Source organism: Xyrauchen texanus, chromosome 22 (assembly GCF_025860055.1).
Source record: "Xyrauchen texanus isolate HMW12.3.18 chromosome 22, RBS_HiC_50CHRs, whole genome shotgun sequence".
NCBI classification, from domain to species: Eukaryota; Metazoa; Chordata; class Actinopteri; order Cypriniformes; family Catostomidae; genus Xyrauchen; species Xyrauchen texanus.
The window spans coordinates 16,395,802-16,499,768 of NC_068297.1; the positions used below are offsets into that span (position 1 = coordinate 16,395,802).

The 103,967-nt window shown below is 37.6% G+C and overlaps 6 protein-coding genes and 1 long non-coding RNA gene across 12 annotated transcripts; 3 read left to right on the top strand and 4 right to left on the bottom strand.

Moving 5' to 3' along the window:
• Positions 1–229: 229 nt before the first annotated feature.
• LOC127662921 (polyadenylate-binding protein 4-like) lies at positions 230–16,592 on the bottom strand. 3 transcript variants are annotated; one of them, XM_052154322.1, is made up of 14 exons: positions 16,009–16,592; positions 9,542–9,732; positions 8,615–8,730; positions 7,219–7,358; positions 6,886–6,980; positions 6,313–6,450; positions 6,131–6,226; positions 4,900–5,169; positions 3,304–3,517; positions 2,711–2,844; positions 1,595–1,685; positions 1,298–1,428; positions 876–977; positions 230–568 (listed from the first exon to the last, which is right to left on the bottom strand). In XM_052154322.1, the coding sequence occupies exons 1-13, from the start codon at positions 16,202–16,204 to the stop codon at positions 879–881; spliced, it is 1,911 nt and encodes a 636-aa protein (XP_052010282.1). In that variant the 5' UTR covers positions 16,205–16,592; the 3' UTR covers positions 230–568; positions 876–878. The 3 variants fall into 3 exon arrangements, with proteins under 3 accessions (XP_052010282.1, XP_052010283.1, XP_052010281.1); XM_052154323.1 differs by having other exon boundaries at positions 3,319–3,517; positions 9,542–9,735; XM_052154321.1 differs by having other exon boundaries at positions 9,542–9,735; positions 16,009–16,591.
• Positions 16,593–21,012: 4,420 nt separating this feature from the next.
• LOC127662333 (uncharacterized) lies at positions 21,013–24,900 on the bottom strand. Its single transcript, XM_052153459.1, has 8 exons — positions 24,879–24,900; positions 23,925–24,062; positions 23,667–23,838; positions 23,494–23,590; positions 23,317–23,402; positions 22,205–22,287; positions 21,124–22,108; positions 21,013–21,031 (listed from the first exon to the last, which is right to left on the bottom strand). The coding sequence occupies exons 1-8, from the start codon at positions 24,898–24,900 to the stop codon at positions 21,013–21,015; spliced, it is 1,602 nt and encodes a 533-aa protein (XP_052009419.1).
• Positions 24,901–25,515: 615 nt separating this feature from the next.
• On the bottom strand, positions 25,516–53,195 carry LOC127662246 (tyrosine-protein kinase Lck-like). The gene is made up of 13 exons (XM_052153361.1): positions 53,044–53,195; positions 48,890–48,993; positions 47,796–47,859; positions 47,590–47,680; positions 46,496–46,597; positions 44,435–44,538; positions 40,211–40,360; positions 39,879–40,031; positions 37,659–37,838; positions 30,582–30,658; positions 27,765–27,918; positions 27,339–27,470; positions 25,516–26,423 (listed from the first exon to the last, which is right to left on the bottom strand). Exons 2-13 carry the CDS (start codon positions 48,986–48,988, stop codon positions 26,218–26,220), a joined length of 1,512 nt encoding a protein of 503 aa, XP_052009321.1. The 5' UTR covers positions 48,989–48,993; positions 53,044–53,195; the 3' UTR covers positions 25,516–26,217.
• Positions 53,196–62,656: 9,461 nt separating this feature from the next.
• LOC127662249 (uncharacterized) lies at positions 62,657–66,400 on the top strand. The gene is made up of 3 exons (XR_007972869.1): positions 62,657–63,444; positions 63,612–63,895; positions 64,112–66,400. It is a non-coding gene; the product is annotated as an uncharacterized LOC127662249 (long non-coding RNA).
• Positions 66,401–66,565: 165 nt separating this feature from the next.
• On the bottom strand, positions 66,566–71,835 carry LOC127662248 (protein FAM167A-like). 2 transcript variants are annotated; one of them, XM_052153366.1, is made up of 3 exons: positions 71,475–71,835; positions 68,817–69,083; positions 66,566–68,032 (listed from the first exon to the last, which is right to left on the bottom strand). In XM_052153366.1, the coding sequence occupies exons 1-2, from the start codon at positions 71,769–71,771 to the stop codon at positions 68,820–68,822; spliced, it is 561 nt and encodes a 186-aa protein (XP_052009326.1). In that variant the 5' UTR covers positions 71,772–71,835; the 3' UTR covers positions 66,566–68,032; positions 68,817–68,819. The 2 variants fall into 2 exon arrangements, with proteins under 2 accessions (XP_052009326.1, XP_052009325.1); XM_052153365.1 differs by having other exon boundaries at positions 66,571–69,083.
• A 2,713-nt stretch (positions 71,836–74,548) lies between these two features.
• zgc:154055 (uncharacterized protein LOC556036 homolog) lies at positions 74,549–93,024 on the top strand. Of its 2 annotated transcripts, XM_052153359.1 has the most exons (11): positions 74,549–74,963; positions 75,387–75,443; positions 76,356–76,464; positions 77,271–77,396; positions 77,949–78,122; positions 86,534–86,751; positions 89,216–89,377; positions 89,899–90,040; positions 90,260–90,480; positions 91,851–92,002; positions 92,084–93,024. In XM_052153359.1, the coding sequence occupies exons 1-11, from the start codon at positions 74,779–74,781 to the stop codon at positions 92,263–92,265; spliced, it is 1,728 nt and encodes a 575-aa protein (XP_052009319.1). In that variant the 5' UTR covers positions 74,549–74,778; the 3' UTR covers positions 92,266–93,024. The 2 variants fall into 2 exon arrangements, with proteins under 2 accessions (XP_052009319.1, XP_052009320.1); XM_052153360.1 differs by lacking the exon at positions 75,387–75,443.
• Positions 93,025–93,663: 639 nt separating this feature from the next.
• Positions 93,664–103,762, top strand: tdh2 (L-threonine dehydrogenase 2). 2 transcript variants are annotated; one of them, XM_052153362.1, is made up of 9 exons: positions 93,664–93,899; positions 94,054–94,208; positions 94,992–95,034; positions 96,922–96,992; positions 97,229–97,378; positions 97,535–97,707; positions 101,249–101,339; positions 101,529–101,798; positions 103,190–103,762. In XM_052153362.1, the coding sequence occupies exons 2-9, from the start codon at positions 94,064–94,066 to the stop codon at positions 103,333–103,335; spliced, it is 1,089 nt and encodes a 362-aa protein (XP_052009322.1). In that variant the 5' UTR covers positions 93,664–93,899; positions 94,054–94,063; the 3' UTR covers positions 103,336–103,762. The 2 variants fall into 2 exon arrangements, with proteins under 2 accessions (XP_052009322.1, XP_052009323.1); XM_052153363.1 differs by having other exon boundaries at positions 94,057–94,208.
• The last annotated feature ends 205 nt before the right edge of the window (positions 103,763–103,967 follow it).

Genomic DNA, 103,967 nt, shown 5'->3' on the forward strand with positions numbered 1-103,967 from the left:
TCCCGCCCCTAACTCAGGCCATTGGTTTAGTCAATGTTGTTGTGTTGAGCTTGATGGGTCTCTCAAAACAGAAGAATTTTTATAGCACCTCAGAGAGACAGTGTTTAAAAAATTAATCTGCGTATTAATCTGCGTATAGTTTATGCAAATAACACGGGGATAGGAGAAAGTATTATAACGACAAAAAAGTTACACACTTCAGCTTTAAGAAAAAGAATAAACAACATAATTAATTTTAGATAGTCTCTTTATTTAGAGGACCACAACACTCAGGTTATTGTCTTGGGACAAGTGATGTCCAATCAAAGCAGCAAACACGCAGCTCACAGAAGTTTCCATTTCCATTCCCCTGGCCACAATATTGAGAATTGCCTCCTTTTAAATTGACTTTAGATATGTATGATAAAAAATCATTACAGAGTTACAAATATAAGCCCTGCAATTACATTTTATTCTTTATGTTCAAGTATCTTTTTGCCTTTTTCAGTTTTTTTTTTCCTGGTAGACATTTGATGTCACCAGACGGCACCAGATGGGGTGATCTCTCTTCAGCCTTTCAGCTTTCACCCTGCAGAAAAACAACAGGCATGAATTACCATTTATGATATTACTGCAATATTACTACTACACAAACCATGATATTCTGTGGGCCATCAAAACATTTTACTTACAATTTTACTTGGCACGTACAATAGATGCACATATCTATCAGGAGCATTTACCAACTCGAGCTCAACTTAAGTTTAATAGTACTGTTGATATTGGGTTTATGACTACACTCATTCCATTTTTGTGTAAACAAAAAACCCTGACAGTTTTGTACAGATAGACTGTTACAGCAATAAAAAAATAATGCCATTATAAGGATTACTTACTCGTCAGGATGTTGCGGGTGCAGTCGCATCGTTGACTCCCACTTTCTGTGTGGCGTCTTTCTTGGCTTGATGAGCCTGAAGCACTGCAACAGCCTCCTCCGCCTGATGAAAAATAAAATCATCAGTCATGCATCTGTCCAAACCATCTTAACCATAGAGAGACATGGCTCTAAAATGACTAATGAACATAAATTTAGATCTGATACTAAACCACCATTATCAGACATAAATGGCATTGATAACAGAGATTAAGACATGAACAGCGCTGCAGTTCAGGACCAGTCTCTGCACAGCATAAAACTTAATGTTTAGTCAATGGCATTTGCATTGTTAATCACTTGTGATTATTGCAGTGACTGGAGATGACAGAATAACAGAAGAGTAAGTGTCTGTTATTAGAGGCTTTTATCAATGACTGTCACCTTGGAGCGCAAAGACTCATGGGACTCCAGCATGTGCAGCAGCTCAGAATTGTCAATCTCGAGCAGCATTCCTGTGATCTTCCCAGCTAGACTGGGGTGCATCGCCTGGATGAGAGGGAACAATCGCTCACCTGAAAGAAAACATGACAGGGAAACAAGACAGACAAACAGTTATAGGGAAGAGTCAAATAAGCTAACCTCACTGTTTTCCACAAGACATGTACTGGTGAGTAAACATTTAGATACAGAGAATGGTTAGAATGGCTGAAAATGCTTACAGCCTCCTCCTCATCTCACCAAGCATCTGTTTCTGTTCCTGAGGTAGCGCGGCAGCTAACATAGAGGCAGTGAGGGGATCCTGACCTTGCACATGAACTGCAGGCTGAGCCTTTGAAAGAGAATAAAATACAAAGTTACAAACAAAGGTTTTACTTTGATTACTTACATTTTACAAATCTATATATTAAAGGTATAGTTCACCCAAAAATGAAAATCCTCCAATCATTTACTCACCCTCATGCCATCCAGAGACTGAAGATGATTAATAGTGAATAAGGACATCAATTGTGTTCTGTTTTTCACCCAAAGTGATCATACAGCTTCAGAAGACATGGGTTAACCCTTCAAGTCTTGTGAATTACTTTTATGCTGCCTTAATGTACTTTTTGGTGCTTAAAAGTTTTGAATCCAATTGCCTCACATTGTATGGACAAAAAAAAACACCTTATATATTCTTTATTATACTTTCTTTTGGGTGAACTGTTGCTTTAATGTCATTTTTGACTCTAACATTAATCCTAACCCAACACTGAATAAACCATAAACTAATCCTAACCCCTAACTAAACCTAATCTCTAACACCAACTCTTAGGTCACAACCTCACTAATCCGTTTAAGTTTGCAACCTCTGTTTTCAGTTTCTTAATGTCAACATTTTCCAAAGTATGTTGATGTAAAGAGTGTTTTCAAAAGAGGATTAAGGATGTGGCCTTAATTAATGCTGAACTAATTCTAACCCATACCCATTTCAAAACCTATGCTAGCACTGCATATCTCCTGGTCTCCACTGAATGTACAATATAATGCTTCTCAAGGCCATATAAAGGCAGGCATTTCATTTGTTTCACAAACTTTCATTATTAAATATACAGTCCACAACCTCTGAAACAGCACAACTGGGGAACTAGAATTAGCTTTTGTATTGTATTTGTAAGCATTTGGGCAGACACAATTGAAAAGGTTAGACATCTATAGTTAAAAGTGACTTGATTCGGTTCAATTAGAAATGACTGCTAAAATGAAATCCACACAAATCTGTGTTACTTTTCAAACAGGGATCACCAAACAAGTAAGTCTTTATAAGTTTTATCTATGTTTTATTGGCATACTGTATGAAATATTAGCATATATTACCTGTTGCAGAGTAATGGGCTGCAATACATGAGGCTGGGTATTTCGTATGGTGGTGGCGTACTTGTATGGGGGCATGGCACGTGGGTTTGTCACCCCCATGGCAGCGCGTGGACCCATTGGTTGGCCAGTGCCACCTAGTAGCAGGATGAGATAAAGAGTGTTAAATCTATGACCAGGAAATAGGAACCCCAAACACAAATACATACACAACAGGTAATCATAGAATGTGTAGTTGGAATTACAAAATGATTAGAAAAATATGAAAAGTTAATCAGATCAATTTAACAGATAGATAATAGATATGGATTATTATTATGTCTAAGAGCAGTACACGGTTGTCATTAAACATTGAAGACACAACATCCAAAACAAAAGATCTGAAGAACAGGAAATACATCATAACCATGGCCACAAGCCCCTAAATTATTCCTGATCATAATCTTTATAACACATTAACCAGCTAATTATGCTAATCCAAAAAATATAATCTACTGGAAAGTCTCACAAATCTAGTCAGACTTAATCTGGATCCGAAATTCTGGGTTGAGTTATCATAACATGGCATCAGATCATAAGAGCGTGGGTTTTCTCACCCACTCTCTGTGCACCTGTGGGGATTCCGCGTGGGCCTTGGGTGGAAGCACTGGGTGCAAGTTGGCGGATGTTGGCACGGGGCCCTGGCTGGCGCAAGGAACTGGGCATGCCCTGGAACCCACCCTGACCTCTGCCTCCCTGCTGCTGCCAGCGAGGGTTTGGACGCATCTGGGTGAGCTGGTTTGGTGCATAGTATGTCGTTCTGTTCTGAGCCTGTGATAAAAAAAAGGAACATCATTTAAAAGAACATTTTACTCTTTCAGAATTCTTTCATGTCATTATTTATTCATTATTTAATACATTATTTATTAACCCTTATGTCATTCCAAACTTGACACTTTTTCCCCAAGGAACACAAAAGGTACATGGTGGAAAAATATCCTGTCTACTCTTTTCCTATTAATGAAATTGAATAAGGACTGAGGCTATCATAAAAGTGGCTGTGACGAGGAGGAGGGCATTGCCGGGCCGTGATGGAGCACTTCTGGCGCTGAATCAGCTGATCAGCGGGAGAGCGAGATAAGGGGCAGCCGGAGATGCCGGTTCTGTGTCTGTGTTTGTTTTAAGTTTGAGTTTTGACATAAACCTTACGTTTACTATTCAGCCGGTTCCCACAACACATACAGAGGTAGTCAAAAACGCATGTAGCCACATCACATTTGATGTGTAAATGGCGTCGTGATGTATCCCAGATGGCAGCAAAGCACCACCTCTCACCAGCCAATCAACCACTCCTCTGAACAAAAGTTGCAATTTATGTGCGGATTTAAAAGGAAATAACCATCCGATCGTACAACTTCAAAAGCATTTACATACCCAAGTATGAGAACTTCACAGCCCTTCCTATCAACATGCAGGGTGACAAAATGACAAGCACACAAATCTGAAGCTGAACTAACAGAGGTACTTTGCTAAAACAACGGATCATTTTGCTTGAAATGTTGCATTTGTGTTTAAATAAAATTTCAGCTTTATCTGGGAGAAATAGTGTGTCCTCTCCACAAAATCCCAACACTGAAACAAAAGAATGAATAGACATAAGCCGCGACAACAATTGTGTTTATTTGAAACGACCCCTTCGTCCCCAGGCAGACAACCACGGCTGCTCCTTTGGCAGACGGTAGTGGCGAGGACTACGTGACAGCGCATCACTCCTTCCTCCCGGGTTTCGGCACCACCATAATAGTTCAAGGATGGGCAAGGTAGAGGAGGGAACCGGCTGAACAATAAACATCAAGTTTTAATGATGTAAATGAAATTAAAACAACATAAAACATGCAGCATGGCCACGTGCATCTCTCTCTCGAACTGGTGGCTCCGGCTCATCTTTACCCCCCTCCCGGCTGATTAGCCCACCCTACTCCTCATCACAGGGGATAATCATCAATGATTTACCATTTGTGTTCCTCGGAAGAAAGAAATTCAAGCATATTTGGAACAACAAAAAGGTGAGTAAATAATAGTTCCTATAAATGTTTTATTCTGTAACTTCACATTCTCTCTTCATTGCTGCTCTTTGGACCATAAGCACAATCTGTAAATGTATTGGTTTATTATCAGTATATGTATTGAGGCATATACATTACTCAATCTACCTGTGGCACAGCTGGCATGAAATATCCGCTGGCAGGCTGGAATTGGTTGATGATGGCGTTGGCAGGCATGGCCCTCATGCCAGCAATACGCTGCATATACTGGTTGGTCAGATGAGCTTTTCTTTCCTCTTTACGCTGTGCCAGAGCCACGTACAATGGTTTGGAGCCCACAATACGCCCGTTCATCTCTGTCACTGCCTTTGTGGCCTCCTCAGGTGAGGAGAAACACACAAAGCCAAAGCCTTTGGACCTGCCATCTTCCAACATCACCTACAGCAAGATAAGATTTCAGACCTAGCTTCACTGTTTACCTGCTTCATGGATCAGAAATCTTGATCATCTTCCAAACTAAAGAAGTTAAGATAATTAAGAGATTCTATTTCTTTTCCATTAAAAACTATGTAAAACATTTTTTTCATGGAATAGTTCACTCATAAATGAAAATTCTCTCATCATTTACTCCATCCCAGATGTGTATGACTCTTTTTCTTCTGCTGAACAGAAACAATATTTTTTTAGAAGAATATTTCAGCTATGTAGGTCTATAAAATTAATGTGAATGGTGGTCAGAACTTTGAAGGTCCAAAAAGTATATACTGTATAGGCAGTCTCCAGCAGCGATATGATGGTGTGGGTGAGAAACAGATCAATATTTTTTTACCGTAAATCTCCACTTTCACATTCTTCTTTTGTTTTTTGGTGATTTGCATACTTTGTTCTTATCAGCATCTACTGGGCAGGGAGATGAAATTATAGTAAAAATAAGGGCTTAAATATTGATCTGTTTCTCACCCACATCTATCATATCGCATCTGAAGACATGGATTTAACCACTAGAGACGTATGGATTATTTTTATCCTGCCTTTATGTCCTTTTTTGGAGCTTCAAATTTCTGGCAACCATTCACTTGCAATGTAAGGACTTACAGAGCTTAGATATTCTTCTAAAAATCTTTATTTGCATTATGCAGAAGAAAGAAAGTCATACACATCTAAGATGGCAAGAGGATGAGAAAATGATTAAATTATTTTTATTTTGGGGTGAACTATCACTTTAAGAAGATTTTCATGAATCCAAACCCTGATTACTGCCTTAATGGAGTAAATACTTTCTAAACACAGATGTTGTTATCAATTATATTAATGGTTCTTTATGGTGGCAATTAATAGTCCCTGAAAACATTTAAAAATAATTAGACCATAAAGACATGGTCTTTGGCCTTTGACCCACCTTGGTACTGGTGATGGAACCGAAAGGAGAGAACTCTTTATGGAGTTTTTCATCATCAATGGTGTCGTCGAGATTCTTGATATATAAATTAACACCCTGTAAACAGAAATATACACAAATATTGACAAAACATAATTGTTTTTAATAAACACATAAACACGCACACACCTCAAATCATCTACCTGATATCTGCTGATTCTTTCCTGTTTGAGCTGTTCGAACTTCCTCTTAAGTTCTGCTTGTCTCTCCATCTTTTTCTGAGCTCGGCCAACGAACATGGTCTTACTGTTCAGCTCCATGCCATTCATCTCATCCACAGCCTGAGACAAAAATCATCTAAGTATTGCCATTTATACATTTAGCAAACAATTACAGTTGTAAAAAAGAAAGAAAACATGGCACATGAGGCTTTTAAAAACATTCTACCATTTCCTTATTAGCAAATTCTCATTCTTCATTCTGATTTTCATCCCCCCCCCCATACCCCACCCCCCACCCCCCACCCGCAGTTCTTTCTTCTGTGGAAAATATGTTAGCCAGCATGCTAGCCTCAGTCCCCATTCACTTTTATTACATCTTTTTTCCAAACAGTAAAAGTGAATGGTGACTGAGTCTAACAATCTGCCTAACATTTCCTTTTGTGTTCCACAGTAGAAAGAAAGTCATAAGAGTTAAGAAGAATTTACATTTTTGGTTGAACTATTCCTTTAATGTGTCTTATTCAGACAATCTGAAGCTCTCTAACTTTACTGTACCTTGTAAGCATCCTCATGCTTCTCATAGCTTACAAAGCCAAATCCACGAGATTTGCCTGTGGGGTCAGTCATGACCTTCACACTTAGTATTTTACCTGCAGAAATAAATACAATAGAGGCAACTTCGTCAGATGCGCTAGAGAAGGGTAGGAGTGTGTCCATAATCTACAATACCATGCATTGTTATGAATGTCTTAAAGTGGTAGATAGCAGGGGAAAAAAACAATGCTAAATATGAACAAAAAAGTGCAATTACAAACTCTATATGCAATCTTTGCATTCATAGATTCTTAGTAGGCTACCACTACACCAACTTCATACTCTCAAACATACCATATTTATCAAAGAGCTCCTTTAATCTCTCATTATCCATGTCCTCGCCAAAATTCTTGATGTATATGTTGGTGAACTCTTTGGCTTTGGCTCCCATCTCTGCCTCTCTCTCCTTTCTGGACTTGAAACGGCCCACAAACCTTCAAAAAACAGCAAAAACAGAGAAAAGGCCAACATGACTTATACAGAAATGCAATACAGACAGCTGCAGGCTAACTGCAGACACAAAACGGCATACAAAGACTGGCACACACTGCCCAAGAGGGCATACAGGTGTGTCATTTATGTTGTTAAGTCATAAAAAGACTGATCAAATGACACACAACCTTAGATACTCATGAACTAGTCTGCCCATTTGCTCAGTGCACAATGTGTACTATCTGCACTGTCAAAGATATTTGTGTGTGATGTGTGTATCTAATGTGGTATTCTCTTCTACTCTTTCTCTATTGTATCCACTGTGTATTAAAACTAACCCTAATGGCTGTTTAAGGTCTTTGGTGAATGTTTCTACTGTATACAGAAGTGTTTTTCTAATACAGAGTGTCAATATTGCTGTCTGCATCTCAATTAAAGGGATAGTTCACCCAAAAATGAAAATTCTCTCATCCTTTACTGACCCTCATGCCATCCTAAAGGTGTGACTTTACTTATTTTGCAGAATACAAAGATCTTTATAGAAGAAAATATCAGCTCTGTAGGTTCATCCAACGTAAGTGAATTGTGACCAAAACTTCACATAAAATTTGAATCTCCAGTAATCACAAAAAGTCAGCATACAAGTAATCCTTAAGTCTTCTTCTTCTTCTTTTTTTCTTCTTGCCATTTTGCATTCTTTGTGCATTACTCCAGCTACTGGTCAGGGCATAGATCTGTTTCTCACCAACACCTATCATATCACTTCAGAAGACATGGATTTAAAAACTGGTGCATTATAGACTACTTTTATGCTGAATTTAAGTGATTTTTTGGAGATTCAAAGTTTTGTCATACACATCTTTGATGGCATGAGGGTCAGAAAAGGATTAGAGAATTTTACTTTTTGGAAAAACTATCCCTTTAAGAATGAAAACAACAGAACAGCAAAATTGAATATTTAGCTTTTCTTAAACCATAAAGCTGCTAGTAGGCCTATTCCTAATGCCACAGGTAAAAAACCAGCAAATACATGCACATCTCATACACAAACGCCCAATTCTATAACCGTAAAACAAAGAAACAAAATGTAATAAATATTTAGATATTAAAAATACATAAAACAAGTCACACTTATGTCTGCTATGAAAATAAACCCAGACTTCATCTCTGCATAACAACCGTAACTAATACAACTACACAGTGTCCTGGTAAACCAGTGCTCATCCTTCTTGTCACATGACTCTACTCAGACACTCACACCTTGCGGTCGTTCAGCAGCATGCCATTCATCTTCTCAATGGCGCGGTCAGCTGCGTCCTGAGTCTCAAAATGCACGAAGGCGTAGCCCTTAGATCCATTCTCATCACACACCACCTGTTAATCAGTTATAGAATTCATCAACAGTAATCAGTCTTTCCTTATACAGTTGTTCTACCAAAGCTTTTCTGTTCTGAAATGTGATTTACAAATCTCTTGTGTTGTATTTACTTGAATATAGACATTAAGGAAGAAGTGTAATTTGTAGGAGGATTTCCCTGACAATTGCAAACACTGTGGCGATGTCATAACATTGCTCTGTTTGTTTAGGAGGTGGTCCCATTAACTCAACCAATGGTGTGAATTTTGTGTAGGACTGCATGTTTGAAACAGTTTGTTGTCCCTGAGATACTAGAGAAATTACACACTGACTTCAGCTATAAATGTAACATGCTGTATATTCAAATTGTAGGCAAAAATGCATTTACACAGCAATTACAAATGCATAATAATGTTATGAGATGAATGTTTTACATATACAATTAAAATTTAAATAATATGAAATAAATGAATATATTTTAATTTATGTAATTACACTTTTAAATATAAAATGAAATCATTAAATATATGCTCTATTATGACAACAAAGTTTAAGGCTCTTCTGATTCATTTACACAGAACCAAAACGGCATCAGTACTGCCTTTGATACTAGGGGCTGAAGTGGGTCAGAGCAGGCAAAATTTAGTCTGGCTTTTATGCAGAATTGCACCTATACACAGAATTTTGAGCAGGCACAGAGTAGCCTTAACTCAGCTGAGAAATACAATTTCACTCACCTTAATACAATTTTACCATATTAAATGCCTTGTTCAGTTATCTCATTATGCCCTATAAAAAATGGTCTTTTCAATTGAAGTTGCTCCTTACCTTGCAGGACAGGATGTTTCCAAAAGCAGAGAAGGTGTCATACAGGGCCTTGTTGTCGATGGACTTGTCCAGATTTTTGATGAAGACATTTCCAACTCCAGATTTCCTGAGTGACGGATCTCTCTGTGACCACATGATTCTGATTGGCTTTCCTTTGACCACATCGAAGTTCATTGTGTCCAAAGCTCTCTCTGCTGAAACCACAAACACAAACATGATATAACTCTACTATATGACCTCTTCTCAAAGACTTCCTAAACTACAAACAAATACTAGACAATTAAGATTAGTCTTCACCTTCACAATGCTGTAAATGCTTATTATTGTTTATGAATGTGTTTGTTTAGTGGGCATGTTAAGGTCTGTACTCAGATATATTAATCAGCACAAAAAAGCTTGGACACTTGAAGCATGTTAACTGATAGACAAACACATGAAACTGCGCTCTAATAATTACAGGACTGTTAAGGACACATGCACTGCACAGACAGTGACTGACCATCTATTGTAAGGCATTATAATCTCTTTCACTCTCTCTTTCGCTCTCTCTCTCTCTCTCTATTAGCATGAATGTGTTTACATATAATATTGCCAAAGCATTAATACAATAACAAAATTAATCATAAAACAGTAACAAATAACATCAACAACAACAACAACAACAACAAACAAATTGAATAAAAATAAGGTGCCAGGTAATTATTAAAATAAAAAACTATAATGACAATATATAGTTGAAGTTAGAAGTAAACATACACCTTAGCCAAATACATTTAAGTTCAGTTTTCTCAAGTCATGACATTTAATTGTAAAAACATTCCCTATGAGGTCAGTTAGGATCGCTACTTTATTTTAAGAATGTGAAATGTCAGAATAATAGTAGAGAGAATTTTTATTTCTTTCATCACATTCCCAGTGGGTCAGAAGTTGACGTACATTTTGTTAGTATTTGGTAGCATTGCCTTTAAATTGTTTAACTTGGGTTGAATGTTTTAGGTAGCCTTCCACAAGCTTCTCACAATAAATTGCTGGAATTTTGGCCCATTCCTCCAGATAGAACGGTTCTACTGAGTCAGGTTTGTAGGCCTCCATGCTTGCACACACTTTTTCAGTTCTACCCACAAATTTTCTATCAGATTGAGGTCAGGGCTTTGTGATGGTCACTCCAGTACCTTGACTTTGTTGTCCTATAGCATTTTGCCACAACTTTGGAGGTATACTTGGGATCATTTTCCATTTGGAAGACACATTTGTGACTGAGCTTTAACTTCATGGCTGATGTCTTGAGATGTTGCTTCAATATTCACATAATTTTCCTTCCTTATGATGCCATCTATTTTTGGAAGTGCACAAGTCCCTCCTGTAGCAAAGCACCATCACAACATGATGCTACCACCCCCTTCACAGTTGGTATGGAGTTCTTCAGCTTGCAAGCCTCACACTTTTTCCTCCAAACATGGTCATTATGGCCAAAAAGTTACATTTTTGTATCAGACCTGAGGACATTTCTCCAAAAAGTAAGACCTTTGTCACCATGTGCACTTGCAAACTGTAGTCTGGCTTTTTTATGTTGATTTTGGAGTAGTGGCTTCTTACTTGTTGAGTAGCCTTTCAGGTTATCTCAGTATAGGACTCGTTTTACTGTGGATTTAGATACTTGTCCATCTGCTTCCTCCAGGTCCTTTAACGTTGTTCTGAGATTGAGTTGCATTTTTCCACTAAACTATGTTCACCTCTAGGAGACAGAATGCGTCTCCTTCCTGAGCAGTATGATGACTGCGTGGTCCCATGGTGGTTATATTTGCGTATTAATTTTTTGTAAATATGAATGTGGTACCTTCAGGCAAAATTGCTCCCAAGGATGAATCAGACTTGTGGAGGTCCACAATTTTTGTTTCTGAGGTCTTGGCTGATTTATTTTGATTTTCCCATGATCTCAAGCAACGAAGCACTGAGATTGAAGGTAGGTCTTAAAGTATATCCACAGTTAACCGCTTGACCACAGATATCCAATTAGCCTATCAGAAGCTAATTGACTAATTTCCTAAATGCTTGACATCATTTTATGGAATTTTCCAAGCTGCTTAAAGGCATAGTTAACTTAGTGTATGTAAATTTCTGACTGACTGGAATTGTGATATCAATTAAAAGTGAAACGATCTGTCTGTAAACATTTGTTGGAAAAATGACTTGTGTCATGTACAAAGTAGATGTCCTAAACCACTTGCCAAAACTATAGTTTGCTAATATGAAATCGGTGGGTTGGTTAAAAAGTGAGTTTTAATGACTTCAACCTAAGTGTATGTAAACTTGTGTCTTCAACTCTACACTATACAGTATAAAATTAAACAAGACATTATGAACATAACAAATACTGTGACAAGTACATTAAGGCAGTGACTGGTGTCTGAGGGTGTGCAGCTCAAAAATGAATTTTGCTGCAACTGATACACGATTGTCCTCCCCCAGTAACTCTTGCATTTGATCAGTATCTGCTGAACTGGAAAATTGTGGCATTAGGTTTGAAAGTTTCTCAAAGTATTTCTCTCTCACTATTTCTCACAGTGAAGGAGAAGTCTCTGTCTCGACCTCACCAGTGTCACAGACTCGTTTTCCACTGGAAGCCTTTTTCTATGGCCAAATCTGTGATCACTGAGCCTGTATTTGATGATTAAATATTTAGACCAAATTGTTACAGGAATGTCTATTTGGGTAAATTTGCCCTTAATAGCATAGAATGCTCTTCTAGCTTTCTCTTTTAATGCATTCGCTGCCAGACCAAAACCCCCTGAAGCACTAATTTTTAGACCGAGGTAGTCGTAGTGTTGGGTGTGTTCTATTGCAGTGTTCCATTGAGTGAATGTGTATCTGGTTTGCTGTAATCTGGCTTTTATCTGGAAGATTATAATATATATATATATATATATATATATATATATATATATATATATATATATATATATATATATATTTTTTTTTATTTATTTTTTTTTTTTCAATTGACAGTCAGGGCCCAGTTCTGACAGTAGTTTTCCAGCAGGTCCATGTGCTGCTGTAGCCCTTGTGCAGTAGCTGACAGCAGCACCAGATCATCTGCATAGAGAAGAAATTAAACTTCAGAATTATTTAGAGTAAGACTGGATGTTGCAGATTGTTCCATTAGCACTGCTAACTCATTAATGTAAATGTTGAACAGAACTCAAACTGCTGCCCTGTCTCACTCGCCCTTGTGTGTGAAGAATTCTGTTCTTTCATTGCCAATTTATCTCTGCACCTGTTGTCCAAATACATAGATTTGATTGTGTCATATATTTTACCCCCAATGCCAGATTGTAGAATTTTATAATATAGACCATTGTGCCAAATGGAATAAATGCTTTTTTTAAATCAACAAAACATGCATAAATACACACACACTAAGCACTAAAATGTCTGGTGAACAAAATGGAGCAGCCTTGTCCCTGCTGCCATCAGCAGTTTGCAGTGTGATTGTATTGAACATAAAGCTCATGGCCAGTGGGATCACCCAGAGAGAGGGAGGGAGAAAAATAGACAATTACAAATAACTTTCAGTATACACTGAGCAATATACACAGTCAGTTGCTGGGGATTTAGAAGTATTATCTTAGTTGTTATTCCTTTTAATATAGAATGTATATATACAAATTGTGCTTGAAGACTGAGTGGTTGGGGGACACACACACACGCGCGCGCACCCTTATGGACAGAGTTAAAGTTTAAGACCTCACATTTTCATGCAGGCAATTTGAGTAACAAGCCATCAATAGCTACTGAACCCTGATAAGTATGAGCATGGTGATAAGTGATGCAGACATATAAAATCTGTGTATAAGGCTGTTGGTGTGTTATGATTATGTATACCCTTGTACTTTTTGTATTTGTTAATAATAATAATTTAAAAAGTAGGAGCATGTTGTGGCTGACCACTGAATTTGCCTGTCTGGTTGTTTCTCCAACACATCTCACAGAAACGACAGGCACAGTGCAGGCAGCCTTGCTGGCTCTATATTTAGCAGTGTTGGGTCCTTTGAGCAATGTGCTGAAAGGCCAGGCAGCATGTGTGCAGGTTTCTGTGTCCATTGATGGGGCTGAGACACTGGAATGTGAGTGGCTGAAGCTTACCAGTGCCGGCAACTGTTTACAAATGCAGCTGTTATATGCTGAAGACCAAACCACACTGTTCTGCCCTAGCAAACTAGCACGTTTGCCTACAGTGTGGCTGACCTTCATTAAAATGTTGCTATGCAGTACAAAAACATGTTTAATTTCACTCTAAACAAATATCATGTTCCTCCCTTTACTGTTAACCAACAGCTTTTGTTTCTTGTATGTAAACATGTTGACTAATAGTTGCAGATATTTGTTTCTAAATGGAGGTGAGAGAGTTCAACTCTGACCTTTTAAACTTTGTGCCATGAAAGAGGGGAGCAGAAGTGGGCAAGAGATATTTATGAATAATATAGCCTAGTGCAGGATGGTTCAGATCCATGCATACACAATCTTTCTCTGTTGCAAAATGTTACGATAAGGATGTTTCGGCATTTTTCATACTGCCTTTCTGGTTCTTAGAAGAAGGTCTAATATACTCTAAGCAGTTGCAGGCATTCTCAACATATTTAATCAGCAGCTTGTTTTAATAGTGTTATAGTGAGTGCAGATAGGGATTCAGACCTCACACAGCTCATTTAAACCGGGTTGTGGTTGCTATGATATATGTGGGTAGTGTTGCTGGTGTTTCCTCAGAGGCACAATAATAAAGGTGCTAAAGTTGCTTCACAATATAGTATTATCCTCTTCTGGCACTTTAAATAGCATAAATAGGTCATGCTAGGTTACAAAATGTGGGTTAACACACACACACACTGACTCAGTTCCACTAGATATACATCTATAGTGTTTCTCAGAGAAACAAAGAATGAACACATCCTAATGATCATTGTGTCATTATGACCCTGTGCAGAATGTCTGATATCAAGGTTTATAGTTACATAAACACATTGAGCCACAAAGTGGGTCAAAAGGCACATTCAATTCTGGACTACTTTATTCTGATTTTAGTCTACTTGATACTATTGTGTGTTGAGCTTTTACGTTTTTTTGCAACCTTCTCTCAACTTAAAAGAGCAGTTTGCCCAAAAATGAAAATTCTCTTTATTTAGTCACCCTTATGTCAACCCAGATGTATATGGCTTCCTTTTTTCTGAAGAACACAAACGAAGGTTAAAAAAACTCAACTCTGTAGGTCCATACAATGCAAGTGAATGGTGACCAAAACTTTGAAGCTCCAAAAAAACACTTTAAACAGTACAGCATAAACGTAATCCATATGACTCCATTGGTTTCATCCATGTCTTCTGAAGCATTCCAATCAGTCTGAAATCAGCTTGAAATAATGATCGCCAAAGAGACTGCTCATGTCAAGATTTGCAGTGAAAGAGGAGCTATATTTGTATCTGTTCTCAACCAAAACCTATTGGATCGCTTCAAATACATGGATTAAACCACTGGAGTATTGTGTATTACTTTTATGCTGCCTTTATGTGCTTTTTGACACTTCAAAGTTAGGGTCACCATTCACTTGCATTGTATGGACCTACAGAGTTTTCTTTTTTCTTTTTTAATCTTCATTTGTGTTCTTCAGAAGAAAGAAAGCCATATGCATCTGGGTTGGCATAAGGGTGACTAAATAAAGAGAATTTTCATTTTTAGGTGAACTTCTCTTTTAAGCTGGGTTGAGAAGCTGAGATATTCTTCAAACAATCTTTGTGTTCTGCAGAATTAAGAAAGTCAAACACATCTGGGATGGTTTAAGGGTGAGTAAATGATGAGAGAATTTTAATTTTTTGGGTGAACTATTTGTTTAAACTCTGATTTCTTAAGAATGAATTTCACGTCTCTTATTATATTGTTTTCCTCTGTAACATACGTTAATGCCCTCCAAGAAGGGATAACATTGGACAAGATCAAAAGATACCATACTGCATATTTAACCCTTAAATCAGTATAAATGTTATAAGTTTAGAACAGGAGCTATTTCTACATAATCTATTATTATTATTTAATTATTACTTATTTTTTTGTGTTACCGTGTTCAGGTCTATTTAGTAATCTTCAATAATATTTTAGACTTTAATAAACCAGTCAGTTTAGATGTTAGCCCATAAAGCAAGCACATTTTCTCAGCATAGTAAATCCTGACTTCATTATAATAGTCAATATTAAGACAATACAGTCTTTTGTAAGTGTTGCTGTAGCCTGTGGTTGTATCAGTCAGCAAATAATAGCAGGTTATGGACAACTGAGAAATACATAGTCTATGGCAACAGCGTGTGTGCGCAGATTAAACGCTTAAAGCATTGACACATAATTCCCGTTACTTTGACAGCTTTCTGCGGCACAAGTCACACTCACAAGGGCGGAGGTAATGGGGTTACCCATTGTCTTACCGTCCGCAGGCTGCTGGAAATTGACGTAGGCATAGCCCAGCGAGCGCCGGGTGATCATGTCCCGACACACGCGGATGGACAGCACCGGGCCGGCCGGACTGAATTTCTCATACAGCATAGCCTCCGTGATATCAGGGTGCAGGTCGCCCACATAGAGAGAAGCCATCGGATAACTCCCCTCGGTCGCTGCGTTCATGTCTCGGTTTCGTTCAAGCCCTTGAGCTCAGGGATTGTCTGGAATTAGTGGGACAAATAAATCTCGTCTCTTTAGCCACTAAAAAAACTTTTAAGCTACTCTCCATATAAATGTATGATCACGGCAGGAATGACCAGGCGTCGAGGCGCGTGTCTTGAGGATTTGGCTTCAGAAAACGTATGGATAGACCGAGATATTGTGTTTTCAAAAATACAAATGAAAAAAAGTTTGCCTTTTGAAAATAATGTTTTTGATTTAAAGGTAGTTATTTTTTGAGATTTTTCCGTTATTTTGTATTTTTTATGTCTTTTTTTTTTCTTTTTTTTTAAGGTACGGAAGAACAGTGAGTTATACACTCACGGTGTGGTGGCCGGGGAAAGAGAGTGCGTGGGAAACGCACGGGCACTTTATAGCTGTAGCGGAGGAAATAGGAGCCAGGGTCACATTCAGGATAACAGGAAAAAAACGCGCTCCGAGCATGCGGTGTACTATATGTGCTATACTGTACTGTACGACAGTGACATCTGGAGGCGACAGAAGGTGTTTGTCCACAGCACAGTTATTTGTTTTCTAGCAAACACATTTTTCAACTTTTTTTTTTTAAGAAAAGTCCAAATTTATTTTTGTGGTAATCAAAATTATGCTAAAAATGCTGCTGATTAAGCTTAAATGGTAGCCTACACTGTAAAAAATAATCTTGTTAAAAACAGTAGGCCTACACTACTGGCAGCTTTGGTTGCCAGCATCCTTCTTTAAAAATACAGTGTAACCGTTTTTGAAATTAACAGCTAGATACAGTTTTTGTCAGCTACAGTATGCAATTTTATTTTAGCAGCATATTGCTGTTAAATTACATACTAGTACACTTCCACCCTCTTCATCTCAATTTTAAATGCATATTATACTCAGAAAATGCATTTTCTATAAATCTATGTGGACTAAAAAAGTCATTAAATGTTTTTTTTTATTATTCTGATGAAACACCAGATAAAGTTAATAATCAATGCATACAATGCGGTGCAACAAAATAAGAGCATTATCAACAACCAAAAATTAAAAAATGGCTTATAAAATACAAACCAGCTCTCAAATGCTTCAGCATACACTATCCCAAAAATTACTATCCATGATCCGCATATTTGAATTGGCACTATTTTTGTTCTTTATGCCGGATGCCCTTCCTGATGCAACCCCCACTTAACCTGCATGTCTTTTTTTTTTTTTTTTTTGGACTAGTGGGGGAAACCGGAGCACCCGGAGGAAACCCATGCGTGCACGGGGATAGCATGCAAACTCCACACAGAAAGGCCCAGTTGAGCAGAGACTCAAACCCAGGACCTTCTTGCTGTGAGACACATAAATATATATATATATATATATATATATATATATATATATATATATATATATATATATATAAACAATATCACATGAGCAAGAGTGCGATATGGCCCAACATCAGCACTGCTGTGATTCGGCCGCAGGCCAAGTTCCGTAGGTAATCACAGCAGTGCTGATTTAGGGCCATATAGCGTGACTGCGAGTGTGATATTGCTTATATTCAATAGTTCAATGAACAAATAAATTAAGTAGGGTCATAAAAACGCATTTGTGCATGGAACTACATTCTTACAAAACGGATCAGAATCTGCCATTGCTGGTTCAAACCAAATGATGCGTCCAAGCCTTTGTTAGTACTTAAAAAATGTCACATTAGAAATAGTATCACGAAATAGCATCATCATTAGTTGCATTGCATGAATGATTGTTGGTGCCAGATGGGCTGGTTTGAGTATTTCTGTATCTGCTGATCTCCTGGGATTTTCACACACAACAGTCTCTAGAGTTTATTCAGAATGGTGCCAAAAACAAAAAACATCTAGTGAGCGGCAGTTCTGTGGACAGAAATGCCTTGAGAGAGCTCAACAGAAATTGGCCAGACAGGTTGGGACTGACAACGTCTCTGTACAATTGTGGTGAGAAAAATACCATCACAGAATGGGACCCGCATCAATTCTGAGATGCAAGTTGGCGCAGTTTTGGCAGCACGAGGGGGACCTGCACAATATTAGGCAGGTAGTTTTAATGTTGTGGCTGATCAGTGTGTATATATATATATATATATATATATATATAAATAAAAAAAATTGGTGGGGCGTGTTGTCATCTCCACTGTATTTTCAAAGTATATCTGTCTTTTTAACCGATTTGGAACAATTATTCAGTGAATAACGATTTAAATTTTGTTCTGTTCCTCACAAAAATCTATCAAATAATTTCAGTATTCATGGAATAAATCACATGGGCCATACAAAGTACTTTTATGGTGATGTTTTGACCTTTATGGAGCTTTTCAATGAATGCCAATATTAATTATTACATGGAAAACGCATGTGTGAATTTTCTTTAAAAAGTCTCATCTTGTGTTCCATGAAAGAAAGTCAGTCATACAGGCTTTGAATGACATGAGGGTGAGTAAATAATGGCAAATTTATAATCTTTGGCTGTGATAAGTTGTCAGTGTAGTATATCCATACAATGTGTGAACAGACCAAAATGGAACTCATTTTTCACTGTACTTCCTGACATTAAAAAACATTGGACAACAGATAATTGGATGTTATGGATCTTAAACCCATTGAGCTTTTGTGGGATCAGCTAGACTGTAAGGTGCTTGAGAAGTGCCCGCCAAGACAGCCACATCTATGGCAAGTGCTACAGGAAGTGTGGGGTGAAATGTCACCGGAGTATCTGGACAAACTGACAGCTAGAATGTCAAAGATTTGCAAAGTTGTCATTGCTGCACGTGAAGGATATTTTGATGAGAAAACTTTAAGATTTATTTTATTTTTTTCAAATTGTATTAGTAATTTTCACATTATTAATGTCCTGAATATACATCGTAATCAGGTGAATGGCCCTTTTTTTTTTTCTTCTCCATAAAGAGCAAAATCTGTATTCCAAACTTTCGGCAGCCAGTGTAAGTCAAGTCATTTTTATTTGTATAGCGCTTTTCACGACACACATTGTTTCAAAGCTTTACAGAAAATCATGCTATTGATTATAAATCATGTATAATCAATGTTCTCAGGACAGCTGGGAATACAAAAGACCGTGGGAGCTCCAAAAATCACAGATAGTCAGCATAAACATCATCCATTCGGTTAAATTAATGTCTTCTAAAGTGAAATGATTGCTATTTAAATACTTAAACTATAAAGCATCACCTCCGGTCAGCAGCAATATGCAGTTTCACGTCACGAGAGGGCAGAATTCTCTTAAGCACTTAAGTTAAAATCGCAGCGGAGCAGTTTTGGAAAATGCATGTGAAAAAGGAGAGAACATTTGTAACCACACACGCAGAGAATGGCCTTAAGAGTCAAGATCCATCTTTAACGAGAAACGCAACCCTGGTCCTGTTTTACTTTAAAAACCAAAAGAATGAATTAATATCTTGCTCAAAACAATGCATATTTAACATTAAGAATTTTACATTGTGACATTTCACCGTTATGCACATTCTACCTCCCAATTCTCATAACCGCAATGTGAAAAAGATGGTCATGATATTTTGTGAAAAAAAAAAAGCCCTCAAGTATATACACATACTACTACGGTAGTACTACTGCCTTTTATTTTTTTTAAAAACTGTACAACAGCATCTTTGCAGTAATACACCAAAATAATTGGGGGCACTGATCACCTATTGTAGATGCATATCTCCACCTATTGAGCAGAGGAGAGACTTCATGGTTTTTAAAAAAAAAATAAAAAAAAACCTTATTGATCGGGTTCTCACACAAACAAATCTACTCGCTTCTGAAAATATAGATTTAACCACTGGAGTCTTATTGATGACTAGTTTCATTTTGAGCTTTAAAATGCCAAGAACCATTCACTTGCATTGTGAGGACCTACGGAGCAGAAATATTCCTCAAAATCCTAATCGAAGCCTTTGGTCTCAATGCTAAATATTTCATATTTTTGTGCATTAATTTGGAGTTACATATGATCAGGTCATCATCTTGACAAATACCCACAAGTGGCAACCAGGTTAGTTGGCACAGGGCTAATTGTGGGGATAGAAGGGAGGGTTGTGATGCATGTAATATCTGAATGTTTGCTCTCTTGACCCACAATTGTTGATTCGATCAAGAGTTGAAACTTTTAGCAAGAGAACAAGTTGTACTTTGATATATAAATGTGGAAGCCTGTGCAATTATAGCCCCTGGCAAACAATTCAAAATATTATGAATTGGTACACGGAATAAAATAATTCAAAAGCAAAGCTGAACAGTTGTTTGCACACACACACGGATATTCAAGGGAGCACATCCCCCAATATAGAGACAGATGGAACTCTATTGGACCTAGTTGGGTTAATGTGAAATGTTCTCTTGCCTACTATAAAAATATAAGATCAATATTAAAGTGCATTTGCACTTATAAAAAAAAAAAAGAAAATTATTTTTGTGATCTTTCAGATGAGCTTAAGGTTAGTGTTCTAGCAAGAATAACTTCAAAAAAATCCAACACATCCTGCAAAAAGGTAATCAGTTATCTCTTGTCAGATTACACATGCAGTTGTTCCACAGGAGTCAATACAGAATGGGAAGTGCCAAATCAACTAGTCAACCCAATCCAAAAAAAAATATTTAAAGTCACTTTTCAAATATTTATTTAGATCACACAAATTAAGACCGTTCTGAATTACAAGTAGTTATGCCACATTTGAGAAAACACCTTCACTAGAGAAGCAATGTGCAGCGAATCATGTCTCCCAAAAAAAAAAAAAAAAAAGCAGGTCATCACATCGTCCACAGTCCCCTGTAATCAGATTTGAAAAATTAGCATATTAATATTAGTATTGTGATGCACATGCATGATACCTTTTAAAACACAAACACTTTTCCACTCACCTCAATCCATCTAACAGGGATGAAACAAGGTCTTTGATTTTACAAGCTTTCTCATCCATTTTCTCATCCTTTTGGCTCTTCTCAACATCCATCTTCAGTTGGTGCGCATTTGTGTTCTTTTTGCTCATACCAGGCCTCTTCTGCTCTTCATAATTGAGAGAACTGGAACCATCTGCAGCTGCTTTCAGACTCAGTTTAGACAACAGAAGTGGCTCTGATGATTTGGTTCCTTTAGCCCCTTTAAAGACCATCTCAGCCTGTCTGAAAACCATTTCTCCCTCATCCTCTGTCCTCCCATTCTCAGTGCCCTCAATTACCTTATTTGTAGGCATTTGGTCAATTGATAGACTTTGGGAAGGTTTAAGTTGAGGTTGCTCTAGCTGATCCTTTTCTTCAGTCACAACAGGTTCCCTCTCAATCTTATTTAAGTGGGAAACATCTGCAAGGTCCTGCTTGCCAAACCGGTCTTCTGCACGATCATGTGAATCAACAGCTTTCACATAAGCATTCCCTTCATCCACAGCAAACTCCCAGTGCTGACCATCAACAGGCTGTTCTTTTGCCTTGTGCCATTCTTCTGGTTTCGACCTTCTGAAGGGGTCATCACTTTGAAAGGTTAAATCAACAACTGCAGGATATTCTGTGTAACCGACTCCAAAGTCAATCACAGGGTTTAACTGAAGATCTAGAAGCTCTGGTAGCCACACTGATGAAGCACCTCCCAGTCCCTGGCTAATGACCATCACGCCACGTCCAAAACTAGGCAGAACAGGCCAGGGGGAGCCATTGCCCACATTTTCTGTAGAGCTTTTGGAGAAAGAGGCACCTGCCATGATCGATTTCTTATCAGAAAAGTTTTTGACGGTAGGACTGGACTTAGTGGTGCTGTCTGACAGGGCCAATTGTGTGGCCTGTGGCTCGGTTTGTTGATTGTCAATAATTAGCGGGCCAGTGCTTACTACTGCAGTCAATTCTAAAAAGACAGTGTAAAGATCAAATTTACATGCAAAACACAAGGTTGAACACTATGCAAACTTAAATTAACAAACAAAATACACACCCACGTCAGGATGTTGACCAAGCAGGTCCCCACGCTCAGACAAGCTTCTACAGCTTCTTCCACAACACTTACACACTGAGGTTCGGCCACCCAGGTCAACCCAACTGAAAGAGGGGAAAAAAAATAAATATAAAAATCACATTCTAAAAACTCTACAAAATGGATAGTTCACCAAAATGTTAAAATATTAGTTACTCATCCTCATGGAGTTGCAAACCCATAACGTTCAAGGGGAAGAGTGATGTTAGGCAGTATGTTACTCTTACTCTCCATTCATCCACTTTCATTGCCTAATTTTTCCATACAATGAAAGTGAATGGTGACTGAAGCGAGAGACTGTTTAGCAGAGCCGGGTCACGTTTACATTTATGCATTTGGCAGACGCTTCTATTCAAAGCGACTTACAGTGCACTTATTACAGAGACAATCCCCCCCGAAACAACCTGGAGTTAAGTGCCTTGCTCAAGGACACAATGGTGGCGGCTGTGGGGATCGAACCAGCAACCTTCTGATTAACAGTTATGTGCTTTAGCCCACTACACCACCACTCCATAGAATGGGAGAAAGTGGAACGCCCAACCAAGGAGCTCTAAGAGCCAGTGGTCAACAGTTGTAGAAAGGAACTCCCACCTTACAAGAGAAAGAGCAAACCACCTTTTAGATACAGACGTCAACTGACAATCAACTCAAGAACGCACATGCGCTTAAGCTACACAAGCCTGGAACATTTTTATTCCAATGTTGCAAACTGGATTGCTGATTTGAAATGTTCTGATCTTGATCAACTGTTTTTGAGATTTCAGTCCTTCCCCATTCAAGTAGATAGGAGCTGCACGGTCATGACTGGAAATAGCCTCAATTGATTATTCCAAAGATGGAACAGAGCCTACAGTGGGCTGACTTGCTAGAAAGACTTTGCGGTCATTTCTGCCTAATATCATCTTTTGTACTACAATGAAGAAAAAGTCATACAGGTCATCTTCAGGGTGAGTAAACTACATTTATGTTTGGGTCAACAATACCTTTTAATGCAATAAGTACAATATGTAGGCAGCAAAAATAATCTGGATTATGGCACAGTTTTATAGCTAGATAAACAAATGATCAAAAACCCATTTTAAGTGAATATTTACCTGGACTTGAGCTTGTTATAGTTGCAGAATTTGGTGTTGGAGGTCAAACCCAAATCAGAAAGAGAGAGACTGCAGTGAAGATAAACCTAAACAAAACAATTAGATTAGTAAACCAGATAGGAATAAGGGAATCTGTAAATTGGAGTCAAATTTGAGCACCAGGAAATTAACACCCACTTTTTTAGACTTTAAACTGGATGCATGAAGAACCAAATTGACTATGTCACTCCGTCGATACACAAACTTCACCAAAGACTCTTTGGATGCCACACATCTGGCAAAATATGAAAAGCCTAAATTAAGTCAGGGAAACACAACTGTAAAGATAATCATGTTAAGCATTCAGCTACCCATTGTTAATGATAAGGGCGACTTCAGGCTTGTCAGCTGGGTCTGGAGAGGAGGAAGCATGGCAGGACTGGACATAAAGCTGCTGACCAGGGCCAGGTGAGGCAGACACCTGCAGATACAACTGCTCTCCTTTGTGGAACACGTTAGTATTTGCCAGATCCCGCCAAGATGCTGAAACAATCAATATTAGGCAATAAGACACCAATGAAGTCTAGTGTACGGTGAATAGATTAAGAAAAGTGTTTTAAATGACATACAGTTCATGATTCTTATCGAAAAGCCACCACGTATCTCCAGTTGACCCTGTACTTCATATGACATTGGAAACACAGATCCAAACACCGATTCAAATTCATCCAAAGTGGGAGGTTGGAGGATTTCATTAAGAAAATACCCTTCTGGGATGACAGGAAATTCAGACACATGTATGATTCCTGGCGAGTATGATGTAAAGACCCTGTTCAAATCATTTCTATTGGTTGTAACTGACAGCGCTAAAGACGTATATATAAGTTCTGCAATAAAACAAATCTAAAGCTGACGCCTCACGTATATCTAGAGAGTTGCGCAACTTGCAAATGAAGCGAAAGTCGATAACCACGCATCAAATGACTATGTTTCATTTAGAGTAGAGGTGCTTATTGATGGTTTAGGAGAGCTGTAAGCCAGTATGAATGTCGAAGTCATTTGAGTCAGAGTGTGCTAAGATGGGACGTCCATCTTATTTGCTATCGATAAGTACTATTGAGCTCTCAACCAATGATGCACTGGAGCTACGTAAGGACCGTCTCCCTCATTTCCATATTGCACACAGAAAATAAAAATAAATACATGTATAAATAAATATATATGGGAATATATAAATATGGAAATAAATATAATGGGACTAAATAAATATAAAAAATAAATGCAAAATAAATGAATAACTAAAAATAATGTTATATAAATATAGAAAATAATAAAGGAATGAATTCATACAATAATACATTCAGGAATACATTTAATTAAAAACTAATTATATTTGTTTTATCAAGACATTTATTCCTTTATTTATTTATTATTTTTGCAGGTTTGGGCCTCCATATTTAATTTTAAGGGAACTTCTTAATTTGCACTTGACTGAAACAGCAGACTAGTATACAGCTCCACATTAACATTGTATTTTGAAAAGCATTCAGAGAACACAGAATAGTAAAACCTATGCTAAATACCTGCACAGTTCTGACTGTTCATGCACACTATACTACTTTAAAGCCTTCTTTTCTAGTGTATAATCTGGTGTGTCTTTCATTATATGTTTGGATTCAGGTGTGTATCCAGGTGACAAAAGAAACTGCACTACCTCCAAGACATGAGCCAATGAGGAGGAGCCAACAGAACAGCACAACCTTCTTGACAAAGACACACCAGTTGTGGTGACCAGTGATTGGATGTAATTCACCGGCATGTGTTGCATGACCATCAGACACTAGTTTAGAATTCCTGTGTGCCAGACAACGCATAAGTGAGAGTGCACATGAAACATTTGGAAAGATGTGCTGTCATTTACTGCCCACTAATCTCGCTAACAAGAGAAGAAAGACTTCTTCAGAATCTTCAGCTTAGTTTGGCAATAATAATGTGTATATTTTTCAGTAGGTCTATATGAGAAGTGCCATTGGTTTCATGTAAAGTTCACGTTTGCTTATATGTCAGTATTACAGGTATGTATGTGCTATATTTCTTTCATATTTTCTGCACTGATGGGATTCCATGTTACATTTATATTAAATATTTTTCTATTCAAAATAGAATTTCATAAAGTTAAAAAACAAAAAAAGTCCTGTATCTGTATATTGTCCTCTTTTCTCTTTATCACACTGTTTATTCCTCATATGTACTTATGTACTTTGACACTGCACCTCATTCGTGAAACACAAAACAACGAATCAACCGAAAAACCACTTGCTTAAATCAGCAGAGGTCACAGTGAACATATAAAGAGTTATTTGTCTAATTAGGTGAAAGCAGACAAAGTAATGCACATTTTCTTGGAGTGTTTTACAGGCTTGGTGATATGATGCAGTCATATGTTCTTTTATAAAAACACAAATTTGAATTGTACATGTCAAATCTAAAAGCAAAATAAACAGAAGGCAAAATACCAAAAAGCTACAGCAAGCCGTTCACTCATTCTTTAAAAGAACACAAATTAGTTTATTGTGCCAAAATTATTTTGTAATCTCATTTTTATATATCCTATTGCCATCTAACTGTTAAAAAAAAAACTATACACGCAACATTTGTGTACACTGTACAGGGTCTGTGGTCAAAACAAAGACAAGATCAATGTTTAAACCAACTTGTTAATCATAAATTGTTTCATGTTCATTTAGTATAGGCATATTCTTAGTAAGAAATAAGCAGTATTCAAGATTAAAGAACATTAGTTTTCTTTTAAGTCAAGATTAAATCAACTATTTTTAAGGAATTTGTAAGAATTCTCATGTCTTTATTGTGACTCTTTGGACAGTTAGTTTACTCATTTTAATGTTTGTAAAGTAAATCAATTCAGCAGGGCTGCTCCTGATACTGTGTCTCTGTGGCAGTAAAAAAGTCCTCCAGTACGCTGCGCAGGTATTCAAATGTGGGTCGGTTGTCTGGGTTTAATGTCCAGCAATGTTTCATGATGTTATAGAGAGCCTCAGGGCAGTTATCAGGGCAAGGCATGCGGTACCCTCTCTCAAGGTTTGCGATCACCTCTGGGTTTGTCATTCCTGAAAGATTGAGAAAGAGACATTATGAAAGAATTTCTGCAAATGAATGGAATAGTTCACCCAAAGATCAAGAGTCTGTCATAATTTACTCACTCTTATGTCGTACCAAACCTGTATGACTTGGGGGATGATGCTTTAAAGCTGAAGTGTAATTCTGCGCTACTAGTGCCACCAAACAAAATAGCAAAAATATGTTTTCGATGACTCTCTCAGTCTGTCGCTGATTGAACCAACAGATAGTCCTATCCCTAACTTAAGTTGCCAAGTCGGGCTGGACAGGTCGCTCAAAACAAACCAAGCAGTTTTTATAGTGCCAGAGACAGTATTTACATATTTTGAGGTAATCAACTTACGAAAGGCTTATTAATAAAATGTGTCTCTGCATATTATGCTGGGATAAGAGTTAAGTATTTTAACAAAAAAACAAAACGCTTAAAAAGACACAAAATTCTCATTCATGTAATTATGACCCGAACAGTGCTTTGCACTGGGGCCTGTAAGATCCAAGATCTATCATATTTCAAATTGTCCAAAGCATAAAATAGTTTTTTTTGTTGAGAAACAACATAAAAGTACATTTTCAGTAAGAAATCTCAATGCCCGTGGCCATTCGTGGCACGCCAGGAAAAAATGCACTATAAGAAAGTTGTGTTTGGAACGATGTGCAAGTAAATTATGACAGTTTAACATTTTTGGGTGAAAATTACTTTAACAAAAGGATATTATGAATGCCATGCATAATGCATTTTCCATTTATGTCACTTCCATCAGTAGCGGTTCTAGCTTGTTTGGCACCCTGGGTGAAACCCGCTTCAACACGCCCACAAAGTTGTTGACCCAAGATGCCGCCCTAAATCCGCCACTGCTTTCCATCATCAAAATTAGGTCAATCATGGTACATTGTTTGTTCATTACCTGGATATGGGATTCTTCCATATGTAACTATTTCTGTCAGCAGCACTCCAAACGACCAGACATCTGATTTGATCGAAAAGGTACCGAAGTTTATGGCCTCAGGCGCCGTCCATTTGATAGGAAACTTTGCACCTGAATGGTTTAAAACAAAAGACATGTTAATCTCATCATTTGTGTTGGTTCCAAACCAAGATTAGCCCTCATTGTGAGATATTTTAACACAGCTTCATTAAAAGACTGAACAGTGCCACACGGGTGCCAGCTAGCCTACATCTGGATTTGATATTTACTCAATCAAATATTCCATAGATTCAATAGAGTGCTATATTGCTGATAAGGTCTGATGCCCATCTGGACTTTTCTTTCTTTCTTTCACATGATAAGGTTCACTGTGGTAAACAAACAGTATATGGCATTTTTGCTTACCTTCTCTGGCTGTATATTCGTTATTTTCAATGAAGCGGGCGAGGCCGAAATCAGCTATTTTGCAAATGTGCTCTTCAGAAACCAAAATGTTGGCAGCTCTAAGGTCTCGATGAATGTAGTTTTTCTGCTCTATGAAAGCCATTCCCTCTGCGACCTGCAGGAGGCAGTGCAGTGTTAATAAGTGTGTGTGTGTGTGTGTGTGTGTGTGTGTGTCCAGGTATTCCCTACAGACCAAATGTCTCCACAAGGATAGTAAAACCTGGGTACTGTATCCAACAATGCAATATACTAGACCTTCAATTCCAGCGTGGCAAATTAACCAAAAGTAACATCAACCAAGATTATTAAGGCTAAATCTCCTACTTGACTTGATCAGACATAAAATAATGAAAATACATTTAAACTAAGAAATTGCCATATTTATATCCAACATGATAATTAAATGCCTCTTGCTGCGATCTTGTGACAATAATGCACCATAGTAATGTTTGAACTGTTTGCTGTTGCATAATGCATAACGTTTCACAGACTTAAAAAAAAAAAAAAAAAGTAGGCAGAATACAGTATATACTGTGCACTTTGCACAAGGCTACCATTCCAATCCAAACTTTTAAGCACTGAAATCTTTTGCAACACTGTCATATTTTGACATTGCGGACTGTGTGTAAGTTTGTTCAGTGAAGTGTTATGCCTTGAATATGTGTGTACTAAGTCCTAGTTAAGAAATGTTTCCAGTTGATATGAACATGACTGAATGTTATTACTTAGAGCAGAGGTTAGTATGAATGGGTGTGCATGCATCTCTTATTTCCTAAATGTGTGTGTTGATAAGAGGAAACAAGTTGCCTGAAGCACTAATTTCACCAAGACCTCTAAAAACTCATAAATAATCTCAGAAACGTTATAGAAAAGTTTAGCTTCAAGATATCACACATCATCTAAGCATGCTAATCCCTTGAGCAAATCTTTTCTTTTTGATGCCATGACAAAAACATGCCAGATCTCACTTTCTCTTTCTTCTCTCGTTACATTTTCCCCTCCATACAACTAGAACAACATTTCAATGAATCTCTCCAGAGATGAAAAACGACACCAATGTTTTTTGATTAGGCTCTTCCCTTTAAAGAATTTGCGTGAACTGTGTGTGTGTGTGTGTGTGTGTGTGTGTGTGTGTGTGTGTGTGTGTGTGTGTGTGTGTGTGTGTGTGTGTGTGTAGAGAGAGAGAGAGAGAACATCTATCCCAAGTCACCCTCTGACCTGCACCCCTCTAGCAACACTACTCGATAACATCAGTGTTTTCTTAATTTCTCCAGAAAGTTCTGTGCGGCACAGAGCACATCTCCACACTTCAATCATTACACATTGAGTGCATGAGTCATTGTTACTAAGACATTAATGATGGATGTTTGTGTGTCTTTTATGTCATGATAGATTAAGACCACATGACAATTAACTTCAACATGATCAGTCTATTCTAGGAGAAAACCCTCAATTATTTCCACTCAAAACTATTAATGATTTTTTGCTTTCCACTGAAAATGGCATTTCCAGTTCATGGATTATGTGAACAGTTCATGGAAATACCAGAATGATGACCTTTACCAAACAAATTCTACACAACGCTGGGCCTGTGTTCATTCCTGATCTGTTATTGCCATCCCAGATGTGTAGGTCTTTGCTTCTTTAGCAGAACACAAACTAAGGCTACGTCTACATTAATCCGGATACATTTGAAAACTGCGTTTTTGTTTCAATATGCTCTCCGTCCACACTAACGTTTTCCAAAAGTTGCTCGTCCACACTGAAACATGAAAACGCTTAAATCGTGTCACTGCGCATGCGGAAAATCCCCATTTCATATAAGGTCTGAAATGCAATTGTCCTCGTGTTCCGTCGCCGGACACGAATTCCGAGTAAACTTCCCTTCACCTTTGAAGGAATGCAATGTAAAGGTTGTACAAAGTGAAATTTATTTTTTAACAACTCTATCAATGTGAGTATCAGGCACAACAGCGCCGCTATAACAGAGGCCTCCATCTTGATTGTTTTGGTTGGATAGATCACATGCCTAAAAATGCGTCATCGTTTTAACAGTTCACACTACAACACGAAAACAGCGTTTTCAAATTCATCCAATTTGGAGTGCGTTTTCTTTCAAACGAAAATGTATTAGTGTGGACTAGGCCTAAGATTTTTTTGAAGAATATTTCAGCTCTGTAGGTCCATACAATGCAAGTGAATGGTGATCAAACGTTTATAGCTCCAAAAATCACATAAAGGGAACATTGAAGTAATCCAAAAACTCCAGTGTTTAAATCCATATCTTCAGAAGCGATATAATAGGTTTATTATATGTATGTAGGTTTATTTATTTTTTAAATGTAAGTCCTTTTTTTACTGTTAATCTCCACTTTCACTTTCATCTGAAAGTCACATGTGGTGTCTGTTTAGTTTCCCTTTCACATCTGAAAGTGAAAGTTAGAGTGAAGATTTAGAGACAAAAAGGACTTAAATATTGTTCTCTTTCTTACCCACACCTGTATTGCTTCTGAAGGTATGGATTTAACCACTGGAGTTGTATGGATTACTTCAATGTTTCCTTTATATGATTTTTGGAGCTACAAAGGTCTGGTCATCATTCACTTGCACTGTATTGGCCTACAGTGCTGAAATATTCGTCTCTTTGTGTGTGTTCTGCTGAAGAAAGAACGTCATACACATCTGGGATGGCATGAAGGTATGTAAATGCTGAGAGATTGTTCATTTTTGGGTGAACTATCCCTTTTATTTTCATTGATTTGGTGTAGTTCAGCTTACCTGGGCAGACATATCTATCAGTGTATTGATGGTTAAATTGCATCCTTCTGGAGTCTTCAGAAAATCTACCAGGCTGCCTAAAATCAGAAACAACACAGTCATTTTATTATGTATACAGCAAAGCATAGAATTTGGGGTAAAAGTTGTGAAATGTACAGTATGTAATGCACTGACAAGTTTATAATTCTCAGAGAATTTCAGTAAATTGCCTTTAAGTAATTAAGTAGTAATCTCTTGCTTAAAAGATTATATAACGTTCATCTATTCAATTAAAATGGTGCTCTTAATAATGTCAAATGAATTGGCAAGAAACTTTGAAATCTAATTACTGTAACATATACCATTATTGAGATTGGGCAGGATATATGTTGTAGCTTCCAGCAAGCTTTAAGTGGGACTTGATGGGAATATTTAATGTTGAAAGTTTTTGTTAGATTTTTTGCTTTTGTTTATTTTAGTCATTCATAAGGCTGTCTTCAGCAGCCTTTTTAAAACATTCTTTAACCACAACGGAATCATACAGGAAGCAAAATCTCACTGTATGTAATTTTAGTTCAAAAGGCAAAAGGAAACTGCAGATAGATGTATGCTGTTGTTTTGATGCCTAAAATGGTTCTATAAGGTCTCATCAGACTTCAAATGTAACAGATTAGATCCAAGAACTAGAACAAAACAAATGCAGGAAATTAGTGAAGCCAGTTTTTATCAGTCTCAAAGACGTGTTAAATGCCACAGTTGTTACTTTTGAGACAACGGTCTATATTGTAAAAGTGCAAAACCAACTGACCTTGAAGGAAATTCCCACAAAGGTGTAGTGCAAATTGCCCTCTTAGGAATTCAAGCAGCAAGCGCACTATTAGATGTACACACTCCTTTCATCTCAGATCGTATTAGGGTGTAAAATTCAAGGTTGTGGGTTAGCCATACTTAGGATGAAGTTCCTGTGTTTTTAATCATTCTGTCATTGTCTCCATTGTTAAAAAGGAAACAGGAGTGGAAAATGGCACCTCAACCTCTTGTTTTAAATAACAACACATACAACAATTAATATGTGGATCCTAAACATAGAAATGTAAAATGTACAAGCTGTGCCCAGTGTTTTACAGCTTCCTTTAAGAGGGAACACAAAGCAAGTCCATTCACGAGCTGCTGCGCAAACCGTGCACTGACGTTGTGGTAACATGACTGCTCCTCTTAGAATCTTTTGTTTCCGTCAGCTTTAATGTGACATTCTAGAGGCCCAACAAACCTCTCAGGGCCAATAAGACACACAAGAAGCACACAGAAACAATGCATACTGTGTTGCACGTGAAATAACATGCATGGTCTTGGAATACACCTGTGATGATTACATAAGGTCTATTGTGGCATTAAAAAGAGAAAATATTATAGGGTGTGGAGGTCTTTTCTGTGAGCACCTGTGACCATTTATTTGTCTGATTTATTGTGGTAAGTTTCTGGCTGGTTGGTTCTGAACCGAAAATCATTGCCAATACTTGCCTATGGAACAAAGACCTTCTTTCTACCTCACACTGTATCTCCTCGTTCTCTCTACCAGTCTCTCTCTCCCTCTCTCTCTACTTCTGCTATTGCCTCTCTCATTCTCTATTCAATGTGATGGAATTCACACTGTAACTGTGACCCTGCTTTCTGTGAGAGGTTTACAAGTGTGGTTTTGACTGAGTGCTTTGCATTGTTCTAAGTAGGTTGCAGTGAGATGCCTTGTGTGTTTATGAGATTCATTATGCATTAGTAGTTAGAGAAACAAGCCAACGGAGTTGCAGCTATACTCTTTAGATCTTTAGCTCTTCAAGACAAGCTGCTTTAATGGTGCGTTAGTGTTTCAGGATTAATTAATTGTGGGGATCTGTATGCATAAAATAATAATTGTATCTTCACAATTAATCTATTATTGTCCCCTCAAATACTTTTAATATATTATCTTGACCTAATAAAAATCCTGTAGGCAGATATTATTGAAGCTTGAACCCACTGTTTTAGCACAAAGTAGGAGAGCACTTGTGGAGTGCTCAGACATGTGACTGTTATCCAATATAGTGACATTGTTTCACATATTTGAATACAATAAGACAAATGATAGGAAATACTGTAATTGTCAGGGGTGTGCTGTGAAGTTTTCAATACATACATATATAAGTACATACTGTACATACAAGCATACATATATAAACATATATATATATATATATATATATATATGTAGAGCAGAGGAGTGCTGGGGCCGGGCTGGAACAACGGTCAGCCTGATGGGGCGCTGAGGGATAAATGCGGCCGGTGACGATGGTTTGAGAGAGAGAGAGAGAGAGAGAGAGGAGATATACAGGCAGCTGCTCTGTGTGTTAATGTTTGTGTGTTTTTGGTTCAGTTTTTCATTAAACTATTATTTATATTGCCAAGCCTGTTCTCGCCTCCTCCTTTCCCTTAACCGCTTTACATATATATATATATATATATATATATATATATATATATATATATATATATATATATATATATATATATATATTTAAAATGTGTTCAAATTAATTATTAAATTGTGTATACTCATGCATTTGTGATGCAAGGAAAGTCCTTTAATACCTTTTACTTGATGGTTCCAGATTACATTTTTTAAAGTTATTAAAAGTTTTTGTTTTTTGTAGAAAATGCTATAAATGTATTTCAAAGATTTGTGAAACCAAAGTGGAAACAAAAATATTTCCACAAACCTGACAGGTGTTTGAAACTAGATTTTTTTTTAATAGATTTCTCATTTTTATCACCTTATTTGTCAATGAATCTTGATCAATGAAAAGAAAAGGTTATAATCTCATAAAATTAGGAAGCAGTCATCAACTATTACCTAATACTTTAAGGCAAAGTATGTTTTACATTTACATTTATGCATTTGGCAGACGCTTTTATCCAAAGCGACTTATAGTGCACTTATTACAGGGACAATCCCCCGGAACAACCTGGAGTTAAGTGCCTTGCTCAAGGACACAATGGTGGTGGCTGTGGGGCTTGAACCAATGTCCTTCTGATTACCAAATTACCAGTTATGTGCTTAGACCACTAAACCACCACCACTCCAGTTTTTTGAGTTGTGTCCCACACTATAAACTGTGCTCTGAATTAATTTAATCAAAGTGCCGTATTGTCCTAAATAAAGCCAATAAAGGTTGTTTTTTTTTACTACATGGAAGCATGGAAGTTTAACGCATGTGATGCGTCTTCGCTAGCTTTAGCACTTTAGCCAACCTCAGTCCAACACTTATATCTCAAATATTAAACCGTTAGACCACTTAGATCTTCTTGTAATGAACTGTTGGCTGTACCAAGATCAAGATTAAAAACTAAAAGGTGATTGAGCCATGTCCCGTGATGCTTGGCGAGAAATATGGGCGTCACTTCCGTTGTCAAGTAAACACAGCTGTTGTTAAGATGTACGTCCATTCATTCTTTCATTACGGTGTTGAGATTTTGAGGAGAGCGGTATGATTTCGTGTGGACATACATCAGTCACTATACTAGTGTGTTACTGAATGTTAATAAACTGCCAAAAAGTCATAAAGACAAAGAAAGCCTGGAAAAAACCGGCAGCTGTTTCTTCCTGATGCAGTTCAGATTTAATCCAAGCACAAATACAACATTTCAAGGAGAATAATATGTTGTTTTAGTGGAGTACCTGTGTTAGTTCAGCTTCAGATGTGTGTGCTTGTCATCTTGTCACCCTGCATGTTCAAATCGGACAGACACACTGAGGAAGAGCTGTGAAGTTCTTGGGTATGCAATCGCTTTTTGAAGTTGTTTGATCAGATCGAGCTTCATCAACCCCACCCCCACACAGTGAAGCTAGGTCAAAATAAATTTTACATTTTCTGAAATTACAACTAAACTTTAACTTTTTCACAATAAAATCAGAAAGAGTTGATCGACTTTTCTTTCATCAAAATCGGTATACGTTGACTGAAATGTCAAAACACTGCCCCCAGTGGCCAAAGTGGTAAGTGTTGTAGAGCAGATGGGCACATGTGAGCTCCATTTATGTCCAGGAGAGGTCACCAAAAGCTAGTTGTGAAGCACGTTGTTTTCAGCTTTACAGGACGTTATACAATGAAGAGAAATCATATATTTGTAGATTCAATCCCCAAACTCAAACCTTACATTAACCATTAGTGGAGTAAAAAAGTAATGTCAGAGGAACATCAAAACCTCTAAATCATGCTAGTCATTGATTATTCAAACATGGTTATTGCCTGGCTTTGAACCCTAGTCTTCCATGCAGCTGATGCAACACGCTGCCAATCACAGCAGGTGGAAAGGTAAACACAATGAAACCACTGCAAACATGGCTGATAAGAATGCTGCATGTCAGTGCGCCGGCATACAGTCGGCGATCCTAGGGTACCAAAACTATCGGAAACATCATGCCAACTTCACGTGTGATCGTGTTGGTTCCAGTTAAACCCACTGCACAGGTTCAGCTAGTAGTGGTCACTCGTGCAATGTAAGCAATGATGTACATCCGAGTCTGTGAGATGGAGGGAAGTTAACGAGGGAAGGGCATACAAATTTGAAGTGGAACGCAGCTATTAACTGTATTAACTCTATGAGGTGTAAGTTTGTGATTGTGCTGCAGGTGTCTGCATACGTCAGATACAGTATGTCCTTACTCTGGAACACTAGATTTACGACCATTTTCAAGTACTTAAATTACAATGCTTTTGGCCCATAATTCTAAGATGATTCGTACAGTTGTTTCTATTACATAATTGGGCTTATAAATGCTTTGGGGTAACGAGGCCAACGCAGACTGAAATGACAAGCAAACTGCATCTTCATGAGGCATATATTTTTCCGGATTTGTCTGCGTGCTAGGGTATGGCAAATGCCACAATCTGCCATATGCAAATGCTGCTCCTGACTGGAATAATTGTTACCTCCAAATTGTGCTCGTCACTGATTATGTGAATACGGTTACTTCTTGGTTTAAACACAGGATCCAACTCGGGTCTCCCATGCTGCTGACACATCGTGCTTACGGTCATACCACAAGGGAAGATAAACATGTTTGAGCCAATGCAAAAATGACTTGGACTTCAGCCGTCTGACTTGGAAATACTTGTACTTTTTAAAACCAAAGATAAGAGTTGTATAATTAAAAGTGTGCAGTAAATCAAAAATTAATTTCCCAAATAAACGATTAATTTGATTTACAAATCTGCATGTCAACGCTCCTTATTCAACCAATCAGACAACAAACCAATCAGCTTCCACGAAAGCTGGACCAAGTTTGAAGACCGCGGCGCACATTTAAGGACAAGGACACAGCAAAAATGATTCCAAAGGTGATATAATTGGGATATATTAAATAAAGGGTTAAAGGCAACAAAAGGATTGCAACATGTAGAACCTGTGGTTCCAAAATGACAGACACCTCGTCGACAACGTCCAATTTTGTGAGGCATCTGAAAATCCGTCTGTGTGACACAGTTGGTGAGGATGCTCTCGATGGTGCAGCGGTAGAAGTTCAGGAACTAATGACTTGTTTAAGACTTGAAGCTAAAAGTTGAGGACTTGTAAATTGACTTGGACTTGACTTGAACTTGCCTGCCTTGACTTGGGACTTGACTTGGAACTTGCCTGCTGACTTGGGACTTGACTTGGGACTTGACTTGGGACTTGCCTGCCTTGACTTGGGACTTGACTCGAGACTTTAATGCAATGACTTGAGACTTACTTGTGACTTGGAAAACAATGACTTGGTCCCACCTCTGCCTAATTGTCATATTCACCATTAATTACTATTGTTGTATTTTCAGTGTGAATACACTACATGGACTGATGACACTACAAAATGTCATAGAATAGTGCAGAAGTATGCAATTTGCGAAGCACCTATTGTTTTCATTGTCTGGCCAGATTGAGAGCTAGTTCATTGCCAGAATAAATTCGCAATAAAGAAATGTTCAAAAAGCAGGGGCAAAAAGAAGGAGTGGTTGGAAGAGAATATTTTTTTAACATACTTTAGAGAAACAGAAAGTCATGATTGAATGCGTATTGGTCCTGAGTATTTCAACAAGAGTGTTAGAGAGCTAAAATGGTATGATGGGACACAATTTAGAATTAATGTGTTTTTACAACACTGAAGTGAGTAACTGTATGTTCTGCAACACTAAGGTGGGAATGCCAGTTATGTCACACATGTTCTGTATGCCATTTTCAAGAGGGTTTGTGAGAGACATCATAACTTTACAGTGAACAACGACAGCATGAATCAGCATATTTGATTAAAGACCAGCCAGTATGGATGAATAAACATTATGGGCATTAGGAACTTTCTCCTTAAGTTAAGATTTAACAAGTTAAAAAGAAAAAATAGAGAATTTGCCACCAATTTTCAGATTAGTGGTTGACCTAAACAATTTTCAATGACAGATGCTTCAACTTAAATTAGCCCCCACCACCATCTTGAATATTTGTTTACATCCTTGAAAAAAAAAAACATTCTCCAAGAAAAAATGGGAGATATAAGTGTTGTACATGTTTAAAAAGATGTGATGTGATCACACCTCATCCGTCCAAGAAAGAGAGTCAGACCACAGAGAATCCTCACATCTGAATGTGTAAAAATCCTGATGCAATCCATGAAAGAGACCATGTCAAACTGCCCCTCTGAAATACCCCTACACAATGTGCTGAAAATCAATCAGGTGTGGGAGCTTTGTTTTCATAGAAAGTGCACAAGTGTTGAACTAATGTGTGCTTAACGCATACAAAAACATTCAAACACACTATACTCTGAGAAAATGGAGCTCAGATAGAACGTCCGCCGCTTGTAAGACCATGCAACCCTGATGAAAGTATAAGTGTTTTAAATTTACTCAATGATTGTTTCTGGTTTTGTAAAGGAAGTTCAGGTGGGACACAACGATGAATTATTTAATACTAGACATGGAGGATTTGTCATTGCACTGATCTCTCCTGTCCCTTGTTTGCATGAGTGTGTGTGTGTGTGTGTGTGTGTGTGTGTGTGTGTGTGTGTGTGTGTGTGTGTGTGTGTGTGTGTCTCACCATTCTCCATATACTCTGTGATGATGTAAATGGGTTCCTGTGTGACTACAGCAAAAAGACGCACTAGTCGAGGGTGCTGCAAGGTCTTCATCAGGTTTGCCTCCACCAGGAAAGCACTGATGGACATGGTGCCTGGCTTGAGATTCTTGATAGCCACTCGACGACTGTTATTATACAACCCTATACACAGAGAGAGGGAGAGAACTACAGATTATCTAAGCACCAAGATAACGTTATCTGGCTAGCATAGATCAGGTTTGGTTGAAAATGCAGAAATAGTCTTGGGTCACCATCACAGTAATCCATTTATGTTTGAAATCAAAATTTTCTGTTTCCTAACTTCATCTTTTTCCAAAATATTTGGTTATTTGGAGCTTTTCTAAAAGTCTCAGTTTTCGGTGGAGGAAAATGCCGTTCCAGTGTGTATGAAAAGTGTAAATGTAGCAAAATCAATGCATTTTCAACTAAAATATGGACGGTGTGTTTGTAAAGAAAAATTTCTGTTTCGTGACAAATGTGAATTTAATTATTTTATAAAATATATTAGTATAATTAAAATGTATAATTTTTTTGGAGGGGCCCTTAACATTATTGACAGTGCAAGTACACATCCAATCGCAGAGACAGAAAAAGTCCTTACTGTTGACAAACCTCAACATAAGTGTGGAATAGACAACAAATCTTGTCCTGCAAAAACAGACATATATTGAATTCTTTAGTTTTTTACTTTAGAGCAAAGTCTGGCTATTTCATTGAAGTCTAAGTTATCCTTACATGAGGACCATGTCCCTCAGAGTCCAGCTACAGTCTTAATGGAACACGCCTGATCCAGTTAATCAAGGCCTTCATGATTACTTGAAAATTTGGGATTCTCAGCTGCCACACCAATGGAATCCTATGGAGATCCCCTAGACACCCTTTCAGTTCTCTGAGAAACTCTGTTATTTCTTGCAAGAACTCAAAACAACTCTAAAGACTCTCAATGGTCCCTTCACTAACAACATCATAAAAAAAGACTTTGAGGTTCCTTAAGTGCATAATTAGCATATCTGAGGCTCTTTTAAAGCATGTCTAGTGGATCTTCACCTGTTTGGCATGATGTCATGTCTAGATGTGTTTTTGTTCATGTTTTATTTTCATGTCTTTTATCTTGAAATTCTAGTTCCTGTTTCATGTCATGTGGTTCCCTTGTGTCTTGTTTTCATTGGATTATTGTCTTATGTCTGTGTATTTATGCCTTCAATTGTCTCTTTCCAAGTATTGTTAATGTAACCGTGTTTGTTAGTCAGGTCATAGTCAAGCCATAGTCTTTGTACGGTTAAGTTGTTAACTGCACAGTTAAGTTGGTTGCTATGGAAACAAAGGACAGGAAGTGGTTAAAACTAAGGCATTGAAATAACTTTCACGGTTCTATTTTTAGGGCAACACAAAGGAGAGTATTTTACAGCTAAATTTGTCATATGTTTGGAAACTGGACATTCAACATTGAAACACAAAACACATGAAGTCATAAACTGCTATTACTGTTATCACTAAACTAAAAATGATATGAATAATATTATTTGTTATTAATAATAATATTAAATAACAGTAACTAATATAAGATCAATTCATTTGAGCTAAAATTCAGCATTAAAAGTGGTGGTGGTTAGTTACCAATGGCTATTGAAAATTATTTATTGTACAAGTGAGTGCATGAAATGGATGAAAGTAAACAAAAGGCTACTGAAAAAGATTAAATAATAACAACAGTAAAATAAACAATTATACTGTAACATTTAATCATAATAAAATATATAATAAATAAATATGTGCATGTGAGTTAGTCCTGTGGCCAACCAAATGTTGAATCCGCTAATACAGTGATCTGATTAGCTTGTGATTCACTGCTAAACAACAGTCAAACATTCCGACACGCAAGGTAGTTTCTTAGACACACTCACTCATATATAGATTTGCTTTAAGAGCAATACACACCAGCCTGCAGATGCGTGTTTTGAATGTCCCATAATAATAATCTAATAATAATCTAATTCAGCTCTATCAGACTTTTCTGATAAACATAGATAGTTCATGCCTGGCTGGAGACAACAACTGGATCCTGGCATGCAGGTATGTATTTAGTTTTAAGTATTTGTAGAGGCAATATTTTTACTGTAAACAGGACAAATCAAAATAATATTATTTTCTTTTTTCAGTGTTGATGTCAGTTCTACTTACCCATCCACACTTCTCCAAACTGCCCCTGGCCCAGTCTAGACTCTAGTTTGAGAGATTCACGGGGCACTTCCCACTCGTCGTGCCACCAGGGCTTCTGAGGTACTCGAGTCTGACACGGCTTCACCAACCGAGTGCACAGTCCATCAGACTCTCCTGAACAGAGAGAGAGAGAGAGAGAGAGTCCATGTTATTCCTACTGGACAAGGAATACATTTGACCTCTGTGGAGATTTCATCTGATCAGAATTTTCTTATAAAATGTGATCTCAGACTCAAAAATGTGTGAGTCTGATGAATACAGAAATGTTTCATGTAAGGCCTGGCTACACATACGTGAATAATGTTTGATGAGCTCTGAGAGGGAGTTAAAGGAGATCTTGGTGGTTATGTAGAATCCGCCTGCGTCCAGGTTGCGGATTCTGTAGTGCTTGATGATGTCACCCTGCGTGTGATCCAGGTCTCTCACGGATAGTGAGAAACTGCCTAAAGGTCCACAGAATAACCCAGAATTAGAGACTGCCAAGTGTGCAAATACAGTTCTCACACATCCATATTCACAACACTTACAATTTCATTTGAGTAATTTTTGAAGATTAAGAGGAAAGTGTATCACTTTACAATAAGGTTGCATTAGTTAATGCATTAGGTATTATGAACAATCAATTAACAATATATTTTCTACAGCATTTGTTAATCTTTGTTAATATTAGTTAATACAAATACAGTTGCTCATTGTTAATTCATGATAGTTTATAGTGCATTAACTAATGTTAACAAATACAACTTTTGATTTAAAAAAATTATTAGTATATGTTGAAATTAACATTAACTAAGATTAATAAATGCCTAATAAGTGTTGTTCATTGTTAGTTCATGTTAACTAATGTTGTTAACACTGTTGGGGGTATTGTTACTTTTATTGTTACTTTTATTGTTAAAAGTAATGCATGTAATCAGATATTTTATTAATATCAAAAAAACTGAAGAGATTGTATTTGGGTCAACATCCAATGCTCATACAATCACCTAAAGGATTATTAGGAACACCTGTTCAATTTCTCATTAATGCAATTATCTAATCAACCAATCACATGGCAGTTGCTTCAATGCATTTAGGGGTGTGGTCCTGGTCAAGACAATCTCCTGAACTCCAAACTGAATGTCAGAATGGGAAAGAAAAGTGATTTAAGCAATTTTGAGCGTGGCATGGTTGTTGGTGCCAGACGGGCCGGTCTGAGTATTTCACAATCTGCTCAGTTACTGGGATTTTCACGCACAACCATTTGTAGGGTTTACAAAGAATGGTGTGAAAAGGAAAAACATCCAGTATGCGGCAGTCCTGTGGGCTGAAAATGCCTTGTTGATGCTAGAGGTCAGAGGAGAATGGGCCGACTGATTCAAGCTGATAGAAGAGCAACTTTGCCTGAAATAACCACTCGCTACAACCGAGGTATGCAGCAAAGCATTTGTGAAGCCACAACACGCACAACCTTGAGGCGGATGGGCTACAACAGCAGAAGACCCCACCGGGTACCACTCATCTCTACTACAAATAGGAAAAAGAGGCTACAATTTGCAAGAGCTCACCAAAATTGGACAGTTGAAGACTGGAAAAATGTTGCCTGGTCTGATGAGTCTCGATTTCTGTTGAGACATTCAGATGGTAGAGTCAGAATTTGGCGTAAACAGAATGAGAACATGGATCCATCATGCCTTGTTACCACTGTGCAGGCTGGTGGTGGTGGTGTAATGGTGTGGGGGATGTTTTCTTGGCACACTTTAGGCCCCTTAGTGCCAATTGGGCATCATTTAAATGCCACGGCCTACCTGAGCATTGTTTCTGACCATGTCCATCCCTTTATGGCCACCATGTACCCATCCTCTGATGGCTACTTCCAACAGGATAATGCACCATGTCACAAAGCTCGAATCATTTCAAATTGGTTTCTTGAACATGACAATGAGTTCACTGTAATAAAATGGGCCCCACAGTCACCAGATCTCAACCCAATAGAGCATCTTTGGGATGTGGTGGAACGGGATCTTCGCGCCCTGGATGTGCATCCCACAAATCTCCATCAACTGCAAGATGCTATCCTATCAATATGGGCCAACATTTCTAAAGAATGCTTTCAGCACCTTGTTGAATCAATGCCACGTAGAATTAAGGCAGTTCTGAAGGCGAAAGGGGGTCAGACACAGTATTAGTATGGTGTTCCTAATAATCCTTTCGGTGAGTGTACATTGCCTGTTGTTATACATAAGGAAACTATCAGACAGGTAGGACCATATAAATACCTTGGAGTGATGATAGATAATACGCTATCATGGAAAGATATCTTTTAATAAAATATTTTTTATGTGTTTGTAATGGTATAGTGATTTATAAAGTAATAATTGTGAATGAACATACCGTCATGCAGGAAATATTTCAGACAATGTCTGACGATAAAGTCAATATCATATCATCATCATCATATCATCATAGACTTTTTCAGTAACGAGAAAAGTAATGCAATATTTTTTATTTTAGACCATAATGTCAGACTTACATTTCGGTAGCATTAAAAACAATTCCATTCAAGTTGTATCAACATGCGCCTTTGAAGTTGTGGCATCTGTATGCACCATGGATCAACTCAAAGCAAGCTTGCACTGAGATGACTTAAGTGAAAAATATTCATTTATTCATCAGACTTATTCCTTGAACATGTTAGACTGGCATTCCCCACTGAATTTTATCCTGACTTCTGAAAAACATCTTATGTTCAATCTGACAGCACATGATGACAGATATGATGCAGGTTCAAGTGTTGGACTTTGCTGCTTTAGGTAAGACAGTGTTTATTCTTCATTATTCATATTGGCTGCCATGTTGATGCAGGGTCTGAGACCGCAAACCGTGAGCGGGGTGGGGGCTCACTGCCGACCGCCTGGAGCAGGAGAACCGCTGCCAGGTGTGGGGGAGACCCCTTCTGTTCCCCGAGAATGCTATGGGGCGTTCCATCCGCCAGGGGCTGGAGGACTGCCTCCGATCCACCCAGGGAAGTGCGGCTGACGTCCACTAGGGGGTGGAGGAGTGGCCGAGGACCAAGCTACGGCATATCGGAGAACCGGCGTGTAAGTGTTTTTTTTTACTTTCTCTCTCTCCTCTCTCTCTTCCACTGCCGCTCTGTGTTGGCCTTTTCCCCTCTCTTTTAAATTTAACAGTGTTTTTTGGGGGGTACTACACTGTTACACAAAGTACATTAAAATATTATTTATATTATCAAGCCGGTTCTTGCCTCCTCTTTTCCCTTATATCCCTGTACATTGATGTAATGTGAATCCTTTTACATGGAACAGCGCTCCTTGATTGCTCGTATTACTACTACATTAATTAAGCTAGGACATTGTTTTAAAAGGCTTTAAATGAACAACTTCAGCATTAAGGCTCATCACAGCTGAGAGACACAACAGACTGTTTGATTACAGAACACAAGTTTGAGTTTCCACATTGGGTACACACTCTTTAAAATGGCGGAGGACATCTCTGTTTCTATAGTGAATGACTCTTGCATGGCTACTGCGAAATAGGGAGAAATATCCCCACTTGGATGCTATTTTTCCACTGAGAAAGCTGACCTTCAGAAAGCTGACAGCATCTCTGCTTGGGAGTGGCAACAGGTGATCGCACATGCTCCATCTCTCTCTCTCTCTCGCTCTCTCTCTCTCTCACACGCACACACACACACCCATCCATCCTTGTTTATCCAATAATATGTTAGAAACAGCACAAGCCGTGATACTATTTATTAATGGACGCTTGGACGCATCATTTGTTTAGAACCAGCAATGGCAGATTCTGATCGGTCATGTATGAATGTTCCTAATTTTTAATTAGTTAATTTAACTGTTATATATAAGCAATATCACACTCGCAATTGTGCTATATGGCCCTACTTCAGCACTGCTGTAATTACCTACGGCACTCTTGCTCATGTAATATTGCTTAAATATCTAGCAGTATTTTAGAGTGGAATGAAATACGGGGCAGTGGTGGCTCAGTGGTTGAGGCTCAGGGTTACTGTCCAGAAGGTCGGGGGTTCAAGCCCCAGCACCACCAAGATGCCACTGTTGGGCCCTTGAGCAAGGCACTTAACTCCAGGTTGCTCCGGGGGGATTGTCCCTGTAATAAGTGCACTGTAAGTCGCTTTGGATAAAAGCGTCTGCCAAATGCATAAATGTAAATGTAAATACTTTAGAAATACTTGACTTTTCCTTGACTATATAACATATGATCAATTTCCATTAAATTTCAGGCCTGTAAATTACCATTTTTAAAATTCCCTTTTATTTCCAGGTTTACCATGACCGTGGGAACCCTATGTCTAACATTGTGACATATCTTTCATAGTGAATCTTGGAAGGAAAACCAGTCTTCCCCTGCACTGTAATGTGATAGCACTGACTGTGGTACCCTCATGTTATGCGTTTGGTTTTCTGTTAGAAGGTAGAAATATAGGTAGAATATAGTTTTACGATAGGTAGAAATATATTTTTCTCATCAAGTCCTACCTGGTGTGGTCTCACTCTCTCTGATGAGGAAGGAGCCCTGTGTGTTACCAGGGGCCAGTAATTGCCTCATGGCATCATTCCTGGAGAGATTTTTGAAGAACCACCTGCAATGCAACAATATTATCATGTAATGATTACATTAAAACTAGTATTTTATAGTTTTAATATTATAAAATTTGAATATTATAGTTTTGACACATTCATCAGCACATTTTGTGTCTTCATACATTGGATTATTGATTTTGGCTTTTGATTGTCTGGATAATACAAAGTTGGGGTGTTTTGTTCCTCCTGTTATCAGAAGAGAGACTGAATACACAGATATGCAGTCACAGCAAGTACTGGAGAGATTTAATATAGTAATGCTTTGAAATTAGTCTTATTTGCTCTTTGTTTTAAAGTTGGAGGTTTTAAGACAAGGTGAGGTCAGTCATAAGAGGCAGGGAGTACCCTAAATGAATATCACTTTCAGTCACAGGTCTGGGCAGCATTTCCCAGATCTCATTGTAGGGGAGCTTATTTGATCTTGTCTTTTTGCCTTAGCAGCTGATCTTTATATACTTGTATTAAATGGCATACTCAAAAAGTTTATTTGAAGATTTACACATTTCAGCTTCATAACAAAATTCCATCAAATTTAATTATTAATCTTTAAAAAAAATAAAGTTGAAAAAAAAAAAAACATTTTGAAATGCATAAATATTAAAAATAGGCTCTCTCTCTCTCTCTCTCTCTCTCTCTCTCTCTCTCTCTCTCTCTCTCTCTCTATCTATATATATATATATATATATATATATATATATATATATATATATATATATATATATAAATTTATATATATACCGATCAGCCAACATTAAAACCACCTGCCTAATATTGTGTAGGTCCCCCTCATGCCACCAAAATAGCACCAACCTGCATCTCAGAATAACTTTGAGATTATAGTCTTCTCACCACAATTTTACTGAGCAGTTATCTGAGTTACTGTAGACTTATCTGAGTTGACCTCTCTCATCAGCAACGCATTTCTGTCCACATAACTGCTGCTCACTGGATATTTTTTAGTTTTTTTGCACCATTCAGAGTAAAATCTAGAGACCGTTGTGCATGAAAATCCCAGGAGATCAGCAGTTACAGAAATACTCAAACCAGCACATCTGGCACCAATAATCATGTCACGGTCCAAATCAACGAGATCACATTTTCCCCAAATCTGATGGTTGATGTGAACATTAACTGAAGCTCCTGATCCGTATCTGCATGATTTTAATGCACTGCTTTGCTGCCACATGATTGGCTGATTAGATAATCGTTTGGATGATTGTTGGTGCCAGACGGGCTGGTTTCCTGTGATTTTCACACACAACAGGCTCTAGAATTTACTCAGAATGGTGCCAAAAACAAAAAACATCCAGTGAGGAGCAGTTCTGCAGGTCAGCAGAGAATGGGCAGACTGGTTTGAACTGACAAAATCTACAGTAACTCAAATAACCACTGTGAGAAGAATATAATCTCAAAATGTTATTCTGAGATGCAGGTTAGCGCTGTTTTGGTGCCACGAGGGTGGCCTACATAATATTAGGCAGGTGGTTTTAATGTGTGGCTGATCGGTGTATTTTTATTTGTATTTTTTTTGAGCGTATAAAACATTTGTTTTTCAAAATAACTTTTTAAAGGCACTCTCAATATTTTTATCTGTTTTGTTAAATTTAGTTAGAATTTGAATGCCCCTATCCCTTCAACCACACACCTTCTCTTAAAAACCCTGCCCTTAGAGTATTCTCTGATTGACTGAAATTGTGTGAGTCGCTCCCCTTATTGCTGTGTACAGAGTGTATGGCTGTTAGAGACAAGTGTGATTTCTTAGGACACCTATTTCAGTGATATCTGTAAGGTAATACAGACATTTCATGCATGGTATTCCAAAAATGTATTTGATTGCTTCCATGGATTTGACTTGGTGTGGACGGCATGCTGCTGGACTGTATGTGCTCTATGAACTGGAAAAGTGTTCTGAAAACATATATGTGCAGTCGCTCCCTAGAGTGCTGTATGACTTACGGTTCTGACTCCATGGTGTTCAGTTTTGCTACAAAATTTTGTGGTATATATCCCCTCTGCCCAGTAGACAGAGACTCGGCCATGTACCATTCAGGGTCATCCCTTAGAGACACACAAACAGAGTACAATTAGACGCATGACAGTCTAAATACTCTTAAAACTGCAGAAACTGTGAAAAATAACAGTGGAAACCTTGACTCTGATCTAAACATCTTTCACTTCTTTACACACGCACAAAAATCCAAGATCAACAAAATTTACATTTAATGGTATTTTAATAAATATCATGGTCCAGTTTTTCAATACAGTTGTAGTGGATAGTGACTTAGTTAGTCCATGCAGTCTGTGCTTTCAGAGGCATATGTTTTGGGGAGAAACAACCTGAAATAAGTAATTTTTCTGTGAAAATCTTGACATCTATTGCACGTCTGTTGCACTTCTGAGAGAAGTGGTGCAAAAACCATATATGCAAGGTAAGCAATGCATAGGGGTGCCAGCGGCTCACTAAAGGTGTTGCAATCGGCCTCCTCGACCCCCACCCCCCAAGCTCAATGCTTAAAATGGATACGTGGGGCACAAAATATAGTTTTGCATACCTGCTCAGAAATGTGTAGTTGTGCCCCTGCCCCCAGGTATTCATGAGAACTTGCATTGTTTTTAGCTCTGAAACAATCATTAAAACCTAAAGTATGCCATCGGAACACTTGCAATATGATGCACAAGCCGCATGGACTAGTTTTATGATACGTTTGAGTGGATTGTTAGCTTAAAAGTGAGTCATCAACTGCCATTGCATTGAAAAACCATACAGGAATATTCAATTAAACATCTCCTTTTATGTTCCGTATTAGAAAGAAAGTCTTACGGGTTTGAAATTACCTAAGGGTGAGTAAATTATGACAGAATATTCATTTCTGGAGGCACTGTTTCTTTAAAATCTAAACGTTGAGTAGACCCTCAAGGGTTTGTGAGATTTAGTGGCTTTATTTTTTAAGTTATCAGCTGATCACCCATCAATTGGTCAAACATATCCTGTTGCTCTAGTCTATAGAGTATATCTGTTATCAACATCAGAATGATAATAAAAAGTTTACTCATTTAGGATTTTCATCTTCTCCCCCTTCGCAAAGCCAAGGTCATCACTGTGGCTTGGCTCATATTTGTATATTGCTACCACCAGGTTCTCTGGAATACACAGATTGCAATAGTGAGCTGTCTGATCAGGACCCATGTGGGTGTCCCTGCTGAACCCCACAGTAAACGTCATGTGTTCCACAGGTAAGTAAAGGTTTCATCTCACCCGGAAGAGGAGATAATGGTGGAGGTGTGTACTGGGATGGATACGGGATCAGAGGATCATAGGACTGTGAAAGAGAGACAGCGATGGACAAAGAGAGAATAAATAAGGCATGAAAGATCTACTGAACTAAAAACTATTCAAGAAAAATGAAAACAGTAAAATGGTATTGCAGCATATTACAAATATCATAAACCATGCAAAGCCACTTCCTGAAACAAGGTGGAACCTTAATTCTTTCATGGACATCCTATGAAACAAATACCACAACAAAAACAAACATTCCAGCACGTTCATCATTTTACCTATGCCATAAACAACATGTGTTGTTCTCCTTAATTGTTAATTCTTCAATACAAACAAATTGCATGAGGAAATTTGCCTCAAACATAGCTAGACATTTTAGTACCTGACTGATTGCAAAACAAAGGCTCATTTCCCTCCATATTATATATCAGTTGACCCGTCTGAGGAAAGAGTTATGGCAGGGCAAAAAGAGTAGGAACTGATCAAATTAATTGCTAATGTGTTGTTATTTTGTGTTTCGGTTTCTGCTTCCGATGTTTCAACAACAGGTTTCAATTATATCATGCAAATTCAGATTGAAAGATCACCTCACAATCCAAAAGCAAATTTTCCATTTTCCTTTCAAGGTTAAACCATCAACATGCATGTGATTATTTTACAAAAGATCTTGTGTAGCACTTTGTGATACATTGTTGTGTTCCCACATGTGTCTTATATAAACCACAAAGATTGTGACTTATATATTGCAGAGAATGACTATGCCACTTCCTTTGTCTATCTCTGTTTCTCTCTCGCTTTCCCGCTTCCTCTCTCTCTTCTTCTCACACATATAATTAGTTTTCGGTCTCTAAGTCTCTCATTAAAACCTGACTTGAGATCTAACTCTTCTCATGTCTCGCAATCCTAAATGGTGTGATAAGAAATTCCAAATATTTTCATTTTTTACAGTAATGCATTATTGAGGATCACAAAGCCTTTCTGCATCAGTCAGGTGGACAACAGGTAAAAGATGTCTTATGTGTTAAGGTTACATAATATTCACTACAGCAGATACAAAGACCCAGTCCTACCTGATTGGGTGGAGGCTTTGGGCAGTTACACTGGTCACACCATTCGTCTGGATGGTAGGAGAATTCATCTTCAGGATCAAACGAGCCACAGTTCCCCATATTTACTATGCACAAGACAAAACAATGGCAACAACGATAATGATTATGACTATATTAGTGATAAATCAACTCTTATTTGGTCATTGTTTCATCAATAAGGGTAATTCTTTCAAATCCAGTGAAACAAAAGTTCAGAGGAGTGGCAATTGAATAAATAAATATGATCTGTGAATATTATCTATTTGTTCATATATGCTTGAATGTCATAGTCTTTATTACCGTACATAAATTAAATTGCGTGAGATAGCTCACATTGGAACAGAGAGAGGATTAATTACAATATATTTCCTATTTTTTTCAGCAAAGAAATCACAAAATATTTTGTTATAATATAATATACTAATATAATATAATTTAATATAATATAGAATAACATTTTTATTTAGTTAAGTCTTTGAAGTAAACAAACAGCTGTTCTGGAGCAGATCTGTAAAGGAGGTTAATCCTCTTTATAAATTCTAAATTCCAACTCACACACGGAGTAAACGGATGAATGAACAGATCTGGGTCTTTGATCCGTACATTTCTGTTTTCACTTGTCTTGAACATATTGTGTTTTAGTGTTTAACTTGCAGGCATGGGTGCCTGTACGTGGTTGAAGGAGTATTAATATAAGTGTTATTTGGCTTTATATGGAAAACCTGGCAACATCAGTGAATTTCACATATATATATATATATATATATATATATATATATATATACATTTTTATGCTCTGCTCTAAAATATGTCCTTGGTTAGAATTTGCTCTTGTGTAGAGCTTGTGTTGAACAAAATTGCTCGCAAACTGTGGTAATATTTAGATTTGTTAAATATTGCTAAAAATGGTGGGAATTATAAATATATATATTATCAAAATTATACAAAATAAAAATAAATAAATAATCCTTATCCAGTAATCACAAATAGCTGGAAAGGTCACAAAAAAGCCATGGAAATTCCTTACTCAAAAAGTGTATATAAAAATTACTGTGCATGGATGTATGCACTGTATGGTATTTTATCCACAAGCCTTTTCATTCCCAATACACAGATAAATAGTTTAATGTGCCAAATTTGTGTCTCTGTGGGATTTGGACCCGTGAGAAACAGAATTTTTGGGTCAGGAAAAGTGCAACTCTTAGGGTCAAACAGAAAACTGTGAACTCTTGGGACTGTTTGGGAGCACAACCCAAATCAAAGCAGGATATACCAACAGAGACAAGATTTTCCACTGACCTCAGGCCAGTTCCTGACCCTACCTAGCAACAGTGAAAATTAGTCTCGAGAGGTCAGATGTTTTGAGCTTGTAGTGTAGCCAATGTTTTGCTGTAGCCATTGTCTCATTTGTTAAAATAAAGTTGAATAATTGTGTAAACTAGTGTTTTAGTGTATAGAATTTTTTTTAACACTTTACTGCTGATTTAAAAAAAAAAATTTTGCCATTAGAAAAAAGCTACAGAAGAGCAGTGAGCTTGTTGAACGTGTTGTAATGACAATGTGTTTCTTTTGAGAAAGCTTCCCACTGCAGATTTTGGGCTGATTCGGGCCCCTTAGTCGCTCCCTGTAGTATATGTTACAGAGGATGTGTTTTTCTAGGGCTGAAATTAAGCCAAACAGATCGAATGCCGCTGGAGTCCCACAGACTAAATCATAGGATTTTCTCTCCTTCTCACAGGAGTTAATTTGTTGTTGCACTGTCTGAACATTCTGTCAGAGATCAAACAGAGGTCAAGAGGTTGAGAGGAAAGGAATAAACTTTACTGATTCACACCAAACAGTCCAAGTAAAAAAGTTGCCACACTTAAGATTGTAGGATTCATTATATACAAATATCAAACCAAGTGGCATTTATTTTGAACAAGTGTCGCACAAACACTCTTAGAAAAAACATTTTAAATGTTAGCTTAGAGCTGGTACAAAAACAGGAGATTTCCTCCTTGAAATTGCTGTACAGAGATTTTTGAAATTCACCTTAAAAATAGCACAAATATTTATTCATGTGGATTTTTCAATCCTGTGACTGTAGAGAATTTGGAAGATTCTTAGTTGTTTTAATGTTTGCTTTCAGTGTCAAAACAATGATGCTACACAGGGGTGTAAAGGTATTGAGTAAGTAAAGTATTATACTTAAGTATTATTTTTTGGGATTTGTACTTTACTCAAGTGCATTTTAAACTTAATACTTTTACTTAATTACATTTCCAAAGAAAAAATTATACTTTTGACTCCTTATCTACTGCTACTTCTACAGATTTGACAGTTATGAAGTCAAAAATGATAATACATATTGCAAATATATATATATATAAATATAAATCCAAAAGGCTTTTGCAATTAAATGTGTACATGTCATTTACTTCTACACTTGACTTCATATTTAAATCATCTCTATACATTTCTTCTCCCTATTTGCTGAACTAGTTTTGTTGTTGTTAGGCAGCTAATAATTATAATAATAACTATAAAACCAGCAATGATGATAATAATAACAATAATAAAAATAATGGAATCTGAGTAAATATTAATTGTGAATTGTATTGAATTCATCCATATGCTCAACAGCAAGGTTTGGTAGCACAGAAAACAATTCACAAAACCAACAACATTACTAACATTCTTCAAAGCTTCTTTTGAATTGTTTTATATTTCTCTATGTCTCAAGAGGGTGGGTGCTCTGACATCGCAACTCGTGAGTGCCTTCTCCCATGCAATGAACACTGCATGACTATGTCAACGTTTTTGCTAAATAAAATTATGTGGTTCATAAAACATCTCAGGATGTTCCAAAGTGAAATGTCCACTATGTGGTGCTAAAAGCGAGTGAAATGTTCTCCTGATCAGATGAGGTTCTTAAGGTTAATGTTCTATCGAGATTTAAATCAACAAAATCAACCTCCCTACCTTAAACCTAAACCTAACATAATGTGTGAGATGAAAAACTTGATTTCTGAAGCAACCGTGTAATTTTGTGATGCTTCTAAGAAACTTTCAGCTCACTCACGTGCTCTTCAGGACTTGGACCCCATTTCTTTGTATATGCAATACTCAGTCAGTTGAGCTACCATGCAATTTGACCACACTTAAACAAGCTTGTAAATGTAGTTGGTTATGTAATGCAAATGTTAAAATGAGTCATGCCCTATAGAAAAAGTGTTTAAATGTCATAAGATAGCACTGTATGTTCTGCAGTTTTACTCGTGATTTGGTGTGAAAAGAGATAAAAGTCATTGTTGTTTTAGTGCCTCTAGTGTTCATTCCACCAGGAAATTTACATACAACAGGCCACATAAAAATAATTTTGCAAAAAGGTTGTTATTGTAACATGATTCTAAAAAAGATTTGCAAATGCCACTGTCAGTGGAGACAGTAAAACGGTGACTTAACATACCAACCGATTTTAACAATCAAACAATCTACTCTCTCTGGATTTTATTCTAGTTAAAGTTCCTTTTTAATACTTAATATGGATTATTTTTTAAATTCACTTAAGTATGTTTTTGGCTAGATACTTGGACTTTTAATTGAGTAAACTTTCCACTCGGTATCAATACTTTCACTTAAGTATAATTTCGGAGTACTTTTTACACCCATGATGCTACCATACAGAAGATTATGAGAGAATCTTGATTTAAAATCATGTGTAGCTTTTTATCTGAACATGAATTGGAACATAAATCCAACACAACCTGAACTAACATTCAGACATTATATTTTCACTGATATAATTCCTTGGTGAAATGGTTAACTTGCCAGTTATGTCACTAATTAAGATTGTGAAGTTTAGTGTTGTAGCACTTTTGGACCAGAGCAATTTAAAGATTATTCACATGATTACAAAAACTCTCACATATATTTATCTACTTCAAAATCATAATATTTTTTGGCCTGCTTTAAAAATATGCATATATTAAATCAAACTTAAGATCACAATGTCTCACCCAACAGATAATTTGTTGATTCAAAACAGACTACTTGATTTTACCTTGACCAGTCTGATAACTTTGACTCAATTGACACTCTTCTTAATGATTAATTAAGGTAAGAAAATGTAGAAGCCTGCTTGTAAATCATACCTTTTCTGTTGACAGAAGTTTCAGATATCAGTGATTGGCCAGATAGGCAGGCATTGTCATGTTTTTAGCTTTAAATTTTATAGAGAATACATTCTTCCACACAAAGCAACCAAAGATTAGACAATCCAGCAGACTGTGAAGCCTCACTCTGTTTCGAAGACATGTGCTGCTAAAGTGTCAAAAGTTGTGAAGTCACGTCACAGTTTAACTTCTCACCTTAACAGAAGCACATTATTTGTGAAGGCATCACTCTTACACACACACACACACACACACACACCACAGTGGTGCAGAGAAAGCTGATGATAGAGCTTCCTGTCGTTGAGGTGTCTGAGCTGATATTTAACATTTCTGTAGAGGTGCATTGAGCTCCGAGCAGCTGGTATGTGTGGAGTAGAGAATTCTGGGTCAGGACTCCTCTTGTCACCTGTTTTTGTGGCGCCATGATGTCAAAGAGTGGAAACTTTAACGGCACTGATAGGTTTTAGCTTGCTTTTTTTCTGTAAAAGAGCCACAGAACTTCACAATTTAAAGTTTTTATTTCAAAGTGTTATATGTTTAGCCGGTTGGATTTATTCTGACGGCTGTTTATAAAAAAGGAAGAAAAAAAAAGGTGTCAATGGAGCTGTACAAAAGCTAATGTTCAATGAAAATATAAACAGGGCATTAGCCTACTCATATGCTTCAGCATACAGTACATCACCTTAATACATGCTTATAACATTCAAAGCATTTTATGCATTTACAGTTTTTCTCAATCGATTTGGTACATTTCTCCAAACTCAGGTAACTGCTCTCAAAACAGTTAACACAGCAAACTAAACACACTCTTATGTTGGCGAAACAGTTAAGTATTCACTGCACAATGAAACACAGCATTTTATATTCTAGTAATGCATTTATTAAAATTCAATATTAACACCAAAACTAAAAGTGTGTTCTCTGCTGATTTGATAACAAATTCAGCTGAAGATACACAAAGAAATAAATGCAAATACATGTTTTTCATTAAGTTCTTTAATGATGAGTCCAGGTGTATTACAATGAGTTGTCACCCCACAAAAAAAAAAAAATGCAAATAAGTACATAGGTTTAAAAAAAAAAAAAAAAAATGCATTCATTGAATCAATTAATTTATTGATCATGCCTCTCAATTACATCTGGCCAGAGAATTTCATCAACATCACAGCAAATGTTTTCACGAGTCCTGCATCGTGGGAAAAAACGCCTTGAATGCTGTATCCATCCTTGACATGCTTGTGCCCCAATATCTCCACAGGCCTCTTCCATCGCTTGAAGAAGACTTACTTGGTTGTAAGGGTTGCGGTCATGTACTTTCCATCTCCAAGAGGAGAAGAATTCCTCAATTGGATTCAGGAAAGGAGAATATGGTGGAAGGAACACCATCCTGAAACGTGGGTGATTCTCAAACCACTCTCGCACTAGTGCTGAATGGTGGAATTGGACATTGTCCCAAACAACTACAAAATTCCGCACCATTTGCTCCTGATCACCCTCGTGGAAAGAGGATTTCATTGAGGAGATTTAAAAAATGTAGGAGCCTTGCTGTGTTGGATGGTCCCAAGACAGCATTGTGTGCCACAACACCAGTTGTAGAAATTGTGGCACAGAGAGTGATGTTGCCTCCTCGTTGTCCAGGGACATTGACTGTAGCACGACGGCCGATCACATTTCTCCCTCTTCTCCTTTTTTTGTGAAGATTGAAGCCTGCTTCATCAATATACAGGTACTCATAATGAGTTGCACTGCTATCCAACTCCAAGATTCTCTAGAGTAAAAAGAACACAAGGTACAATACAGTAAGTTAGTGTTTTACAGTAATGGCATTGATTGCAGTCAATACTACTGTGAAACTGTTGCTGAAGTTTGAGTTCACACTTTGACGCTAGCAGTATACATAGATATGCCTAAATCTTTTCACTTACAGTAGCATGGAATAGTTTGACACATACTTAAAATTCAGAAAAAATATATCTTTGTTTTGACAATAAAAGTGCAGTAATTGGGTTGCACATACTTGAACAAACTGGAATCGCAACTCCTTCACTCTAACGGAGTTCCTCTCAAAGGGCACTTTGTATACTTGCTTCATTCGGATTGAATTTCTCCTTAGAACACGATCAATTGTGGAGAGACTGCATTGGTGGATATTGTGGAACAGTTGATTGTCCTGTGTTATCCTTTGCTGAATTTCTTTGAGGCGGAGGGTGTTGTTCTGGACCACCATGTCAACAATGGCATGCTCTTGTTCAATTGAAAGAAGTCTTGTTCGTCCACCTGAATGTTCTCGAACTTCAATTCTGAAAAATGTTTGGACAAGCAGGAACATTTACTGTAGAAATCTAGACCTATGTCAAACAAGACTACATGGACTATCATTGTAGAATTAGAATGATATAGTTACTTACCGGTTTTCCCTCTGAAATGTGCGGATAATTGAAGCCACTGTGGATCTGTTTATATTGGGCTGAACTCTCTGCCCAGCTTCTCTCAGTGAGAGACCATGATTTATGACATGGTCAATCAGTGTGGCTCTGATTTCATTTGAAACACACGTGTACCCTATCCTTCTACCTCTCCTCCCTCCTCTTACACCTTGCCCTCCTCTTACACCTCGCCCTCCTCTTCCTCTCTGTCCATCTCTTCTTATATGTTCTACTCTTTCTCTTTCCACTATACCATTGCCCTCCAATCTATCCATCTCTTCTCCCTCTACTCCTCTCTCTTCTCCTCTTCCTACATCCTCAGCTCTTCTTTCTCTTTCTCCTACATCCTCAGCTCTTCTTTCTCTTTCATCCTCAGCTCTTCTTTCTCTTTCATCCTCAGCCCTTCTTTCTCTTTCTCCTACATCCTCAGCTCTTCTTTCTCCTACATATTCAGCTCTTCTTGCTCCTTCTCCATCTCCTCTTCCTCTTCTTTTCCCTCTACCCTGTCCACCACCTCTCACTCTTACACCTCTTCCTTTTCCACTGCTCATTCTTTTTATTGTCTTTTCTCCTCATTCATCTTTGTTCTTCTTCTCTTCCCCTTTTGTAGTTGTTGTAATTAAGACAGCTGTGTGAACAATTAGGAAATTGGCTTTTTCTGTGTTGAGTGGATTATTAACTCATCAGATATCAATTTGGGGTTAATTGAGGACATAAGGTTTGCAACTGACTATTTTACAATTCATAGAGTTTTGTTTGTTGTGTTTTGAAAATGGTACAAAAATGCTTGTGATCTTTGTGAAGACCAATGAAAAAGCTGCAAAAGTTTTTCCTGGTATATTAAAGATTTGGTTGGCTGTATGAACTGCTGTGATAACATTAGGGAATTTTGTGCACAGTGTTTTGAGAAAATTATGCTTTTGATTTGTAATTTGTATGAAATGAAGGAGAATTTACTATCTGTTTAGGACAATTACGAAGTGTACAGATCACTGTGTTAAATGTTTTGAGAGCAGTTACCTGAGTTTGGAGAAATGTACCAAATCGATTGAGAAAAATTGTAACACATGCTTATTTTTTACCAGGCTTTAAGAACATGTATAACAAAAGAGTCGGATGGCGCCAATGTGCAGAGACATTAAAACACACTTACATGCTCAAGCTGATACCCCAGACAGGGCCGTAAACCAGACTCATTTTGGACGGTGCAGCGGGAGAGATTCAGTGTCAACAGTTGAGCTTGTTGGCAATGCTGACAAAGGTTGTAGCTGAATTGGAGGTGTAGTGGATTCTACTCAATTCACCGATGACATAGTGATTTTTTATCACATGTCACTTAAGGTGTTGTTAAGAATGTATCAGATGACCCCTCCCCCTTTTAAATACGGGGCAGTTAAGAATACTATATTAACAATTTAAGCACACTCCCAAAAGAGCTGTTCGATAAATTAGAATTAATGTAAACTAGAGGGAGTTGGTCAGCTGATTTATCTGAAGGATTTGTGAGAGTCTGGACAACTAGTAGAGTCTCTGACCATCAACACAATGAAGACACAGTTGTAATAGCATTAAATACATTTATTAACAATAGATATGCAAGAATAAATACAAAAACAATTAATAATGCTAATAATGAATATGCACTGCATATTAAAAAGGATAATAAATTAATAACCAAAAGAAAAGTACTGAATTAAACAATAAAACAAATAAATTATTTGAACACAGTATGGATTATTGCAATGCTGTTGAACTGAATGTAGCAATGGGAGAGAATTGTATGTGAATGATCCTTATGGGAAACCACCTAATGGCTCTGGCAAAATGGTGATAAATAATGCTTATTTCTCATTAAACAAATAATATACCTATTATTAGTAACAAGCTCACCCCAGGTAACTGTTATCTAAGCAAGTTAGAAAAACAAATGCTGCAGGTATAAACTAATGCAAGGTCTCTAGAAAGAGGTTTGGTAAGTTTATATTTCCGTTCCACACAGTCGGGTGATCAGTCCGGCAGTAGAGAAGTCTTCCACTGGTGATGCGTGTAGCGTGCAGCGGGAAGGGCGCAGAGTTGCGATCCAGTAGTCGTTGCCATGCTGCCATGCTTTAAAGATTGGACTGGGCAGCTGGGTCAGTTGAATCTTCACAGGGTCCTTTGCAGGCTTGCTGCATCACTAAGGAGCCGTGTGGGACTGGCAATGTCTGCCGACGCAGAGGTCCTTTGTGGACTGGGCTGCACTGCTGGAGGAGCTGTAAGGGTCAGATGAGGTCCCTCAATGCTGGGGCCCTAAGCACTAAGCTAGAGTGCAGCCGAAAGCAATATAAAATGTTTTGCTCACAAACGTCTAACCTCAACTAACTTGTAGTCTCTTTCCTCGTCAGGTCAGAAACTCAGGACGTGGTGTTTCTGTTGGTGTCTCCTTCCCTGTCGAGTTGGAAACGCAGAACAAAGGTGTGTCTATCTGGGGACATATTTATCCCTTTCTGATGAGGAGGAGATTGAAATCTGGTGCCTTTACGATCCTGGAGTGTGATTGCTATTGGTGTCTGAAGTAGCCACTGTGTTGCCAACCCTAGTGTGGAACTCATTTGCATAGCATAAAGTACAGTGTTAAAACAGTGTCTTACCCACGCATTATTTCTTTACCAATCATCTTTCAAATTAATAAAGGCATTGTATGTAACAAATAGAGACCAAACACGATAAGAACGGTTAAGTCAATGTCCACACATTTGTTTGACTGCAAAGGATTTGCAACCAAGTATTAAAAAGTGAAAGTTTGATTTATGATTGTTAATCTGTCCCATTACTTTTGGTCCCTTAAAAAGTGGGAGGCACATATACAAACTGTTGTATTTCCTACACCGTTCACCTGATTTGGATGTAAATACCCTCAAATTAAAGTCTGCAGTTAAAGCACATCTTGTTCGTTTCATTTCAAATCCATTGTGGTGGTGTATAGAGCCAAAAAGATTAGAATTGTGTCGATGTCCCAATGTTTATGGACCTGAATGTATCCCTTTTGCAAAATCCTGAATTCCAACAAATGTTAAAGGCTGAAATCTATGTTTAAATGGAGACCAACTGGTCCTCAGTATCCTCTGTGGGTGTGGCTTGGGAGGTACTTAAAGCAGTTCTAAGGAGTTGGATCATAAATTATGCCTAGTGCATATTAGCATATTAGTGCCAAGGCAGAGCTGAAGCACATAATGTTGTCTGATGGCCTCAGAGAATTTACCTGATTGAAATACAGATATAATACTATTTTGTCGTGGAAGGTGGAGTTTTGGCTTGTCAGGGCAAGACAGCCATACTTTGAGTTTGTTACAAAGCAGGGAAGCTTTTTATTTTTTCTTTATTCTATATCTATATTTTCAAAGCTCTGTGATTTATATATATTTTTTGTTGTGGGCATGAATGGAATGGAGTGGTGATTAAGAGATATACCTCAAAAGCCTGTTGTATCATATTTGATAATTGTATTTCAAAGGGTGTTTTTCAATAAAATAATATTCAAAATGTAAAAAAAAAACATGTATAACAGTCTCAACAATATCACTCATATTTTCACGTATAACATGTATTACACTTATACACTTAACTGAAAAACACTCTGTGCTATAAATCATCAAAGTGAGATACATTTATATATCAAGTCCTCACATGTATGAATGAATGAACGTTACATTTCTATAGCGCTTCTCTGTCACTACACTCAAAGTGCTTTACATAGTGAACAGGGGATTCTCCTCAACCACCACCAGTGTGCAGCATCCACCTGGATGTGTGCACAAAACGTGTTCAAACTCTACACATACAGTCCATACAAACACTCATTTTTAATATACAACTTTTCTGAACAAATATTTAATGTAATTTATCAGCATTTTTTGTCAAATTTGATATTTACCCAAATAATTCTTAACGATGAACAAAACTGGGAGCTCTCTTGCACAACATATATTCTCACGTCTCTAAAAGTGAGAATATATGAGTGGCGGTGGCGGAAAGCAGTGGCGGAAAGCAGGTGTCGCAAAACTCTGGTTCTTCAAGGGGTCATGTCCAATTTATGACTAGAGTAAAATTACATTCAATTTCTCCACTTCGCTACACATGTATTATTAGATGCTGCATCACAGAATATTTGGAGGCCTCTCAAGCAATTTAAACTGAAGGTCAGAGCAGAGTTATAGAGAAGAAGGCCTCTCTAACAGTAGTGTGTTGATATAATAAATACGTGCGAATGCACTCATGCAAAGGGACACATATGCGCGCACACACACACACACACACATACACAGAATAAAGGAAAAAGTAGATATGAATATAGAAGAAGAATAGGCTGATGAAATGAACATTCTCTAGATTTGTCATTTCTCCTAATCTCTGTCTGTCTCTCTCTCTCTCTCTCTCTCTCTCTCTCTATCTATCTATCTATCTTTTTCTCATTCTCTCTGAGCAGACCACACACTTTTGTTGTAGCATAAGGCTGCAAATAGTGCATGCACTTGCAGGAAGTCACAGCTCAAACATTCAAAGGAAATGACACATACTTACATAGATTTTCTACTGCAGAAACACTCATCTTAATTTAGACACTTACACATGGCTGTTTATATTGATTTATTTTTAAATACTGACCAGACTTTTCATGTGGTGAGTTTGGTGATCACAGAAGGAATGAGTGTTTTATTGTGGCTGAGGAGGGGGGTTTCAATGAGTGATAAGATTGCTAGTCTACAACACTTAATCCATAGATTAGCTCTCCCAAGAGAGATGGACTGCATAAGGGTCATGTTCCCTTAAGCGATATCTGGCAGGTGTGGCAGCAGGGGCGTGGTCAATCGTCCATCCAGAGAGAGAAAGCGGTAAGGATGCTTGCAGAGCTAGATTATGGTTAACGTCATGTTACTGTTGTAACCTCCATTCCCCGATGGAAGGAACGAAATTCTGTGTCGATTGTAGTGACACAAGGGGTCTCTTTTATGTCAACAGACACAAAAGAGAGCAACACTCTGTAGTTGCATGTAATATAATTTGATGATTTTAGATTCTGAATCCATGATATATTAATAGGCTGTATTAATGAAGTTAATTTGCACAGGAATGCATTTGTCCTAGAAATTTTTATTAACATGTTCCACAACTGATATTGACCAGATTTTTGTTTTTATTGTGTGTTATAGCAGAATTGTGCAAGCAATGCCTTATGATGATCAACCAAACTATGTCCAGGAAATTATGTAATTGTGTTCATTTATTTTTGGGTAGTTGACACATGTTGTGTAATCATCATGTTTTGGATTAAAATAGGAATGTACAGTAAAAAGGATAGTGTACAGGTGAAACTCGAAAAATTAGAATATCGTGCAAAAGTTCATTAATTTCAGTAATTCAACTTAAAAGGTGAAACTAATATATTATATAGACTCATTACAAGCAAAGTAAGATATTTCAAGTCTTTATTTGATATAATTTTGATGATTATGGCTTACAGCTTATGAAAACCCCAAATTCAGAATCTCAGAAAATTTGAATATTACATGAAATCAATAAAAAAAAAGGATTTTAAATACAGAAATGTCGGCCCTCTGAAAAGTATAATCATGCATATGTACTCAGTAGTTGGTTTGGGCCCCTTTTGCATTAATTACTGCCTCAATGCGGCGTGGCATGGATGCAATCAGCCTGTGGCACTGCTGAGGTGTTATGGAAGACCAAGATGCTTCAATAGCGGCCTTCAGCTCTTCTGCATTGTTTGGTCTCATGTCTCTCATCTTTCTCTTGGCAATGCCCCATAGATTCTCTATGGGGTTCAGGTCAGGCGAGTTTGCTGGCCAATCAAGCACAGTAATACCATGGTCATTGAACCAGGTTTTGGTACTTTTGGCAGTGTGGGCAGGTGCCAAGTCCTGCTGGAAAATGAAGTCAGCATCTCCATAAAGCTTGTCTGCTGAAGGAAGCATGAAGTGCTCTAAAATGTCCCGGTAGACGGCTGCTTTGACTCTGGACTTAATAAAGCACAGTGGACCAACACCAGCCGATGACATGGCTCCCCAAACCAACACAGACTGTGAAAACTTCACACTGGACTTCAAGCATCTTGGATTGTGTGCCTCTCCATTCTTCCTCCAGACTCTGGGACCTTGGTTTCCAAATGAGATGCAAAATTTGCTCTCATCAGAAAAGAGGACTTTGGACCACTGAGCAACAGACCAGTTCTTTTTTCTTTAGCCCAGGTAAGACGTTTGACATTTGAAGCCCATGTCCAGGACCCGTCTGTGTGTGGTGGCTCTTGATGCAGTAACTCCAGCCTCAGTCCACTCCTTGTGAAGCTCCCCACACATTTGAATGGCCTTTTCCTGACAATCCTCTCCAGGCTACGGTCATCCCTGCTGCTTGTGCACCTTTTTCTTCCACACTTTTCCCTTCCACTTAACTTTCTATTAATGTGCTTTGATACAGCACTTTGAGAACATCCAGCTTCTTTTGCAATTACCTTTTGAGGCTTTCCCTCCTTGTGGAGGGTGTCAATGATGGTTTTCTGCACAACTGTCAGGTCAGCAGTCTTCCCCATGATTGTGAATTCAACTGAACCAGACTGAGAGACCATTTAAAGGCTCAGGAACCCTTTGCAGGTGTTTAGCTGATTAGAGTGTGACACTTTGAGCTACAATACTGAACCTTTTCACAATATTCAAATTTTCTGAGATTCTGAATTTGGGGTTTTCATAAGCTGTAAGCCATAATCATCAAAATTATATCAAATAAAGGCTTGAAATATCTTACTTTGCTTGTAATGAGTCTATATAATATATTAGTTTCACCATTACTGAAATTAATGAACTTTTGCACGATATTCTAATTTTTCGAGTTTCATCTGTATATTTTAGATCCTGTTACTGATCACTAGTTTTTCCATTTTAATTACATTTTTGAATTCACTATTTCATTTTAAATGGTCCTGCGATGTGACAAATATTATTATTTTTTTATATGGTACAATGAGGCTAAAGGCCACTCTGCAAAAGCACATTGCTGTCTCAAAATTGGCATAAGGTGGCAAATTTGGCCCTATTACTATTGCCATATCTACTCTGTATCACTATAACCTCCCCAGGGGCCTTAAAATTCCCCCATATCCCATACTTTTTATAATTATTATTTTTTTACAGTTTTTCTCAGTCGCTTTGGTACATTTCTCAGATCAGAATTGAAATTCTCAAAATTACCTGTTCAAGCTTCACATCATTGTGTCACTTGTGCACATCAAAAAAGCAGTTTCTCATTTCTTTGAACAAGTTGCAAATGCTTTGGTACATCCATGCAAATGATTATGTACAATTCTCTGCTGTATCCTACATTATCAATTGCTTATGTCATTTTGATCCAAATGTATTATAATATGGTCTCTGTTGAATAGTCTCACCCACCACAACATTTAGGCATTCGTTCATAGCATAAGTCTTTACATGCAAAATGGTTGAACAAGTTGTCATAATATGTCAAGCATATTTCTATACATTTCCATTAGACCTTTTTTCTAAATCTGTCCTGAATTAGTAAATTGCTCCCAGGTGAATCTTGAATTTCTCTAAAGAAGTTGCATCTCTTGAACCATCAACTGGCAAGTATATATATAGCCGGAGCACAACACAATGTTACAATGTCTGACAATGGAAGGACAAGAAATTGAATGGGGTCAACAGCCAGAGAGAAGAAGAAGAGGAAGAGGAGTTAGGCTGCGTGGTGGAGGAGTTGGGAGGCAAAACAGAGGAAGAGGCAGAAGAGGCCGAGGAAATATATGCGTTCCTGATGAGATAAGAGCCACACTTGTAGACCACGTTCTCAATCATGGGCTTACAATGGCCGAGGCTGGTCAAAGGGTGCAGCCAAATGTTGGGAGAACAACTGTGTCCTCAATCATTTAGACTTTTCGTCGACAGAACAGGTGTGTAATCTAACAATAGGCACTGTACTGTAATACTGTATACTTACTGTAATGCTTCATACAATATTACAGTATTCCACTTGCATTTTACAATATACAGTAAGTATACTTTACATGTAAACAGTGACATTTTATCTTATTCAATTTTGTGTTTTTTTTCCACGTAGGACTGCAAGACAACTTCACAGGGGTGGCAGAGGGCCTCTTTTCACACCTGAACAAGAAGAGGCTATTTGCACCATGGTTGTAGAATACAATGCCATAAGACTAAGGGAGATAAAGAGTGCCATTATAGAGGACAACAACATCACATGAAAACATCCAAACAGTCAGCATCTCAACCATTGACAGGGTGCTGAAAAGACACCAAATGAATATGAAGCAGCTGTACACTGTTCCATTTGAAAGAAATGGTGTAAGAGTGAAGGAGCTGCACTACCAGTATGTACAGGTAAAACATGTATGAGCATGCAGCAACTGTACCTCACAGTAAACAGTACAACATTGTATAATGATATACAGTACAGTAAGTGTGACCTTTACACATTTGCTATGGCTGTAGAAAAGAAGATGCAATATGTGCTGTATACATTGGATATAACTGTATCTTGCCCAAAATGAAAATGCATGTAATTCATAAAACTCATTTTGTGTCTTCTGGATATAGCGTATAATGGAACAGCTTCGTCTACATGGATGAGGCTGGCTTCAACCTAACGAAATGCAGAAGGGGTGGTCGAAATATCATCGGCCACAGAGCTACAGTTGATGTGCCAGGCCAACAGGGCGGGAACATAACCATGGGTGCTGCTATCTCTGAGAATGGTGTGCTAACGCATATTCCCATTATTGGGCCATACAATACAGAGCGTCTTGTCACCTTTTTAGACACTCTCTAAAGGGATCTCATCCCTGAACAAGAGAGTGGTCAGATTGGAGATGACCTGCCAAAGTACGTGATAGTTTGGGACAATGTCAGTTTCCATTGCTCCAACATCATTAGGCAATGGTTTGCGGCCCACAACAGGATGCTGATGGAGTTCCTCTCCCCCTACTCCCCATTCCTTAACCCCATCGAGGAATTTTTCTCAGCATGGAGATGGAAAGTATATGATCGCCAGCCACATACACACATGACCCTTCTGGCTGCCATGGATGCAGCGTGTGATGACATCACAGCAGATGCCTGCAGAGGCTGGATAAGACACTCTAAAAGATGCCTTCCATGCTGCAAGATATTCGTTGTGATGTGGATGAGAATTTGTGGCCCAACAGACAGGAACGTCAGGAGGTGTAGGAAGACTGCACTGTAATTCCTACAGCACTGCATGTACAGTTTTCCCTAAGGAGATTGTCCTATGTTCACATTTCTACTTTTGTTTTTTTGTTTTTTTTCTTTGTGCTATGCGTGCTGTCTTTTCCTTTCTGTATTGCAATGACATGATCTGTCAACAAATTACAGTACAAACAGTAAAAGCATAAATGTGAATCTTGTCCAGTCTCTTGCAATCAAACTCTCACATACACTAAGGTGTAACCTACAATTTACAATAATTGTCATCAAAACTTTAGCCATAGTTTACTTCAGAAAATCCCTCCAGAGTACACTGTTATATTGACAACATGACAAAGCAACTTGAATGTCTTATCCGTACACAATGACAAAAGGACTTGTCATTCTGATGGCACTGACATGTTCATTGCTGACATGTTCATTACTTTTGAGAGATGAACTAAGGATTTTGAGCGAGAGACTGGCTTTTGCAGGTAATCCATGGTGTTTTGCTATTTGTACGAATTGTTTTGAGAATTGCACTTACTGTTTTGCAAATGTCAAGGATGATTCAAGAAATGTACCAAAATGAGTGAGAAAAACTGTAATATTCAATACAAAATTATTTATTTTCTTTTTTATACACTTTCTTAACTCAGTTTGAGACCAGAAAAAAAGGTAATTTTCCTTAAGGGGTTCTTCTAGACCCAATGTCCCCTATAAATATTCCACGTAGTCTTTCAATTAATGAAGTCATACCAAAATAATTGTGTTTAAAATATTTTAGAGTATACAATAGGACATCAACTATACCAAAGTATTTCATGTCAGCTACCCTACCCATGATCAAAAGTTCAAAGTACATTTACATTTACATTTATGCATTTGGCAGACGCTTTTATCCAAAGCGACTTACAGAGCCCTTATTACAGGGACAATCCCTTGGAGCAACTTGGAGTTGAGTGCCTTGCTCAAGGACACAATGGTGGTGGCTGTGGGGATCGAACCAGTAATCTTCTGATTAACAGTCATGTGCTTTTAGCCCACTACGCCACCACCAAAGTAGGTTATCAAGATGAATTCATTTTAACTTTACAAAGGAGAATGTCACTTCTATGGCACAGTGTTTGTTTATTTTGTCTTGCCTTGAGGGAATTTTTATCTGGAACACAACCAAACACCTTTTGTGTCTTCTCAGGTGACCTAAATAGTTAAATAATGTATTTTTGGTGGATTAGGGTGAACCCCTCAGGTGAACTGTTCAATGAAGTTAGTGACACTGCTAATGGCACTGATTTTAAAGGATACAACCTACAAACGCTAGAAATATAAGTTTTGAGAGCAGCTTTAAATAAGATTACCTTTCCATCTTTCCCCATTTCTCTCTAACACACTCTCTCTGTGTGTCAATATAGCATGAGGTCATTGGCAGTCACATGGGTCCTTTTGTCAACCAGTCCTGTCGCAGCAGTCACAATCGATAAAGCAGTTTGTCCATTGTTTGACTCATTTTGTGATAATCTCAGCCTATTCTGATATATCCAGTTAAATATCTTTGATACACCTCTATTGTCATTCCTGTGATGATAAAGCATAAGGACCCTGTTGGTTTATTCATGTCTGGCTGTACAAGAAGGATAAATCTGAACAAAGCATGATAAGTGCTGTTGTGTGTTGCTGGTCTAAACAATATTGATAATCTCACACACACAGACACACACACAAAGTACTATAGAAGAGTGTTAAACACAATACTGTGAAGGAATCTCGATAAAGACCAAAATTAATCCATTAATGCCATTTATTTTCAAATACAAATAAATTGTTTTTGCAAATAAAAGCTTAATAAAGAGTTTATAAGGTTTGTACATTTTCATTTATTTTAGCCAGAGAGAAAAAGTGAATGCGTAGTGTTCTCCTTTCTGTTAGATTACAAAAACACCCATCTATTCACATAGCTATAAAGCATACATGGTTTATTAACAGTAGTGTTTTGTTTAGCCCTGTGCAGGAAAAGTTAGTCATTGTGTTTGTTTTCACTTAACACATTGATTTAAGGCAGAATGGCTGTTATATATTTTCCATATTACATTGTAATGTAGAAAATTTTATTTTATGTAGCTTGCTAAAAAAACTTTTCTTCAATCATATTCAGTGTCAAGTTAAAACTTTATCAAGTTATGAATATCCTTTTAAGAAACTTTGATATCTGTATAGGAGTTTTTGACACAAACACTTAACTCTGTACCAAGCTGGGGGGGCCTGGGTTGCTCAGCAAGTAAAGAAGCTGACTACCACACATGGAGTCACAAGTTCAAATCTAGCGTGTGCTGAGTGACTCCAGTCAGGCTTAAGCAACCAATTGGCCCGGTTGCTAGGGTGGATAGAATCACGTTGGGTTAACCTCCTCATTGTCGATAATGTGGTTCTCACTCTCAGTGGGGCAAGTGGTGAGTTGTGTGTGGATGCCACAGAGAATAGCGTGAGCCTCCACACACGCTAGGTCTCAACGGTAATGTGCTCAACAAGCCATGTGAAAAGATGTGGGATTGTCTGTCTCAGATGCGGAGGCAACTAAGATTCGTTCTCCACCACCCAGATTGAGGTGAGTCACTATGCCATCACGAGGACTTGCGCATTGGGAAATGGGCATGCCAAATTGGGGAGAAAACGGGAGGGGAAAAAACTATGCACAAAGTTCCCACATTTTTTTTAATTTCCAGTGCTCCTAAAGAAGTAAATTGAACTCCATTAGGTTCTGTGCAGGTACTGTATACTGAACTCTAGAAAAATGTATTTAAGTCTATTGACCTCTCCTCACTATGTAAATTGAAGTTTCCAGCATGGATTGCATACTGTATATCAATCCAAAAATGAACCCTCACATTTAAACTGCTAATTATTCCAAATCATACACTTGTTGACAAAAGGCTGTATAGAACAGAGGCTGACATTTGCTTCTCACTTGTTGCAGTCTGAGTACTCCAGTGTAATTATATTTGGGTTTAATAGATAAGTTGACAGAATGCCTGAACACAAACTCACACTTCCTGTGAGGTTGCTGTTCAGGACAGCAGCCAAACTGACAGTAGAGCCATTCCTCCCCTGAGCAGCCAGGAACACTGATGGAAATGTGTGCCAATGACACCGAAGCAGGTTCCTCCTGATTCTCAGATGAGTCCAGATATTTTTAAATGTTCATAAAAAACTCTTTCTTAACTCTGCTTTCAATACGTCATGATATCAGACCAGTGGTGAGTCAATTTTCCTGAGTAGAGAAGAGTCGTCAGTGAAGTGCAGGTTGAATTGCAGTATCTGAATAAGAGATCTAGGTTGGTGTTAATTGTCCTAATTTGTGTGGTACAATGGCAACCTCTAGTCAAGGCAAACAAAATTCAAGAATGGAAAGTGATGTAAAGAAAACTTAAGCATTTTAATATTATTATTATTTGAGTCCAACCTTAATGCACACTGAACTAAAATGTTGGTTTCCAGTGTTAGGAACAAGGGGTGTAACGATTCATTGATCTGGATCAATGCATCGATCCAATAACCAATGATCCAATGTTATCGATACATTGCGTAAATATCGATATAGAATTTTTTTTAAGATGTACCTTCATTTTACGTAATATTCTCATCTCAGCCGTGTCTGTATGCATAATTGGATTAAACTGAAAAATAAGCTGTAATCAAACAATTGATGATCACTTGTGTGTGATGTTATTTTTTATATTATTTGTACAAGTGGAATACCCTATTTTGTTGTGGAAGTCCCAATGTGGATACTAAATTTGCACTTTTCAGAGAGCTCAATAAATATTCAAATTATATTTTGGTTACATTTGATAGCAAGTTTTTATTGATTCTGTAAAATAGGCACATAATATCAGAATATCGATCGCAGGGCCCTGAATCTAATACAATTGAAATCGTATTGCAGTCTTTGAAGTATCTGCAAATATCGGATCGCAGGCCAAGATAATCTATATAAGTTCGTATTGTGATTAAACGTCCGATTTACACCCCTATTAGGAACATCCAGAAAAGTTCTGAAGTGAGTTCTCTGGTTACATGGTGGCATCTCTCCTCTCCCCACCTCTCAACACAGTGAGAATCTTCTGGAGTTGAGGTTCATCTTGGTGAGACCCAGATGTTTAAGAGGGGTGGACAGAGTGAAGGTGGCTTTCATGGGGATGTCACACAGCAGGTCAGAGTCCTCCTCGCACTCCTCCAGCTCAAACGTTGCATTATCCAGCATCTCTTTGTGACGATGACACACCTGCTCCACCTTCAGCCTGTGGATCTCCCCCCGCAAGTGAATCAACTGACGTGCAAGATGGTTATCCTGCATCTGCATCTCTCTCTGAGGACAGAGAAAGCAGATGCTTATTTCTGATATATATCTATATATATATATATATATATATATATATATATATATATATATATATATATTCACAAGTGACAATTTTATAGCTTCACTGTAACTGCACTTATCAACATAAAAGATTTGAGGAGCATTATACAAATTTTGTTTTGACAGAGAATTAAGGGCTACCTTATTCTTCCAGCGAAGAGTATTTTACAGTTTTTACAATCGCTTTGGTTTAATTCTCGAATGGGAATAATTTTTTGGAAAATAATAAGTTAAAATCTCTGAACAATTAGTTTCTTGTTCACACCAGATTTTAATTTCTTATTCATTTAAGCAATTTTTTTTGCCATGGATGTCATTTTGCGGCAATTGTCTGTTCACTATATATACGACTTTACATGTAAGAAATGTGTACAAATGGACATGCAAATGTGAATTTTCTGTTTACATGAAACACATAGCTACAAAAATAAATGTACTGTATACATACAAATGTGCATTTCCTTTTTCTGTGTACTACAGTATTGTGAAGTATAGACTTTTCCCAGTAAACATTTACCTACTGTTGAAATCGGTATCTAAAATGCTCAGTGTGATACACAATAGCATTCAGCTTGACAAAGCTGATATTCTTGTATAGTACAATACGCAGTCAGTGCCAACAAAAATTTTAACAAAAATAAAATGTGTAAATAACAAACATTTCCAGGGTTGTCTGCTTCATTTTGGTGGCATTGGCCAATTTACTGACAAAATATCTAGGATTTGGAGCATTACTTAAATGTTTTGGGTGAGTTACTACATTTTGCAGGCACGAGTTGTGATGTCCCATAAAACAGTTGTGACAATTGCACTTACAGTTTAGAGAATGTTAAGAGTGCTTAAAAAAAATGACCCAAAGTGATAGAGAAAAACTGTAAATACTTTAACCCTTTAATGCATACCTTGTGTCTTTAGTGACCCTGGGCCTAATTCCACCCCCTGTACTTCATACATTTTTTGTTACGCCCACATCTCTTTAGTATTCCTCAACCTTTCTCTTCGGAATAGAGTTACAAACAAAACAAAAAAGCGCAAAAATATATAAATATACATATATTTTATAACGGCTTAATTACAGCTTAATTAAAGTGTATAGTGTAATTAAAGACCCTAGGTATGTAATAGTGTCACCTTTTTGCGCTTCCATAAATCATGTTTTTATGATTATTTCATTTGTATATAAGTTTACCATCACAGGATATTCCTTTGTTTATTACAAGACAAATGAGTAGTATATTCATAGAAATTATACTATATCACATTGATTTTCTGTGTAACGATGGTGAGTTCTCAGTATTCCATATGTGTGTTCACATATATGATGCATTCTATTTCTTAATCAAGGTGGCGCTGATGCTTCTGTAATTGACTTGATCTACATTTGACATTGCTATTTGATGAAGAAGCAACGTGGACGTAAACTATAGCAAGTGTAACACATGAACAGTATGATATGACTATTGTCATATGGGTGTACTTCTGAAACTTAAGTTGTGCATCTATTTAAACTCAAAAAGTGCCTGAGAAAACGCATATGTTTAGCTTGTGTGTAGCTTGTGATAAGTGCTTCTTAATATGTGTTTGACAGTTAGTTGCATCTCATTCAGTTTCAGTGTGGAAGTATTGAATCCTGTTCTATATTTGTTGCATCTCTTTGATATATGAAATATAAAACGTCAAAATATATCGGGAAACATTGTACTAAATTATTTTCAAATTGTCTTGAAAATGTTATCTGGACATTCTGTAGATCTATTTGTGATATATACAGTATATGCCAGGTTGCTAAAGACCCAAGGCATGTAATAATGTTTGGCAAAATACCAATGCATTCACAGTTTAATGTGATCTCAGATCGTGGCATAACTTCACACATTACTGTGTACTATAGCTGAAACCAAAGTCTCTGAAATCTAGCAGTAATTTCAAGTTTATTATTCAGAACAGCAGTCACACAACAGGACTGGGCTATTATTTTCAGGTCCCTCATTTTTTTCTTGGTAAAAAACTCTCTCGAGATTCTGTACCTGTGTGGCATTTAAGTGTGTGTGAAGTGTGCCAGCTATGCCCAACGTTTGACAGTGCTAACAGATTTCAGTGTGTTACTGCTCCATATTTACCATCTGTTGGCATGTGTCATACTTAAGATGCACACACCACCAAATTGAGATGATGGATGGATGGATGGATGGATGGATGGATGGATGGATGGATGGATGGATGGATGGATGGATGGATGGATAGATAGATAGATAGATAGATAGATAGATAGATAGATAGATAGATAGATAGATAGATAGATAGATAGATAGATAGATATAATTATAATTATAATACCAGTTCTCTTCTGAGCCACTCTAACGCGTCGTCTATATTATCAAAGCCACAAATGTTCTTATAAGGCATTCCATCTTTCAATATGTCGGATAGATTGGTATCCTTCTCCACAGATCCTGAGCTGACACTTGAACTGTGTGTGGCATCAGTCCACGGGCGAGTCTGCAGTCGCTCCTTCCATTCCAAGTACGACGGTCTGCGCGTTTGAAGTTTGAGTTTCTCTGTCAATGCTTTCACGCTGTCCAAATGCTCCGTTTCCTCGGAGCTCTCGTCTGCGCCAAACTCCCTGAACTCCATCACTGAAGTCTGCTTTTACACCGTGGGGGAGAATCTGGCTGCTCAGACAAGTACACCGTGTCTGATCATGTGCACAAGTGAAGATTAATCTAAAGAGGAGTGCTTCATGTTTTGATAGAAAGAAAAGTGACCGCCCATGTTCGGCAGCTTAATGAAACTGTATCAGACCAGTATTTGGATTTGACACACAGTCTGAACCTGTATGTTGCGGCCAGACGCGATATTTCGTGTTCAGGCGATATTATTTAAGTGTCAAAGGGTCACCGACACACTTGAGGAGCGTTCATACCGAACGCGTTCTTGCGCTGGAAGAGACACAGCGCCACGTGTAGAGTTCAAAGCAGGTGTCTCGAGACGTGTTTTAAACAGTTTAAGTTCTTTTTAACTTGATACCGCGTTTAAAAACGCTGAGGAAAACAGCGAGACGCGTCGCAAAGGTCAAAGACCGTCTAGCGCATGTAAACATGCACAAGAAGATGTTTGGTATGAACGGCCCCTCAAACTAAAAAATACTTCACCTAACATACTCTGAAAAAATACATAGCCTAGACTAAGGTGAGCAATTTTAATTAATAGAACAGACATGTTAATAAAACTATTTTGTTTCAAAAACGACTTTACGATATGACAAATCCATTATATTAACGTGTGTCGCACAACGCCCTTCTAGAAATGACAACTTATCTTTATGTAAACTACACTTTGTCAGTTTCAACGCGACTGCACAGACTCTAGTGAGCTTTTCTATTTTTTGTTGAACGGCTGAATGTCTCCATCTTCCGCTCTTTGTGAGGAATCGCAGTGAGCGTCTGAGCGCCTCATTGTAGATAAACCATGACATTGACTAAACAGGTCTGCGTCATAGCTGTGTTTACTAATAGCAGCATCAGTGATTAGAATCAGCTGTCATAAAACGATTAATTATCAATTAATTAGTAAGTTTCAATGTTTTATTAATAAGGGCTTAATTTGAATATGTCCAATATAGCCTAGCTACTGTATAATTTAGTAAAAATATTTCATCCAAACAGATCTTAAATAAAATAGTAAATATCAGTCTAGTAAATATTGTAGCTACTTAGTTATTTTAAATGAACATTTTTAAAGTTGTAATAAACAACAGGTTAGGGTACAACAGGGCTAAAGGCACACCTTAAGGATAAAAAATGTTCTGGTCATACAGTGTGTCAAGATTGGAAAAATAGATGTATTTTTATTGAATATTGATGGAGCAACATCATTTGTGTGATAATAAATAATAACAAAAATAATGTTTTTTTTTTTTTAAAAGGTGGTGATGGGGCATATTAAGAAAAACAACGTGTTTAGGGGCCTTTAGCCTCTGCAACAGGGGGGCTTTTTACACCAAATACAATCCTTTCTCTTAATGGAGAGTTGTTTAAAAAAAATATATTTAATCACCTAGAACAAAACTGAAAATGACAATTATTTTGTCTCAAAATAAATGTGGTAATTTCAGGGATTTTCATGAGCTACATACATTTGCAACATTTAATAATGGTTAAACGTTGGATCAAATTACCTGAAAATCAACCTTTAGACATTGCACCTAATGATCTCATTGATCAGGAAAAGTGCATATAGTAACAAACAGGTGTTTAAGAAAGCGTTTTAGTAGTTTTTATCACTATTTAGTGTTCTGGGTGAAATCCTTTGAGAGAATAATGTGCCTTTTACTCTATTCATAAAAAGTAGCCAGAAAGCTTGGCATAAAACAAAGGTTAAATAGGCACTGTAGCCTACAAGAAACATATTTAATGCAAACACACACACACACACACACACACACACACACACACACACACACACACACATATATATTTGTAATATGCCACTTTTGTACCACTTTCTCCTTAAGATGATTTGCTTATGTTTTCCTCTTTTGTAAGTCGCTTTGGATAAAAGTGTCTGCCAAATGAATAGGCTAAATGTAAATGTAAATACATATGTTAATATGTTATTAATGTAAACAAATACAGAGGAATTCAGTTTAATATTGGCATTTTACAAATCACAAATCAACTAGATGGGAACATCAAGATCAACCTCAACACAAAAACATAACAATAAAAAATAACAGACATGAACCTTGATGTACAATTTCTGCCTTGTTTGGTTCTGTTTTATCTTTCAGTGCAACATCTGTCAAAAGAACAATCATTTAAATCATTTTCAAAGTATTTATTGTGTTATAATAATCCGATTCATGAAAGTGGTGCTGGTCACTTTAAAACAAGAAAACTGGTTAACTTAAAACTTTATAATAAAGTTCCATTTGTTAACATTAGTTAACAACATTAGTTAACATTAAATAACAATTAACAATACTTTTACTGCTTCTATTGATTTCAACAAATACCAATACATTTTTAAAATCAAAAGTTGTATTTGTTATCATTAAGCTACTTAATGCACTATAAACTAACATAAACTAATATTGAACAATTGTATATTTATTAACTAACATTAACCAAGATTAATAAATGCTGTAAGAAATGTATTGTTCATTGTTACCGGTAGTTCATGATACCTATGCATTCACTATATTGTTAATGGAACAACATTGTGAAGTGCTACCGAAAACTGAAATACTCCGTGTACGAAACAGAAAAACAAATTAAATATGAACATGTCACAAAATGAAAGATGGAATTGTTATTAGTATACGACAACAAAGAGAAGAGGGTTGGACTTAGACTGTGTCTTTGAAACTGTGTAAAGGAAACGAAAGCAGAGAAGCAAACAGTCATCTTAGTAGCGCGGGCAGACACACCTACTGCACACAATCGCGCACTAGGGCCTTATAATATCTGCCAAGTACCGGTGCGTTAAATGTCAAACTACAATAAGATTTAGGGATTGTACGTTGTTATTTCGAGGCTTACTAACAACATTTGAGGAAGACAAATGGAACCCACATAGCGGTTCGCCTATCAGGCAGCAATCTTCAGCGCGAGAAGTACCAGATGGTTGTTCTTGTTGTAACATGGAGTTGTCGGAGCACATAAAGACCGCTAATGTTGAAGACGTTATTCTAAAACAGCCTTTCCATCCACCGCTCAAAGGAACCCTTTGTATAACCAGTCACCACCTTCTGTTCTCAGATAGAAAGGAGGAAAGTTCATGGCAACTTCTGCTTCTAATCAGAAACATCGATGCCATCGAGAAAAGGTAGAGATACAGATGGTCTCATCTTCTAGAACTTTATTTTGACCAATGCATGTGTGTTCCAATCAATGCATGTGTGTACAGATCAATGCATATATGTTCAAATCAATGCATTTGTGTAGGGTATTACTGGGCAACTGTAACTAATTTTACTCATATATGTCAAATATATTCACAAATGCTGAAGCATGTAGTTACTGAACACTTAAGAACAACTTACAAGTAACATAATACACCTGTCCAAATTTGGCCTTGAATCATCAGCTCATCATGATAATGTTCTTATTAATCCAAGCATCCTCTCTTTGAGTGTAATAACTTTATTAGATGGACAGACAACTGACGTGTGTTTGATCCCAAAAGTGACCAACTTCTGTGATGCTGAGCTCTAATTCTGTTCCACCCCTTACTATTCCTTTGGGTCAGTGTCGAGAATCTGTTTGGATACCCCAGCTACACCACTAAAGCAAGCCAGGGCAAAAGGTTTGATCTAGCACTGCAGTACGCGTTTGTGTCCAACATCTGCTGCAAAGGACTGTTATGCTCTGTGAAGCTTCCTTTTTATTCTGATCCAGGATCTGTTTTTAATTAATGCAGTTGAATATAGAGTCTAGCTAATGAGATAATTGGAAGAGCTTATTTTGCAACCATTGAGTCTTGCTTGGCAATAAGCTTTCATGTAATAGATTATATGGATCTGACGTGCTTTTTGAGCATCCATGGTCTTGAATGGCTTTGTGTGATGTCATTTGCTCTGGTTCTATCACATCCATGACACTTAAAGGGATGATCACCCAATAATGAAAACGATGTCATCATTTACTCACCCTTGTGGTGTTTCAAACCTGTGTGATGTCTTTTCTTCCATGGAACACAGAAGGAGATATTACAGCCACAGTCTCCATTAATTTTCATTGCATCATTTTTCCATACAATGAAAGTGAATTGTCAGTTAGGGTCACAAGGGTCAGTAAATGACAACAGAATTTGAATTTTTGGATGAACTTAACCTTTACTAGTTTGCTTTCATGTTTGATTACTGGATCCAAAGCAGCAATGTATAACATTATGTACTACTGTATTTACTTTTTCACTCTCAATGTCTAAATATGGAGAGTCAGAGGAAGGAACTGTTAGCTTACAGCATATCTTATTAAAGCTCTATTTAGAGAAACCAGTCATAATGCTGCAATTTTTCTTTCACGCGTTCTTGCACTTTCTCTCTTTCTTTCTGCTTGCCTTTCTTTAACTGGCGTATTTTTGCTTCCTTCTTTTGTCTATTCTGAGGCCCCTATGGGGACCAGTATAGTGACTTTTACAGAATTTGAGAGAGTGAGAAAACATTGAGGTATGTGCATAACTATGTGTGTGTGGGTGTTTGTGTGTCTAATACAGGCCTGTGGGGTCCTCCGGTACTATCACCATTAAATGCAAAGACCTGCTTATTCTTCAGCTGGAAATTCCTGGAATGGAGGAATGTCTAAACATAGCCAGTTCTATAGAGGTACTAAATATAGTTTTAGTATTGCAAAACAGCAAGCATCACAATTACTATTGTGAAAAAAGGCAAAAAATCGCATAGATTTACCTTTTTTGGGGGGCGTTTTTGACCATTTGGGAACCTATTGTTGCCCCTGTCGGTTGGGTGGGGGGTTCCTGGTGGCAGCCCTAGGCCCTGGCGGCCCGCCTAGTTCACCTATGCCTAGAAATGGCCCTGAAAGGAGGGACCTGAAAATAATAGAGACTTTTGCAACCAGGGTCAGAAACGAAGGGGGTCTCAGGGCTAAAATTCCACTGAAGTGGCAAAAATGCACGGAAAATTGGACAATATAGGGTAAAAAAATGTCCCATAATGTGTTTCTCTAATTTAATATGCCTAATAATACACATTATTGTAAAAAGTATGAGTTGATGTGGATTTAATTTTATGGGTAAAAAGTTATAAATTCTCAAGCTTATCTAATTTTCTTATTTGGTTATTTGGTTGAAAAAAAGACCAATAAAAGGTACAAAATGCCCATGAAAATCAAATCCAGGGGGCAACTATTGGCCCTTAAGGGAAGGTTAATTTCTAACAATGTTGGCAACCACCTAGAACAACCTAGCAAACACCTAGCAATGCCCTTGTAACCTTTCAAAGCACCCTAGCATTGTGAGGGCAATCTTTGCACGGGATCTTCAGAAGATCTTCAGAAAATATAAAAATCTAATTCTAATAAAGTTCTAATATCTTTTCCATTAATTGGTTTCAAAGATATACTTTTATGAAGCTGCCCATAAAAAATCTGGCTTAACACAATGTCTCCGTAGGCTCTCTCAACACTGGAAAGTGTGAAAGAGATGTATCCCTTCTTCTACAGACCTTCACATCTCAGTCTACAGGGTCCATGGGGCCTTTCCTCAACAGAGCAGTATTACAAACAAACAGAAAGACTGGTGAGCTGATGGTGACTACACACTCTTATCTTCACTTTCCTTTCCGTCAGTCCAATAACTGTCACTTATTCTGTTGCTTTGACATACACACACAAGAGCACATGCACAAAAACAAACATGATGTTTAAAGCATTACTTACACTCAAAGTCAAATGCTACTTAATATAAGCTATTGTTTCATTTCCTCTAAGGAAGACAAACGGGAAGCACTTTGTTTGCCACAGGAAACAAAAGGCTGTTGTGAGACCTGGGTGACAGTTGCACGCACAGGAAACAAAGCAATGTGTACTGACCACCTGATCTTAGACCACTGCCACTATTTCTCTTTCTGATAATTTTTCAACCTTAACCTTTTTATTTCTTTCTATGCCACAACTTTCCATTGCTGAAGATATGTATCTCTGACCCTGCACTTTCTGTTCTTCTTATCAAACATTTTGTACAGTGATTTTCTCTTCCATATGATGTTTTTTCTAACATAAAGTTGTTGGTTTTTATTTTATTTTAGGTATATTTGTGCTTGAGTTATTGTGCTAATGTGTGTTTGTGCAGTGGGACAGCTGGAGGGTGAGTAAAGTAAACTCGGATTACTCTGTCTGCCCATCTTATCCATGTGCGGTCATTGTGCCCCGTGAGGTGGATGATGACATGGTGGTCCGGGCAGCCCGGTTCAGGCAGGGTGGCAGGTTTCCTGTGCTCTCCTACTGTCACCATAGGAACCGAATGGTGAGTGAATGGTGTTTTCCAGTGCCTGAATATAAGTGTAATACAGAAAAACAGCATGACAGTGAAAAGGTTTAATAGAACAAAAGTAAGAAAGTACAACAATGAGTACATTTCCATAATCAGTGTGAATGGTTCAGGAATGGTACCAGTAATGGTAAGAACGTTACTAGTAGGAATTCCATTAGAAAATTAATTGGCATGGTGCAATTGCAAATAGAGGTTGACTGATAGTGGATGTTGCCGATACCAATAGCTAAGGTGGTGGAATAGGCCGAGAACCGATTAATCAGCAGATTGTTTTTCAAATCAATTTATAATATCTCACAAAAAAAAATCACTCTTTACTATGGCAGGCAAAGACAAAGAGTCCAGAATGAATAAAATCCCAGATGCAATTTTTTGTTCAACCAAAATCCCAATACTAAACAGAAGAAAGATTTGGTGCATAGTGCGGTACTTTAGTATAAACAAGTCCAAAACACCCTGGGACTCTTATTTTGAAACAACGAAATTATAAACAAATATTGGCAACTATCTAAATAGATTTTTTTCCCGATAACTGATAGTTACAGTTCCAATAGTAAAACCGATATATCGGCCTCTCTCTAATTGCAAACTATTCCCCACACATATTTCTCAGCATGGTTAGATAACCATACTCAGGACAGACAACCATGCTGGTAGAAAGGCTTTAATAATGTGGCAACTCACTGCTCAATTATTTTCATTCAAATCCTGATTTCGCAGCACCTCAATGGAAAAAATAAAAGTTTTCCTTTGGTTTTCCTTTTTTGCAAGAGAAATCACTTGCTTGTCTTTCATACTGTGATCCCATGGTTGTAAGTGTTACGAATGAGGCAGCGAAGCAGACGAGGAGAGCGGATCTAAATGCAAGCTCGCTTTATTTAAACAGTCAAACCAATAAACACAAAGGAAAACCCTCAGTGGGGAAATAAACATAAAACTGAAAACACGAAGAGAACAAAACTGAGAACTCGGGCAGGGAACACATACTAGGCTAACAACAACATTCAACGAAAGACAAGGACTGAAAACCAGGATATAAAAACACAAGCTGCTAGATCCATGTGGTGGTCTATCGTTCTGTCCTTGTGTATTTATATCCTGGTTTTTGTTTCAGTCCTTGTCTTTCGTTGAATGTTGTTGTTAGCCTAGTATGTGTTCCCTGTCCGAGTTCTCAGTGTTGTTCTCTTCGTGTTTTCAGTTTTATGTTTATTTCCCCACTGAGGGTTTTCCTTTGTGTTTAATTGGTTTGACTGTTTAAATAAAGCGAGCTTGCATTTAGATCCGCTCTCCTCGTCTGCTTCGCTGCCTCATTCGTAACAGAGGATATAAATACAAAAACATGGGACAAAGGGGCCAGTGAACAAACAGAACACAAACTAGATAACAAGGTGATTAACAGAAACCAAAAGGCAAATTAACAAGGGCAGGTGAAAACAATGAACAGTGAACACGAGGCAAAACAAGACTGTGGAGCTACAAAAGGGACAAAAGTGAAAACTATGGAATAACAAAGGGACAAAAATGGAAAACATAGGGGCAACGGTAAAACAAGACAAGGTCATACATAACAGTAAGTTTTATGTTCTCCTAATCCATGAGTGATTGTCAATCAATTCTAGTCCCTTTGGTGAATGGGCCATTTTTCTGAATAACAATTTTTTATTGATTTGTACAGATAACAAAGAAAAACAAAACTTATATACACTGAATCAACATTTAACCCCCACTATTACCCCTTCCCAATCACCAACCCCACCCTGACCCTCAATGAACATACCTGTGGTCACATATATGGCTGTCAAAATGGCTGAAAAACTAAATTCGAATTTCTTACTTAAATAATAGTAATATTCGAATTATATTCGAATTCTAAAGACATTACTTTATGTTAGGGGGAAAAAGTACTGTATTGTCTCCTAATACCACAAGAGAGCGCAATGAGCAAATATAATCCAAATCAAGCGTTGCATTTTTTATTGCAATGAAATGACATGACTTTGTTTAAAGCGCATAACGTTTTAAACAATCGTTCATAGATCAAATATAATTTCCTAAAATGTGCACGCAAGGAAATTGAGGTAACAAAAGTGAATATAAGTAGAAGAGCACCAGTAATATAAGAAAACACGCTGTAACAGACAGCGTAATGTTTAACACAAAATGGCAAACTGTTATTCTGAAACTATCCACTCACTCATACTTCTACATATTGTTTGTCAAAAACACCAGATGGTCAACTTGATCTCCAGCAAGGGCTGAGCGTTTTTGTTGACAATGTTTCCAGCTGATGAAAACACACACTCAGCTCTGACCGATGTGCCAGTAATACCCTGGACTGTTTTATTAATGGCCCCTCATCATGACATTCTCGAGAAAACTCTTCGGGATGAGAAGACTGCATGTGTGTTCTCAAGTTAGATGTTGTGGAGTGATATAGCAGCGGTTTCTTACACAACTTACAAATGACGTTGGTTTTGTCAACCATCTCGCCTTCGATACTCCAGAAACTGAAGAAGCGCCACATAGTACTTTTAAGATGTTTTGGTGTAAGTAAGATCCGACTTCGAGTCCTAACTCTCTTTTTCTGCCATTTTTCAAATTATCAACGCAGCCGTGCCGCATCTAATGGGCTGAACTGGATAGACTAATAAAAACAAACCGTGTCAGCTACGTCATCATCATGTCTCACGCACCTCCTGACACACCTAAAATTCAAATGCATGGTTTTGCATTCGAATGTGCATATTATTATTTTTTATTCGACGAATATTCGAAATTCAAATTTTTATTTGACAGCCCTAGTCACATGTCAAATAAATATATATACACATTTAAAACGATGCTACTCTCTCCACAGCTCCTCACAGAGAGTCCCCCAATAATTCCCCAAAAAATGCCCCATTTCCCATCAAAGGAAACCCAGATCCCAAGCCTTCTACATGACACCTCCTCGAAAGCTGCTACCCTCCCCATCGCTGCACACCACTGCTAAAATGAGGGCACTCCAGCTGACTTTCATTCCCTTAAAACATATCATAATACTGGTCAGAACCCAATTTTTTATGTGTTTATCCCCTATATTGATGACCGCCCCATAGCCTAAAATATTGAGTCTGGGGCAAAATTAATATTGAGTGCCCAATATGTCACACATAAAACTCTGAACCTTCAACCAAAATTCTTGGTTCTTAAAACACCAAAAAACATGGGTTGTGCCTCAATCTTCTGATTGGCATTGCCAGCATGTGGGTGTGTCTTTAAGACAAAGCCTATACAAACTAGAGGGGGTCCAATAGAATATATGTAAAATCTTGAATAGCATAAGATGCACCCTTGCATCTCTAGATGCAAACTTGACGTTTTTAGAATCCTAGCCCACACTTCTTCCTCAAATACCAATTTTAAACTTTCTCACACAATCTCTTGAGAGAAGTTGAAGCTCCGTACCCCAGACTCCAAATTAACAGGGAGTAATACACTGATGCCTCATGACCTTTTCCAAAAGCAAATCACCACTCCCAGATTATCTGCCGCTTTAGGGGGGTGTATACTCCTCCCAAAAACAGTACAGAGCAGGTGGTGCAGCTGTAAATACCTAAAGAACTGAGATCTGGGAACCCTAAAATGTTGAGCCATATTTTCAAAGGATCTCAATACTCCACTCTCATTTAGGCCACCGAGCATATTAACCTCCCTTACAATCCACTCTGACCAGCAGAAAAGGGACTTATTAAAACATAATTTTGGGTTCAGCCATATGCTCGAGACAACATTTAAATAAATGTCTGAATTAAACACTCTGGACATTTTTGTCCATACCACGTGCAAATGCGAGATAACAGAGTATAACTTCTCCAGTTAGTTTAATATAAAGGCATTGCAATGGCAAAATAAGGGCAAGAACTTCCTGTTCAATACAAAATCATGGAGGGGCTCTCTCAGGTGGAAGCAGCAATGAGCCAAATGTCTGAGACTGAATGCACAATAATAAAACATAATCTTGGGCAGGCCTAGCCCACCTTTGTCAATTGGCCTATGTAACTTACTGAAATGTAATCTGGGACGCTTACCATTCCAAATGAAGGACTTCGCTAAGGTATCAAATTGCTTGAAATAAGAGAGGGGGAAATCTACAGGGAGAGATTGTAGCAGGTAGTTTAATTTTGGAATAAAATAAATTTTAATAACATTAACCTTCCCAATCATAGATAAATGAAATGAAGCCCACCTGCACACATCGCTAAAAACCTTTTTATTATGGGGTCAAAATTAACTAACTAAATCACACAAATTTGCTGGGAATAAAATGCCCTAAAACTTAATGCCCTGTTTGGGTCACTGGAAGGAGCCTAGCTGAAAAGCCGTTACTGAGCAGTATGCTGTCAGAGCCAAATCTTCGGATATTGACCAAATGACTCTGTATCCTGAGAACTTAGAAAATGAATAAAAAATGATGTGGAGGCAAGGCATAGATCTATATATCATAGAGATATAATCACGTAAAGCAAAAGTTTATTCACCGTATCTCCCGCCACCACCCCTGAAAAATCATCTTCCTTTCTTTTCGTGGCTGCTAATAGTTCCAGGGCAAGACAGAAAATGCAACCCTGTAGGGTGCCCCTATCCAGAGTAAAATCAAATGAAATTAATCCATTGGTTTGTACTGCCACTACCGGGTGTCTATAAAGTAACTTAATCCATCCAATAAAAGTATTCCCGAACCTGTATATTTCCAAAATCTTAAAAAGATTATCCCATTCTACCATATCAAATGCCTTTTCAGCGTGAAGTGAGATGGCAGCAACTGGAGTCTGATCATTCGCCACTGACCACATGATATTGATGAAACGCTGTTAGAAGTGTTATCAGAAGAGCTGGGGCCCCGAATAAACCCCACCTGATCTATATGTATAGGAGATGTCATAACTTTACTTGCAATATTTTTATGTCTAGCTGGATCAGGACAATTGGACGATAACTCTTACACTTGCTCAGATCTTTGTCCTTTTTAAGAATGATCTGAGCATGTCATGGTTTACGGAAGCTTTCCATTCTTTAATGTTTCTGTATAAACTTCTAACAAAAGTGGAGTCAGTTCTGTAGCATAAGATCTAAAAGAATTTGCGGAAAACTTCATCTGCCCCCGGAGCCTTTCCTGTAGGTAAGGCCTTAATTACCTCGCCAAGCTCTTCCAAGGTTATCTCAGAATCAAGAGAATTGTTTTGCTCAGTCGTCAGTTTATGGAGTTCTAATGGTTCCACAACGTTTATAATATCTTTATCAGTAGACGAAGAAGTGGATCTATAGAGCTCAAGATAGAATTCTTTAAAAGCATTATTAATATCAATGGCCGAGGTAAATATTTCACCACCAGCAGCTTTCACTGAGGGAATAAAAAAAAATATATATATTTTTATATATAAAGTTTTATATATCTAGCCAAATGCTTCCCTGCTTTGTCCCCCGACTCATAGCCAAAACTCCACCTTCCATGACAAAATTGTATTATATCAATTATTTCATCCCTTACAACTACACAAGTTCTCTTGCTTTGGATTTTTGGAGAATGAGGAGTACTGTCTGACCCCTAAGATATGCATTAAGTGCCTCCCAAGCCACGCCCACAGAGGATACTGAGGATCAGTTGGTCTCCATATAGACATTGATTTCAGCCTTTAGCATTTGTTGGAATTCAGGATTTTGCAAAAGGGATACATTACAGCACCAACTATATGATTTATTTTTCTCCGTAATTGGCAACTCACCAGGATGTGATCTGAGACTAAGCTGTTTCCAATTGTGCAATCAGCAACAGATGAAATGAGGGACTTAGAAATAAAATTATATATATTCTAGAATAAATCTTACGGAATGATAGAAAAAAATTATAGTTTTTTCTATCAGATGGGTTCAAAAGTCTCCAAATATCTGTAAGACCATTTTTACATACACGTCAATTTTGCTCTAGGGGGCTTGATTGACAGAGTCCATAAATAGATTAAAGTCTCCTCCCAATATTATATCATGAGGGGTGCCAGTGGCTTGCAACATCCCTGCAAGATCTATAAAAAACCCTGAACATCAGCGTTAGGTGCGTAAATATTAGCCAAAATCAATCTTTGCTCCTGAATTTCTGCTAAAACAATAATGACTCTTCCTAATTTATCTTTAATCTGTTTGAGACATTTTTAATTGTAGAATTGCTTACTTATCAGTGTAATGACTCCCCTGCTCTTACTTGAGTCAGCACTAAAGAAAACATGTCCAACCCATGTCCATCCCATGTCCATATATTCCCAAATTTTTCAGCTTTCTTGCAGGGAAAGATGCATTTATTGAAGAAACACAATATCATTTTTCTAGTTTAAGAAGATAAATAATCTTCCTTCTTTTTATGTGGTGCCCCAACCCATTTCCATTCATCGTGGAGAGAGACAATCCACTCATATTAATATTTTACATTTTGACACATTAAAAAAAAAAATTGTGTGGAAAAAATACAATTATAAAGACCACATTCCAACATTTATATTTACGCATTTGGCAGACGCTTTTATCCAAAGCGACTTACAGAGCCCTTATTACAAGGACAATCCCCCCGGAGCAACCTGGAGTTAAGTGTCTTGCTCAAGGACACAAGGGTGGTGGCTGTGGGGATCGAACCAGCAACCTTCTGATTACATTATTACCAGTTATGTGTTTTAGACCACTACACTACCACCACACATTAATGCAACTGTGCCATCGAATTGCTCAAGACCGGTGTGTCTATACAACTTTTGTGAGACAGAATTACACAGCAACAAACAAACTCCAGCCAATAGTCGGAATAAACACAAAAAAAGTGTAGATTCTTCCACATAACTGTCCCGAAGGTGTGTTCATCCACAAAATGAACATTAGCCTCTAGTGGAACCAGCACATAAAAAAAGCAGTTCAGTTTCCTCGGACAGTGAGTCAGCCATTCGACTGCTACATGAGTGCAACAAATGACCCAATCACTCCAATGTCCTGCAAGAAATACTCCATAAAACAAACTCCAAACAACAGGAGGCATAAGCACAAAGAACATGCAGATTCATCCACAACACTGTCCCAAAGGAGTGCTACTACACAATACAAACTCCAGCCACTAGGCGGAACAGCACAAAAAGAAACAAAAAAGGCACTCAGTTTCCTCGGACGGTCAAGTGAAGTCTGTCCACTTGGCTGCAACGTGAGTACCACAAAATAACTTACTCAGTCCATTTACTTTATGAAGGACAATGCTTGCTGGGGACATGTAAATATTTTATGGTCATCCTTAGCATCTATTCTGAGAATAGAAGCTGAGGATGGTTGATGTAAGAGTTTCTTGCATTCCTTGAATCGATCCCATTTCTTTATTGATGAATTTGCAAAATCTGTTAACAAGAAAATGCTTTGGTTCTTCCAAGAAAGCCTTCCTTTACTCCTCTCCTCACGTAACACAAGATCTTTATCAGGTGATCTTAGAAATTTGGCCAGAGTTGATCGGGGCCTGTCTCCCTCAGAGGATCACTGAGCCGTTATCCATCACCATATCCCAACTCTATTTGTCCTCAGGAATTCCAACAATTTGGACGTTATTCTGCCGGTTTTGGTACTCTCCGATGACTCCAGATAATCGATCAGTTTCTCGACATCCGCCACTCTTGTAACCAATTCAGTGAATTGCGTCTCTGTGGCAGAGATCGATTGCTGTATTACAGCAAGCTCATCCAAGTCAGCAATGACCTTCGTCAGCATTGCCGACCAAATTAAAAGATTCTCGACAAATTTCCCTCACTTCTCTGACCAAATTGGCTCCCGGGTTTGCAGCCTGCTGGGGGGGCGTTAGCTTGAGCACGTAAGTGTCTTTTAATGTCTCCAGAGCCCGAGGATGTAGAATTCTTTGACATATTGTCCTCCTAGAACAGTTAAGGATTAGGGTGTATCGAATCTCAATGGATTATAACATAAAAAGTATTAAAACTAGCAAAGTGCTCAGAGCTCATCATTCACACGTCCGAACCTCACATGGCATCACGTGACTCCTGAATCGGCCATTTTTCAACAGTTTTTATCGCTTTTTTGCACCGGGATCAATTTGAAAATATTTAACAGCACAATTCAGCAGAGGTAAACTTTCGGCCTGAAGATGGAAATGCTCAAAGTGTGATAATACAATAGTGTAACAGTGCTACATTTTGACATTGCTGTATTGTGACAGAGTATTAGTACAAAATTGTGCTGTTTCAGACATTGCAGACATTATTCAAATGCTATGATGTGGTTTTTCATTATTTATTATTACAAATGTTAACAACCTTTCATGAATGACCAGTAAAAGATGTTCTTTTAAAGTTTTTGTATCTGTTGCCAAGGTGATCATGCGAAGCAGCCAGCCTTTGACAGGAGCCAATAGAAAGAGATGTAAGGAAGATGAGCTCCTTCTCCAAGCAGTACTAGATGGGTCAGAGCTGGGTTACATCGTTGATTTGCGTTCTGCCCAGCAAGCCCAGCAGGCCCGGATGACAGGAGGGGGTTTTGAGTCTAAAACCTGCTACAGCCACTGGAAAAGACTGCATAGATACCATGAAAGGTGAGAGAGAATCTTACAAGTGTAGGGTTTCTTGGTTCAGGTTTGGGGAATGTACAATTAATATTAATGATTGTAATCAATGATTAATCATATGGTTTGAACTAGATAACAATACATTCTAAATAGCCCCAAAACAGGGGTTATATAGCCCAAAAGTCTGCTTCGGATATATATAGATAATTAAACACAACGAATTATAATTAATTAGGAATATACATCATATGCAGACAGGCTGTATTAATTTTCAGAACACCTTAATGGAATTAACCCGTACCGCAACCAATCAGTTCGTCCACCGAACCACTTTGCTCGATACTCTTGATCAATTCTCCAGAAGGTTTATTCTTAGTATAAGCTTACTTAATCAAAGCACGTTAACTTACTTTGATAATATCAGCTCGTAGCTTTAGATCGCACATTAAAGAGGCTTTGCTCTATGACCAACAAACAGAGACAATCAAGCGTATAAGTGGGTTTAATACAAGGAACTAGGATATATCACAAACTTAACAAACGTAGAACACATTTAACAACAAACATTTAACATAGAACAAACAAAGTAAAACAGGAAGGAAAATAAAGAGATTACAGGGATAGCAAACTTGTTACAACAGTTAAACCTTAAGAGCCAGCAAGGGAATTACACACTCTAACACATTTGAATTTAGATGGAATAATACTTGCAAAATGGACCTTTGTGTCGCTGAACAAGACTGCGTGTGTGCGTGAATGTCCTCGTTGCGTCCGTGAGATGGAGGATTTCTCTTGATGCTTCTCGAGCGTGGATCGCTCACGGGAAGTTCAAAGCATCTTAGGAGTAATGGTTGAAACTGAGAGAGAGTTCTTTCACCCGGAGGATATCGGACTGCTCCAAAAACGTAGAGTGTTGAGCTTTGTCCGAAGACAAGAAAAAGACTGAGATAAACGCCAAATAAAACAAATGACATGTCTGACGAGAGTTTGAAGAGAAGTTGAAGAAAACTTGAAGAGGTTCAGAAGAGAAAGCAAGAGAGAAGTGTAAGAGAGAGATGTAAGGACAAGAGGACAAGAGAACAAGAGGACAAGAGGACAAGAGAGAGATTCAACACCAGATCCTGACTTTTAAGGTAGGGAGGTCACACCTCCTTTGGGAGAAATGACCCAATGAGGCTCCTCAGTTTTGGCGCGAGATGGTTCCCTTTGTCTTGTCAAGGCTCGTCTTTTGCCTAATTTACAACAGGGTCCGGATGTGGTTTGAATCACTCAAAAGATGGTAAAACATAGCAGAATACATTTTAATGTAACCTTATATATATATTCAGCTAGGGTGAGTCGTAATGTTTAATTTGATACCAAGAAACTTGTATTTGGTACACTTAAAAGTGAATATATACTCTTAGACTCTTTATATAAGCCCTCAGAGTTTAACTACACAACTAAACAATCTTAACTAGTTTGATATAACAGCAGAAATACCCAAGCATACAGGAATAAAACATATTTCCTTAAAAATAAGCCATTTCTGGGTTTTAAATGGTAGGAACGTGTGTGTCTTTCAACCTCTCACATTCCTTTCTCATCTAAGGAGGGGGGTGTGGGGAGAGTAACAGTGTGTGGGGGTTTTAGGACCCTTCGCAAGAATGTGTGCATTGCATTCAGAATTAATGAGTTCATGATTTTCCGTTCATACTCTACACAAGTCATGAACATTTTCTCAGAATTTACTCATCCTCATGCCATCCCAGTTGTGGATGCCTTTCTTTCATCTGCTGAGCACAAACAAAGATTTTTAGAATAATTTTTAGCTCTGCAGGTCCATACAATGCAAGTGAATGGGTGCCAATATTTTAAAGCTCCAAAATCCACATAAGGGCAACATAAAAGTACTCCAGACGACTTTAAATCCATATCTTCTGAATCAATATGATAGGTGTGGGTGAGAAACAGATAATATGTAAGTCATTTTTTACTATAAATTCTCCTCCCTGCTCAGTCAATCCCCAATTTACTTTCACTTTCTCATTCTTCTTGTGTTTTTGGTGATTCACATTCTTCGAGCATATCACCCCATACTGGGAAGGGAGAAGAATTTATGACAAAAAATGTAATCAACTTAAATATTGATCTGTTTTTCATCCATACCTATCATATAATTTCTGAATACATGGATTTAACCACTGGAGTCATATGGTTTACTTTAATTATGTCTTTATATGTATTTTGGAGCTTAAAAATGTTGGCACCCATTCAATTTGCATTGTGAGGACCTACAGAGCTGATTTATTCTTCAGCAGAAAGAAAGTCATACACATCTGGGATGCCAGGAGTGCGAGTAAATAATGAGAGAATTTTCATTTTTGGGTGAACTATACCTTTAAATCTGCTATGTTATATTCTTGTGTCTAAATAAAGGAATATGATTGGTCTTGTTTTATATACCTTTATCTGTTTCCAAATGCGTATGCGGTGTGATGTGTATTTACAGGGGTAAGATGCTGCAGGAGAGTCTAATTAAACTGGTGGAAGCGTGTGGCGACCATTCTCATAGTGTGGATCGCTGGCTCAGTAAACTGGAGAATTCTAAATGGCTTTCTCATGTTCACAGTGCACTGTCCACTGCAGGCCTGGTTGCAGAGTGTTTAGAAAGGTGAGAATTTCTATTACTTGGGTCTCATAATTAGTATTGCAGTTTGTTCTTGAAATTCTCTGTTCTATTATTTTGCTCAGTTTTTCTCTCTTTAGTCGTTGACTTATTCTATGTATCTTTCGTACTCCTTTGGAACAGTAACAGATCGATATAGTGTATATATTTTAATGCTGTTGTCAGTTTTGTTGACCAGTATGTCTGTGAATCTTTTTATATTAATTTTCTGTTTTGGTACATCTATTAATTTCATCACATTGTAATTCATATGTATTATATGTATATGATATAATACATGCAATGAGGGACAGATGATGCAAGGATTTGTGCTGAATGATGCATGGACTTCAGATGCATTGCTGGTCTGTTTTTTTGTTTGTAGGAATAGCCAGTCTTTGCTCATGTACAGTTTTCCTTTTAAATGCATTTCTCTGGTCTATGGTGTTTTTGTATGGTTGGTCACTCTGTACTCATGCATGGCTTTGAGATGTATTGCTCTGGTTTGTGGTCTGTTTGTTTTACAGGGATGGTCACTCTGTGCTTGTGCATGGGTCTGAAGGGACAGACAGCACGCTGCTTGTGACCTCATTGGCTCAGCTTATATTAGATCCTGCCTCTAGAACTCTCAGTGGCTTCCTTTGCCTACTAGAGAGGGAGTGGATACAGGTGAATGTGTGTTTATGGATGTTCTTGTGTGTTTATCTTTCACATTGTGTGTACTGGATAGAGCTCAGGTTGGTAGATGAGCCTTGTATTTGAATATAAGCTTATCTATGCATTATGACAAAACAAAAACACTTTCATACTAAAGTACACCCACTGCCTAAGATCTGTTTGTCTAAAGGTTGGTGAGTGGTGACTGAGCTGTATGTTTGTTTGTCTCAGGCTGGACACCCATTTCAGCAGCGCTGCGCTCATTCAGCGTACTCTCATGCCCGTCTGAAGCAGGAATGTCCATCCTTCCTCTTGCTACTCGACTGTACGTGGCAATTGTGGCGACAGTTTCCGCTGGCACTAGAGTTTAGTGAGGCCCTGCTGCTCCGACTGGCACAAGAGGTTTATGCATCTGAATATGGCACCTTCCTGTGTAACAGTGAGCAGGAGAGGTGAGCACAGCTTATTAGTAAACAATTTAACTGTGGCTGATGCATTTACAGTGGGGTACAAAAGTGTGACCACACTCAATTTAAAAAAAAAAAATAATTATTATTACAGATTGGTATTACCAGCATAATCATTTCTGAGAAAAGTTTAATTGAAAAATTAACATGAATTTGATATGCCTCACTTTTGCTTTTATGACAGCATGCACTCAAGCTGGCATGGGCACCACAAGTTTGTTCAAAACCTGATAATCCATGTTATATTTGAAAATGTTTCAAAAAACATTGTGCACTTCAATAGAAGCAACATTGGTAAAAATGTTTTTTCAGGGAACCTAAAAAATGCTTCATGTGGAAGAATCTAAATCAAATTATTTAAGGGGAAAAAAAATAAACCTGTCTACATTATTTTCAAGCGTTAGATCAAGTACATCCAAATACATCCTTAAGGTAACAATTGCATGTTACAATTGCTGGATTTTTACAGTGAAGAATTTTTTTTTGTACAAAGGACTTTCTTAACATGGTCAATGCCACAAATTTGCTTATTTGATTGGTGACCTAGAAATAGCGTGGCATCTTAAAGGAATATTCCGGGTTCAATACAAGTTAAGCTCAGTAATTGTGGCATGATGTTGATTGCCAGAAAAATATATTTCGACTTGTCCCTACTTTTCTTACAAAAAAAGTACAATGGAAGTGAATGTGGCCATTTTTTGGAGGGTTTAAATGAAGAACCTTTAAGCTTATAATTTTTTTAAGCACTTAATTCTGCTAAAATCTGTTAAAACGCATGTATTTGTGCTGTAAAGTAGTTTAAATCATCATTTTTACAGTCTGTTTAGGGTTTGTTGACATCGTCATGGCAACAAAGTTGTAAAATTGGCTATAATTTAATGCAGAAAGGGTTAGTAAGCCATTTTATCACTCTAAAATCATGTTTACCCGCATGTTTTTTATTTCTTGTTGCTACACTTCTGATTGGTGGAATTCACAAATGCTGTGGATTGAGTTTATCTTGTATTGAACCCCAAATATTCCTTTAAATATTTGTATTCTTTTTATGTAATTTAACGTATCTTGGTTTTACATTTTTTCACAAAGCTTTAATTAGGTTTTAATTAGATTTTTGAATCCCAGATTTTCAATGTGGACTCTTTCAATGTGGATCCTTTGTAACATCTTCTGGATTATACTGTATATTCTTGTTTTCTAAGCCACTGTGAGTTTATCAGTACTATGTGTCTGAACATTCATTTTAAAATGAACAAATATATTATAACTTTTCAATTGCTTTTTTTATGTCATTTTATCTCAAATCAAATTTATATTCCTTTCCTTTATATATCAATGCCCATGCTTTCATTAACCAGATGTGCTTTAGGAGTGAAGCAGAACACACACTGTTTGTTTCAGTCCCTATTGAGGTCTGGTAATGGAGAGCAGTACCTCAACCCACTGTATGAACGCACTGAGCTGGCCATTTGGCCCTCAGTGCATCCTCAGTCCTTACAGCTATGGACAGGTGAGTCCACAACATCATTATCCCAATAAGTACACTGTATTTAAAATACTTTTTCTAAAGTCTGTATGGGTTTGTGGGTAGGCTTGTTCCTCAGATGGACTGAGTATGCTCAGAACATTGTGGAAGCTCGAGAGGAGCTGTGGAGCATTGTGAAGGAGCACCGTGAGAGCGCTGGACTGGAACGGAACTATTACACCCTCAGTACACACTGTGAACCATTGACCCCTTTTGAGAATCTCATGGATGAGCTGACTATCTTGTGACCACGTGGTGGAAAAGACATTTTAAAGTCTGTTACTCACTGTCTAAAATCTGACCCATAAACCCCAAAGCAAAGCAGAACAGTTTGTGCTTAAGTCGGTATAGGAAATAACTTAACAAGTTATATGAAATAAGTCTCTACCAATTTATCTCAGACAATCAGACAAACTGCCATTTAAAGAGCTATCAGACAAACTGCCATTTAAATCAATCAGATAAACTTTCATTCAAGAGTAATCAGACTAATCTGTTTTTGGAAATTATATCTTAGCAGTATGGAAAATAGTGATGCGAATGTAAACAACCCTAAATGTGTTTGTCATAGTGTTTTTTTTGACAGACTGTCTATATTCTGACTTTGTCAGGTAACCTTAAAAAATTGCTTCATGTGGTAACATCTACAATAACTGCTTTTATTCAATCCATAAATGTTGTTTAATCAGACTAATTTTACCTGCAAAATATGGTTACACCAATGAAAGTTATTTGTATGGGTTAGATCAATTACAAATCGATCCTTGAGGTAACAATTGCAGGTTACCTCTTTACCCAGTGTATGTTCTACATTAGACATTAGTGATCGCCTAATTGTATTTATGGTGCAACACTTTGTATTGAAGTTACATGTTTGTGTTAAATGGTAAGTTTTACACGTTTTACACACTGTCACAGACAGCTGAATGTTGAATTGGGTGAATGTGAGAAGTTTGCTATCCTCTGAAGACCTATCTGATGTTAAACCTGCATGAACAATTAAATGGTAATACATATCATTAGTCATTTGTCTCAATGATTTCATACATGGCTAAGAAATTACAAATTTTTGCTATTTTGACATGGTTTATAATAAATTAATGATGCAGCTAAGTAGTTTTATTATGTGTTATGAGCCATATTTTCTTTATAGTTGGACCTACATTATATTAGCCCAGGTTATGAAGCATGTTGTGTTATCTGAAAATATAAACATAAAAGTATTATTTGACTACTGTATTGGTTACTAAACACACACTGGTCCAGCTATCCTATTTTTAAATTTTCCAAAAAAAAACATTGTATAGGATGTTTTTTTTTAAGGATTTGAATTACGGGGACACAAGAAATGGCTTCATAAACCACATTTATAGCATAATACCCTTGTAATTACCAGTTTGTTACCTAATTCAAAGTCCTCCTAAACCACCCAAACTCACACACAAAACTAACAAACAATAACACCTCTCTGCCCAATGAAGTCCCCAGAGTAAAGCCCCAGCTCAGCTAAACTCAGCCACACAATAAAATCCGGTGTGGGCAGCCCGTCAGCAAGTTTGGCCTGTTGTAGCGCTAATGGACACGGTAGTCACTATCACGCGACCGCGTGTGCCAACATAGCTCAGAACGACGGGAGTAAAACAACATTTCCCAGCATTCACCGCCACGACCGCTAGTTTATCCAATGGACATTCGATGCGCTACCAAAGTAACCAATCGGAACGTAATCTCATAATTCTAACGGTTAAATACCATGAAAATCCCTCTTATCAGCGCTATTTACTTATTTAATTTTCCACACCTGGATACACGACAGCAATGTTGTGATTTTGGCGCAGGACACGTGCTTCACACATCGTCACGGGTTTGAAGTTTTAAGAAGGTGAGATGATGCGCGTGATCACCTTTTTTAAACATTATTTATTAATAATCTCCCTCTTTGAAGGTAAAGTTGTATCAGTTTTTATTAAAGGTAAATTGTGATTATTATGTGCTGTATTCGGTTTGATGTCCGATTACATGTTTTAAACTGACAGAAGAGAAGACATGCTGGCAGGTGTACGGGTGTGTGTCCGCTCTAAAGGTTGGCCGGTCCGTGGCATGAGCTTGTCGCCGCGTCAGATCAACCGATGGCCGAGCTATGATGAGTCCTCCGATCCCCCTGCGGACAGTCCTCGCGTCCTCATCACAGGTGCTGTTTGTTTTGCAAATGTCTAAATAACGTATTGCAAACCTAAGCTCAAACTCTATTGTTTTGGTGGAAATAGTCATCAGTTCCATCACGTCTTCTGTGCTTGTTTTCAGTGCCTCGTACAGTAAGAGACCATTCTATTGATTTCCACGACAATAGGTTGGGGGTAAACAGTGTTTAAAGCGCTCCGCGTGTGCACAATGGAGCGCGTGGCTGTTTTGTGTCTGTGCAGTAGCGTGTAAAGAGTGAGTAAATGGAATTTCAGTCGAAGTGAAGCTGAAAAATGTCTGGACAATAACAATCACGGAATCTATTTAAAAGTTACTTGCGCCTGTTTATGAAACGGTTTCACTCTTGAATAATCAATTATGGTTCATTTGTGCAATGATTTAAAGTGCATAACCACAAGGCTATAGAGCATCTGCGTTCTTAGCGTCAACTAAATTCTTTATAATAGCCTCAGTACCTACCTTTTTACTTATATATAAGTTACTGCAATCTGAATTGTTGTTTTGGTTGATCACACATGGATGATGTTTCTCATTCGTATAGTGTGGTATCATGTTTCTCTTCTGACCTCCAGCATAAGATTGTGAAGAAAAATAAAACAGATATTCGAGTAATATTTTCCATTCATTCTCATGTAGATAGAACACTTTTATTTGGCTTTCGTGGAAGTCCTATGTGGCATTGATTGGTGGGTGCAGTTTCAGTTTTAGGATGTTAGTTTCTTTAATATGTTTTGGCTCTTTTCATTGTTAAAGAGTTTTCTTCTGTTTAAAGGTGGACTGGGACAGCTGGGAGTTGGACTCGCTCAAATGCTGAGGTTAGTGAGCAGCTCTGAAAGATTCAGCGCTTCTGCTGTGTGACAGACTGTCAATTCAACTTTGCATAGATTGGATGTGTGCTTTGCATAGGCCTATAAACTGAATCTGCTTTGTAAATGTAACACAATTTCCATTTTTAAACTTTTTTCCAGTAAATTTGAGCAGAAACAATCTGCCATTTACATAAATTCCATGGAATTTCATCTTTCATTGCACTAATTTATAATAAAAAATAAGGTCCAGAGTAATAATAATAATAATTTTGTAAGAAATATGGTGTGTGTGTGTGTGTGTGTGTGTGTGTTTATATATATATACTGTATGTAACCAGTCATGCTCGACCTGCTCCAAGTGGGATTGATATAATTTAACTTAAACAAACTTAAACACACAGACACACAAACAGCGTCCACATGTGTCTCCCTCTCTCTCTAACTGGTGCCTCCGGCTTGTCTTTATCCCCCTTCCAGCTGATGAGGACAATTCAGCACCAGGCGTGCATCCTCACGGCCTGGCCACGCCCTCCACCTCGTCACACACACACACACACACACACACACATACACACACACACATATATACTGTGTATATATATACTGTATACACTGGCAGCCAAACGTTTGGAATAATGTGCAGATTTTGCTCTTATTGAAAGAAATTGGTACTTTTATTCACCAAAGTGGCATTCAACTGATCACGATGTATAGTCAGGACATTAATAACATGAAAAATGACTATTACAATGTTTTAAAAAAATTCAGAACTTCTTAAATTACTTCAAAGAGTTTTGGAAAAAAAAATCCTCCACATCCAGCAATGACAGCTTTGCAGATTCTTGGCATTCTAGTTGTCAGTTTGTCCAAATACTCTTTTGATATTTCACCCCACACTTCCTGTAGCACTTGCCATAGATGTGGCTGTCTTATGGGGTACTTCTCACGCACCTTACAGTCTAGCTGATCCCACAAATCTCCATGGGTTTAAGATCCATAAAACTCTTTCAGTTGTCCAATATTTGTTGACTTTGCCAACTCTTACCTTTTCTTTTGGATTTTCTGTTTCAAAAGTGGCTTTTTTCTTTGCCATTCTTCCCATAAGTCCTGCACCCCTGAGTCTTCTCTTTACTGTTGTACATGACATTGGTGTTGAGCGGGTAGAATTCAATGAAGCTGTCAGCTGAGGACATGTGAGGCATCTATTTCTCAAACTAGAGACTCTGATGTATTGATCGTCTTGTTTAGTTGTACATCTGGCCTTCCACATCTCTTTCTGTCCTGGTTAGAGCCAGTTGTCCTTTGAAGACTGTAGTGTACACCTTTATATGAAATCTTCAGTTTTTGGCAATTTCAATCATTGAATATCCTTCATTCTTCTAAACAATGATTGACTGATGAATTGTTTTGAGAAAGCTGCTTATTTATTGCATTTCTGACCTTATATTGACCTTAAGAAATGCCAGTCTATTACATACTGCGGCAACTCAAAAACAAACACAAATACAATGTTAAGCTTCATTTACGAACCAAATAGCTTTCAACTGTGTTTGATATAATGGCAAGTGATTTTCTAGTACCAAATTAGCAATTTAGCATAATTTCTCAAGGGTAAGGTGTTGGAGTGATGGATGCTGGAAATGGGGCCTGTCTAGATTTGATCAAAAATTACTTTTTTCAAAAAGTGATGGTGCTTTTTTTTTACATCAGTAATGTCCCGATTATACTTTGTGACCAGTTGAATGCCACTTTGGTGAATTAAAGTATCAATTTCTTTCAGAAACAGCAAAATCTGTACATAATTCCAAACTTTTGGCCACCAGTGTATATAACACATTAAATTTTTTTCTGGAATTGCTTGCTATTTCTCATACTGAACTCCTTTTACATTAGGCAGCAATATGGCAAGGAAAACGTCATCCTGTCAGACATTAAGAGGCCTCCTGCTGAGGTTTACGAGATGGGTATGTTGACTCTCAGATATAAGACTCTGATAGGTTATATCAGATGCAACATATGTAGGGCCACATGGACAGTCAGGTGCTGTGAAACTGTCTATTCAATTTTACATTTATAGTTCTAGTTCATTTATTGGATCTCCAATTTCAGTTTTCCAAGTATGTTGCGAACCCTTGGCCTCTTTAATAGTCTTAAGTAGCTCTCATTTAACATTCCAAATCTGACGTGATTCTCCTCACAGGTCCGTTTGTGTATGCTGACGTGCTGGACTATAAAAACCTGAGGGAGCTAGTTGTAAATAACAGAATCACCTGGCTGGTGCATTACAGTGCATTGCTGAGTGCAATCGGGGAAGCTAATGTAGCTCTCGCGCGCACCATCAACATCACAGGTGGGAACACTCAGTAGTCACATATGCTTTAAGCATTTATGCGACATGACTAAAGTAATTTACAACATAAGGTGTCCACTATCCCTGACGTCCCACATTCTTTCCTTCTCCTGTTGCTCCTGTCCTGATCACCCACCCCCCCCCCTTTTTCTTTAGGTCTGCATAATGTGTTAGATCTGGCTCTGGAGAACTGCCTGCGACTGTTTGTGCCCAGTACCATTGGAGCATTCGGCCCTTCATCTCCCCGTGACCCGGCTCCTGATCTCTGTATACAGAGACCTCGTACCATTTATGGAGTTTCCAAAGTCCATGCAGAGCTGATGGGGGAAGTAAAGATTTATGTTTTTGCTACTTATGTTTTATTTGTCTGGGGAAATAATTGAAGTGTGTTTCAGATATCTGCAGCTTGTGTAAAAGATAATTTTAACAGGAGTCAAAGGGATAGTTCACCCAAAAATACTTAATCATTTACTCACCCTCATGACATCCCAGATGTGTATGACTTTCTTTCTTCTGCAGATCACAAACATTGATTTTTAGAAAAATATCTCATCACATTTTGTCCATTCAATGCGAGTGAATGGTTGCCAGAAATTTGAAGCTCCAAAAAGGACATAAAGGCAGCATAAAAGTAATCCATACAACTCCAGTGGTAAAATCCATGTCTTCTAAAGTGATATGATATAAAGAAGTCCTTTTTACTCTAAATTCTCCTCCCTTCCCAGTAGGTGGTTATATGCCCGAAGATTGCAAATCGCCAAAAACAAGAGAAGAATGTGAAAGTGGACTTAAATATTGATCTGTTTCTCACCCACACCTATCATATCACTTCAGAAGACATGCATTTGACCACTAACATTGTATGGATTACTTTTATGCTGCCTTTATATGATTTTTGGACCTTAAATGTTCTGGCCACCATTCACTTGCATTTTATGGACCAACAGAGCTGAGATATTCTTCTAAAAATCTTTGTTTGTGTTGAGCAGAAGTCATGCACATCTGGAATGGCATGAGGGTGAATAAATTATGAGTTAATTTATTGCTTTTGGGTGAACTATCCCTATAAGATCACTGCACTAAACCTCAATTAGCTTGATGTGAACTCTTTATTACATAGAGTAAGACTCAAACTGTACAGTGGCCCCAAAAAGTATATGGACACTAAATTCTCACCTAATGATGTATGAATGTCTTCACCTTATATAAAACAAATCAAACCAAATTACATTTAGATTTAAAAAAGACAGCACAATTACACAATTCAAGAAAAATACATTTGTTTAAAATATGTTTGTTAGGTTTATATTACTGCACATATAAATGTCTAAACCTGCTTGGCATTTCTGCCTGCCGCACCAACGCCGGTGCCTTCAGTTGTTGGGATCATCAGCTGGGAGCCACCTATCATCAGGGGTGTAAAGTAATTGTGTAAAAATACTTAAGTATTATTTTTTGGGATTAGTACTTTACTCGGGTGCATTTTAAACTTAATACTTTTACTTTTACTTAATTATATTTCCAAAGAAAATATAATTAAATTAAATTAAAATTTTTGCAGATAATTTCCTTTCTTCTTACTGGACTTAAGCTGACATTCCAATGCATCCGATAACGACAGATGACAAATCAGTGATCCGTCATTTCAAATGGAGTGTCGCACGGTAGTTGTGTGAAATTCCAACCATCTGTAATTTCGGATTTGAGCGTCAGATACGTTTAAATATTTGTGCGACTGGACCATATGTGACCACCCTACTGAATGTGATGTATTTATTCAAAACTATGAGCATCAAGTGAGAAACACTCTCACTTAACTTCATTCTAAATGCCTGCTACTTCTACAGATTTGACAGTTATGAAGTCAAAAATGTTAATACATATTGCAAATATATATATAAATATAAATCCAAAAGGCTTTTGCAATTAAATGTGTACATGTCATTTACTTCTACACTTGACTTCATATTTAAATCATCTCTATACATTTATTCTCCCTATTTGCTGAACTAGTTTTGTTGTTGTTAGTCAACTAATAATTATAATAATAACTATAAAACCAGCAATGATAATAATAACAATAATAAAAATAATGGAATCTGAGTAAATCTTAATTGTGAATTGTATTGAATTCATCCATATGCTCAACAGCAAGGTTTGGTAGCACAGAAAACAATTCACAAAACCAACAACATTACTAACATTCTTCAAAGCTTCTTTTGAATTGTTTTATATTTCTCTATGTCTCAAGAGGGTGGGTGCTCTGACATCGCAACTCGTGAGTGCCTTCTCCCATGCAATGAACACTGCATGACTATGTCAACCTTTTTGCTTTATGTGGTTCATAAAACATCTCAGGGCAATTCCGAAGTGAAATGTCCACTATGTGGTGCTAAAAGCGAGTGAAATGTTCTCCTGATCAGATGAGGTTCTTAAGGTTAATGTTCTATCGAGATTTAAATCAACAAAACCAACCTCCCTACCTTAAACCTAAACCTAACTGATAGGGTCATAATGTGTGAGATGAAAAAACTTGATTTCTGAAGCAACCGTGTAATTTTGTGATGCTTCTAAGAAACTTTCAGCTCACTCACGTGCTCTTCAGGACTTGCACCCCATTTCTTTGTATATGCAATACTCAGTCAGTTGAGCTACCATGCAATTTGACCACACTTAAACAAGCTTGTAAATGTAGTTGGTTATGTAATGCAAATGTTAAAATGAGTCATGCGCTATAGAAAAAGTGTTTAAATGTCATAAGATAGCACTGTGTGAGGAACAGAGCGAAAAGTGTTTATGTTCTGCAGTTTTACTCGTGATTTGGTGTGAAAAGAGATAAAAGTCATTGTTGTTTTAGTGCCTCTAGTGTTCATTCCACCAGGAAATTTACATACAACAGGCCACATAAAAATAATTTTGCAAAAAGGTTGTTATTGTAACATGATTCTAAAAAAGATTTGCAAATGCCACTGTCAGTGGAGACAGTAAAACGGTGACTTAACATACCAACCGATTTTAAACGCTTCAGTACAATTTAATATGGATACTTTTTTAAATTCACTTAAGTATGTTTTTGGCTAGATACTTGGACTTTTAATTGATTAAACTATCCACTCGGTATCAATACTTTCACTTAAGTATAATTTCTAAGTACTTTTTACACCCCTGCCTATAATGGATGTTTCACCCATTAATCCCAGAACATGTCCTGGTAGTGGCGCAGCAGTCAGGGACGTCTCTCTGTCACCCCCCGCAGCTGGACACAGGCTCCTTACTCTCCCATCAAGACATTCCCCCTTTCCATTCAAGACATAAATTCCCCATGAGCAGACCTACCCTACGTCCAAGGCCTCTTCTCTGTTAGGAAAAACACAAGCTATCAAACTCTGCCTACCACCCTACCACCAGTGCCTGTCCTTAATCCAATCCTCCCAACATAAAACAATAGATGTATAGTTCAAAATTGATGCAAACGTATTTAGACACTTTCTGTTTGTCTAACGTTGTGGACATTTCCATTGTTAATGCGCTGAACTACACTAGTGGTTACTCTGTCATGACATCTGTGTGAACTTGACTGCACTTTGTGCATCTACAAAAAATGTATTTAGGACCAGTTGAAATGTAAATGTCATTTCAATGTAAAAGTAAATGTAAATGTGAAGTTAGTTTTGAGAAAAATCACAGCATTAGTTGTTTGCAGATGCCACTTGATTTTTTTTTTAAACAAGTGCCTCAAAATGAATGTGTCCAAATACTTTTTGCGGCCTCTGTATGTATGTTAATATACAAAACAATCAATATTATAATTCTAATGGTGATGTGTAATTATGATATGCTAACTCCCTGACTGTGTTCTTATTGGATCAGTATCTCCACCATAAATACGGTCTGGATTTCCGATGCCTGCGATATCCCGGAGTCGTCTCTGCCAACACCAAGCCAGGGGGAGGCACTACTGGTAACTAGCCACCATCCATTTCCTCAATTACAGACACACAGTCACCTTCAGTAGGACATTCAGTAAACACACCCTTCTCCATTCCCCCACTCATTCTTACCTTTGTTATGTATTTGCTCCCAAACCCAGAAAAAAAAAAAACGCACTAAATCTAACCTATCTAATCACATACGTCCTCTCTCCCCTCAGACTATGCTGTCCAGATATTTCATGATGCCCTCAGCACAGGCCACCATGAATGTTACTTGCGTGCCAACACTCTGCTTCCCATGATGCACATCTCTGACTGCCACAGGGCCACTGTAGAGTTCATGCAGACCCCTGAAAGCCGACTGTCCCTACGTACTTATAACATCGCAGCTATGAGCTTCACACCTGAGGAAGTGGCAGAAGAGATCCGCAAACACCTGCCCCAACTGAGGGTCACCTACAATCCTGATACCATCCGGCAGACAATCGGTAAGAATGGCATGAGTGACAGAATGAGATGAAAAAAAGTGAATGAGTTAATAAATGAATGAAGGAATTAAATAAAGCTGTGTCATTTCTGTGACACCAGCATCACCATACAGAGTGGCAAAAATAAACATTGTTTTCAAACAGATTTTCAATCTGCCATTGGTTGAACAAAAAGATAGTCCCGATTCAAACTTACAATCAGATCAATGTGTTACCGTGCCACAGAGGCACAGTCTTTACACTTTTTGGAGAAATCAGTCTATGAGTGGTTTAATTATAGTTGTCATTACATATTAAGCTGGGATGTGAGAAAGCATTTTAACACTGAATACATTAAACACATCAACTTTAAAGGGATAGTTCACCCAAAAATGAAAATTCTCTCACCATTTACTCACTCTCATGCCATCCCAGATGTGTATGACTTTCTATCTTCAGCAGAACATAACCAAAGATTTTTAGAAGAATATGTGGTCAGCTCTGTAGTTTCATATAATGCAAGTGAATGGTGATAAGACTTTTGTAGCTCCAAAAATCACATAAAGGCAACATTGAAGTCATGCATATGACTCCAGTGGTTAAATCCATATCTTCAGAAGCAATTTAATAGGTGTGGGTGAGAAACAGATCGAAATGTAAGTCCTTTTCCACTTAAAATCTCCACTTTTACTTCTGAAAGCCACATGTGGTGCCTGTTGTAGGACTTTGATGCAGAAGCGAACTAAGAGAAATTCTACACCGAATGATTTATATTCAGAATCTACACTGACTTTCTCCTGATCTGTAAAGACATTTGGACTGGTGCCAGCAAGTCCTTTTACATACCTTTCACATCTATTATATAGCTTCTGAAGGTATGGATTTAACCACTGGAGTCATATGGATTACTTCTATGTTTCCTTTATATTTCCTTTTATTTTTGGAGCTACAAAAGCCACCATTCACTTGCATTGTATGGAGCTACAGAGCAGAGATATTTTTCTAAAAATCTTAATTTGTGTTCTGCTGAAGAAAAAAGTCATACACATCTGGGAGTGTGAGTAAATGATAAGAGAATGTTCATTTTTTGGGTGAACTATCCCTTTAAAGTGAGGTTTACTTTCTCCTATCCCATATGACCAATGGCAGGCGGTCGAGAAACCTGTTTGAAAACAGTCATTTATTTCTATTCCGTTTTGTGCTGCTAGTGGGGCAAATATTACACACTACACATTTTATCAGTAGTGTGAGACAAAATGCATTACTGTGTGGTTTGAAATAGTTCACAAAAAATATATATTTTTCAGAATTAGTACAAATAAAGTGTATCCAAAAGTCTCCATCACAACTTTTTATATCCAATCATACAACAATATTAATAGAATGATCCAAGTGTTTTGTTCCTTTTATAGCGGACAGCTGGCCAGTGCGATTTGATGACTCTAATGCACGTCAGGATTGGGGCTGGAAGCCTTCATACGGTTTATCAGAGATGGTCATAGACATGCTAGCCTCTATCCGTGAAAAGAGAACCAATGAAGGGCTACCTGTCAGCTAGTAGGTACTCTGAGGGACTGAAACAAGGACCACCAGCATTTTGGATCCCCTTGCCAATCATCGTAAAGAGAATACATTTCCAACCTCTTTTTTTCAGTCCAGGACTCTCCATGAGTTAAAGAGCTACTAACACTGAATGTCCTACACAAACTTATGCTTGTGAAGAAAAACATATACACCAACAGTAAAACTCAAATATGCTCAAACTGTCAGATTTTCTTACTGCTCAGGAGACTCAATGACTTTGTTCCCACAGTCTAAATAGTCATATTCCATACAATGTTGCATACTTTTTATGACGTTACATATGAGTTGCGGCCCAAATAACAGAAAAGAATGCCTGAAACCAGATTTGACTGTTCAGGAGACACATTTGAGAAAATCAGATTTAATCAGATTTCAAACCACATTGATGTGGTTTGTAAACATTGGATTTCATGTGGGGGGTTTGGCCATTGAGATGACCAAAAAATGGATTTAAGTCAGATACACCAAAAAAATCTGATCTTTGATGCCCGTTTTCACTTTTTTCTGTGGTCTACTCTTACATAGTTGTAAGTTGTAAAAGTTGGGTTAATATAGAACCCCCAATAACAACAAATTGTTTAAAACAAATTATTGAAAAAATATTCA

Bases quoted from the DNA above. Each gene is read 5' to 3' on its own strand.
- zgc:154055 (XM_052153359.1), top strand. From the start codon at position 74,779: ATGGAGTTGTCGGAGCACATAAAGACCGCTAATGTTGAAGACGTTATT. The intron at 74,964-75,386 runs GTAGAGATACAG...CCTTTGGGTCAG, and splicing joins ATCGATGCCATCGAGAAAAG to TGTCGAGAATCTGTTTGGAT. The intron at 90,481-91,850 runs GTGAGCACAGCT...TTCATTAACCAG, and splicing joins TGTAACAGTGAGCAGGAGAG to ATGTGCTTTAGGAGTGAAGC.
- LOC127662248 (XM_052153366.1), bottom strand. From the start codon at position 71,771: ATGGAGTTCAGGGAGTTTGGCGCAGACGAGAGCTCCGAGGAAACGGAG. The intron at 69,084-71,474 runs GTATTATAATTA...CTCTGTCCTCAG, and splicing joins AGTGGCTCAGAAGAGAACTG to AGAGAGATGCAGATGCAGGA.
- LOC127662921 (XM_052154321.1), bottom strand. From the start codon at position 16,204: ATGAACGCAGCGACCGAGGGGAGTTATCCGATGGCTTCTCTCTATGTG. The intron at 5,170-6,130 runs GTGGGTCAAAGG...ATCTTGCTGTAG, and splicing joins GTTCCATCACCAGTACCAAG to GTGATGTTGGAAGATGGCAG. The intron at 3,518-4,899 runs GTAGATTGAGTA...TTTTTATCACAG, and splicing joins TCATGCCAGCTGTGCCACAG to GCTCAGAACAGAACGACATA.
- LOC127662246 (XM_052153361.1), bottom strand. From the start codon at position 48,988: ATGGGGAACTGTGGCTCGTTTGATCCTGAAGATGAATTCTCCTACCAT. The intron at 44,539-46,495 runs GTAAGTCATACA...GTTGCATTGCAG, and splicing joins AACACCATGGAGTCAGAACC to GTGGTTCTTCAAAAATCTCT. The intron at 40,032-40,210 runs GTATGTGTAGCC...CTCTCTGTTCAG, and splicing joins GCTCATCAAACATTATTCAC to GAGAGTCTGATGGACTGTGC.
- tdh2 (XM_052153362.1), top strand. From the start codon at position 94,064: ATGCTGGCAGGTGTACGGGTGTGTGTCCGCTCTAAAGGTTGGCCGGTC. The intron at 95,035-96,921 runs GTTAGTGAGCAG...CTTTTACATTAG, and splicing joins GGACTCGCTCAAATGCTGAG to GCAGCAATATGGCAAGGAAA. The intron at 97,379-97,534 runs GTGGGAACACTC...CTTTTTCTTTAG, and splicing joins GCGCACCATCAACATCACAG to GTCTGCATAATGTGTTAGAT.
- LOC127662333 (XM_052153459.1), bottom strand. From the start codon at position 24,900: ATGAACAGTCAGAACTGTGCAG. The intron at 23,591-23,666 runs GTAGCTGAATGC...ATATTTTGCCAG, and splicing joins GCCCTTATCATTAACAATGG to ATGTGTGGCATCCAAAGAGT. The intron at 23,403-23,493 runs GTGGGTGTTAAT...TGTTTTGTTTAG, and splicing joins CCAGTTTAAAGTCTAAAAAA to GTTTATCTTCACTGCAGTCT.